Genomic DNA, 131,909 nt, shown 5'->3' with positions numbered 1-131,909 from the left:
CGCCACCACGTGCCATCAGCCCACGGGGGGCGGGGCCATGCCCATCACCGCCACCACGTGCCATCGGCCCACGGGGGGGCGGGGCCATGCCCATCACCGCCACCACGTGCCATCGGCCCACGGGGGGGCGGGGCCATGCCCATCACCGCCACCACGAGCCATCAGCCCACGGGGGGCGGGGCCATGCCCATCACCGCCACCACGTGCCATCAGCCCACGGGGGGGCGGGGCCATGCCCATCACCGCCACCACGTGCCATCAGCCCACGGGGGGGCGGGGCCATGCCCATCACCGCCACCACGTGCCATCAGCCCACGGGGGGGCGGGGCCATGCCCATCACCACCACCACGTGCCATCAGCCCACGGGGGGGCGGGGCCATGCCCATCACCACCACCACGTGCCATCAGCCCACGGGGGGGCGGGGCCATGCCCATCACCGCCACCACGTGCCATCAGCCCACGGGGGGGCGGGGCCATGCCCATCACCGCCACCACGTGCCATCAGCCCACGGGGGGCGGGGCCATGCCCATCACCGCCACCACGTGCCATCAGCCCACAGGGGGCGGGGCCATGCCCATCACCGCCACCACGTGCCATCAGCCCACGGGGGGGCGGGGCCATGCCCATCACCACCACCACGTGCAATCAGCCCACGGGGGGGCGGGGCCATGCCCATCACCGCCACCACGTGCAATCAGCCCACGGGGGGCCTGGCCATGCCCATCACCGCCACCACGTGCCATCAGCTCACAGTGGGCGGGGCCATGCCCATCACCGCCACCACGTGCCATCAGCCCACGGGGGGGCGGGGCCATGCCCATCACCACCACCACGTGCAATCAGCCCACGGGGGGCGGGGCCATGCCCATCACCACCACCACGTGCAATCAGCCCACGGGGGGGCGGGGCCATGCCCATCACCACCACCACGTGCCATCAGCCCACGGGGGGGCGGGGCCATGCCCATCACCGCCACCACGTGCCATCAGCCCACGGGGGGGCGGGGCCATGCCCATCACCGCCACCACGTGCCATCAGCCCACGGGGGGGCGGGGCCATGCCCATCACCGCCACCACGTGCCATCAGCCCACGGGGGGGCGGGGCCATGCCCATCACCGCCACCACGTGCCATCAGCCCACGGGGGGGCGGGGCCATGCCCATCACCACCACCACGTGCAATCAGCCCACGGGGGGGCGGGGCCATGCCCATCACCGCCACCACGTGCAATCAGCCCACGGGGGGCCTGGCCATGCCCATCACCGCCACCACGTGCCATCAGCTCACAGTGGGCGGGGCCATGCCCATCACCGCCACCACGTGCCATCAGCCCACGGGGGGGCGGGGCCATGCCCATCACCACCACCACGTGCAATCAGCCCACGGGGGGCGGGGCCATGCCCATCACCACCACCACGTGCAATCAGCCCACGGGGGGGCGGGGCCATGCCCATCACCACCACCACGTGCAATCAGCCCACGGGGGGGCGGGGCCATGCCCATCACCGCCACCACGTGCCATCAGCCCACGGGGGGGCGGGGCCATGCCCATCACCGCCACCACGTGCCATCAGCCCACGGGGGGGCGGGGCCATGCCCATCACCGCCACCACGTGCAATCAGCCCACGGGGGGCGGGGCCATGCCCATCACCGCCACCACGTGCCATCAGCCCACGGGGGGGCGGGGCCATGCCCATCACCGCCACCACGTGCCATCAGCCCACGGGGGGGCGGGGCCATGCCCATCACCACCACCACGTGCAATCAGCCCACGGGGGGCGGGGCCATGCCCATCACCGCCACCACGTGCCATCAGCCCACGGGGGGGCGGGGCCATGCCCATCACCGCCACCACGTGCCATCAGCCCACGGGGGGGCGGGGCCATGCCCATCACCACCACCACGTGCAATCAGCCCACGGGGGGGCGGGGCCATGCCCATCACCACCACCACGTGCAATCAGCCCACGGGGGGCCTGGCCATGCCCATCACTGCCACCACGTGCCATCAGCTCACAGTGGGCGGGGCCATGCCCATCACCGCCACCACGTGCCATCAGCCCACGGGGGGGCGGGACCATGCCCATCACCACCACCACGTGCAATCAGCCCACGGGGGGCGGGGCCATGCCCATCACCGCCACCACGTGCCATCAGCCCACAGGGGGTGGGGCCATGCCCATCACCGCCACCACGTGCCATCAGCCCACGGGGGGGCGGGGCCATGCCCATCACCACCACCACGTGCAATCAGCCCACGGGGGGCGGGGCCATGCCCATCACTGCCACCACGTGCCATCAGCTCACAGTGGGCGGGGCCATGCCCATCACCGCCACCACGTTCAATCAGTTCACGGGGTCCAGCCCATGCCCATTCTCATCACCACCACCACCACCACGTGCAATCAGCCCACAGGTCCGGCCCACAGCCGGCGGGGCCATGCCTAGCACCGCCCCCATGTGCAGCTTACCTGCTCAGAGGTGGTAGCCTGTGTCCCCGCTTCCTGGGACAGCCCCACAAGAGGGGGGATGGCAAATGGTTCTCCTTGTGTTCTCAGTAACAGGTGTCCGGGGTGGAGCTTTATAGACGGAGCTCCTGGGTGGAAATTCTTATTATCATCGTCACCAACTTCCGAACCCCTGTGCTGGTAATGAACCAGCTTTATTTTACAGAGCAATTGCCTGTGGGCTCTTCACAAAAATTCAGCTTAAGGAGGAAAATAATTTTGAAATCTTCCCACAACCCCTTGGTAATCATCCTTCTAGCAGCTCCCACATGGCCCCAGGCAAAGCTGCCGGTCACAAAGTCAGTAGCCCAGGGGGGTGGGGGGTGGGGTCTGTACCAGCTCTCTGGTCTGATTATTGATTATCGGATAATGTCGGCACCATAGTCACCCCACAAACCGGTGCCAAGGCAGCAAGCGCCGCAGGAAGGACACCCTGTCACTTGGGGACATGCAGCAGGTTGGGGCAAAGCCCACCCAAGGACCTAGTGCGCTCCAGGCTGGCGAGACGGCAGAGTATGTTCGTTTCTTCGGTAAGGATTATTTCCGTCCTAAAACCGCAAACCATGAGAGGTCTGCTTATTCTAACTTGACAAGTAACCATTTGAGGCTTCTAATTCACTCATACATTGTTATTGAGGAATTTGTGACCTGAGCCCTGCATTATAAATTTTTATCTCTATTTGCTATTTTATTGTTTTTCCCCCAAATAACATTATACGAATTTTACATTTTTTGATACAAAAGATACTCAGTGAACTTTGTTACATAGGCAGTCCCCAGATTGTGGACAAGATACAGTCCTGAAAACTCTTTAGGTCGGATCCGTATGTAACTCGGATCCCTGATGAACAGCACATATGAAATAATAATATTACATCTTGTAACAATATACACTGTAATAATAATACAGTGTAATACTGTGGTAGTAATAACAACATTGTGATAATAAGTTACAGAAATGATTATGCTCTTTTTTAATTCCTGGGATAAGAATGTTACACTTACTCTGATCTTCTAACCAAATCAGTAATAACCTTTCCATAACTGATCACTGTGCGCTCCTGGAGCGCCACCCTGCACGTGTCTGTCATCCTCACTCCGTCCTGTGTCACCGTCCTGCCAGTCCCACAGCTAAAGCTGACACCCCCCAGGACCATGCGTCTGATGCCCCCTGACTGTGGCTTCTGGCCTTTCCATGTCCATTTCCCCGTAGCCACCCCTCTTCATCGGGGGCTCATGGACACTCACTTTGGACATCTGGTCATAGGGAAATGCAGACTCGCAAAATTGGTTAGAAAGTTAAGACGAAGGTGACGCCGTGCTAGGCAACCATTGGGTGCTGGATACACGCCGCCCAGAGTGCCACCTGGGCTTGTTCATGTGTGCAGGAGAAACCGGTCCCCCAATTATTGATTTAATATCTAATTATAAGTCATCCTTATGGGGCGCTTTGGGAGCCCCCAGTCTAGGGGCCGCCTGTGATTATTCACAGGATTGTGGAAATAGCAGGGAGTGTGCCTTGCAGCTCGAGTCCTGGAGAAATCTAAATCCCCTCTCCTGGGATGTCGGGGGCCCTGCTGGGGCTGACAGTGGCGGGATACTGCACCCCTGGAGCTCTCTCAGGAGCCCCTTTGGCAGTGTGAACCCAGACACCCCTCTTGGCCTTCTCGGGGCTCACTGTAACTTAGCCTTGAGACTAACACCAGCAAGCAGACAGGACCTAAGAGGCACGCAGGTCACTGGATACGCCAGCCCCAGGATTGTTACAATTTTCTGAGCTTTCCAAGGAAGGAGACCGGGAGCCAACAACCTCCATCCGTCCTATTGGGACCAGGACCCCACCTTCCTAACACCAGCCACTCAGGTGGATAAAAATAATTGCACAGCTCATCATAAAGAGTTAATGTTATGTAAACAGTCCAGGATCCCCTGGTAAGCAAACAAGGGGGTTTTTATGAGCCAGCCATGGGTAAGAAACACCCAGATTTTCTGCCGCTGTGGCCTTTTCTTCATAGATACGTTACAATGCTGACAATCCCAATAAAAGTTATTCTTTTTTTTTTTTTGTAGAGACAGAGTTTCACTCTATCGCCCTCCGTAGAGTGCCATGACGTCACAGGACTCACAGCAACCTCCAGCTCTTGGGCTTCCGCAATTCTCGTGCCTCAGCCTCCCAAGCAGCTGGTACTACAGGTGCCCACCACACCGCCCAGCTAAAAGTTATTCTTGTTTCAGCCGTTCTCACCTTCTTAATGAACAAAGGGGTAGAAGAGAGGCACAGTGTAGTGCATGTAACTAGAACTTTGTTTCCCAGACAAGCACCAGTGGCTACAAATTAATAATTTTCCCAGGGAAGCTTTCAGAGCCAGTGGGGTGTTTGGCTTTCAAGCAACATTTCCTTCCTGCCAATAAATCATAAACCTTAATATTTATTAACTCGCCTCTCTGCATGGAAGGCCTCACTCCAGGTGCCTCCACTCTACAGTATTCTTACAGCTCTGATACAGACGCAGGCTGCCCGGCACTCAGGACACAGGTGCAGGCACGCTCGGCTCACCTGCCCCACTGCAGTAGTGGAGTTGTAAGCACTCACACTGCATGTACAGAGCTGCCCTTGAGCATCCCTTGTGTAGGTGTCAGTGAGGCAGGGTGAAAAGCTAAGGTGTATGTACATGCAAGTTATCAAACCCTAGAAATAATTCTTTTCTAAATGGGATAAACATAACCCTGAATTTGGGAGTGCCCAGCTATGGACTCAGTCCTCCGCCGCACTTTGAACCTCTGTGAAGTAGGGATGATCCCCTGTCTCTAAGCTTTTGGTGAAGGTTGGTCTAAGCTCTACCTGAGGGGCAGCCCAGGGGACTGTGAGTGCTGCCCCGTCCTAGGCAGGGGCCTCAGGTAATAACTAAAACGTTTCCTCCACTGCTTGTACACTTTCAAGTGATCTCAGCTGCAGTGTGAATGGACAGGTGTGTCTGAGACTCTGTGTGCCTGAGAGTGAGGCCTGAGGTCCAATATCCTGACAGCTTCTGGGATTCAGAAGAAATCCATGTTCTTGCCCCCTGTTTTGCACACAAGGCCTCACAAATACCACCCTGTGGTCATTCAAGGCTGCAAACTGTGTTCCCTGCGTGAGTGAACATTGGATGATGCTGCTGATAAATTGTTTTTCCTACCTCTCAAATATACAGTCTGTTATTAATAGAAGAATAGTTTGTAGCAGATGAGAGTCAATCCATGGGAGGAATAATAAAAGTTCAATTCACTCCAAATTATGTATTTTTAAAAAATCATGCTATAATTGCCATTTTTGGGTTTCCTTCTAATAATTGAAAATTGCTGGAAGTGGCCTTGAATATCCCAAAGAAAGCTGCTTTGATAAAAAGTTTCTGAGGCAGGTCAGTCTGACAGCTGCCCGCTGGTTTGAGTTTTCTTGCGTGAATTGGATTCGTGGTTTTATTTTCTGAGTCGTGCTTTTGCCCAAAGCCTGCAGCTTTGAAGGGCTCTGAGTTTACTCAGCGGTGGAGCCAGCATTGTCTGAGCCTGGTGTGTTCACGTTAACAGACATGCTTTGTTTTCAGGTTTGGCTGCCACTTTCAAGTAGAGCAGCCAGCTTCAGTCCATTTCAGGGACCGCTCCCCAGCCAGGCCTGCGCAGAATATCCTGTCTGCTTGGGCCCAACTCCTGAGAAATTCCTAAAACCATACCTGGGCAGGGCGGGGGAAGAGGCTGGCTGAGCAAAGGCAAAGATGAGGGCTGTGCCTTGTACTTTGATGCACCCCCTTCGCAAGTGGCTTAGAGGGGAGGTTCATGGGGGTGACAGCAGGGCCGTGGGGAAGCCACAGACACTGGCATTGCTCAATTTTACGTGCAGGCACCACCATCATGGCCATGAGCACACTCAAGTGGCCGCCAGCGCTTTCCGGGTCTCTGAGTGGTAATCAGGCCCCTTGGCAGAGCTTTGAGTTGCAAAGGGAGAAACAAATTTATGCCATGGGCAGCATCTTCACCCACTCCCAGGAGGTATGGGTACAAAGCCACAGATTCCCAGGGTCAAAACTGCAATCTTCAAGAATTAATGCTTTCTTCAAGATAAGAAAAATATCAGACAAATCTCTCTTAGACAGCCCAGAAAGTTGCAGGATCTATTAAGACCACCCCACCCACCTCTCTTCCCATGAGTATCTCCAAACCTGGAATTAACTAAGTCCTCACAATCTTTACAAAGCCAAGGAATGTCAGCCTTTGCCCAAAATTAAGCTCAGCAGAGACAGAACAATCATAATAAAGGGGCGGTTGGTATTTGCTGCAGGAGGACATGGAAAAGGTCTGGGTGAGGCCAGTGGGACGCCTCCCTCAGGGAGTTAGGGGGACCCTGATCCCCACTCTCAGCTGCTGGCTGTGGGAAACAAAGTAGTTAAACTTTCATCTTCAGCCTCAAAGTCTGAGCTGAGGGCTCAGATTCAAGGTTAAATATCTCCCCAAAACGTTCTTATTCACAGTAAAACCAGTATGGGGGGTGTGGGGGGATGGGCAGAGTATGGTATTTTGTGAACTCTTTGACAATTTTTATTCTTTTTCTTCTTCTTTTTTACATTTTTATTATTTTTTTATTAAGTCATATATACATAGGTCATGAATACATTTATGCCTTTGTGGGATTCAATGTGTTGATTATTTGTACAAATTGGAGTGCTTACATCATACTAATTAACATAGCTTTCACCTCATTTACTTAATCACAGTGTTAAGACATTTGTGTTCAATATTTGATAGATTTGACTTGTACCCTTGCAATATGCTCCATCGGTGTGGTCCCACCATCAACCCTCCCTCTGTCGAACCACCCCCTCCCCCCCCCACTTTCCCTCCTTCCTTCTGGGCTATAGTTGTGATTCATCTCTCATATGAAAGTGTGAGTGATTATAAATTGGTTTCATAGTAGTACTGAGTTCATTGGATATTTTTTTCCATTCCTGAGATGCTTTACTAAGAAGAATATTTTCCAGCTCCATTCATGTAAATATAAAAGAGGTAAAGTCTCCATCTTTTTTAATGCTGCATAGTATTCCATGGTATACATGTACCATAATTTATTAATCCATTCATGGGTCGATGGGCACTTGGGCTTCTTCTTAGACTTGACAATTATGAATTGAGCTGCAATGAAAAATCTGGTGCAAATATCTTTGTCGCCAAGTCATTTTTGGTCTTTTGGATATACACCTAGAAGAGGAATTGCAGGATCAAACGGCAGGTCTACATTTAAATCCCTGGGTGTTCTCCAAACTTCTTTCCAAAAGGAATGTACTAGTTTACATTCCCAACAGCAGTGCAGAAGTGTTCCCTTTTCTCCACATCCATGCCAACATCTGTGGTTTGGGGATTTTGTGATGTGGGCTACTATTACTGGAATTAGATGATATCTGAAAGTGGTTTCGGTTTGCATTTCTCTGATGATTAAAGATGATGAGCATTTTTTCATGTGTCTGTAGGCCATGCACCTGTCTTCTTCAGAGAAGCTTCTGTACATGTCCCTTTCCCACAATGAAATGGGATCACTTGTTCTTTTCTTATTAATAAATTTAAGTTCTCTATGGATTCTGGTTATTAGACCTTTGTTGGAAATATAACTTGCAAAAATCCTCTCCCATTCTGAGGGCTGTCTACTTGCTTTACTTACTGTGTTCTTGGCAGTACAGAAGATTTTTAGTTTGATCATATCCCAGTAATGTATTTTTGATGTTGCTTCAATTGCCCGGGGGGTGTCCTCCTCATAAAGTATTCTCCCAGGCCAATTTCTTCAAGTGTTTCCACTCCACTCTCTCCAAGAATTTTTATAAGTTCATGTCTTAAGTTTAAGTTCCTTAACCAGGGAGAGTCAATTTTTGTTAGAGGAGAAAGATGTGGGTCATGTTTCAGTCTTCTATAAATAGCCAGCCAATTCATCCAGCACCATTTGTTAAATAGGGAATCTTTTCCCCAATTTATATTTTTGATAGACTTATCAAAGATCAAATGATGATAAGTGTCTGGGTTCATCTCTTGGTTTTCAATTCTGTTTCATACATCTTCCTCTCTATTTTTGTGCCAGTACCATGCTGTTTTGATCACTATAGATTTATAGTATAGTCTGAAGTCTGATAGCGTGATAACTCCTGATTTTGTTTTTCTTTCTGAGTAATGTCATGGCTATTCAAGGTTTTTTCTGTTTCCATATAAAACAAATTACTAATTTTTCCAGATCTTTAAAGTATGACAGAGGTACTTTCATAGGGATTGCATTACATCTGTAGATTGCTTTGTGAAGTATAGACATTTGAACAATGTTGATTCTTCCCAGCCATGAGCATGGTAGATTTTTCTATTTGTTAACATCTTCAGCTATTTCTTTTTTCAGAGTTTCATAGTTCTCTTTACAGAGATCTTTCACATCCTCTGCTAGGTACACTCCCAGATATTTTATCTTCTTTGGCACTATTGTAAATGGAATAGAGTCCTTCATTGTTTTTTCACCCTAACTATCGTTGCTATATATAAAGGCTACAGATTTGTGAGTATTGATTTTGTATCCTGAAATGCTGCTATATTCCTTGATCACTTCTAGGAGTTTTGTAGTTGAGTCCCTGGGTTTTTCCATATATACAACCATATCATCTGCGATGAGTGAAAGTTTGATCTCCTCTGACCCTATTTGAATGCCCTTGATCACTTTTTCTTCCCTAATTGTGATGGCTAAGACTTCCATTTCAATGTTAAAAAGCAGTGGAGACAAGGAGAACCTTGCCTGGTTCCTGATCTGAATGGAAATGATTTCAATTTAACTCCATTCAATACAATATTGGCTGTGGGTTTGCTGTAGATGGACTCTATCAGTTTAAGAAATTTTCCTTCTATACCTATTTTCTTAAGCATTCTGATCAATAAATGATGCTAGATATTATAAAAAGCTTTTTCTGCATCAATTGAGAGAATCCTATGGTCTTTGTTTTTTAATTTGTTTATGTGATGTATTATATTTATAGATTTATGTATATTGAACCATCCTTGGGACCCTGGGATGAAACCTGCCTGGTTACAGTGTATAATTTGTTTGATGTGTTGCTGCATTCTGTTTGCTAGGATCTTATTGAATATTTTGCATCAATATTGATTAGAGATATTGGCCTATAATTTTCTTTTCTTTTTGGGTCTTTTCCTGGTTTGGGTATCAGGGTGACATTTGCTTCATAGAATGTGTTGGAGAGTATTCCTTCTTTTTCTGTTTTGGAAACAGTTAAACAGGTACTAAACAGGTACTAATTCCTCTTTAAAGGTTTGGTAGAATTCTGATATGAAGCCATCTGGTCCCAGGCTTTTCTTTTCAGGGAGATTTCGTGTAGTTGATGCTATTTCAGAACTTGATATTGGCCTGTTCAACATTTCCACTTCTTTCTGGCTAAGTCTAGGAAGGTGCCTCTTGAGAGGGCAATTTAAGCCATTCACATTAATTGAGAGTATTGATAAGCCTGGTAGTATTTTGGGTATTAAGTTTTTCGAATGTCAAGTGGACATTTTTAATGCTTCTGCCACTGTGGAAATTTGATCAAAAGTTTCTGAGTGGGTTTACTTTGGTGGTAGAGGATTATGCTGGTCATTATGAAGGATAGGTCTAAAAATACCCTGGAGAGCTAGTTTAGTTATGGCAAATTTCTGCAACATGTGAATGTCATTAAAGTATTTAATTTCTCCATCATAAATGAAACTCAGTTTCACTGGATACAGGATCCTGGGTTGAAAGTATTTTGTTTTAGAAGATTAAAGGTTGATGACCACCCTCTTCTAGCTTGCAAGTTTTCAGCAGAGAAATCCGTACTTATTCTAATATTCTTCCCCTTGTAGGTTATGGTTTTCTTACATCTGACTGCTTGGTGAATTTTCTCCTTCATATTGAACTTTGGCGAAGTTAATTATAATGTGTCTGGGAGATGATTTATTTGGGTTGAGTCATGCTGAGGTTCTGAAACTATCTGCTATCTGAATTTCAGATTCTTGTGCCATGTTTGGGAAGTTCTCCTCGATTACCTCTTGGAGTAGAGCATCTGGGCCTTTCAAAGCAACCTCATTGCCTTCAGAGATTCCTATAAGGCGAATATTAGTTTTCTTCGAATTATTCCAGAGCTCTCTGAATGATCCATTTTTGCTCTCCACATCTCTTCTCTTTGAGCATTTTGGAACATTCAAAAGCTTTGTCTTCAATGTCAGAGATCCTTTCTTCTGCCTGTTCCATTCTGTTACTGAGGGATTCTATTGTATTTTTCAGATCTTTGAGGGATGCAAGTTCTTGCCTCGATGTGTCAAAATCTTTGGTGATTTTGTCTTTGAATTCTTGAGACAAATTTTGAATTACTCCTTTAAATTTTAATTCCATCTTTACTTCCATTCTATTGATCTTATTTGCCATCCAAATTCTGAACTCGATTTCTGACATCTCAGCCATTTGTTTATGAATGGGATCATCTGGTGTGTCTGTTTTGTCATTTCTTGGGGGAGTTGATCTACTCTGATTATTCATGTTGCCAGAGATTTTCCGCTGATTCTGCCCCATTTTTCATCATTTGGCTAGATGGGCAGGTAAAGTGAAATTGTATTGGGAGCTCCTGTAGTTGTGGTTAACCAGCTCTTTGCCAAGGATCTAGGACTGGTGACTGCAGCTTTTTCCCCTAGAGCTTTGCTAAGGACCCATACAGTATTACAGTCTGAGGGTCTGGGGACCTACTTGGTGTGGTGAGGTTAGGTGGCTCTGTCTTGTATTCAGCTGGTCTTTTTCTGATCCTAGTGGATCAGTGACTCTGGGTTGAAATCTCAGCTGTGGAGAAATACAAGGAACTAAGACACTCTGCCCTCCCACCCACACACACACACACATACACACACAGGCAACTGGGAGAGGAAAACCAACCCTTCTTGTTTCCACACAACCAGGGCACCACCCAAGGGGGTCCTTGGTTGATTGGCCCAGGTTAGGAGTTCCAAACCAATTGACCCAGTCAGTACTAACTCTCAAGAGGGAGAGTTTGAAAGATCTCCAGCAACTAGATAGCAGAGGACTACTGGCTGCTCAAATGTGGCTCACTCCGGTTCTGTGTGGAGTCAGAAAGGCCCGCCCAGTAGCAGAGTTTGACCAAGGGCCTGGTGTCTCTTTCCTCACCTTGCACTTCTTTCATGCCCAGTCACTGGTAACCCCACAGGGCTGTGGGCCTGTTCCCTGCAATAAGCAGATGTGCCAGGGCTTTCCATCTGCCAGAGTCAAAGGAAAGTCAATGCTCCCTCGGCCCAGCCACCACCCTCTGCCACCCACCGGCTGGGGGAGGTGAGGCCTGCCTGCCTTGGGTACTCAATGGCAACTGGAGAGTGTTCCACCTGAGCTCAGTCTCAACCTGAGGATAACAAGCCAGCAAATGATTTTCTCCCTCAGCCACTGCGCCTTTGCCCCCGCTGCTCTGCAACACTGGTATCCATATAGAGTGAAGTCTGGCTTCCTCTGGCAGTCTGAGTTGGGGAAGTGTCTCTCAAAGATTAGACCTTGGCAGGATCACTCTACTGTTGCTGAATCTTCACAGGAGGTGTCCCTGAGCAGTTCCCAGGTGGCTCCCATGGCCAGGGAGGTGGCTGTAGTGGCTGCTCCAGGAGCACAGGGTTCATGGCTCCAGGAGCAGGGCAGGTTGTGTGGCATGCAGTTCTGGCAGGACAAGGTGCCAGTGGCTCTGGCAGGGTGGGGCTCACAGCTAGCACTCTGGTTGGGTGGGGACCAGGGTGTGCAGTTCTGGCAGGAAGGCTCTGGCTGTGCAAGGCATGGGGGCACTCAACTCTGAAAGGGTGGGGTGCAATGCGCTTGGTTCCAGCAGAGGGTAGGTGCATGGTTCGCAAGCCTCCTCCCGCAGCTGGTTTGCACTTTCACAGAGCCAAGGCCGACAGCCTCCCCCCTTTGTCTGCACTACTGCTGGGCTCACTGTAGCTTTTCTACCATGGCCCTTGCAGTATCAGGACCAGGCAATAAACCACAGACATTCTGGTCTCTGCAGGGTTTAGGCTTCTGGACTGTCGGGCAATGGGGGAAGGGTGGACCAGAAGTTCAAAATGGCAGGGAAAATGTTAGTTCAACTTTCATGCCTGGCAAGAGAGTGCCCAGGGTCACAGCAGGGTCTCTCTGGATAAGTAGTCCCCACTTCCAGGTCTCTCCTGTAGGGTGAGACAAGAGGTCCTCGGTTCACCGCTTGCCTGTAGAAAACCTACAGCAAACCAAAAAGAAAAAAAAAAAAAACCCTCTTGGGGGAGGGGGCGGATACTTCTCCTTTGGGATGAGTTTTGTCCCTGAAATTTGCTTTCTGGGAGTTGCAGCTTGCCCCCCAGAGGTGACATGCAGTCATCACTCTTCTCTGTCAGCTTGGCTCTGAGTCTTCAGCATTGTTGGGTACTTTCTGGTCATAATCCTTCCCTCTGGATTGGAGCTTCTGTCGAAAGCTGGCTCCAGTCGGCCATCTTGCCCCTCCTCAATTTTTATTCTTTTTCTTATCATCATTAGTCTTTGGTGTTTTGCATTTAGTTTCTAATGTGGATGGAGGGTGAGGCTACACAGAGGCGGAACAGATAGCCATTCCTGGGAGGATGTGTATGTAGACGGGCTGTGCTGCACACTCTCATGAGCCCATGTGCTGGATCCAGAATGAAGTATTTTTTTCCCTTAGCTCCTGACCTTTCTGAGACAAGTTTGCTCCTGTTTTCTTTCTTATTTTACATATTTGTTTCTTGTGAACTCAGCTTTCTTTGTGATTCTTCCTGTCCCTTTGATGTTTCCCATTTTCCCAGAATGGTGCTGCAAGCACCAAGGCCCCACTGGGGAAGGTGTTGGGCTCGGGCAGTGGGCTCAGGTGAGGGCTGTGGGCTCACGTGAAATACTGTGGGCTCAGGAAAGAGGCTGTGGCCCCAGGTGAGGACTGTGGGCTCAGGTGAGGGTCTGTGGCCTCAGGTGAGGAATGTGGGCTCAGGTGAGGGGCTGTGGCCTCAGGTAAGGAATGTGGGCTCAGGTGAGGACTGTGGACTCAGGTGAGGGGTTGTGGGCTCAGGTAAGGGCTGTGGCCTCGGGTGAGGGATTGTGGGCTCAGGTGAGGGGATATGGCCTCAGGTGAGGGCTATGGATAATTCATACCCTCAATAATCTCTAATAGAATCACAGTAACTCTTGGTTTATAGATATCAGATGAGGCTGATATAAAACCTCCTTAGACATTTCAGAAATACATAGCCACCCAAACGCATTGCATGTCCCCTCTGGGAACAAAGTTTGAGAGCAGGTTCTGCTCACTTGGGTGAACCATGATTTTGGCCTCAATCCAAATTGGACATGGAACAATTTCATCTTTTCAAGAAGCAAAGATGCCTATCAGTAGGGATTACTTCTAACTGTGAGTGGCAGAAAGCCCAAAGCACCAGCAACTTACATAAGATGGACATTTCTCTCTCACCCATGGAGGCTGGAGTCCTGCACCTGTGAATAGCAGCTCCGAGAGAGGCTGATGCCAGAACCCTCACACATGGCCCTGCCATTCTGTACATGCATCTGCTCACCATTCATCTAAAGCCATTTATTCAGCGAGCATCAGCTGAGTTACCAGCCTGTGCCACCCTCTCGGGAGCTGGGTCCATCTTTGTCATCTGATGGCCCACCCCTCCCTGACAGACACTCTGTGGATGTCATCAACAAACCAGCAGCAGCAGCATCCAGGCTCAGCAGCAGGAAAGGCTGAGAACTAAGCCAGCTAATGAGCAGGGGATCTGTCACAGGAGGAGGAAAGAGGATGGACTCAGGAAGAAAACCAGTAGTCACTGCTGTAGGTTTGGGATCTGGAATTTTTATTTTTTTGGTGCATTTGAGAGAGATAAAGCAGCAGATGTATTTTAGGGAAACATATGCATTCATTCATCTGTCCTACATCCATTTAGTGAGCAGCTACTGTGCTCTGTACTGGGGAACCCAGTGGGGAGTGAGACTCCTGCCTCACTGAGATAATAGCCTAGTTAGCAAGAAAAACATAAATAGAAAAACAGGTGAAAATTGATTATGTAGTAAGTCTTTGAAAGGAAATGACAGGAAACACAGAGACCCTTAGCACAAGGACCAAACCCAGACCAGACCTGGGTGCAAACAGGTGAAGCTTACGGCAGCCATGACTCAAGCTGGGGCCTGAAGTGTGCGTGAGACCTCACTGGAGGTGAGACATCCAGAACTGTCCTGACCATGTGGCGTCTGCTTCTTTCTCCATGATCTGTTTTTCTGACACAAAATCAGACTCCTGAGGTTGCCACTTACAGGAGAAAAAGGGCAACCTGAAACGTGAAGCATCAGTTTCCCTTGTGAAAGGTAAATCTGCTGGGATACCCCAGCCCTGTGATGAGTGGCGACTTCCATGTGACACCACCCTGGGAAGCCAAGAGCAAGTGTGCGGAGTACCTAAGGCCCCATGGCTGTTCTGCTCAGCTGCCCTCTGTGCTGTGCTGGCTTTAGACGTGGCCTTGACCTTTTCTCTCCTTGCCCCGCCTCCAAGATCTCTCCTTGGGGGGTGACTTCCTATTCTCTTCCTTTCCCTCTCCCTAGAGACAAGAGGATGAGTTCACTCTAGGTAAGACTCAGGGACTTGGGATTGAGAAAGCTCTTTTCTTTCTCTAACCAGTCTCTGAAGATCACTTACTCTGGATTCAAAATCATGTTGGGGGGGGGTGATGGTGGACATTTGGCATTGACTCTCCTAGCAACCTTGCTGAGACAATCCTAATCTCAGGACAATAGGTGTCTCTGGCTGAACTCCAAGGGAAGTTGCATATAAAGAAATGTGCAGAAAAGTAGGCATGCTTTAAAAGGCCAGCTTCACCAAGGGATGTCAGCAACACAGTGGAGGGAACAGTTTCTAGCTCCCATCCTGCCACAGAGACAGCAAAAAGTGAGCAGAACTTCTCAGACCCAACTTCGTTAGAATTCTGGAAACAAGTCAAACAACCAAGAAAATACTGAAGGAAAGGGCAACTTTAAAATGGCAGAGGAGGGTGGTGCCTGTGGCTCAAGGAGTAGAGTGCAGGTCCCATATGCCGGAGGTGGTGGGTTCAAACCCAGCCCTGGCCAAAAATCACAAAAAATAAATAAATAAAAATAAAACAAATAAAATAAAATGGCAGAGGAGTATCAATAAAGACATGGAAATTATGAAAAGGAGCCAAATAGAAATCCTGGAGCTGAAAAGTGCAAGAACTACAAAGAAAAAAATCACTAACGAGGATCAATAGCAGGTTTGGGCTGGCAGGGACAGACGTGGGGGACTTGCAGGTAGGAGCGCTGCACTCCCCCTGTTACACAGTATGACAAACACCACTGACCTTGATTATATGAGGAACTTAAATTGTCAAACACATGAACAGAGAGGAAGAGTTGGTCGTGAAAATGGGCAAATGTTGATCAAGGAACGCAAACTTTCAGTTACAGGATGAGTAAGTTCTGGAGACTTAATGTACAGTGTGGTGATGTTAACATGTTGTGTATTTGAAATCTCCCAAGAGAGTGGAACTCAAGTGCTCACACAGACTCAAGAAAGGTAACTGTGTGAGGTCATAGCTGAATCAACTTAATTGTGGAAATCCTTACACAATGTATGCATATATCAAAAAAAATCATGCTGTACCCCTTGATTATATTTGTATTTGTCAGTTATACCTCAGTAAAGTTGAAAAAAGATTCCAATGAAGAAATTACCCTGAGATAGAAGGAAAAAAGAATGAAAAGAAGTGAACCAAGCCCAAGACACCTGCAGGCTGCCATCAAGAAGACCAACATGGGGCGGTGCCTGTGGCTCAAAGGAGTAGGGCGCTGGCTCCATATGCTGGACATGGTGGGTTCAAACCCAGCCCCAGCCAAAAACTGAAGAGAAAAAAAAAAAAAAAGAAGAAGAAGACCAACATGTGTGCTGGGAGAGTCCCAAAGGGAGAAGAGAAGGAGAAAGGGTATAAAAGAATAGATGAAGAAATAATGGCCCCAAACTGCCCAAACTTGATGAAAGACATAAATTGACACATCCAAGAAGCTCGACAAACTCCACGTAGGGTAAACTCAGAGATCCACAGAGAGACACATTGTTTTCTAATGATGAATGATAGAAAGACAAGGAGAGGATCTTCAGTGCAGCAAGAGAGAAGAAATGTGTCAAATACGCGGGAATCACCAATTAGCAGCCAACTTCAGAAACCACAGAGGCCAGAAGGCAGTGAAATGTTTATAAAGTGCTGAAAGAAAAATATTCTGTCAACCAGCAATTCTATATCCAGCAGAAACTAATCTTTAAAAGTAAAGGAGGAATTAGAACATATCCAGGTAAACAAATTCTCCAGGAATTTGCTGCCAGTAGACATAGGCTGCTACAAATGCTAAACACTGAATTATTTCAGATTGAAGTGAAAAACATGTTAGAGAGTCACTCAAAGCTGTTTGGAGAAATGAACTCGGGTAAAGGTAAGTACACAAGTAAATGAAAAAGCCAGCCTCACAGCAGGTTTTGGTTTGTGCCTTCACTTGTTATATGCAACATTGTTTAATAAACATTCTTCACATTCTTCTCCTCTGTGGTGCCAAGCAGGTGCATGCTGAGCAGGTGCACATATGCCCCAGCATGGTGTTATGTTTACTGGCAGGCATTTCTCTGCAGATAGCGAGCTCCACTGCACTGGGGACTCCCTCAAAGAGCTTCATGGGGTTGTGTGATGGCTGCTGTCACGTGTCCAACTGGCCAAGCTATCATGCCTGGTTGTTTATCAAACACTAGTCTAGATATTGCTGTGAAGGCATATTTTTTAGATGTAAATAACATTTAGATCAGTCAACTTTGAGCAGAAGACCCTCCATCGTGTGATGGGCTTTATCCAATCCCTTGAGGGTCTCTAAAAGACTGAGGCTTCTCCGAAGGAAGTAATTCTGCCCCCGGGACTGCAGCAAGAAAGCCTGCCTGAGGCTCTGCCTTCACGCCTGCTGGTCCCTGTGGTCCTGCCAGCCAGTCCATAAATTAAACATGCTGATATACACACCCCATGTCATATTCATTTTTGTGTCTTTGGAGAACCCTGACTTGACACAGTCCTTATCTTTAACTGAAGTAGCTTTCAATTGTCTAAGCTTTTATTTAAAAACACAAGGTTTTGGAAGGTCAGAGTACATTCATTTAATGTGTTCAGTCCTTCGGTGTTGTTCTACCTGGCCAAGCCCTGGCACACACATGCCTGACTCTCAGTCAGTGTGAAGGAAGGGCATGGCTTTGAGTTGGAAGAGAAGTATAGTTAAGTAAGGAGCTGCCTCACTCATATCCCAGGCTCAGAGTTCAGAAAAAACATGGGACTATCAGAAGCAACTGCAGTGCCAAAAAAATTAAAAAATAAAAAATTGATGTTTTTTTAACCTAGCCCTCTTATCCTGAACTCTACAGATTTTCGAAACAAGTGATTAAAAATGTATCTAGTATCTCAGTGGACAAGATTGCAGCACAATTTTGAAAATAGGGACTGACTAGCAGAAAGAACCTTGGAAATTTCAATGGGCAATTTTTTCTGCAGAAAAAGTGAAATCAGAAATTAGAAGAGAAGCTGAGAGTTTATTGAGGAAGCTGCGGGGTTGCAGCGGGAGCTTGAGCAACATGGGTTTGAACCACATGGGGCCACTTACCTGTGGCAAATGCAAAGGGAAAACAAGAGCATCCACAGGACGTGATATCTGTAGGTCTGGAGGGCTGAGCTCCCCTGCACGTTGGCCCCACAGGGCAGACTTCAGGACAGACTGCACACAGGTTCCGTTACACACAGGGGCCCTGAACCAACCCCATATATCAAGTGTGCCACTTGTACAAGTGGTAGAAAAGTCCTGCACCAATGGGCTGACCGCAGGCGGCATCCACAGGGCTCCTGCTCACTCCCCGTCCTCACTGTGAGGCAGGCGTGCAGGCACCTGCTGCTACCAGAGTGGCACTGAGGCTGGCACCTGCTCGTTTTCATTTCATGCAGCCTGGCACACCAGTGCTCTCCCTTTAATACCCTACTGTTCAAACTCTGAAAAGAAAACACGTTACATAGTTCAGAGACAATGTACTGTACACATATTGGTGATGCTTTTAATCTGACCTTTGTCACTGGCACTGCAGACTTTGCCTTGCTCTTCATTAGTGGTGAAGGATTGATGTATATTTTCTACATAAGAAATGCCTGTGCTCTGGGCATCTGATGGATGGCAGGAGGGTGCTTGGACATGGCCAGCAGATCCTTGGAAAAGACCCGCCCTGCAGCCCAGCTGCCATGCCTGACATCAGGGCCGTTCTCTGACACCTGTCCGTGCCTGGCCATCTGCACAGCGGGGCTTCTCTCTGCCCAGCTGCATCTCCAGCTCTTCACTAGTCCCTTCTGCATTTGGTGAGTATGTCACGGCAACAGTTCAACTAAACCAGCAAATGAGGACAGAGGGTTTTCTGGGTGAGGGCTCTGGAATCTGTGTCCCTGATTCTGATGCTGCCCTCATGTTCACTCCCCCTGTGTCGTCCCCACCCCTGCCCACTCCCATGTCACCACCTCCTTATTCCTGAACCAGGGTGTGGGAAAAGCATGTTTCCCGTTTGACACCATCAAGGGGGAGGGTGGAGGCCACACACAGGCTGACACACGTCTGTCTTAACTGGGCTGAACAGGGGAGGTGTTGGAGGGGTTATCTGCTCACTATGACCACTGGGGCCAGCCCTTCACCCACTGGACAAGTAGCAGAAGTTATCTGCAGCCTGGGCATACTTCCCAGGCTCTCCAGGAGCTACCCAGGCCCCATGTGACCCCAGCAACCCCCAAGACCCCATAGTCCCCCCTCCACTGCAGGACCCCAGTAGGTGCAGGGCTGCCCCCACCTGCCTCTCCCCAGCCCTGCCCCTGCGTCCCCCCTCTTTGGGGCACAGACCTCCTCCTCCCTCAGCTGCTGTCTCTACTGCCCCCATGTTCCCTGGAGCCTGAAAGGCAGCTTCCTCATCCCTCTCTCTGCCAGCACCTTCCTGACACAGAACACTCAGCCTGTCTGTCAAGCCTGGCACGCTCAGGCACGCTTCCCGGTGCAGACGAGGAAGTCATTCTGGTGTCTTCCCTCCCTGAGGGTCCTGGGCTTGACATCACTTGCATTTACCTGTTTTGAGTATCAGGAGTTTGTTTGGTTTTTGAGCCCTCTGCTGCACATTCTTCTGTAACAACCTTTATCCCATCAAGGCTGCCACTCACTGGAAGGTCATGAGCAGAACACCCACACTGGAAAGTTCATCAGAGCCCTGGGAAGCATTAGCCCATCCCAGGAGTGGAGAAGGACCATCGGCCCATCCCAGGAGTAGAGAAAGGACCAGAGCAGATGACGTACAGGAGGAGTTGGACACCGCCTGCCCCTCTGTCTCAGGGCTCACTTTGCACATGGCTGGACATTGTCATGGTGACTCAGGGGCCTCAAAGGGACTTGCTCTAACTTACCTCCCCCATGTCAACATGGGACGCCTGGCTTCTTTACACAGAACAGTTTGATTTCAGTTAGAGATAAAACACAAGTGCCCCAGGGAGGCACAGCACTACATTTCCATCCACCTAACGTGCCTGTTTGTGCTGCACACCGGATGCAGGGTCTGGGTTGGTTCCAGGGAACACGTACCTGGCCATTGTGGAGAGTTCTGGAACAAGAGCAGAAAGACAGCAGCGCACAGCAATGAAGCAGGTGCTCTCAACAGACAGGCTGGGGTGGGCGCAGAAGGCAGAGGGCAGAGCGTAACCAGACACATGGCCCCCACCCAGCTACTGAGGAGCAGGGGCTGGGGGTTGCCTCCTGAAGTTTAGATTTTGGAAATCAGGAATCACAGGAGCAAACTTGAAAAGGTGTGAGCGGTGTGTGTGTTGTGCCGCCTGCCCAGATGTCATGGGGGTCAGTGAGTAGTGAGAGGTGGGGAGAGTGGGGCCCCAGGTGCAGTGGGTGGAGGATGTGGAGGACAGACGTCCCCACCCACGTCAGACACACTGGCTGACAACGGGGGTGTCAAGTCACTGTTGAGGTGAGTCTTCTCTGAGGCATCATTTCCAGGTGAGTTAACCCAGTGGAATAGATGTGTCTCAGAAAACTCAGCATTAAATTTGATGAAAGGAGTTTCCTTCCAAATCCCACGATTTGCCCCCAGTGCCCATAGTAAATGCAGCCCATAGGTGAGGACGTCTCCGACCTGGCCCAGGTCCCTGGTGAACTGGGGAGCCGTTTACAATCCCTATCTCCCTGAAATGCAGATTCTGTCCCAAAGATGTGGAGAGGCCACCAGGCAGCACTGATGGGCAAGTGACAAGGACAGGACAGGACAGGACATCCGAAAACAATTGAACACCTTCCTCGGCGCAGGGTTCATTCACTGTCGTGACAGAAACAGCCCCTGTAACTTTCCTCTGTTAATTTGAAAACTGAGGGAACTTTATCAGAATTTCAAGAGTATTTTCTGGCTTACTTTCCCCTGTTCTGTGTTGGGCAAATGAGAGGTGATTGAGTGAACTTATTTTATATTAAAGTCCCAGCTGAAATTTAAACATAAATACTTAAGAGTCAGGTTGCACATGGAGAAGGTGTAGTGTGTGAGCTGCTTCCACTTGGTCAAAAAGATAACATTGTAGATAAGAAGCCAAGGTAATAAAATTGGTAAACATTCTTAGCTTTGAAACAAAGAGATACAATTTCCTTTAAATGCCATTCACATATAGCCAGTGTTTCCAATGTAAGTGCAACTTTGTTATTAAGGTTCTAAAGCCAAATCAGCTTACTCACTTTATAAAACAGTATCATTTATATGATTCAGGCTTCAAATATGTAAATGGATCCACATTGGTAAGAATTCACTAAAATTTCCCATAAAACATTTCCACTCAGTGGTAGGCAGGTTATTGATATCAGGTCATTTTACCTGAATTCTGATTAAGTCAGTTTTGTTCATATCAACCACAAGACACAAGGTTTGCATTTATTCTAGCAAATACACTCATAGTTCAAAGACTATTTTGCTAGATTTGAGTCAAATTAACATGCCTATAAAACTGAATGTTTTTCCAGAGATGTAAAATAAGCTTGAGCTCCAGGATGAAGAGGACGGGTAAACCAAAAGAGATAAAATTGTATTTAACCCCTTTCTCTGCGGAGAGTCAATTACATAAACTTACTTATTTTCTCAATTATGCCATATTCTTAAAACCAACATAGGTTTGTGGGGAAAGATGACAGCAACCTGGAAATACTACGTTACTCATCCAGATGCTATTTGCAAAATATCCAGTTTCCGGAATCATTCTCTTCCTCAGCCACCACGTTGGAAGACACTGTCCCCAACTGACCTCTTGCCTTGGAACCTGTGCCAGCTTCTCAGTGGGGGGACGAGGATTCCGTTGTTAGTCCTCAGTGTGCAGACTGAGCCAGCTGCCACGTGAAAGGTCCCTGCCCCGCCGCCGCGCCCCCCTACCCCCCCCCCCGAGCTCCCTTCTCCACTGTCTGCCTCAGGTGTCAGCTGGCTTTGAAGCCTTTACAGGGAACTGGGGACTGGATTGGATCCTCGCCCAGAGCACTGTGCAGTTTCCCGCCTCTGTCTGTAGCCACAAGTCATGTTTTGTTATGGCCGGGGGCTCAGTATGGGAGAAACAGCTGGGAGAAACATTCCTATCAGCAGAGGTTTCTGCTGGAACTCAGCACCATGAAAAGAAGTTGTCAGCTTGCAACAACCTGATAAAGAACCTTCCAAAATGTGGGTTTCCAGAGACATAACAATGAATTTATATTTATTTCTGGTATTGAGCCCTGAGGAAAGCCATAGGAGTAACTGTGACCATGTCTGTGTTTGGGTCACAGTGATGGCCTTTGGCAGCATGCAGCTAGATGCCACCTGACAGTCACAATGACCGTGACCACGCCACAGCTCAGGAGACACAGCACTCAGGTGCCAGGCAGGCAGTGTCTTTCTGCTGCCTTCTCTAGCTGTACCTGTCACTGGTGTCTGGTCTAGCCTTCTCTGTCCCACCTTCCCTGAGAAACGTTTCAAAACCCAACCCAATAAATGAAGGTTGGAGGGGAGAGAAGACGTGTGAACCTGCTTCGCTGTGCTCTGAAGTCAGGCCGGCTGTGCGGATTCTGGAGTGAGAAGGGGTCTGAGCAGTGTGTGCAGGGCTAACTCTGTCCTGGGAAGGGAAGCAGCTCTCTCCAGCCATGTCGTGGCCAAGATTCTCTGTGTTTTTTCCCTGCAGGATTTCTGATTTCAAAGCAAAACCCTAATTTACCCATCTATAGGTTTATTAGAATACTAAGAATCTTCTCTTTTCATTCAATAAACGATAAATATCCAGATTTTCTGAAATCCAGGATGGCCTATTGGATTCCCAGGTAACTAAGTAATTGCAGTTTAAATGTGGATTCCCAAGAACATCAGACATTTCCTCTCTCAGTTGGACTAATGCCCAGGAAGGGCAGGAGCAGGCAGAGGAAAATAGAGAAGACCCCCCAATGCCATTCAGCAGGAGCTAACACAGCCGTCCCAGTGGCTAATTGAAAAACTGGCAACCCCCACTTCCAATCCCACAAACCAAGAATTGAAGAGAAGCACTTTAAGTTTAAAACTGTAGGAAGAGCTGCAGGCGCCCCACCCTGAGCAGGCTGCTCTGTAGGGTTAGAACAAACCCACTTACAGACCCCCTAGTCTGCAGTCCAGTCTGCTTCCCTTCAGGGGTCCCCAAGGGGCCTGTCATCATAATACTGAGGTGGTTTTTCACTGTTCGTACCTCACATCACTGGTGTAAAAGCAGCAGTGGGCAAAACTGCTGACTGCATAGCCCAAAGCAAGGTGGGACACCAGGCACTCGCGGGGCTGTGGTTTCTCACACCACCCACTTGCCAGAAAAATGAAAACAAGTTTCACTTAAGAATACCCAGAATTAAGCAGTGAAATTAATAATACCATTTTTTAATTTTGGGTTAATATGAGGGTATGTATGATCAGTTATATTATTTGTGTTTGTAAGGTAAAGTCCAGAGTTTGAGCTGCATTTGAGTCCTTCACCCAGGAAATCCTTCACCCGTCATGGTTCCCAGCAGGTGGGAACTTACCAAGCCCCCTCCTTCTTGAGTCTGAATGTGTTTTCTTCTCTCGTGGGCCTGTAGTTCGTCATGAGTACATGCGATTCTTGCTGTTTTATTCTTGAGAGACTTGACTTAGGAGAATGTTCTCCAAATCTATCCAGGTAAATATAAAAGATGCAAAGTCTCCGTCTTTTTTATGGCTGGATAGTGCACCTTGGTTCACACAGACCACAGTTTATTGATCCACGCGTGGGTTGACGGGCACTTGGTTCACACAGACCAAGTTTATTGATCCACCCAAAGGTCAAGGCCACCACAGGCTCCCCAGGCTTCTGTGTTTCGTCCTAGACATCCTAGACCAGGAGTTCTCAGCTCTGTCTGAAACATTAAGTCATTTTGGAAGCTTTTAAAGAAAACGCAGATGCCTAGACCTTCCTCCTCAAGTTCTTATTTAATTGGCCTGATTTGTGTCTCAGGCATTAGTATTTTTTAAGTCATCCTTGGTGATTTCGGTGCACAGCTGTTATCAGCGTCCCCGGAGGTAGGGGTGGGAGCAGTCTGAAAGTCAGAGCTTGGAGGGCCCAGGCCGGTCCCTGTGCAGCAGCCGCGGGCCCACTTGCTGTGCAGCCCTCACCTGCAAAGTGAATCCTCGTGGACAGCACACCTGAGTAGGGCATAGACCAGATGCCTCCTCTGCCCTAGGGAGGAGCAGGTGAGCCTCCAGGAGCCTAATTGAGGCCAGACCATGGTGCAGGATGAAGGAGGGCTCTGAGCCTGCTGCCCATTTTGGGTGGACTGCCCAGTGACAGGCCACTAGACCACAACGACAGGATTGTAACATCCACAGAGATGGCAGCTGGGAGGCTCACTGAGGTAGCTGCTCATCACTCCATTTCCCCATTTCCTGAGGACTGAAGGTAAGAGGACTCAGTGGCGTGGATGTAGCCAAGGCGGTGGCTGTTGGTGTCTCCTGGTCACCACCTGACAGTGCCTGACTCAGGCGGGAGCACAGTTCTGCCTCATGAACAGGTAATTCAATTCTCTTTACTCTCAAAGATTTCAAAGTGTGCAGCTCCTGAGGTTTAGCTTCTGTACATTCTAATTTTTCAATAGGTAAACTAATAAAACAACACAGAAATAAATGGAAAAGGACTGGACACGCAGCTGTTAGCCTTCCTATCCATGTCATTACAGAAGAGCTTGGAGACTAAGCTTCAGAAAGAGCTCTTTGAAATGAAATGTTTGCAATTACATGTGTCTTTTGGCAAAAACAAAGCAGGGAGATGTTGCTCAAGCTGAGATCCGAGAGAACACTGTGGGCTTGTTACTGGGGCTTTGGTGTTTTTAAATAAAGATGCCACCAACGCCTTCTGACATCAGAGTGTCTCATTAGGGAGGAAGTTGTTGGGAGGATGTCGCCCGGCTCCACTTTGCTCGACGTTGGGTATTTAGGGGCTCCCTGTGGCCTCTTGAGCACAAAGCACTGATTCTAGGCAACTGGATATCTGCCAGCAGTTAGTTCTCTAAAAATCAGTAAACGAAAAGGCAATCTCCCTATTGAAATATTTAACAGGAAACTTTGTGTCTTTGATAAGTAGAGTATAAAGAAGTTATTTTCTAATCAGTTTATTAAATGATGGTCATTTAGAAATCAAGTCAGACTTTTACCAAAGTTGGAATCAGACAGGCCTGGCTCACTGCAAAAGAACAGAGAAAGCCGGTGTCCTCCTCACTGCTGTGACTGTGAGCATGGGGTCGTCACTGCTGCCACACGCAGCTCACGTGCTGCGGCTGCTCGCCCCACCCTGGGTTCTAAGTGGTGTGTGGTGCCCGGGGCACAGCCGTGCTGAATGGGCCCACCCACAGGTAGGACCCTCCCCTGCAGTGCGTGCACCTGTTAGCTCCTGTTACCAGTTGTGTTGTCCAGTGAGGGAGCCACTAGCCGCTACATGTGGCTATTTAATTCAACTCTAAATTAGTAAAACTAAATAAAATGTAAAAGTCAGTTCCCAGTTCTCACTAGCTATATCTCTGCACTCGTCCATCCATAGAGGCTTTAGTACAGAACATGCTGGAGCACTAATTTCCCCACAGGAATCCCCACTGGGCAGCACCTCTGTGGTTACCCACACACATGGGTCTGGGGGGGGGGCGGTGAAAGTGATGGGAAATTTGGGTATTGACAGTCCACACCAGTGATTTTCAACTGGTGTGCTGTAAGAGGCTCTTAGGTATGCTCAAAAAAAATTTTTTTTCCTTTTTCTTTTTTTATTGTTGGGGATTCATTGAGGGTACAATAAGCCAGTTACACTGATTGCAATTGTTAGGTAAAGTCCCTCTTGCAATCATGTCTTGCCCCCATAAAGTGTGACACACACCAAGGCCCCACCCCCCTCCCTCCATCCCTCTTTCTGCTTCCCCCCCATAACCTTAATTGTCATTAATTGTCCTCATATCAAGATTGAGTACATAGGATTCATGCTTCTCCATTCTTGTGATGCTTTACTAAGAATAATGTCTTCCACGTCCATCCAGGTTAATACGAAGGATGTAAAGTCTCCATTTTTTTTAATGGCTGAATAGTATTCCATGGTATACATATACCACAGCTTGTTAATCCATTCCTGGGTTGGTGGGCATTTAGGCTGTTTCCACATTTTGGCGATTGTAAATTGAGCTGCAATAAACAGTCTAGTACAAGTGTCCTTATGATAAAAGGATTTTTTTCCTTCTGGGTAGATGCCCAGTAATGGGATTGCAGGATCGAATGGGAGGTCTAGCTTGAGTGCTTTGAGGTTTCTCCATACTTCCTTCCAGAAAGGTTGTACTAGTTTGCAGTCCCACCAGCAGTGTAAAAGTGTTCCCTTCTCTCCACATCCACGCCAGCATCTGCAGTTTTGAGATTTTGTGATGTGGGCCATTCTCACTGGGGTTAGATGATATCTCAGGGTTGTTTTGATTTGCATTTCTCTAATATATAGAGATGATGAACATTTTTTCATGTGTTTGTTAGCCATTCGTCTGTCATCTTTAGAGAAAGTTCTATTCATGTCTCTTGCTCATTGATATATGGGATTGTTGGCTTTTTTCCTGTGGATTGATTTGAGTTCTCTATAGATCCTAGTTATCAAGCTTTTGTCTGATTGAAAATATGCAAATATCCTTTCCCATTGTGTAGGATGTCTCTTCGCTTTGGTTATTGTCTCCTTAGCTGAACAGAAGCTTTTCAGTTTAATGAAGTCCCATTTGTTCATTTTTGTTGTTGTTGCAATTGCCATGGCAGTCTTCTTCATGAAGTCTTTCCCCAAGCCAATATCTTCCAGTGTTTTTCCTATGCTTTCTTGGAGGATTTTTATTGTTTCATGCCTTAAATTTAAGTCCTTTATCCATCTTGAATCAATTTTTGTGAGTGGGGAAAGGTGTGGGTCCAGTTTCAGTCTTTTACATGTAGACATCCAGTTCTCCCATCACCATTTATTGAATAGGGAGTCTTTCCCCCAAGGTAAGTTCTTGTTTGGTTTATTGAAGATTAGGTGGTTGTAAGATGTTAGTTTCATTTCTTGGTTTTCACTTCAATTCCAAGTGTCTATGTCTCTGTTTTTGTGCCAGTACCATGCTGTCTTGACCACTATGGCTTTGTAGTACAGACTTTAAAGATCATTAATTAAATCATTTTCAAAAGATATTCAAAGCACAGTAAGTATATTCTTTATTTTACTCTTTTTTTTTGATCAATATAATTTAAGTGCTTGCAGAAGTTTGACTATAGGTTCAAGTGTGCCGTGAGATAAAAAGGTTGAAAAACACTGGTCTACACACATGAAGGCAGAGGGCTGGACCAGCCAATCCTTTTGAAAGGTAAAACAGAATAATCAAACGTCACCTTCAGTCCACCAGCCACCCTCCCAGCAGTCACTCCGGCCAGTGTGGCCATTTTCCTCCTGCCTTTTCCTGTCCACACACTTTCTTTTTACACAAATGGGATCACACATGGATACACAAACAATATTGCCTTTTCAACTTCAAAATACTAGATGAGATTTTGAATTTAAGTCCAGCTCCAAGAATTATGACTTTGCTTCTAAAATTCAAGTGGGGCATGGCAAGAGGTGGGCGGTGTGTCCTGGGAGTGAATGTAAAATCCAGAGGCAGATGGCCGAGTTCAAATCCCTGCCCTGCTGTCCAGCAGCAGTGCCCATGTCCATGTCACTCTGTCCCTCCAAGTCTCAGGTGCCTCATTTATAAATGGCCATAGTAAAAACGTAGATGGTATAATGTAGCCAAAGTGTGTGGCATGCTGAAACTCAGCAGCTAACGTTGTTGGGCAAAGTTGAAAAGGAAAATGAGCGTCTTTGGTTTGGTGGGGAGGACATTGTTTCATGCATGTGGGAGGCTCCCAATCCCTCTTGCCAAACCATCCAGCTTTGAGGGACTTTGGCGGCTCCACTCCCTCGCTTTTCTCTTGGACATGCAGGGTGAACGCTGAGTTCCCAATTGAGTCAGCTGCTTACAGGACTTCATCTATTTAAGTCTATCAAATTATATGTCTGAGCCAAAGAAGAGGGTTGTGTGAACAATGACAACAGCAGTGCCATACTGGGCTGATGGGCAGAAATAAAAATGAATAAAGACAAACCAATTGGGTTTGTGACTAAGCAACACGTTAGTTCCTGCAAGCAGATGGTCAATAGCACGTCCTCAGCCCTGGTTCAGAGTGACTCTGGTGCTTCAGACACAGGGTGCACGTTGGCCAGACTTTTCACAACCTCCTTTGTTTAGCTTAACTTATCGGAAAAACCCTGCACCTGCCCTGGAGTTCTCCTCCCTCCCTCCCTTCCCAGTGCAGGGACCATATTTAACCCTTCCCTGGACATAATGCTGGGGTGGATGCAGCAATCCCAGCAGGACGCTGAGTGTGTCCCTGTGATGCAGCCTGCACTCTGCAGGGCCAGGCAAGAGTGTGGCTGCCAAATGCACGGTGTTTCCGTCCCCGCCTGCCCCTTCCTCGGCTGAACCCCACACCTGTGCGTCACCCACAGCCTCTCCTTCCTCTCCTCCAAATCCTGCACTTTCTCATTTTCCTACACTTTAAATGGTTTGCTAAGCCCAGGAACATCGGGGGAAGAAGAAAAAAAAAAGGATGTGAAGTAATTGTCCTGCAAGATCTAAATCCCTTCTTACCAAAGCAAGACGTCACTGGGCAGTTCCTGGTTCTCCTGACCTGGGTCAGAGTGGACTTGGTGGTCTGCAGCCTCCTCTCTGTGTGTGCACATAATGCCATGAACGTTCAATTTGGAAATAATGGGAAAGTGCATTTTTTAATTTGTGTCATATGTAAGGATTTGTAAGCTTTAGAATTTAGAATTCAAACTATGCATGAATAGGATGGAAAGAAATGCATTTTTTTTTTTTTTGCACAAAAAAAGGAAGAGGAGGAGGAGGGGAGGAGGGCTGCTCAGGGAAGGGCAGGCGTGTGGGTAAGAGCTTCAGAGCAGCATAATGTGTGATGCTCATGGTGTTTATTGTCCAGCCCACCTACAGGACAGATGCTGATGGCAGCTATAGCCCCAGGCCAGGGACTCTGTGACAGGGATGGCAGGCCTTGCACCCCTCCCCACAGGGAGTCCTGTTCCAGCATCTTCCACAGCAGAAGTGTAGCCTGGGCTGATGGTGAGATGGTATCGTGCTGGGTAGGGGTGTTAACACCACAGTTTTAAGTTGCTATAGTGACAACAAACATGTCTCTCATTTTTTTAAGGAGGGGCACAGAAAGATTTCTTTTTTGTGTGTGTGTGTGGTTTTTGGCCCAGGCTGGGTTTGAACCCACCACCTCCAGCATATGGGACTGGCACCCTATCCATTTGAGCCACAGGCACCGCCCAGATTTCTTATTTGAACGTTGTAAAGAGCAGGAATTCCTCAGTTATAACCTGCGTCCTCCGTAGGGTCACAGCAGTCACTGTGGTGCTCAGGAACTAATACAAAAAAATCTTTCTCACTTCTCTGGCAAACGTTGCACAAGTATTGAACTTCACTTTTACAACTGCACATCACTGGTAAGTGCTGAGTATCATATTAAGGGTTGATAAAATTGATTGAAAGAATAGTTTTATAAAATGAAATCTGTGTCTGTTTTTATTTTATGAAGTATGCAGGGAGTAAACCTATAAGCATCCTTCAAGTCACTCTCTAATCCCTTGTTACACCAAGTTCAAGCATGTATACACACTGACATGCGTGTACATGTACACCCATGCATGCCAACACACATGCACACAGACATGTACACACCAGCACATACTTACAAACATGTGCACATCAACACACACACGGACACAAGTGTAAATGCACCAACACACACAAGCATGTACACACCTACATGTACACACCTACATGCACACACATGCTCAGGTGCACACACCTGTCCCACCACTGGACAGTGAGGTTCGGAGGAACAGACCTCATAGGCATTTTCACACCACCTTATATATCAGCTCAAAACCCTAGAGCAGGCGTCCTCAAGCTTTTTAAACAGGAGGCCAATTCACTGTCCCTCAGACCATTGGAGGGCCGGACTATAGTTTAAAAAAAAAAAAAACTATGAACAAATTCCTATGCACACTGCACATATCTTTTGAAGTAAAAAACAAAACGGGAACAAATACAATTCACACCGCTTCACGTGGCCCACGGGCCGCAGTTTGAGGACACCTACCCTAGAGGCTGCTGCTACGAAATGGCGTTGCTTTCATTTGCTATGAGAGCTGCTTCTCCCACATACAAAGGCTTCCTCTGGTTGAATCATAACATTTGTTATTGAGCTCTGGCCACATTTGGCCACAATCTCCTCATCTTCTTTAAGTTATATTCCTGATGGAAATATTTGAAAAGATGAAGTCTGTGAAGATATGTTTTAGTAAGTCAACTGAAGGAGTTTGATGTGTTATTAAAGAACATAGTTCTGGAAACCCAATTTCAAAGACACCAATTGCTAAGACCCAAAGAGATGAGGCTACTGTGTCAGCCTTGAAGCTGCAGGGCCATTGTCGGTCAGGTCAAGATGAAAGGGAGCTTTGCAGAATTAGAACAACAGTATTTGCATTGTGTTGAGTGACCTGGGGGTCTGCTGGGTCACCGTGTACTTTTCACTTCAAATAAGTGGAATCAAACTGTGGTGGCACGAAGTGGGGAAAACCCCGTCGCTCTCCCCAGAGCTCTGGGAATTCCTGGGGGGAGGAAGCCGTGTTTGGCACAGTGACGGCTCGGTTTGATGGGCTGGCTCCTTGTGTGTTTGCCCTGTCATGGTCCACATCTCTGAGAGTGACCAAGCACACCACGTGGGTGCCCAGAGCTCTTGTGATTGGCCCTGCCAGTCAACCCTGCTGTTGGTGGCATGTTCCCAGCCTGGCCATCCAGAACACCCTGGGCCCCGGACAGAGGGATGGTCCAAGAGGGAGTTCACCTCTCAAGGGGCCCAACTTCTGAATTGATAACGACACTAGAATAAACAGACCCTCTCTACTTCTGAGATTATCAGCTGTGCACGTCACATCAGCCTGCAGCAGTGGGTGAGAGAGAGAAAGAGCCTTCCAGAAAGTGACCAATGCAAAGAAGAGCAGAGCTGGGGGACGAGGACCAGCGCACAGCCGAGCCAAGTGTCTCAAGTCAGCCCTCTTCTTAGAATTCTTTGTTCACAAGAGATAAATTAACTTTTTGCTTAAACTAGTAGGAACTGAGCTTCTGCCAGGTGTGCAGAGAGAGTTCTGGCCCTTTCCCTAATGTGATTCAGACATCCTTTGCAGGGTGTTGTTAAAGCCCAGTTTTTCTCAAGGCTTAAGGGCTCATCACATAGCATCAAAACAAAGAGATTAAATTTTACTATTAGGAAATTTCTTCTGCCAAGCCTTCCATCTATCTCACTCCTCCAACCGGCCTCTGCCCTTCTCCTTCCATCTCCTCCAGGTGGTCACATCACGGCCATTTGCATTTTCAGTGAGACTTTCTCTATAGCAGAGACTAAAAGCTATAAATGGCATTTCCCACAAGACTCTGCACCCAGGATTGCCAACAGTATTTAGGCCCTTTCCACCAGCTGCACCTGTGCCAGTTTGGCAAACAGGGAGAGGTGAGGCCACAACAAGGCAGGTCCCAGAAGCCCAGCTGTGGCTGCAGGAGGTCCCTGGGGCTGGGCAGGGGTGAGGAGCCCTTTCCTTGGTGTGGGCACCTGGGGCCATGTGATTCTGGAGTTGACAGCGGCACCACAGCCCCAGACCCACTGGGCTCCTGACAGGGGAGGAAACAGGAATGTCCAGGAGATAAGGCTCTGGGTGTGGCTTTGGGAACTTTTCCTGCGAGCTCATCCTAAATTCTCTTCTGCTCTTCCAATGCTCCAGGGAGCCACTGAGCACCCCTCCTGTCCCTGTCCACTCTGGTCCCAGCAGGAAGTGCCACGGCCTGCATGCCAGGTCCCTTCTCCCTTCCTCGGTATCCTCCCTCACCCTGCCCATCCTATTTCTGGCACCAGGTGACTTAGCGGTGTCCTCACACTCCTGCGCTCTCTGAAATCCACCCCTCCCAGCACTGAAACAGGCTGGGCAGGCTGGCTGACCATGACTCCTTGAGTTCTTGTCCCCCTCAGCTGGTGGTTCTGTCCTCCCACCTCAGACGTGGGCTTGAAAGACTTGGGGCAGAACCCCCCACTCTGCCCGGAGCTCTGACCACCCTAATCAACTGCAAGAGACGGCACTTGATGCAAAAACGCAAGAGGATTTTTATTCCTGCATGCTGGGGCTTGACCCACAACTCTTTTAGAAGCCGAGGAGTCAAGCCCTGCACAGCAGTTTTTACAAGCTTATAAAGGCAAAAACTACAAAGTAGGCGGGAATAGCAGACATAGCAGGGGCTCTAACCATAAAGTAGGGGGGGGAGTAGACATAGCAGGGGCTCTCCAGATAAGAAGAACTCTGGTTCATTATTCAACTGTCTTAAGACAAGACTAACAGTCAAATATTTGCTTAATAGTAAACATTTGCTGCAGCTCCTGGGGCTATCTCCTGGAACAGTTACAAAAGGTCGCATTCCTGTGGTAGGGAGTGAGAGGTGGTCACATTCTCATGGTAATATTTTCTTTCAGGCTGTCCCCTTCACTGTCCGCTGCTCTCTTTGCCCCTTCCCACCACCACTCACTAGCTCCTGCCCTTAGCCAAGCACTGCCTGGGCATCACTTTCCTTAACCTCAGTCCCAAAAGGCGGATGTTAGTTTGCAGTTTTACAACATCTGTTGAGGCTCAGACTGACGGCATCCACTCAGGGCCAGAGCTGCTCCACCCCACCCCAAGGCCCTGGCCGTCACCTCTGTGTGCCCTGCCCCTCTGTGCATCCTGCCCCTTTGCGCCTGGCCTCAGGAGCAGAGTCCTTCACCACGTGCTCAGATGGATGCATGTAGGAGGCTGAGCACTAGGCTTGTGGAAGTGGTCACCGGTTTGTGAGCGAGGGGCTGGGAGCAGGACAATCTCCCAGCTAGCATTGAGATGGTTTGCAGCCTGGAGACAAGCCTCAAGCAACTGCATGGTAAGAGATATGAGATAAGATCAGTGGCTTTTTAGCAAGCAGGTGTTGAAACTTGGACATTTGTGGAGTCCAGCCTGTGGGGAAAGAGCAGATAGTGATCATTAAGACCGCAGTCCCCACATCTGTTGTATTATGCTTCGATAAAAGGCCACGGCAGAGGTTACTGGGGCTTTTCCCTGCACCTAAGGTAAGCCCACCTCTTGCAGGCATGTACTTCTAATCCACATCCTGGCTGTTTTTACTCGCATGGTGACAGGGTACTACAGCAGCCCGGACAGATGCAGGTCTGGGAAGAAGCCACACCTGCGGGGAGAAGCCAGCCAAGTACAGAGTCTGGAAATGCCCCAGGAAGACAGTGGGGCCTGTGGGGCAGCAAAAACACAGCCACGGAGGACAGAGGGATCCAAGGAGGCTCCACTCGCTGACGGGCATGGAGAGGGCAGGGGCCGGCCCCAGCTGCAGGTGGCAGTTCTCAGACAGAAGCACCATCCATGAGTGAGCCTGGCACCAGATGGCCGTCCCGTCACAGACAGGAAGACCTGGCATCAGGCCCTCACTGGACAGTCAGTAACACCAGGGCTGGAGAATTTCAAAGAAAAATACGGACCTAGCTTCAGCTGGATGTGTTAGGTCACTAGCTTTTCAGTCGGGGTTTATTGACAGCACGCACACAACCTGTGAAGGGAGGTGGCTCAGGGCAGTAGAAAGCTATAACCCAGCTACAACTTAACAATAGGGGGAAGTGGGAAAGGGGGGGGTGGGTAGAGGGAGGGGAATCGGTGGGATCACACCTGTGGTGCATACCTGTGGGGTATTTGCGAAACTTGGTAGATGTAGAATGTAAAGGTTTTGGCACAGTAACTGAGATAACACCGGAAAGGCTATGTTAACCACTGTGATAAAAATGTGTCAAATGGTCTATGAAGCGAGTGTATGATGCCCCATGATCATATCAATGTATACAGTTATGATTTAATAAAAAAAAGCTATTTAACAAATGGAGCAGAATATGGTATCAACTTCATAAAAGGTGAAACATAAATCTTGTTATTTTCCAGAAGATTAAAAACTTATAGGAGTCTCATCAAGATAATAAACAAGAACAAGAAAAAGAGAGATGACAGTCAAAGCAAACAAAGCCTCAGTTATATAGGAGAAATAAGTATTATGTTTTTAGATAAATTCCACAGCATGATAATAATTGAGTACTGTACATTTAAATCACACTAAGAAAGTAAATTTCTCATGTTCTTATCACAAAAATGTCAACTATTTAAGGTGACAGATGTTAGTTAGCTTAGTTTAATCATCCTACATTGTTTTAAAAAATCATAACACCACTTTGTACTCCCCAAAAATATGCAACTACTCTGTTTGTGTGTGTCTGTATTTGTGTGATTTATACAATAAACTAAAAGCATTCTTGCCTAAAGAAAAAAAGAAAGTGGCAGAGAAGGGAACTCCCAGGGGTTGGTGGTGAGCAAGGGAAGTGCTGTGGGAGCCCTGGGAGCCCTGGTCACGCTCACAGCGGGCAGGCCCCAGGTGGGAGGCAGCCAGGCGCTGACAGACGGGCTGCTAGGCCCTGTCCACCCTTCTGGAAACTTGAGCCAGGGCCTGCCTGCTCCAACACTAGTGTGCTCACATACCCAGCAGGACTGCCCTGCCTCACGTCCATCCTCCTGTTGACTAGGGGAAGGGGCTCACACCACCCTCAGAAAGAAGAACCCACCAGAGACTCACGTGGACCCTCAACATGGGCTCAGGGCTCTTTGGATTTGGCTTTCCAGGGCCCAGAGTGTACAGCAAAGGGGCGTGGCCTCCAGGGCCCCAGGTAGGCCGGTCCCTGGGTGTCACAGACTGCATAGCTGTGGGGTGTGTGGCTGTCCAGATAGGCCAGGGCAGGGTCCTCTGGCCCTGGCCCCTGATGTTTGGATCCAAGGGCAGAACTGTGCCAGGAAAGTGTCCTCAGAAGCACCAGGAGGCTGTGGGGCTGAAAGAGACACCAGGTTACGTGCACAGAGCTGGGGGCTGTCTATGACAAACTCGGCCGGAATGTTAAACAGTGCACAGTGGATCTTGTTCTGACTACCTGGAATAGAAATTCTCCTATCTGGAAGGCCCTTGAAAACACAGTGTGTCCGATAATGAACACCTCACACTTCCTTTTCCTTGTCCTGACACAGTCATGCAAATGGAGTTTACGGGTCCTGCGTGTGCACAGCATGGCGGATGTGTGCGTGTGCATGGGTTTGTGTCCACACACCCCTGTCTCAGTGCTCCCCAGAAAATCTGGGAGTGCATTGTGATCACACACAATCAGGTCACACACAAAGAGGAATTCATAAAAAAGACTTCCAGGAGAAGAAAGTAGCTATGGGGGCTATTTGAAAACTCAATTAATGGAGAGGAGTTAATTGTAGCTCTAAGCAATGGTACAGCTTCCTTATGTATTTGGCATAGAAGTTGACATCAAATTTAATACATCATAAAAATGAGGGCTTTAAAAGCAAGTTGGCTAATGAATGTGGCCAACTCAAATGGTATTTAAGATTGGTCAGAGGAGGGAAACTTGGAATGCTCCGAGTTTATATAGTTATGTACAAAAGCAGCTGTGTTGCCCCTGATGCCTGGGTCTCTCTGAAAACCCCATACTCCAAGGAGCAGCCCTTTACACTCACTGGGAAACTGAGAAAGACCCCAACATCCTTCGAATCCTCTAGTCATCTGACATGATTGGGTGCAGAGACTGAGGAGAAGCGGAGGACTCAGCTGACTTCCGCAGGTCCCAGGGTGCCATGGTACCTGGTTTGCGGAGGGCCCATGGTGTACCCAGCTTCACTCCAGGCTCTCATGTCGCTTTGCAGATGACCAAGCCAGAGACCAGTGAGAGGATGCCCAGCGCAGGTGACCTTGGGAGCACAGTCAGCTCTCGGACCTCACCACGCTCCTGGCTCTGCAGCAAGACACCTGGTTCAAGAGTTCAGGTCCCTCCCCTCTGCTGGCCACTGTTAGAGGGCAGTGGGGATGGACAGAGCTGGCTGAAAAAGCGCTCAGGCCTCAGAAGCAGGTGGTGGGGGGAAGGGTGTGGGGCGGAGGGCCCACTCGGCAGGGGCAAGTGGGACCCCAGAAGCCCCAGCTGCTCATGATCCCGCCTTCCACAGGCTCCCCCCCCCCGCCCGCAAGGCTGACCAGGCAGGGAGACTCCAGGTCCCCAGCTTGTATTTTATAAAATTCCTAAAACCTACAGAGGATGGTTTAAGCAACTCTGACTTCACTGATTTTTTAAGCATTGTATCAGAAGACATTTTTGCCAAATGACTGTGCTAAAATTGCTTCCAGATAAGTTTTATTTCCTTCTCTAACTGCCCCTCATCCCTGGAGAAAGTGAATGTTTTTACTCAGTGTGAGGACGGGGTGTGTTAATGCAGCTCAAGGAGGAACCGGTTTGGGCTGGTTTAAGGCCACCTTGTTCTGGCCCTAAACAATGTGAGGAAGGCTGAAGTTGAGCTTGGTGTCTGAGCAATTCCTACCTATGCCGGAGACTCACAACCCTTGTACTTACCAGGCCTTTCCCAGGAATATGGCCTGCTGTCTCTCCTGTGGAGGACAAACTAAAAATCCCCAGCAATAGCGTCTTACACCCACACTGAGCTGGTCTGCAGACAGCACACTGAGTGCTCTGCTCTGCACCCACCGTGCCTGTGAAGGGAGCTGCTGGATCAGAGCAGGTGACTTTGGGTCTCTCACCCCATGCTTGGACAGCACCCAGAAACACAGCCGGAAACCCCACAGCTCCTACAGCAGCACCACACCACGGGGACTTCCAGACTCATTCTTTTCCTTTTTTTTTTTCCAAAGAAAAAAAGAAGAAGAAAGCTCTCTGTCCTTTTCCTTTTTCACTAACGACACGGTGGGCTTTCCACAGGTATCATTTATTCTGGGGTCTTAACATTAATAAAAGAATAAAGAAAAGCAGCTGCCAGACTCCATTTTCTCTCAAAAGAGCCATTTTTGCATAACTTTTGCATTGGGGATTAATTGGCAATGAAATTGTTGAAATTATTGATGGCATCAAAACCAAACTAAACTCACCCCAGAGCAGGTGCCATCCGCCAGCTCCCAGGTCATTGGACATCTGAGTTCTCTTTAGAATCATAGGAGCAAGGGGCATGTCCACTGGGCTTCCAGGACTCCCACAGTAGGGCAGGGCTTCCAAACTTCCCAAGCAGCGCTGAGTCTCCCATGTCAGAGGAGAAAGCACTGAGCGGCCCACCCTCAGGATAGCAGGGGATTCCAACCATCATTCACTGAAACAAACAAAAACGATAACAAAAAGCAAATGTGACGTCAAGAATACTCAGAAAGTAAATTTTCACTTCATCAGTTTCATATGTATCTGCAAATATTGAAGGAAAAGTGTTAACGTCTAAGTGAGACATCATTTATTTCCTCTGTGAGTCATGATGTGCTCTTGGGTCCCAGGACCCCCACAGTAACGGCGGCCGGGCACTGGGACTCAGGGCGAGGTGTACACCACACAGTGCTGCTCAGCTGGAGATGCAAAAATTTATCGTTAAAAGGGCCAAGAAAACTTCCAGAGCAATCTGGGCCCTGGGCAAGCCCTAAAGTCACTGCACTTGAGCCTTTAAGAGATACAGAAATGGATGCCCTGCTGCTATTTTTGATACCCGTAACCAGGGCTGCACCTAATTCTTACCCAATACAAACTCCATCTGATAGAGGTACAAATAAAAAGAAAAATCCATTTATTTAACAAACATTTGTGCACCAGGCATGTAACACAGAACACTCTGCAGTGTCAGGTACAGAGGGGCAACAAACGGAGCAGATAGAAGCTCTGTCCCCTCGGAACTTGCATTCTGGACGGGAAGAGGTAAGAGGCTGGTCAAAGTAGGTGTGTTACGGGGTGGGGGTCAAAGTAGGTGCATTACGGGGTGGGGGTCAAAGTAGGTGCATTACGGGGTGGGGGTCAAAGTAGGTGCGTTACTGGGTGGGGGTCAAAGTAGGTGCGTTACTGGGTGGGGGTCAAAGTAGGTGTGTTACTGGGTGGGGGTGGGAGAGGCACATGTGGAGGAGGAGAGGGGAGGGGAGGGGAGGTGCCCTGAGGCACGCGGACGGGCGGAAGGGAGGGGGGAAGTAGACAGAAGAACACACGGCAGGTGAAACCAACTGTGTAGTCCTTGAATGGTTCCCTAGAAGATTTAGGGACCTTAGTGACCATGTGACCAAGAATTTGTAAGGAAACATGGAAGGAAAGAAAGTTTGTTTCTCTAAAAAGCTAAGGCGAATATTTTGGAAAGACAGAAAATGTGTGTTTACAAAAACTGGTATTGACTTAGGAGTGCTGGGAAATCATAAAAATCCACAAGCACTCAGCAGCCGGATTGCCTCTGACACACACTGATGTCCTCAGGCTGCTTTGTAGAAAAGAGCTGGAAGTTTTCAGGGGGTCATTTTGGGCATGGTTTGTGGGAGAAGGAGGAGAAGCCCCAGGGAGCCCCACAGAGAGGCCTCAGGACCAAACGCCGCGGTCAGTGGTCACGTGAGTGTTTCCGGCTGCCACACGGGCACTCTTCTGCATTTAGCTTCTCTCAGCGATTTGCTGTTGGAGCCTCAGTTGACTGCACAAATCAGAGGGGAGGGCACCCAGGTGTCCCTGTCAGTGGCAGGACTAAGGTGAGTCTGCCTCGTGACAGACAGGCTGTGTGCTACAGGGGCAGCAGCTGGCCAGGGCCTGCCCCCAGCCAGGTATTACGGAAGCCTCTGGAGGAGAGGGAAACTGGCCTCAGGAGGGACCCTGAGTCACAGCAGCAGCACACACAGGCCCACAGACCACGGGAGAGGCTGCTCTTTGTGGAATGGGCCCTGGATCCAGTAGTGGGGGGTGGGAAGGCTGCTAGGGGACCCCACAAGTGTCGTATCAGCCAGAACTGAGCCTGCCTAGGCTTTGGACTTTCCTCTTGAAGTCTGGGGACATTGGTCAAGCCAGTGGAGTGTTCACTTCTGAGTGGTCAGCAGAGGGTCACCCTGTGTCTCCTTGGGTCATTTACTTGACACTTGTTGGTTTGAGGAAGTCCCCTGGGCACTGTGGAGCACAGTGCTCCCCTCTCATTGGGCTCCACGCTGCCTTCCCTGATGGCTCTTTTCTTTCAGTACATACAGGATCTGACAATTAAGTTGTGAACTCACCCTAGAAAAAGTGCTACCAACTTCATCATGCTACCTGCCCCTCCCAGCCCAGCAGTGGGTCCCAGTGGCAGGAGCAGGTTAGGTGTTCTGTGGCAGGGCGGGGGGGTGGTGTCCAGCTGAACCTGTGTTTGTAGGTTTTCAGTGCAGGTGGGAACTGGAGCCACAGCAGAGAGAAGGAGGTGAGGAGTCAGCTGCAGGGACAGAGACTGAGGAACTGAGAACACCTGTGTTTGCAGGACAGAGCGAGGAAGGACTCCCCACAGACAGAGGGGACATGGATCCTAGGAAGAGGGAATTCCAAAGACAATGGCCAGCAGGAACAAGTGCTGCAGAGATGCTGGGTAATGTCACAGTTAAGTGGCTGCAGAGACAGTGAAGCAGCAGCATCAGTGACCCAGCAAGAGCAGGTGCAGGGGGAGGTGGTGGGCAGGGCTGACGGACATGTGCCCTGGGAAGGGCCCCCAGTAGGGTTGCTGCCCAGAGATGCACACTTGAACCTGGCAGACTTAGACTAGACTGTGAGTGGCTCCCCTGCCCCTGGGCCACAGAGATGTGTCCGTGAAGAGACCTGCTCAGAAGAGAAGGTGAGAATGAGAAAAGTGAGGGGACCCAGGGCTGAGGGAGGAAATCTTCAGGAAACCAACTTATACGGGATGTGGTCATTTGTACTCGTATGAAGACAGCGTGGATGGCACTTCCAGAAAAGAGCTCCAGAACTGCTTTGAAGGGTGGAGTAAGTTCTGGGTCAATGCACAGCTTCCTGAGGGGAACACTGGGAAGGTGATTGTAGTGATATTCAGCCATTTCTTTCTAACTTTCCCCCAACATTTTTTACCTCCAGCTGGCTTTGAGAAGATATAGGCAACAAACAGCAAAATTAAAGTAGTTACAAACAAGCCACTGTGCCTGATTAGATCTCACGGCCTTTATTAAACCATGTATGCACACATGAGAATACGTGGATGCATGTGTGTGATATGTGCACACACGGGAGCATGTGCACACATGTATAAACACAATGTGTGTGTACATGGGAATATGCACGTGTGTATACACGGTGTGTGTGCACACACGGGAGCATGTGCACACATGTATAAACACAATGTGTGTGTACATGGGAATATGCACGTGTGTATACACCGTGTGTGTGCACACACGGGAGCATGTGCACACATGCCCGAATGTGATATGTGTGCACACACAGGAGCACATGCACACGTATGTAAAGATGTTGTGGACACATGCACCTATGTCACGCTTTTTCTCTCTTCTATAAATATATGTGCATGTGCACATGTGCAAAGACCCTTCAGAATACAAGCAGGACGTAGCTATTGGGTGTCCAGCTAAGCAGCCTTTTGACATCATTATCATATTTAGCAGGATGTTGGTTTTCTTGTTTCTATTTTCCTCAGAAAACACGAGAAGCATCACCCAGGCTGTACCCCTCCATATCCCTCAGCAAGAACAAAGCAGGTTATTAGGCACCGAACTCCAGCCCTCTGGTGGGGGCCACCATACACTCTGTGACCTGAGGACCAGGGGGCCCTGAGCAGGGATTGTCCTCCACTTCTTCGAATCTTCAGCCTCCCTGACCTCGGTGGATGGCCCCCTTTGTGGGAGACCCCCTTGCTGAGTAGCCAGGGTGTCCTCAGGCCGACACTATTTCCACAGACTACTTCAGGGATGGATGTGGGGACAAGATGAAACACACGGCGAGTGAGCAAGGTGGAGGGCACACGGACCTGTGAGAGGGGTCTGTAGCTACAGTGTGGGGACGGGACAGTGGGGGGCCATGGCACTCACTGCAGGAGCAGCAGCTGTGTGGTCAGCTGGGCTGCTGTGCTCCGGACACCAACAGACTTGTCTTCTCTACCCTCTTTCCTGGGTCACCCCCTTGGGATCAGGTGTTGACAGGTGCTGACGCAGACCAAGCGAGTTGTGACCTCACCTGAATGCTCCTCAGGCAGCTTTTTGGCTGCCAGGCCAGTAGGGTCAGTCACTCTGAGCAAGCTGGAGTCCCAGGGAGTTGTAACCCACAGGCCCCTCCTCCTCAGGCCCCTCCCTCTCAGACCCTTCCCCCTCAGACCCCTCCCCCTTGGGCCCCTCCCCCTTCAGGCCCCTCCCCTCAGGCCCCTCCCCCTCAGGCCCTTTCCCAGATTTGTCTCTTGTCTTAGTTGTGAAACCCTTTCATTCAAGTGGCTCACAGAAGAAAGGGCCCTACTTATGGGGTCCTGGGATGGAGGTTCCTTACAACACCCCTCCCAGAGGATCTCCGCCTTCGGCGTGTGGTGTGGACACATGGCTGCCGCATTCAAGAGTTCTCAGACAGGGAAGGCACGTCTGGGGTTGTGGAGGGGCCTGGGGCTGAGCTGGCGGCCACCCCTGTTCCTGTTGTGGGTCACCTGCCCCAATTCCCATGAAAGAGGACACTTCCTGCTGCGATTTTCTCTGCAGGGTTCACTGAGAGCACGTGCTGGGACAAGAGTGAGCCGGGAAAGCCGGCCCCCATCAGAGCACAGAGGGCTGCAGACTGTCCACAGTCAGGAGCGGTAGGTAAGAGTGGCCACAGTGACGCTGGAGAAAGGCGCAAAGTAACCCACTCCAACCCGAGAGCCAGGCTGACACAACACATCCTTTCATGATGACGAGCGTTCTTTGTCACACTATCTCCACCTGGGACCCTAGAGCAGCCTTTGATGCCGGTGCCCTTCCTGCCCAGCTAGTGGCATGTGATGGCCCATTTCTTTGTGTTGTATGCCTTTTGGAATTGCGAACATTTGAATCCAGAAGTGGGTAGGTAACAGCTGCTTTTATAAGAGTGGGATGTTCCCATGAACGGTGACTAGAGAGATCCATTTGAAATGAGAAGAATGAATGTCATTCTGTCTGGTTCCTAGAAACCCCATCTCTGTCTTGCTGTAAAGCCATGGAAACACAGCAAGATAAGGAAGCCCCAATCCCGCCGGGTCACACGGCTAGGGATAGCAGGTGGCGACCTGGAAAGCCGCGACTAAGTTTCCCCGAGAAACGCAGGGTGCGCCTCCGCAGACTAACACAGCTCACCAGCGCCCCGTGCTGTCTCACACTGCCTCATTTTCTTTAAAGCACTTTCAATTATGCCAATTATTTTGTTCATTGTTTTGTATGTTTGTTTACCCAGTGCCACAATGCAGGCACCTTTTTCACTCCTCGCCTGGAGCCAACCAAGCCTGGCAAGTCTGCGTTATATAAAAACACCTGCTAGGAAGAGAATGGCTCCCTCATGGTGGGAATTTCCTCCAACACAGCGGGTGGAATGTTATTTATTTCTGTTAAGTGGGATCTTTTAATAGGTCCAGAAACCACCACTTGGGTAAATTCACAGTGTTAGTTTCCACTTCACCCCAGGATCCTGGACCATGTTTGGATTTTCTGGTTGTTGATAGTGGCCACTTTTCTAAGCTGTTATTTTGACACAATTTGTCCAGTCACACAAGCCTAAGTGTCAGGAGGTCCATATTTATAAAGCTGGGCGTCTTCTTTTATCCATTGCTTAGAGGTTCTATGATGTCAAGATATGTTTATTCAACAATCCATCATGGTCTCTCTGTTGATTTTTTATGTTTCAAATTCAGCACAAAACATCTCCAGTTCCAGAACAATTCTACAAGAAAGTGGGATATCTGTGAAGCAGGCATGTGCACATACGAGACAGCACACCAAAGATACACACAGACACGTGCAGAGCACACACCTGCAGAGACACACACACCCAGTGTGCATGCACACATGTACCCACAGAACACACATGCACACATGTAGTGCACATGTACACACAGCGCACAGGGCACGCATCACACCCACATGTGCACACACAGACACACAGAGGAGACTGAAGCTCCTGTGGTGGGTGTCAAGCCCTGGGTGGGGCCTCCCACCTGCAGACGAGGCCAGAACATGTATAACTTGCACTTTGAGCATGGAGGGACGAGAATGAACTGCTGGCGGGAATCCAGGATTTCTGTATTTGAAGAACTCAAAGCTTGGCAGGGCTGTGGGTTCCTAGACAGGGCCACAGGCAGAGTACACAGGGAGCACATGGGCCTCTTGCCCAGCAGCCCTGAGACAGTTCCCCAGGTGGCTCATGAGATGCCTAACTGTCCCCTGCTGGACCTGGGCTGCATGTGCCGGCACACCTGAGGCCCATTCTGCAGACACATGCCCACGTGTGCACCCAACCTGCAGCTGAGGAAGCTGCCCGTCCACAGAGGTGACCAAGCAGGTGGGGACCCAGCACCCATCTCCATGTGCACGGTGAGAGAAAGCGTCTTCTGCTCCATGCGAGAGCAGGGCCACAGGAGGGGGCAGGCTCAGCTTTGCCTCATGTCTTCAACTGTGTCACCACCACCCTGTAAGGAAGGCGTTGCTGAAAGATTCCAATGAGAGAGACAGACACAGACAGAGAGAGTGAGGGAGACAGAGACACAGAGAGAGTGAGGGAGACAGAGACAGAGAGAGGGAGGGAGACAGAGACAGAGAGACAGAGAGAGTGAGGGAGACAGAGACAGAGAGACAGAGAGAGTGAGGGAGACAGAGGTAGAGAGACAGAGAGAGTGAGGGAGACAGAGACAGAGAGACAGAGAGACAGAGAGAGTGAGGGAGACAGAGACAGAGAGACAGAGAGAGTGAGGGAGACAGAGACAGAGAGACAGAGAGAGTGAGGGAGACAGAGACAGAGAGACAGAGAGAGGGAGGGAGACAGAGACAGAGAGACAGAGAGAGGGAGGGAGACAGAGACAGAGAGACAGAGAGAGTGAGGGAGACAGAGACAGAGAGACAGAGAGAGTGAGGGAGACAGAGACAGAGAGACAGAGAGAGGGAGGGAGACAGAGACAGAGAGACAGAGAGAGGGAGGGAGACAGAGACAGAGAGACAGAGAGAGTGAGGGAGACAGAGACAGAGAGACAGAGAGAGGGAGGGAGACAGAGACAGAGAGACAGAGAGAGGGAGGGAGACAGAGACAGAGAGACAGAGAGAGTGAGGGAGACAGAGACAGAGAGACAGAGAGAGGGAGGGAGACAGAGGTAGAGAGACAGAGAGAGTGAGGGAGACAGAGACAGAGAGACAGAGAGTGAGGGAGACAGAGACAGAGAGAGAGAGTGAGGGAGACAGAGACAGAGAGACAGAGAGAGTGAGGGAGACAGAGACAGAGAGACAGAGAGAGGGAGGGAGACAGAGACAGAGAGACAGAGAGAGTGAGGGAGACAGAGACAGAGAGACAGAGAGAGTGAGGGAGACAGAGACAGAGAGACAGAGAGAGTGAGGGAGACAGAGACAGAGAGACAGAGAGAGTGAGGGAGACAGAGACAGAGAGAGAGAGTGAGGGAGACAGAGACAGAGAGACAGAGAGAGGGAGGGAGACAGAGACAGAGAGACAGAGAGAGTGAGGGAGACAGAGACAGAGAGACAGAGAGAGGGAGGGAGACAGAGGTAGAGAGACAGAGAGAGTGAGGGAGACAGAGACAGAGAGACAGAGAGTGAGGGAGACAGAGACAGAGAGAGAGAGTGAGGGAGACAGAGACAGAGAGACAGAGAGAGGGAGGGAGACAGAGACACAGAGAGAGTGAGGGAGACAGAGATAGAGAGACAGAGAGAGTGAGGGAGACAGAGATAGAGAGACAGAGAGAGTGAGGGAGACAGAGACAGAGAGACAGAGAGAGGGAGGGACACAGAGACAGAGAGACAGAGAGAGGGAGGGAGACAGAGACACAGCCAAATTCCAAGTGTCCCTCCAGCCCTAAGTCTCTAAAACCCAGTCAGCTCTAAATTCTTAAACAGTGCTAGTTCAGGGTTACTATGTTTCTGACTACCAGCTCGACCAGGTGGTGGGAAGTTTCTGGCATTTACAGGGGAGCCAGGTTAGCTGCTGTTACGACGTCGCATGTGTGGGGTTGGCCTGGGGAGCAGACAACTTTCTTCCTAGTCTGGGAAGTTTTCCGGGGAAAAAAATCCTGTGCATATTGTTCTTTGTATTAGGGTACAATAGACATTTGAATACTTCTCTTAACCGCCTCAGACCTCGCATTGTAACTTTGTAAGCTGATCTCCTGGCCTCTCACTAGTTTTCATCCAGGAGGCTCTGAGGAAGTGCTGGCCCTCAGTTCTGCCGCTGAGTAAACACTCGAGCTATTGGATTGGCACCGGCAACCCCACCTGTCACAGCTGCCAGTGATCTCAAGCCCTCCAGGTCTTCAGGGCAGAATGAGCCGTTGACTGGAAATTGTCCATGATAACACACCTCACCTACATCAGAAAAACGCTCTGAAAAGCCAAACTCACAGGCGTAGATTACAGGAACTCAATGAGGCTGTTACCTGTCCTGTACTTTAAAGGAGGCTTGTGCCAGTGAATAAGATGGAGAATTTGGTCCTTTTGAAAATCAGGCTGAAGGATTTAAGTGAGTAAAGTGTATATTTAAAGTGGAGAATCTGTAATAACCCCTGGGGGGTTCCTGTCACATCACTGTGCTTTTATTTCCATGGACAGTTTAACATCTGCAACAGAACAAGAAACAGGGAAAACAGTCACGTGGATCCGGCCGTGACGCTCCCTAGTCTCTGGCCCCAGCCTCACCTAGTCTCTATGAAATAGGGTGATGGTGCCCACCTCACAGGAGAGGGCAGGTGCAGGGGCCCACCCAGGCTGGGGACCTAGAAGGTGCACCTCCTCGTTAAGGGCTCAGGAGATAGAAGCCGCGGCCACCGAGGGACCTGCATGCACCTGACCACCAGACGCCCTTCCTGGCCTTGTGGGGCCAGAGAGCTGCCAGTAATAAATTCCTGTGGGACCCAGAACCCTTCGAGGGTCTGACAAAAGCACCGGACTCTTTCCAGAACATGATGCTGACCATGACGATGACACACACAGAATTCTGCATTTAAAGTCCATGCCCCGCACCAAAACCACCCATGCAGGCCCTGTAGGGAATCCCTGAGCCCCACCTTGGAGAGTCCCAGGAAGGGTCCAGTGCTCGCATAGCTCACCCCTCTTACAGACGGGTCAGCAGGGCCTCAGTGTTGCCCAGGCTAGAGAAATATCAAAGGCAGAGCGGAGAAGAGGCTGGGAGTCCTGTGCTCTGTCTGCTAGCTCCGGAGGAGGAGGAAGCATCAGCTACGCAGGGAAGGAGCCTGCGTCTGGGAGGAGTCAGGTGTGGCGGTGCTGCTGTGAGCCACGGGTGCGTGTGAGCCACAGGCAGGTCACAGGTTTGTTCTGAGCTGGAGCTGCCCTCCGCAGGCGGTGGCTGCAGTACACAGAATCACTTACCAGTAATTCCTCACACAAGTCATTTATGTTGACAGCAAGTGACATCGAAGCCAAAGGGGAGATTCTGACTGGAGATTTGGGCCTGGACTTCAGGACTGACTCCCAGGGAGATCCCAAGGGCCTGTGGGAGCAGCTTAGCCAACCCAAGATCCAGTTGTGGAGGGAACCATTGTGGTTCACAGGCCACTGAGGCTCCACGCCAGGTGCCAGGTGCAAGGAGGGGCCCCTGCAGGGGCTCAGCAGCTCAGAGCAGGAAAGGGAAGAGGTTGTGCCCCCAGGGAACTGGCCTGGCAGCTTCCTGAAGCTCATGGCCCGCAGCAGGGAGAAAGGAAGGCTGTGGCAGAGGCAAGGGTGTCAGGAGGCTCCCCCAGAACTCAGGCCTGGTTCCGCTGCCTCCTGCATGATCATACCCAGCTGCTGTGGTCTGAACGTGCCCCTAGAAACTGGGACGTTGCCAGTGCGAGGGTGTTAGGAGGTGACTGGGCACGCGGACTCCTCTCTCCTAAGTGGGATCGAAGTGCTTAGAAAAAGGGCTTCACACACCACCCAGCAGACCTGCTCTCCTTACCCTGCATGGGAACCTGCAGGAAGGTGTCACCACTGCTGTGACTTGACCATCAACTTCCAGCCCGCAGGACCATGAGATGACATTATTAAAAGAGGAAACTTCGACCTTTTGGTCGAAGCCCCACACAGCGCCCTGAGAGCTCACCCCCGCCTGCCAGGACCCTTTACCTCTGATTCTAGTTCACAGAGAAAAACAGGACATCTGACCTGCCTCAGCTCCCTGCCATGTGCTGACCCAGGCTAGGACTGGACCAGCCTCAGGCCTGCACCTGGTCTCCTTCACATAAGGGTAACAGAAGCAAACTCACTGGCCAGCACCACGTATAGGTGCCACTTGTGGCTCTCGCCCCCACGCCCCCTCTCTCCTCCACCTGGACTCCTCTCCGGCTCTGGCTGCCTCTTCTACACCTGCTCCCCAGCAGCCCACGTGCTCCAGGACACCTTGGCCGGGTGGCCCCCACCCTCCCGGCATCCCTGGCCCTGTCTGTCCTCCATGATAACGTCCCTGCACTCCTGTTCCAGGACACCTTGGCCAGGTGGCCCCCACCCTCCTGGCATCCCTGGCCCTGTCTGTCCTCCATGATAACGTCCTGCAACCCACTTCCCATGGTCTCTTCCTGGCAATGCCTTTCAACCCCCAAATGCTGTCTCCAGCCCTTCCTTCCACACATCTGTCCTGTAACCAGCTGGCCTTGGGGTCTCTGGTTGTACCACAGGCACCGCAGACCCAGCATGTCCAAGGAGAAGTCCATCCACTCCGACCCTGGGGTGCCCTGGGCCTCATCTGGACTGCGGCTCCAGAGTCATCCTCTGTCCTTCCATGTCTGTGCCCCCAGGAGGATCACAGATCCCCCCATCCCTCCCCAGGACCTTCCTCCTCTCTCTGACCGTGGGATTTCCTCACTCGGACACTCGCAGGGCCTCTCCTCCAGGAGTGGAGTCCGTGCTCTCTGGAGGTGCGGGAGATGCTACACCCTCTACCCCACATTGGTGCTGGCTACTGGGGTCCTTCCTGCCCACCCTACCCAGGGTGCTCTTCCCTTGTTTACAAGTCAGCTTTTCCGTCAGGCACCAGGCTGCCATGAGTGGGTAAGTTTCCACCTGTTTACATTTTCCATGTGTTTTTTATTTAATAACATATTTCCCATGGCATGAATTTGAGATTTAAATATGTAATGTGTGCAACACATCTAACCTCTTAAATTACTGCCAAGCTCTGAAATAAATTCTGTCTAAACCCATGGCTACCGCAGCTGTCCTGGGTATCTCTTGTCTCCCTGGAACAAGAGACAGCTCAGGGACACGTGGACAATAGTTTTGGGATTTCTGCAAACGGAACAGGTAACACTCCCAGCCACGCTGTGCTGTGACGAGAGGCCCAATCCTCTTCCGGGCAGACGCCCTAAGTGCTAATCTGCTCTGGTGGCTTAGCTTGAGGAAGATGAGTTTGATCTTGTTAAGGGAATAAAACGGTGTTAGGTGTTGGTATTTTTCATGCTGCCTATAATTACAGACGTCTTGGGATAAGGCGGCACTCCCAGCTGGGGGGCCACATTTACAGGGGTAGGTGCTTAAACACAAATTGCTGCTATCTGAGCACAGCAGAGAAAGGCTCCTTAATGGGCCTGAGGGAGGGTACACCATCTCAGCCGCTGCCCTCGAGGGGCGGGGCCTGAGAAGGGGTCTCTGTGCTCTCAGCCCCTAACAAGCAAGTGCTGGGAACTTAAATGTACATTTACATGTTTTAAAGAGAGTCAGAAAATAAATTATCTAGCTGTCAGCTCCAGAATCTGCACAGACAGAACGGCTTCCTCCGGGCAGAGGGGTGGCCTTGTGCCCCCACCCCCCACCGGCTGTCAGCTGCATGGGAGGGTCAGTACGTGAACCCCACCTCAGCACTGAGCCCAGCTCAAATCCAAATTTAGACTGGGGGTGTGCAGGACATGGGGCTTGACTTCCAGGTGGAAAAGGGAAGTTAGCACATGTTCTCCTAACTACAGAGGACAGTCGGTGATGTGCATACTGGACAGTACAGATGGGGCCTGGGGGACTGTGGGGACAGCGGAACACTCTGGACACATCCACTGGCCATAAGCTCTTCACATCTGCAGATCACATGTGGACAGAGACGGCCTGGGGATGGGGATGTCCACGGCTCTTCCAGATGGGCCGTCTGGATCCAGAAGTCACTCCAGTTAAAGGAGGAAAGACATTCACCAGATAACCGTGTGACTCGAGCTTGTTCTTACACCGTCTCTCTTTCTCACACAGTCACAGAGCTGTTCGGTAGACTCCTAGATGTCAATTCATTTTTAGCTACGGATCAAAATCCGTAGGGGCAGATCAAAAGGCATTTATCAGAAAGGACCAACATCAGGAGCAAGACAAACCCAGGACAAATGGTCACAACGCTGACAGAGCCTGACCTGTGGGCATAGCTGTCTGTGACTCAACGGGACCAAATAAGCTTGAGAACATATTAGTCAAAGGGAAGAACATATTTCCCACAATTCCACTGGCATTAAATTTGCAGAGTGGGCAGAGAAGAGAAGCACGCCCTGGCTGCCCAGGACGGGGGGCAGAGCGTCACAGCTGGGGACATGGGTTTTCCAAAACACCTTTGAGTGGTGGTTGCACATCCCTGAATATACTAAAAAAACTACAGGATTGCATGCTATGTGGATGAGTTACATGGTATGTGAATTATGTCTCAATAAAGCTATTTTTTTCTTGTGTTGTTGCCCTCAGTAGAGTGCTGTAGTGTCACAGCTCACAGCAACCTCAAACCCTTGGGCTCAACCAATTCTCTTGCCTCAATCTCCCAAGTAGCTGGTACTACAGGCACCTGCCACAACACCCGACTGTTTGAGACAGGGTCTCACACTTGCTCGGGCTGGTCTTGAATCTGTGAGCTCAGGCTGTCCACCCGCCGAGGCCTCTCAGAGTGCTAGGATTACAGGCGTGAGCCATCATGCCCAGCCAATAAAGAAGCATATTATTCCCCAGCACCCACCTGGAACCACACTAAGCATTTGCTGGGAACACTCTGCAGGCCAGCTGTGCTTAGGGCCTGGCCACGGTGGTCCTCATGGCCATCCTGCAGACAATACTAACCCAATGTCCAGGTGAGAGGCCCACTGGAGAGGACGTTGCCCTGAGCCACAGAACCCAGGACTCTCTACTGGGACAGTCAATCTTGCCGCTGCCCCTCTCTGCCCAGCCTCCCTTCCCAGCACCGCTCCCTTCGAGCAGCAGGAGAAAACTTGGGAACTTTGGAAAGCTTTTTATGTAACACTTTTTCTGGTGATATCAGCCTGCCTAGTATTTAGCAAAATGGAAATTTCCTTGAAGCTCTTTGGAGATGTTTTCCAAATTTGGTCTGTTTTAATATGTGGGCCTTATTCTTCAGAAAATGTCAGCCTAGTTTAAAAGTAAAATGTAGCTGGAGAAAATTTTCTCTTGTTGATAAAAATAGTGGATGAGCATATGTGAGGTAGCTGCAGAAAGTGCTTTCAACCTCCATCAGCTGTTTCTGATGGGAGATGAGTTTACAGCTTGTTCTGTACCCCAGAGAAGGCAGACGTTCCTGCTTCCATCCAGGGTGGGCACCTGCCTATCCCAGGCCTCATCCTCACCCTGCTGACTCAGAGAAGCAGCAAGTGGCCATGGCAATGCCCAGTCAGACAGCATCCTCTCCCCATACTCACTCCCGGGGGCTCATCCAGAGCCATGGCTCCAAAAATCACAGCTTTAGCCGAGTCCCTCCTGCACTCAGCCCCTGCCTCTCTGATGTCCACTTGGAGGTCTAACAGGCGGAGGCTCTGACCTCCACCCTCACCCAGCCTTGGCCTCCCTCCAGGTACTTGGCTTCGCCCTCTGTCTTCAACCATGACTGGCTCCCAGGTACCTCTGCCCAACCCACCGGCAATCTGTGGTTCTGAGCCCTGGGCACACCCAGGGTCTCCGCTGGACACACCACATCCAGAAGGGACAGAGACAGGTGACCATCACCCCCCACATGCTCCTGGGAAGCCTGAGTGGGGGTGGGCAGCCCTCCCACAAGGATAGGAGGGACAGCCCCAGCTTGTCCAGTAGGACAGTGCTCTTAGAGGAAACCCAGACTCTCTCCTTCACAGGGAGAGGGGAGTGATGGGTTAAAAGTCCTGGGGTCAGTTTTGCTGACCCTCAGGAAACCTGGCTTAGATGTGTCCAGCAGGACACTTTGGAATGCAGGGTGCTTGTGAACTGTTGTTTCAGGTGAAACTCAGGGTTGCAGAGAAAACACCCTCCCTGGCCCCCTGCTAGGAAATCTTCCCTGGGAGACTCTAAGTATCCATCTCAGCTGTCTGGGGTCACTGGGAGTCCAAACTTCTCCCCATCGGGACACTCCCAGCCTCACCCTGTGGTCAGTTGTAAATAAGAAAAGAACGTTAGAACTTGGAAGCAGAAGAGCCCCTTACCACGCCTCTGCTAGGGGCCCATGGAGAGCCCAGGGAGGGCGACAGGTGCTGACTGGCCCAGCGCAGGCGGTGTGGGGACAGCCCTGCTAGGGACCCAGTGGCAGTCCCAGGGAGTCCCTTCTTACACCAGCCTTTAAGATTCCAGCGGAGGCCACATCCCACAGAGCACACCTCCATTGCCGTGGCCCCGGGGGGTCTGAACGCTCTGGCCTCTGAGTCTGGAGCTTTTTAGAACCTGGGCCTCTGGACAGGCCCTTTCTTAAAGCAGCAAGCATTTACCAGTGTTGGTGCCCGTTCCCACTCTCTCGCTTTCACTGCACCCTCACTGCCGGCTTGGTACTAACGGTATTACCACCTTACGTGGTTTATTCCCTATGATGTGTGTGTGTTAGCACTGGGGAGACCAGGAAATAAATAGAAAAGCCAGTTCTGATCAAGCGTTGAATCAAATTCCAAACACCCACGGCCTGAAGTAAGAGTGCGCTTCTGAGAGCAGCAGGGCCCTCCCCGCAGGGCAGAGCCACACCCAGGCACGAAGCCTCCAGGGGTCAGGACAGAAATATCCCCTTGGCCCATATAAGCCTCCTGAGACCCCAGTAAATACAGTCGCCCTCAGTATCCTCAGGGAATTGGCTCTAGGATCCCTGCGGACACCAAAATCCACAACACGCGAGTCCTCAACAGACATTGGCACAGGGTTCACACACACACCACTCACCCTCCTGTTCACGGAATGTCACTAGATCACTGACCACCCCTGACAGTGCCCACCACGATGTGAGCACGTGTAAACCACTGTCATGCTGTATTGTTTGCAGGATAACAACCTCCCCCGACCAAAGAAAGACCCCACATTTTCAGCACAGACACTTTTTTCCCCAGATATTTTCAATCTGGGCTTGGTTTAATCTGGGATATGGAGCACACACAGAGGGCTGCCTGCATTCACCTTCCAGCTACTCAGAAATAGACATTTTGTGTTGGAACTTTGCAAAAGACACTATATAAATCTGTCAGTTATAAACGACATCCTGAACTCAGACCCTGTTGGCCGCTGCGTGGCTCCAGGAGAGAGAGAAATAAAGAAGAGTCACCGCAGCACTTCCCTCCACACAGGGGCCGAGCAAGCTGCTGCTGTGGGCTGCCTGAGGCTGGAGGGCCAGCGGGATGCGCGGGGCAGCCCCTCCTGGAGGGAGCGTCCCAAGCCTTCTTAATTGTGGAGTTACTCCTTGGAAGGCCAATTGGCAGCACGGCCACAGTCGGTCTCGGTGAGAAGGTGTGGACACCAGTGGTCTACGTGGAGCCTCACTCTGGTTTGTGAGATAGCCTGGGATCCCTGACCCAATATGCTGTCTCTTCACAGAATTCACTGGAGAGGCTACTCACTTGCTCAAGCAAAGTTCTCACTATTTTAGAACTTTCAGAAAGGTTGCGAGAAAATAATCAAATTCTTCTTAAATGTCCCTGCCACATTCCCAACGACAGGGAGGCTCAAAGGGTGGATCACAGGGATGACACTGCGGGCGTCCTTTCTTGCCACGTGTGATTCTGCTGACCTCTGGGAACAGGCGGCTGCAGAGGGACGGGGATATGTGGAGATGGGGAGTGGGAGGGTGGGGGGGGCACAGAGGTGTGTTGTGGGAGGGATTCGGCGACAGGCTGTCAGGGGGGACACAGTGACCAAGTGTGTCCTCCTGCCCTGCCGCAGACCGACTGCTGAGCCATCGCTCTGCTGAGAAGGAGCAGTTCTTCTTAAATTGGGCCACTTCCTTCTTGTGGCTTGAAACTCAGCTGTGCCAACCCTTATCAGTAACTTTTTGAGAGAGGAAAGTAAACCTCTCAGGAAGAGTCGCCTTTGTCTAGTTCACTCCAGGGCATCCTTTGGGGTAACAAGGGCAAAAAACTGGAAGAGGAAGCAGATGGATTGGGAAGCGCTCCTGCTGTAGGGCCTGGGATGGCGAACTCTGGCCCCCACGGCTCCTGCCCCCAACTTGGAGGTGAGACCCCACAGGTTAAGTCCAGAGCTATGAAAGGGAGATGCCCTGGCTCCACCTCCCACACACCTGGGGTGGGTAGAGGGGCCACCGTGAGCACCTTCCGAGAACAGACAGAAAATGTGGGAGACACTTCATCACACCATCACATAGTTAGACAGTGTTGAGCTGAGCTCACACCACTTGTTCAGTTACCTAAAATACTCCTTAAGCTAGCCAAAGCAAGGAACATCCTGGGAACACGAATGTGGACACCGTGTGCCAGGACGAACGTAAGGCCATACCTCAGGAGTCCTCTGAACGAAGGGCGTGTCCTCCCGTTTCTCCTTCCACCAATGGCGTGGTGGCCGAGGCTCGCACACCCCACCCAGTAGCAGGAGAGGACTTGGAGAGTGCAGCCAAGCTGCTGACCCAGCTCGCCCTCCTCACAGGGGAGGCTCAAGGTGTTTACCACAAGACACTGTAGATAAAACATCCAACATGAAATGAAAGTGAAATAATACAGCTACGTGACCCTGGTGGCTTAGGAAATTAAAGTCTTTCCAAACACCCTCCAGTCCTCACGGGGACCCTGGGTCACCGCCTGTCATCCTCTGCAATTCACCCTCAGTCAAGTGCATTGTGTTGACAGGAGGCTTAAAGTGGAGAATGAGGGCCTTCACATTAACCCAAACCAGGGCGTGTGCCCGGGGTAGAAGCTTCATCAGTAGGTGAGGTGCGGGAGCCGTGCACAACTGAGGGAAGAGGAGGGTGATACGGCACAGTCACACGCCTCCCCCGAGTCTGAGAAGACAAGACCAGACCCGCAGAAGGTCAAACTTGTTACGTACCCAACAAATAAACACCTTAATAGCTATGGCAGCTGCCAAAACACTCAGTTTTTAATGTGACAAGTAAAATTTTTAGTACATGTCATTCTAAACCCTGGTGAGTCTGCCACATGAGCCAGCTGAACCAAGTCTCCCACAGATAACCAGTTCTCAGTGGGTCGTGCCAGGCCCTGTGCACACCCTGGAAACCAGACCTCGGGGAATGTTTGGGTTGCAAATTTCTCGCAGTTAACGTTGGAGCTGGGAGCACAAAGCTGAGGCTCACTGCCTGGCATGTGTCCCAGCTCTGCGGCGCCTGGGCCCTGGGACAGGCAGACTCTCTCTCTGGCCTCAGCGTCTCCTCCTGTCGGATGTGGATAACGGTGGTGCCACCAGGGGGTCATGGTGGGGGTGAGTTGATGCCTCCGAGGCCGGTGCTGCGTAGGGCTGCTATGGGGTTTACACCATTGCCGTTATCACCTTGCTGCAGCTTCTCCAAATGTGACCCGTTTCCCGTTACATTCGATCGGCAAAGGACATATGCAAGAAAAGTCATGCTGACTTGGCTGAACAGGTATAATTCAAATACTTTATTAAAGAAAAGCTAAATGCTTTATAAAAAATCAGTCCATTTTAATTTATCAAATGATTTTTACTTCAATTTTGATTAATCATTTTTCCCATGCATAAGATAAAGATTACTTTTGAAAGCAATCTTCACATATTTAGTTAGAAATCTAAATTTTATCAAATAATCCAGGAAGTCACTCCCAAAACAGTAAAATAAACTTCCAGAATGTGTCTTACCAGCCACACAGCTCTGAAGAAAGGACTCTTAAGTTAACCAATGACAGTAAGTGACCAATAATGGCACATAACTGAGTGGAAATGTGTGATTTGCTCCCCATTTCTGTGTAAAAAGGACAACAGGGGCTCTCCGAGTAAACAAGTCACCTTCTGTTCCCCAAAGTTACAATGGCAAGGGGTAAAAAGCCCAGAATCAAGGACCTTAGAGTAGCTGACCCCACCGCCACAGAGTTCTCCCCAGCCCGACACTGTCCCTTAGCACATTAGCCACCAAAGCCTTGGGGCGGGTCCCAGGCCACGGTGAGCAGCCCCTCAGCACTCTGTCCACTGCCGTCCAGATGTCCCCCTCAGGCCTCTCGGGTGCTTTTCACCCTCTTTCCTTAGTGGGAAGGACTGGCCCTGTCGTCTCAAAGCTTATGCCCATGTGTGTTGACGTTTCTGATTCTAAATGGAATTAACAAAACATTGGTAAATAACATACACAAGAAGCAGTGCAGGGTCTATAACACGTTCATCAACAAATCATTTCAAGTGGGGAGCTTGATCAAGCACCTTGTTACATTAAAGGTCAGTTGCTGTTTTCTTGACTGCAGCCCCTCCTGCCTCACTGTGAGACTGTGGCTGTGGCTTTGTGGCTGCTTCTCCCTGGGACACGTCAGTGCAGCCCTGACACACTGGCCTCCCTTGGGAAGCCCTGTCTGCCAGAGGACCAGCCCCAGACACAGAGAATGTACATTGCTGGACTCAGTGGCCTGGGCAGTTTTAAAAGCAATTTTAGGGTTCTGATTTTTTTTTTTTTTTTTTAAGAGACAGAGTGTCACTTTGTCACCCTCGGTAGAGTACCGTGGCATCACAGCTCACAGCAACCTCCAGCTCTTGGGCGTAGGCAATTCTCTTGCCTCAGCCTCCCGAATAGCTGGGACTACAGGCATCCGCCACAACACCCAGCTATTTTTTGTTGCAGTTTTGTTGGGGCCGGGTTCAAACCCGCCACCCTCGGTATATAGGGCGGGCGCCCTACTCACTGAGCCACAGGTGCCACCCAGAGTTCTGATGTTTTGACAATCAAAAAGCCCCTTTTCTGTAACTTAGCCTTCCCCACCGTGGCTGTTCAAGCTCTTCTGTCCTTCAACACCAGCAGCCTGAGGACCTGCTGCGGGCGGCAGGCTATAGACATCCAGATACAAGGCCTTGAGCCTGATCTGCTGACTGACTTCCTATCATGCTCTGAAAGGCTGCCTTCCGGGCTCACTCCCGGCTGCCCACCACCACCCGCCACCCCATTCAGCCTCCTTCACCCTGTCTTTTTCCCTTGCCTCTCAGCTCTTCTGGAAAATAAAGACTCAAAAGACAACCTTAAGAACAACCAGATGAGAACCTGAACTCAGAGTCTGGAAAAAAAGTCACAAAAACGTGCGACACATCCAAGCAGAAAAGAGTCACTATTCCTCTTTCTCTGGGTTAGAGACACGTACCTGAGCATGTTCTGGGACATATCACTCATTAGACCACACGGAGATGGGCACTGATCAATTTCTATAAACATGTCAACCTCACTCCTTTTGTGGCTGGAGCCAGGAGCAGGCAGCTCAGCGGCACCTGAGGGAGTAGCCCCCAGTGGCCCATGGCAGTCTGAGGGCACACGTCCTGCCCCCTGTCAACCTGGGCAGGCCCTACGCAGGAGCTGCGTCATGAAATACTCAGCCAGGCTGACTTGGGGAAAGGGTTTAAATCTTTTGTTTTTGAGTAATCAAGAGAGAAAAGAGGCTTGGTGTCTGTAGCTCAGTGGTTAGGGTGCCAGCCATGTACACCAGGGCTGGTGGGTTTGAACCTGGCCTGGGCCTACTAAACAAACAAGCAACAACAACAAAAATAGCCGGGCATTGTGGCAGGCACCTGTAGCTCCACCTACTCGGGAGGCTGAGGCAAGAGAATCACTTAAGCCCCAAGAGTTTGAGGTTGCTGTGAGCTGTGATGCCATGGCACTCTACTAAGGGTGATATAGTGAGACTCTGTCTCAACTAAAAAAAGAAAAAAAAAATAGTGTCCTCACTCAGCAGGGCCAGGGATGGTTATCTGGCATGTTCAGTACCAACTCACTTTCTTTTACTCTCATTTGAAGGGAGCTTTTAGGTACAGCAGTGTTTTTGAACCTTTTTTATCTTATAGCACACTTAACCTATAGTTAAATTTCCACTATAGGAAAGTTAGGAAATTTAAATTATGTTTATTTACAAAAGAGTAAAAAAGTAACATACTTACTGTGCTCTGAACTTCACTTGAAAATAATTTGATTAGTGATCTCTAAAATTTTTTGCAGCACACCTAAGATCCTCTTGCTGCACTACTAGTTGAAAACCACTGAAATAGAGCAATTAATGTTTTTCCCACAGTCTTTTCAAGGTTATGTGTCCATTGATGGGTGTAAGGTGTTAAAAACTTCTCTGATGGGTTAAAGTGCTCTGGAGATCCTAGCACAGATGACACGTTCACCTGGAAGGGCTGCTGCCTTTATTTCCTAAACCCCAACCCTCCCCAGGGCCCAGCCTCAGCGGGAGGCAGCTGGAGCTGGGGCTGAGAGGGACAAGGGTATGTGGGCCACAGGGGCTCTGGTCTTGGGACCAGAGTTCCCAGGTAAACAAAGAAGAAAACTCCTCATCCAGTTTAACATTAATGAAAATCAGAAGCAAAGTCTCCGAGCTTGGGAAGACCAGGTGCAGGACTCAAAGGGAACTGTGAACATATCCTGACCATAAAAATAGTGCATCATAATTATGTGAATAATTCATAAGCCCTTCGCTTTACCTGTCAATGTTCAAAATGGAAATGTGGTGCACAAAGCAGTCCAGATAGGGATGGAGACTCAAGCCTTTTTATTCTTAGAGTTGAGATGTGACTAGTAGTCAGCAGAGCCAAGACCAGGCTGGAAACGGTCCCCCGGCCCCACACCCCAGAGCAGGGCTGTCTGGGCTCCAACACTGGCTCTGGGTGTGTCTGCCACGGTGATGAGAGACAGGGTCAGAAAGCAGGGAAGATGGCGGCTGAGGCCTGGGGGAGCGCCGTCCATAGTCAGGTGACAGCAATGTTCCCCTCGGGCAAGATTAAATCCCCATGCTGTGTTCATTAACAAGCACTCCATACCTTTAACATTTTAATCTCTCAAAAGTCAGGGAATTTTATGATCAGTAGCCAGCAATTCACAGAGATGTGGACATCGCTAGACAGAAGCCCCAGCCCACAGGGGAGGGACCTCACAGGGGCCATCAGGGCACCATGGAGGGAGCCGCTCCCCAGACCAGCAGGGTCAGAGGCGGAGGAGGAACAGCTCAGGAACGGGGCTGACGCCTCTGGGATGACTCCGCTGCACCCAGGACATCCCGGGCAATGGGGTCTTGACTGCAGCTACTCCTGTCCCTCAGTATTCCAACCAACAAGCCCCGTAGGGTCCAGGTGAATGACAGTCCTGATAGTTGTCTGAAAACATTCAGCATACACCTGCCAAGATCAAAGAAATGCAACAGCTACACTTGCAAAACAGTTGTCGGCACAGAAGAAGACCCTGCAGCCAGGCCAGTGTGCACCAGCAGGGCCCGCAGGGACACGGGGCTGCACTGAGTGCAAACCGCCCTCGCCTGGGTGACTTGCCAGACTGTCCCTCTTTTAGCATCAAACTGAGGGGTTCCCAGGATATGGCTGTGGCCCAGGGAAACCTTCCACAGGTCTAACTTGTGGTTTCCTTTTGTCTATTCAGACGTGTGCCATATAACAACGTTTGTCTAAACTGGTCCAGAATTTATGCTCCTTTTGTGAGCATAATGTAAAGAATTTCTTTCTGAATGTATTTATCTTCATTCGTTCTTTATGAGGTTTTGTTTCTAGTCCTTATCTTAAACATTGCTATTGTTGTTAAATTTTAAGCCTTTTTAATTTTCTGAAGGCAAAAAGTGGAAACCTAATAAACACATGTATATGTAAAAATTAAAAAATATATATATTATACATATATATATCAAGAATTACTAAGTGACGAGAAAGATTGGACTCAGTCTAATTGGCACTGTCTTTGGTGATGAAATTGAAGTGGTGGTCTCGACTCCTTGCCAGCAGCTTGAGGTCACAGCAGTAGGTGGACACACTCCAAAGACCCCAAGGCGACTGGGGGCCTCACAGAGAAAAGATTCTTCCTTCGGGCCTTTCATGTTACATGGCTCCATCACGGCAGCACAGGAAAAATACCAAACACAGAAGCCAGGAAGAGGGGAAAAGGGACTCCAACGGAAGAAGGCCAAGGGCAAAGGTGCATATCCCCACAGCAAGGCCGTGGCTGCAGCCGTGGGAGGTGGGCGGCATCCACCTCCTCATTTTGCAGACAAGGAAATTGAGGCACCAGCACGGTCTTGGGTGCAAGTGAGACTGGCCTCCTAGGCAGGCTGTCTGGAGCCAACGCCCCAGGCCAGGACCCCACCTTGCCCCCACACCCAGAAGAAAACATTCTTCTCCAGCTGCCGGCTTCATCCTGGGTGACCCCTGAGCCCATCCCAGAAGGAGCCCTTCCCGCTGATGGAGTTTCCACACCAGCTCTGGCCGTACTCAGGCAACACAGCAGAAGAGGAAGGAAGACCCTCAGGCTACTCGCCTGCCGCGCACCTGGGGCTCTACCTGCTCCCCAGACTCTCAGGCACTGTGACTGCAAACAGCATCTCCTCCCTTCGGACACAGGCTGAGGCTCAGAGCTGAAATGGCCTGGCTGACGTGCAGGGCTGGACCTTAGACTCCAGTCCCCTGTCTCTGCAAAGCCCAGGACCTCTATATCAGCTGGGTGGTCCTCAGCCCCACCTTCGCTCCTAGGCGCAGGGCAGTGAGTAGAGAGATAACTGTGAGTATGTGTGTGCACACAGCATGCATATGGATTCACGTCACTGGTAATTTTTTCAATTATTGGTTATAAAGTTGAAACTTCTTTTGATGGAAATGTTTATAGTTGAAAGGCATTTTCATGGACTGAGACTCTGGCTTTTAAAATCAGCATTGCTCATAACAGGACCTGCACACAGGTCTGAGGCCCTGGTCACTGTCGCACATGGCCCTGGGTTGAGGGTGGACCTTCATGTCTACACAGAGGTCCAAGCAACCAGCCACATGGGGGACACATGAACATGCAGCCCAGTTCACAGGACTCAGTCTCCTCACTTCGTTTGTAAATGAAACACGTTCTGTGCCCACTTGCCTGCCACTAAGAGCTTCAGCAATCATGGGACAGGATCAGCTGCTTTTGTAGAAAACTGTTTGCTTAATCAAAAACAAACACAACCAGATTACTAAAGCACTTTGCATCTTGCTGGGCAGCAGAATCCATCTTGTCAATCAATGCCAAGTCGTTTTTTTCCAAAAAGCAAAAATATGAATTTCAAAAGAACTGGGATTTGGTTTCTCAGCTGCAGCCCCGAGACCAACCTCCCTGCCCCACCCTGCAGCCCTGACTTCAGCTGGGGAAGCGGGAAGCTTGTCTAGCCTGTCCCTGTGTGTCCCGGCGGCCAGCGGCTCAGCCCAGGCTCCGTGGGGCTGTGCTTGGCGACCCCGCCCCTTCCTGCTGCCAGCTGCCCTCTGAGTGGGGCCACTAAACCAGGTGCAGGTGCCCCACTTCCACTACAACAAGCTAGGGTCTGCATCTTTCTTTGTTTCTTACAGGAGAGATGAGGCCGGCCAGCCTGTAGAATGTTACAGGGATAAGTTTCACACAATTTGAAGTAAACTAAGGAAGCCTGGGTGAGGCCTGTTGCTTTAGGGATCCATCAAGGCACCCCAAGTTCTCCCGGGCTCCTGAGATGCTCAGTGGCCACAGACAGGCAGGCTCTGAAATGTGCCCTGTCGCCTGCCTTCAGAGCAACACCTTTGGGATCTTTCTACAATTTCACTCCATGTTGTGACGAGGCACACGCTGTGCAGCCTGCTGTTTGCCTCCCTTCTCCTTCTTGAGATGAGGACAGGGGCAGCACGGCTCCTGGGATGATACGTGGGCGATGGGCCAAGGAGGGGCAGCAGGTAGCCTGTGACCTCCGTCACTCTGCAGTGGGCTCCTGGGGGACAGGGGAAATGCCCATGGGCACCAAAAGCAGGGGAGAGGCCTGCGTGAGAAAGAGAGCAGGGGAGAGGCCTGCGTGAGAAAGAGAGCAGGGGAGAGGCCTGCGTGAGAAAGAGAGCAGGGGAGAGGCCTGCGTGAGAAAGCAGGAGGCATACCTCCTGATCGAACACATCCTTTGGGACAAAGAGCAGACGTCCAACAGACGGTTGTGAAACGTCCAATGCTGCCTGTGAAAATCCCTGGTGTTTAACAGGATGTTTTTAGAGCAGACAGTAACATAAAAATGTCTGTCTTTCTGCATCAGTGAGAGTAACTTTAAAGGCACCGGAGTTAAAGATGTTAAATCAAAAGGCTTGCAAGTGAAGGGCAATCGTTAGTCCTAGACGGGCTCTTCTCCACAAAGGGCGGACAGGCCAGGAGTTTCCTGTGAGGCCTGGCATGGGCACAGAGCTGGCACGAGAGAAGACGGCCCATTTTCTCCAAGTGCCAGGAAAATCTACCAAGTTTAACATAATGGCAAAGGTATATTTTCAGTTAGTGATTACCTTACTGTGCAGAATATTAGCCCCCGAACAAACCTGGCCATCTGTCAGTCTTCTAAACTTGTCGCCAGCCAGGCAAGGTCCCACCGTGAACGTCACCATGGGAGGCAGAGCGGAAGCAGGTCTCAGTGGCCACAGGGACACGTGGAATAGCGCTGCCCCTGCAGCACCTTCAGTGAGGCTCATTTGTCCATTTTCCCCTGAGAACTGCCATTTTTATAGCTGAAGAAAATGAGGCTTAACATGGTGATGACCTCATAGCATATTTGAAAGTAAAACTCAGGACCTCTAGCGAATGACCCTTCTCCTGAACTTGCCCCATTCAGACAGACTTCCCTGGTGCTGGTGCTGTAACAGGTGGTTGAATCTCTAATTCTTAAGGATTGGCCGTGCTGTGTTGAGATGCCCACAGGCTCTGCATGCACTTGGCCTAGAACATCTCTGCGGTAAACACATCAAACATCCGAGCTCCTGAGCACACACACAGCTGGCAGGTCACAATGTCGCTGCAGGCTGCCAGCCAATGTGACTGCAGTCCTCTTCCCCCAGGTCCCTGTCATGGCCCCCATGTGGTTTTTCCTCGGCCTACGATGTCCTTCTTCCTCCTCTGTCTCTAAGAAGCTTCCGTTTGTTGTTCCAGACCTGGTCCAGGTGCTGCCTCCTCTTCAGAGGGCTCCCTAGCCCGCCTTCTTCCCGTCCCGGCAGAATTTCAGTGTTTCCTCTCCAGTGTCCCCGACGGATTTCACTTGTCTGTCCCTTGCTGGCCCGTTTCCCTTCTCATGTTCATCCCTCTACATCTCCTCCCGAGTGGCCTGCCACCTCCTCAAGCCCTGGGCCCTACCATGAGCAATTCTGTAACTTGGGCACAAAATGCACCAGTTGGACTGAATACAAAAGGTGTTTAATGTGTGTTGGGCAGACTAAATTGCTCCCTGGAGTCTTGTCCCCCATTTTTGCCAATTTGTTTCTGTTTATGCAGCTGGGGGAGGTGGGGGGGGTCTTGATCTGTAGCATTTGCCAAGTTCCAGGGCAGAAATACACCTCCCACGCCCATTTTGGCTCCCCCAACACCAGCCCTGTAACTCATGATGTTTAGGACTCTGCTCTTGGCTGGTCACAGCCTGCTCCAGGGCACCTGCTCATGCTCTGTCCTGGGAAAGTGGTGCTCAAAAGACAGACCACGCCCACACTCACTGCTCTGCCTGCGGTCCCAGGATGGTTTCTGCAGGGAAGGAACCATGCGCGGTGTGCACAGTGCAGCTGCACGGAGCCCGGGGTGGCGAAGCCCGGGGTGGCAGAGCCCGGAGGACTCAGTCTAGGTCAAGTCCTTCCGCAGACCTGTCCCACCTCGTGTGTGTGCACGTGGCTGTTTTCACTAGCACAGTGTACTGTTTTCCTGTGAATTATAACTGAATTCTGGTGACATAAGTTGTTTTGCCATCATTTTTTTTTCTGCAAATGATGTTCAGCTTCAAAGAAAACAAAACGAGACCCTTTACCAGGGCGGACCATTAAGTTCAGGAACTCATCCTAGAAAAAGTGCAATATACCACATTGCTGAATATCACTACTGTCACTTTGGAAGTGCTCCCCTTGGGAAACTGTGCTCTGAAGCCAGAGCCTAGTCCACCCTTCAAAGCCATTTTAGAGCTCTTTTTCTGAAATAATCATCAGAGCTGTCATTGTATGAGGTCTGACAATTTAGTTCTCTAACTCATCCCTAGAAAAAGTGCTTTGGGGCAACTGGCACCTATTCCTCTGTGTGTAGTTTCTACATCCAGAGTGTGAGACGGTCTTTTCTCTGTGGAGGCCGGAAAGGGAATGAAAGAGCTCCAGGGAAACCCGCGAACCTTTCTGACACAGGAGGTTCCAGTGTCTACACTTTTCCTCCGGGCTGGAGAAGGGTGGCTCCGACAGTGAGGGCAGGCCCACAGCCTGCACCTGATCCGGATTCTGTAGGATTTACTTATTAGAGGGAGGGACACAGTGGAAGCCACGCACCAGATGGTGAGAACAAAAATGCCAATATCTGTGGCTTCCCCCAACTTCCCACAGAGGCAACACGTGTACAAGTCAATGCTCTCAGCCATGTCAGCAACCGCTTTAAAGAAGTGGGAAGAGTCCTGGAACCCACATGTCAAAATCCCCTGAACACCCAAATCCCTGGAACATCCAGATTCCCCAAGAGTTCCTGTTCCCTGGTCACTGTAGGCCCTTGTCACGTGGTCTGTCATTCTGCCCAGGGTGAGAGCTGCTCATACACTATAACTTCTCCATCCTGGGTGCTGTCTACATGCTCAGATTTTCTTAAGTGTATAACACCATTATTAGGAACATCATTCACAAGTATAAAATCCAGTTATATGCAGTTAAACTTAATGAGAAATAAGATGTTCCTTATAATCTCACTGGGATATTCTGGTCTCTTTCCCAGCACGGAAACCATGTGCCTAAGATGCCAAATTGTAGCCCTTGACATGTGGAACTGCTTTTGTGAAAAGTTGTGCCAAGGAGAAAAGAGACTTCATTTTGTATTAGAACAAAGGTCTCAAGAGAGACTCAACTCACCAACCTCTAATCCATTAGCAAGTTTGTGACTTTTTCTTTGTCAGTGGGTCTGTTTATAAAGATCATCACGTCTCAGGCAGAGGTGTCCAACCCTTTCTTTCCCACTGCACACTGGAAAAAGAAGAGTTGTCTTAGGACCTGGTACAGTGGCTCACACCTATAATCCCAGCATTCTGGGAGGCCAAGGCAGGCGGATTGCTTGAGCTCAAGAGTCCAAGACCAGCTGAGCAAGAGCAAGACCCCATCTCCACTAAAGATGGAAAAATTAGCTGGGTGTGGTGGCAGGTGCCTGTAGTCCCAGCTACTCAGGAGGCTGAGGCAGGAGGATCACTTGAGGCCAGGAGTTTGAGGTTGCTGTGAGCTGTGATAACAACATGGCTCTCTAGCCTAGGCAACAGAAGGAGACTATGTCTTAAATGAAAGGAGTTGCCTTGGGCCACATATTAAATACACAAACACTAATAAAAGCTGATGAGCAAAGCAAAAGGTCATGCCACCACAGACAAGCAAAACATTCCTCAAATAATCTGCATGTGACCTGCAGGCCAGAGGCTGGACACCCTTGGTTTAATCCTTTGTTTAAGGTACTGTTTTATGTACATACCAATGGTTCTGTAAAGGAGAATAAAAATATCAGGTCAGAGACAGGGCAGGACCCAGCATCCTTCCACCCATCCCCCTCTCCTCTTCAAACCTCCACCTCGCCTCACGTGCAATGCAGATTTCCTGAGTACTAATTAGTGCAGAATGAGACCGCGCCTCACTGCCCGCCCTCCCCTTAAACACTGAGTTCCCCAGTCCCTCATCACAGGTGCAGCTGCAACTTCGGCTGCACCAGCCTCCACTGACCGAGAGCTGTCGCCCGCTTAGGGTTGTCAGTGCCTTTGTGGTGTCATCATTCTTGGAGGAAAGTCCCACCTACGCGATATCCTGTCGCCTGACAGCGACAGCCTGGTCAGAGACCTGCGCCTGCCACAGCTGGGACACAGCGGAAACTCTGAACGACCCGCGGCCCCGGCGCCATCTGCAGGCCCAGGGCGCCACCTGCTGGACACACAGGCAAACAGGTTTGCGCGGACGGACAATGGCCTTTTGGGTTTTGTTTTGTTTTGTTTTGTTTTTTGTAGAGACAGAGTCTCACTTTATGGCCCTCGGTGGAGTGCCGTGGCCTCACACAGCTCACAGCAACCTCCAACTCCTGGGCTTAAGCGATTCTCCTGCCTCAGCCTCCCGAGTAGCTGGGACTACAGGCGCCCACCACAACGCCCGGCTATTTTTTTTGGTTGCAGTTCAGCCAGGGCCGGGTTTGAACCCGCCACCCTCGGTGTATGGAGCTGGCGCCTTACCGACTGAGCCACAGGCGCCGCCCCCTTTGGGGGGTTTTAAATTTGTTTTGTTTTGTTTTGCTTTGTTTTAATTTTTATTGTGGTCAGAACATGATGTGAACTCAATCTCCCTAGCACAATTTCAGGTGCACAGCAGGGCGGTGCTCACCGTGGGCGCAGCGGCTCACAGCAGGTGTCTAGATGTCACTCACCTTCCAGAACAGGGGTCCTCAAACTTTTTAAACAGGGGCCAGTTCACCGTCCCTCAGACTGTTGAAGGGCCAGACTATAGTTTAAAAAAAAAAAAAACTATGAACAAATTCCTATGCACATTGCACATATCTTATTTTGAAGTAAAAAAAAAAAACGGGAACAAATACAATATTTAAAATGAAGAACAAGTAAAGTTAAATCAACAAACTTACCAGTATTTCTTTCTTTTTTTTTTTTTATTGTTGGGGATTCATTGAGGGTACAATAAGCCAGGTTACACTGATTGCAATTGTTAGGTAAAGTCCCTCTTGCAATCATGTCTTGCCCCCATAAAGTGTGACACACACCAAGGCCCCCCCCCGTCCCTCTTTCTGCTTTTCCTCCCCCCCATAACCTTAATTGTCATTAATTGTCCTCATATCAAAATTGAGTACATCGGATTCATGCTTCTGCATTCTGGTGATGCTTTACTAAGAATAATGTCTTCCACGTCCATCCAGGTTAATACCAAGGATGTAAAGTCTCCATTTTTTTTAATGGCTGAATAGTATTCCATGGTGTACATATACCACAGCTTGTTAATCCATTCCTGGGTCAGTGGGCATTTAGGCTGTTTCCACATTTTGGAGATTGTAAATTGAGCTGCAATGTCCTTGTGATAAAAGGATTTTTTTTCCTTCTGGGTAGATGCCCAGTAATGGGATTGCAGGATCAAATGGGAGGTCTAGCTTGAGTGCTTTGAGGTTTCTCCATACTTCCTTCCAGAAAGGTTGTACTAGTTTGCAGTCCCACCAGCAGTGTAAGTGTTCCCTTCTCTCCACATCCACGCCAGCATCTGCAGTTTTGAGATTTTGTGATGTGGGCCATTCTCACTGGGGTTAGATGATATCTCAGGGTTGTTTTGATTTGCATTTCTCTAATATATAGAGATGATGAACAGTTTTTCATGTGTTTGTTAGCCATTCGTCTGTCGTCTTTAGAGAAAGTTCTATTCATGTCTCTTGCCCATTGATATATGGGATTGTTGGCTTTTTTCCTGTGGATTAATTTGAGTTCTCTATAGATCCTAGTTATCAAGCTTTTGTCTGATTGAAAATATGCAAATATCCTTTCCCATTGTGTAGGTTGTCTCTTCGCTTTGGTTATTGTCTCCTTAGCTGAACAGAAGCTTTTCAGTTTAATGAAGTCCCATTTGTTTATTTTTGTTGTTGTTGCAATTGCCATGGCAGTCTTCTTCACGAATTCTTTCCCCAGGCCAATATCTTCCAGTGTTTTTCCTATGCTTTCTTGGAGGATTTTTATTGTTTCATGCCTTAAATTTAAGTCCTTTATCCATCTTGAATCAATTTTTGTGAGTGGGGAAAGGTGTGGGTCCAGTTTCAGTCTTTTACATGTAGACATCCAGTTCTCCCAACACCATTTATTGAATAGGGAGTCTTTCCCCCAAGGTATGTTCTTGTTTGGTTTATCGAAGATTAGGTGGTTGTAAGATGTTAGTTTCATTTCTTGGTTTTCAATTCAATTCCAAGTGTCTATGTCTCTATTTTTGTGCCAGTACCATGCTGTCTTGACCACTATGGCTTTGTAGTACAGACTAAACTCTGGTATGCTGATGCCCCCAGCTTTATTTTAATTACTAAGAAGTGCCTTAGCTATACGGGGTTTTTTCCGGTTCCATACAAAACGCAGAATCATTTTTTCCAAATCTTGAAAGTACGATGTAGGTACTTTGATAGGAATGGCATTGAATAGGTAGATTGCTTTGGGAAGTATATACATTTTAACAATGTTGATTCTTCCCATCCATGAGCATGGTATGTTCTTCCATTTGTTAATATCTTCTGCTATTTCCTTTCTGAGGATTTCATAGTTTTCTTTATAGAGGTACTTTACCTCCTTCGTTAGGTATATTCCTAGGTATTTCATTTTCTTTGAAACTATGGTGAAGGGAGTTGTGTCCTTAATTAGTTTCTCATCTTGACTGTTATTGGTATATACAAAGGCTTCTGACTTGTGGACATTGATTTTATATCCTGAAACATTACTGTATTTTTTGATGACTTCTAGGAGTCTTGTGGTTGAGTCTTTGGGGTTCTCTAAGTATAAGATCATGTCGTCAGCAAAGAAGGAGAGTTTGACCTCTTCTGCTCCCATTAGGATTCCCTTTATTTCCTTGTCTTGCCTAATTGTATTGGCTAGAACTTCCAGCACTATGTTGAATAGTAAAGGTGACAGAGGACAACCTTGTCTGGTTCCAGTTCTAAGAGGAAAAGCTTTGAGTTTTACTCCATTCAGTAAAATATTGGCTGTGGGTTTGTCATAGATAGCTTCAATCAGTTTTAGAAATGTGCCACCTATGCCTATACTCTTCAGTGTTCTAATTAGAAAAGGGTGCTGGATTTTATCAAATTCTTTTTCTGCATCTATTGAGAGAATCATGTGATCTTTATTTTTGCCTCTATTAATATTGTGGATAACGTTTATGGACTTGCGTATGTTAAACCAGCCTTGCATCCCTGGGATGAAGCCTACTTGATCATGATGAATGACTTTTTTGATGATAAGCTGTAATCTATTGGCTAGGATTTTGTTGAGAATTTTTGTATCTCTATTCATGAGTGAGATTGGCCTTAAATTCTCCTTTTTGTTTGGGTCTTTTCCTGGTTTTGGTATCAGGTTGATGTTTGCTTCATAGAATGTGTTGGGGAAGATTCCTTCTTCCTCAATTTTTTGGAATAATTTCTGTAGTACAGGAATAAGCTCTTCCTTGAAGGTTTGATAGAATTCTGGAGTGAAGCCATCTGGACAAGGGCATTTTTTGGTTGGAAGATTTTTTATTGTTTCTTTGATCTCATTGCTTGAAATTGGTCTGTTCAGGAGCTCTATTTCTTCCTGGCTGAGTCTAGGGAGAGGGTGTGATTCCAAATATTTATCCATTTCCTTCACATTGTCAAATTTCTGGGCATAGAGTTTCTGGTAGTATTCAGAGATGATCTCTTGTATCTCTGTGGGATCAGTTGTTATTTCCCCTTTATCATTTCTGATTGAGGTTACTAGAGATTTTACTTTTCTATTCCTCATTAGTCTGGCCAATTGGTTTATCTATTTTATTTATTTTTTCAAAAAACCAACTTCTTATTTCATTAATTTTCTGAATGATTCTTTTGTTTTCAATTTCATTGATCTCTGATTTGATTTTGGATATTTCTTTTCTTCTACTGAGTTTAAGCTTAGATTGTTCTTCTTTTTCCAATTCCATAAGATCTCTTATGAGATTGTTGATGCGCTCTCTTTCTGTTTTTCGAATGTAGGCATCTAAAGCAATGAATTTTCCTCTCAAAACTGCTTTTGCAGTATCCCACAGGTTTTGGTAGCTTGTGTCTTCATTGTTGTTATGCTCAAGGAAGTTAATGATTTCCTGTTTTATTTCTTCCTGCACCCATCTGTTATTCAACAGAAGATTGTTTAATTTCCATGCCTTTGGGTGGGGTCAAGCATTTTTGTTAGAGTTGAGTTCCACCTTTAGTGCCTTATGGTCTGAGAAGATACAAGGTAAAATTTCAATTCTTTTGATTCTGTTGATATTTGTTTTGTGTCCCAGGATATGATCAATTTTGGAGAATGTTCCATGGGGTGATGAGAAGAATGTATATTCTTTATCTTTGGGGTGGAGTGTTCTATATGCGTCTATCAAGGACAGTTGTTCTAGGGTCTCATTTAAATCTCTTATATCTTTATTTAATTTCTGTTTAGAGAATCTGTCCAGCTCTGTAAGAGGAGTGTTAAAGTCCCCTGTTATGATGGTATTATCAGATATCATATTGCTCAGACTGAGTAAGGTCTGTTTCAAGAATCTGGGAGCATTTAAATTGGGTGCATAAATATTTAGAATTGAAATGTCTTCTCGTTGTATTTTTCCCTTGACCAATATAAAGTGACCATCTTTGTCTTTTTTGACTTTAGTTGCTTTAAATCCACATGTATCTGAAAATAAGATTGTAACTCCTCTTTTCTTCTGAATTCCATTTGCCTGAAAAATTGTCTTCCAACCCTTGACTCAGAGCTTTAATTTGTCTTTTGAAGCCAGGTGTGTTTCTTACAGACAGCAAATGGATGGCTTGTGTTTTTTAATCCAGTCAGCCAATCTATGTCTCCTCAGTGGGGAATTCAAGCCATTAACATTTATTGAGACAATTGATAAGTGTGGTAGTATTCTATTCGTCTTATTTGGTGAGAGTCCATTGCTTAGTTTTATCTTTTGCATCAGTGTGAGGTTAGGTTCTGTCCTTTAATTTCTGAGTTCTTACTTTGCTGCTGATCCATTGTGGTGGTCAGTGTGCAGAACAGGTTGAAGTATTTCCTGTAGAGCTGGTCTTGTTGTGGCGAATTTCCTCAATGTTTGTATATCCGTAAATGATTTGATTTCTCCATCAATTTTTAAGCTTAGCTTAGCAGGGTACAGAATTCTGGGCTGGAAATTGTTCTGTTTAAGTAGATTAAAGGTAGATGACCATTGTCTTCTTGCTTGGAAAGTTTCATTAGAGAAGTCTGAGGTCACGCTGATGGATTTGCCCCTGTAGGTCAACTGGCGCTTACTCCTGGCAGCTTGCAGAATCTTTTCTTTTGTCTTGACTTTGGACAGGTTCATCACAATGTGCCTTGGAGAAGCTTGGTTAGAGTTGAGGTGACCTGGGGTCCGATATCCCTCTGAAAGCAGTGTGTCAGACTCTTTGGTGATGTTTGGGAAATTTTCTTTTCTAATATTCTCTAGTATGGCTTCCATTCCTCTGGGGCATTCTTCTTCCCCTTCTAGAATTCCTATAACTCGTATGTTGGAACGCTTCATAAAGTCCCATAATTCTGACAGTGAACGTTCTGCTTTCTCTCTCTTCTTTTCTGCCTCTTTTACTATCTGAGTTATCTCAAGAACTTTGTCTTCTACCTCTGAAATTCTTTCTTCTGCATGGTCTAACCTGTTGCTGATACTTTCCATTGCATCTTTAAGTTCCCTAATTGACTGTTTCAGTTCCTTCAGCTCTGCTATATCCTTTTTTTATTCTTCATATCGTTCATCTCTTATTCGATTCTGTTTTTGGATTTCCTTTTGGTCATTTTCCACTTTATTAGCAGTTTCCTTCATTGTTTCCATCATTTCTTTCATTGTTTTCAACATGTGTATTCTAAATTCCCTTTCTGTCATTCCTAACATTTCTTTATTGGTGGAGTCATCTGCAGTAGCTACCTCATGGTCCCTTGGCGGGGTTGTTCTGGACTGGTTCTTCATGTTGCCCGGAGTTTTCTGCTGATTCTTCCTCATGAGTGATTTCTTTTATCTGTTTCCTTGCCCTAATTTTCCTTTCACTTCCTCTTGCTCTTTAAGTTCTCGTGCCTGTGGAAGTTGCGGGCGGGTTTAGACGGATTGAACAAACGTGACCACTTGCCGTTTTTCCACTGTTTCAGTCCTCCTCTTGGGGTCCAGAAGTCTCTTGCTCACTCCCTGTATCCTCACTGGAGTGATGATAGGCAGATCCCACCAGCCAGAGATGCCTGGAGTCCTATCTCCCCAGACTTATGGTGCCCAGATGCAAGGAAGCTGTTACTCAGCCGCCATCTTGCTCCACCTCCTCAACTTACCAGTACTTCAACGGGAACTGTGGGCCTGCTTTTGGCTAATGAGATGGTCAATGTCCGCTTCCATATCTGTCACTGCTAGTCGTAACAAATGATGCAAGTGTGCATCAGTTAGTCTAGATCTGGTTGGAGATTTCAGATGTTTCATTCTGGAAAAAGTCTGTTCACAGACATAGTGCTGCCAAAGATGGTTGCCATTTTGAGTGCATGGTTCCTGAGATTAGGGTACATCTCAGAGGGGAGAGATGCATAGAAATTAGGAAGGCTGCTTAACTTGAATGTGTCTTTCAGCAAAATTCTGCAGTTCAGCCAGTTCCATTTGGTAAATCGTATCCACATTTTCTTTTTTTTTTTTTTTTTTTTTTGTAGAGACAGAGTTTCATCTTACCGCCCTCGGTAGAGTGCTATGATGTCACATAGCTCACAGCAACCTCCAAGCTTTTGGGCTTATGCGATTCTCTTGCCTCAGCCTCCCGAGCAGCTGGGACTATAGGCGCCCACCACAACGCCCGGCTATTTTTTGGCTGCAGTTTGGCCGAGGCCCGGTTTGAACCGGCCACCCTCGGTATATGGGGCCAGCACCCTACTCGCTGAGCCACAGGCGCCACCCTAATTTATTTATTTTTTTATTTTTATTTTTTTCCGTATCCACATTTTCAATGTCAATAGAAAATGGGTTACGTATGGAGAAACCTCAAAGCACTCAACTTGACCTCCCATTTGATCCTGCAATCCCATTACTGGGCATCTACCCAGAAGGAAAAAAATCCTTTTATCATAAGGACACTTGTACTAGACTGTTTATTGCAGCTCAATTTACAATCGCCAAAATGTGGAAACAGCCTAAATGCCCACCGACCCAGGAATGGATTAACAAGCTGTGGTATATGTATACCATGGAATACTATTCAGCCATTAAAAAAAATGGAGACTTTACATCCTTCGTATTAACCTGGATGGACGTGGAAGACATTATTCTTAGTAAAGCATCACAAGAATGGAGAAGCATGAATCCTATGTACTCAATTTTGATATGAGGACAATTAATGACAATTATGGTTATGGGGGGGAAACAGAAAGAGGGAAGGAGGGACGTGGGTGGGGCCTTGGTGTGTGTCACACTTTATGGGGGCAAGACATGATTGCAAGAGGGACTTTACCTAACAATTGCAATCAGTATAACCTGGCTTATTGTACCCTCAATGAATCCCCAACAATAAAAAAAAAAAAAAAAAAAGAAAGAAAATGGGTTACGGAAAAGCTGTATGTCCTGTTCATGGAGATGAAGCTCTTTAAGTCTAAATTGGAACTCTTTTTGCAACTTTTCCAGAGAATCCACACATGTTTTGTTTGGGAATGCAACCAAAGGTTTTTCCGCTAACAGATTTTGAGTTGTGAGGAGACGGCAGAAATTTTCCTCCTTCACTTGTTTGATGAAGAGGCTAATTTTACTTCAAGTGCTTTCACATGTGATTGCATATCACAGATGAGCTTCCCCTTTCCTTGAGGTTGCACATTGAAACTGTTGAGTAGCTCTGTTACATCTGTCTGAAAGGCAATGTCATTTCCATTCTGCATCATTGAGCTCTGGTACTTCTTTGTTTTTTGAAAGCAGAAAAGCTATTATCTGTGGAAGTAAGTCATAGAAATGTTTCAAAACTCTCCCTCGACTCAGCCAATGGACTTCTGTGTGGTACAGAACATCTTCATAGGCAACATTTAGCTCAGACAGAAATTCCTGAAATTGTCTGTGGTTTAGTGTATTAGCTCTAATGAAGTTAAGACAAGATACCACAATTTTCATAACAGAGTCTCACTTCACTGATTTACTACACAGCGCTCGTTGGTGGATGAGGCAGTGTATGGCTGTTGGATGAGAATGGTTATGTTTGCCCATCTCTTGGTTAATGTGAGCAATTACTCCTTTCTCAGACCCCACGATGGTAGGAGCACCATCAGTTGTCACACTGGCTAGTTTTGCCCAGTCCAGCTCCAAACCATTCGCAGTTTGGCAAACCTTTTCATAGATATCCTGTCCTGTAGTTGTTCCTTTGATACTTTGCAGTGCAGCAAGCTTCTCTGTGACTTTGAAATAGTCATTCATCCCATGAATAAAAATTAGAAGTTGTGCAGAATCACGAACATCATTATTTTTGTCGAGTGCCAAGGAAAAATAGCAAAGTTTTTTTGCAGAGTTTTGCAAATGCTGATGCAAATTGTCTCCCCTTTCTTCAATCTTTCATGTAATTGTAGGTCCTGAAAGACTCACTGTACTAAATAAATTGGCCTTCTCTGGAAGCATCTCTTTGGCAACAGAAAGAAGGCATTCTTTAACAAATTCTCCCTCCACAAATGGTCTGCCAGTGCAGACTATTAGCTTGGCAACTTGAAAAATTAGCTGCTTCTGCTTCACAAAAGTATTTTGCTGAGTTGTCAATGTATTTTTCAGTTTTAATATTTTATCTTTTCTCACTTCTCCAACCAAACAATCATATTTATCTTTATGTTGAGTTTGATAGTGTCAACGCAAACTGTATTCTTTGAACACAGACACTATATTCTGGCATATCAAACACATAGCTCGTTCCTTGTACTGCATGAAAAAGTAATCATAAGTCCACTGTTTTTTGAATATTCTACACTCTGACTCAATTTTTCTCTTTCTTGATATCATTGTTTCCTAGGGATTCCAAATTGCTATTGGTAAAATACATACATACATATATATATATATATATATATATATATATATATATATAGTGCTCCAAAAACAATATACCAGCAATAACTTTGCCCACACAGAGACATGCAGACTGCACTGCCCATCAATGCAGTCTGATCAGTGTCCATCAAGGCAGTCTGATGAGTGCCCATCAATGCAGTCTGATCAGTGCCCATCAAGGCAGTCTGATCAGTGCCCATCAAGGCAGCCTTGCCAGTCCACATCATTTCAGCCTCGCCAGTGCCCATATGGTGGAACTCTGCTTTTCCCTCAGGCTCACACTGGTGCGGTGCGGGCACCGGCACAATTGCAGAGCTGGTTCCTCCACCACCTTTCCAGTTCACACTACCCTGTGCAAACTGCACTGCGATCTGTGAACTCACACAGGAATCTGATCTCATGGGTCTTCTTTCCCACTGCAGGAAAAAAGAAGGCACGTATGCCTTTTTTCTTCCTAATCTAATGCGAGTTCAGCCATACAAGCATATGGCTGAACTCGCACTGCTCAAAGATCGCAACAGTGTGAACCAGGGCTTACACAGCACACAACATACAATATCATACACAACTGAATATCAATCAGAATATAAATGCAGGGAAGTTGGAGAGTTCGACTCACATTCCACACATGCGCACTGCGGGCCAGGGAGGAGTTGGCTGCTAAGCAGGACAGGCATCAGTGGCAAAAACACCCAGTGGGCCGGATAAATGTCCTCGGTGGGCCGCATGTGGCCCGTGGTTTGAGGACCCCTGTTCCAGACCTTAGCTGACCCACCCGCAGGCCCCGGTGATCACAGTTTCCGGCTCTGTGTATTGAAGTGCGAGGGTGGATTCGTGTGTACTTGTCCTTTGGTGACTACTTTGCATTTCACTCAGCAGCACAGCCACAGGTCAGATGGCGCTCTGCATGTGTCTTTATCCTCCGCCAGCCCCACTCCAGTTGGTTCCACCTTTCGGCTTTTATGGATGAAGCTGTGATGTCCATGAGAATGCATATATCTTTTTGAGATCCTGATTTTAACTCTTTGGGGTAAGTGGGAACTGCATGCTGTTGATGGGAGTGTAAGACAGTGCAGCTTGTAAAAAGAAAATCAGAGTCTCCCCACAACACACACACACACACACACACACACACACACACACACACACACACTCCTTAGGCAAAAGAGAAGGGACTGATGGCAGCCCCTATGAGAACCCGCCCCACGGTGCCCCGTTGTGGAAATCTCTTGCTGATCTCTCATAAGCAAGGACATGCGAATTGTGCCTGTGCCCACCTAGCACTGAAGCCTGTTCAGTCCTCGCTGAATAGAACAGGAGACAGACAGCTCTTCCACCTGCCGGGGACACCTGTGTACCTGATGCTTCCTTCAGTCCCGGATTTTATGTAGAACATAGATTTCTTGGGCCTCATAAGAATGTAACCACTGCCTCATCAGCCCCTTCCTCCCCGCTGCTCTGCTGCATTTAAAACACTGCAGTATTGACTTCTCCTGTGTAAACAGCCACAGTTTGTCTGCATTTGCTGTTTTTCCTGGGGGCATCCTCAATACTGAGGCTTAATAAACCTCTATGGGTTACCTCAGGGGAGTGGGCCCTGTGGAGCCACCTGGCCCCTCTGCAGGAGCTGAGTAGGGGAGAAGCAGAGTGACAGGCAGGTGGTTCCCGTGGCAGCAGGCACACTGATGGGCCATGCCTTGAGGGGCCACTCTAACTGAGGAGGTCACTTTGCTCAACTGTGGGTAATGTAGCCCAAATACCACATACCTGGATCTCTGTGGTGGCTTCTGATGGTGGCAGGCGACATTCCCAGACTGAGGGGAGGTGAATTGGAATCAGAGGCCACTTTTGATATATGTTCCCATAAAACTGATGTGGGTGTGGGTGTGGTCTGTTCTAGCCCACTTGGCTTAAACAACAGAAATTCATTTCTAGTAATTCTGGAGGCTGGAAGCCCAAGATCAAGGCCCTGGCAGATGCAGTGTCTGGAGAGGGCTGCTTCCTGGACTTAGCTGGATTTTTGCTCTGTCTTCACATGGTGGACGCTTTGAGTGGCTCTCTGCGGTCCCTTTTAAGAGGACACTAACCCCACTCATGAGGCTCCTCCCTCATGAACCAATCACTTCCCAAAGGGCCCAGGATGGGGTGGACGGAGCCCTCATGGCTCACACTGTGACCAGGGCCCTAATGCCACCACCTCTGGGGCAAGGATTTCAACAGATGACCTTTAGGGGACCCAGGCATTCAGACCTAAGATAATACACAGTGCACTGCAGTTAAAGCTGACGCTACAGCAGTGATGATATTGAAACTAGAAAAAATACAGATAATGCAACGCCCATTTATTTTGCACTCTAGGAAAGGAGGATGTGTCTTCAGAACAGGTCTAAGAGGCCGGATGTCTGGAGGTGGTGTGGGCCCTCGAGGGTGCAGAGGCTCACCCTGCTGGCTCCTTTCATGTAGCTATTTCTCTCGGAGCTATTTTTCTCTTGGTTTCTGCGCCAGAGGAGGTAGGGTGTGGACAACTGGAATAATTAGATTGTCCTTCAGAAAAACGACTCAACTATGAATTGTGGAGAGAAGGAGAGGCCGGCAGCAGGTGCACCGAACGCCACCTGGAGAGAAGAGCAGCCCGCGGAGCATCTCGCTCTTCGTCAGCAGGGGGCGCGCGAGCGCTGGGCGCCGCTCTGGGCGTTTCCAAGTTCACAGTGGTTGTTTTGGGCTCAGGGCGCGCAGTTCAGCTGTTTGCAACTCAGTAGAGCACAGCTTTGCATTATAATCCCACAATTTCATAAAACGATGATTATGTGGGGGGAAATATACATTAGTAACACTAGATCAAAATGCACCTTACCTGTTAGTCTGTGCATTTTTAGTCAATTACTATCTGTATTTAATTGTCACTGTCAGACTCTCAAACTGTAGCCCTTTCAATTCATAGACCACCTTCCTCAACATTGCTGGCGAATCGCTGGCGAGACATTTTTGATACAGTTCCGACCTCGGAAGCCCCCTGCTCCTGTTGGCTGGTCCGCGGTGGCCAGTGTGGCCTGTGGGTGGGCTGGTGGGAAGGGGTCGGCCTCTCCCCTGCTCCAGGGGACCCTGCCTGGGGCTCGCCGCCCTCTGGGAGAGAACCCGCCCTCCCGTCCATGGGAAAACGGCCTGAACGCAACAGCAGCTGCCCCACAGCTAAGCCTGAAGGCCGGTCCCTTCGCGCCCTGATGACCGCGCAGGCGAGAGGTGGGACTTGGGTCATCCCTGCACCCTCAGCAGACCCTGGGCAGAGGGACTGCGAGGAAGTTCAGCCCCTCTCCACGCAGGAAAAGACGGATCCCGGGAACCTGGGCAGACGGCTGGGAAGCAGGGCAGGGCGGGGATGAACCAGTGCGCATGTGCACAGTCTGAATCTGCGCCTTCTCACCGGCCTCGAGTGATCTGCAGCACCCGCGCTCTGACTTGTGGACTCTGCCACCACTGCTCACAGCTGACCTGCTCCAAGTAGCTGACCTTTGGCATCTGACCCAGGAGATGATCAGGCTCCTTACCTCTCAGGTGTCATCAGACAGTACAGGTGTCCTCAATCTCCGTTTCTACAAATCACTTTCCGCCTGGGGACCAAAGCCTACCCAGCCTGGGCAACCATCACTGTGGTTTGGGTGGTGGTAGAAGGCAGGGGACTAGGCCACAGTGTCTATTCTATGAGGAAGAGCCCCCCAAGGGGGTGCTGAATTTGTCTGTTGATGTGGCCTGGAGCTCAGCCCAGTTCCCAGAAGGCAGAACCCCTGGCTGGGCTGACCTCAGCCACCTGTCCATGGGGCCTATGCAGGCCCTCGACGTTGTGACCTGTGTCTCCCTTCAGGATAAGGAAGAAGACCACCCTTCCTTCTTCCTGGGACTGACCCGTAAAGAAACTCACTTTGATCAGGTGATGGCCAGTCCCCTCTATGCTCCCCACAAGCACTATTCAGGGGCCCTGACCAACCCCTCCCATGTCCATTATCTGGCAGGAAGGGGACCACACTCCACCCCTGCACTGCGACTTCCCTAGCCACACCCTGGGTGATTGGCGATTCTGTGGGTGTCTGGTGGGTGGGCACACAAGCCCTGGAGAGCCTGGGCAGATGTAGTTTCATCCTCCTAGGCACTATATCCCCAGAAGGGCAGGTCCCTTCCAGCCCTCCTCGGGACATCAGGGCCTGCCCGTCCTCAGACCTGGCCTGGCGTGCAGGTGTCAGGCGCTTCGCAGCCGGCTGAGGGCCATGCTGTCCTTCTTGCTAGCCGGCTCTGGCTCCTGAGAGGGGGGCTGATCATGGGCTCTCTGCAGACTCTGCCCTTCTCCTGGCAGCCAGGAGCTGATTCCCTCAGCCATAGCACAGCCAAGCTGACGTCTGTGACATTTCTGACCAGTTGCTAACAGGACCTTTCACCTTGTGAAGTAGTGTCTTCTGTCGGGCTTGTCCAAGCAAAAAAGCTAGAGATTCAGGAGGGGTCTGGGCCCCTCCCACACCACACCTCACAACCTCAGTCCCCACCCCAGGCTCTCTGTGAGCCCCTCCCAGAAGAGGTAGGGTGCAGCTCTCTGTGGGGTGGGGACAAACCGATCCTCCTTGTGCCTGTCCCCAGCTCGCCCGGGACCCCTTCCAGTGTCGGGGAGAGGCAGAGGTGGTACTGTTGGTCAGGACAGCCTGTTCTCTCCTGGAAGAGGTGTGGCAGCTGGGCAAGGGTCGCATCCCTGCAGGCTGCTCCCAGACCACTCTCTGCAGTTCCTGTGCAATAATCCTGCCCAGAAGTGCTGGGCCCTTTGGACAGATGCCGCTCTTGAGGCTTGAGCCCAGCAGAGACCCCGTCTGCCGTCTGCTCACGCAGGTCACCACTGGAAACTCCCGCAAGCTGCCTCCCCACCTCCAGGCCACAGGGCCTCAGGGCCCCCACCCTGCTTACAGGAGGATGCCCCCATCCAGTGCTGCATAGCTGAGGGGCTGCAGCCCAGTTGCTTTGGCAGACAGAATGTCAAGGGGCTCCATGTCCCACCTGCCTCCTGCCTGGAGGGGAGTGCCCCAGAACAGGTGGGATGTGAGGGACAATGGGCTTTGGTACCATAGCTCCGCAAAGACAGTAAGGTATGTCTCAAGACATGTGATCCCTCTGGGGACCCCAGCACAGCCCCCAACACGTGCACCTGCTGGTGTCTGTACAGAGATGATCTGACTGGGCGTCCCTGAGAGCCTCATGCCCTGGCTGGGGCTGGTGCGGGTGGTACAGCCCTGTGTCCATGCCACTCTCACCTTTGCTGTGTGCTGTGTGGCCAGCACTACATTGACCACATGGCCTCACACTCTCAGGGGCAGAGGGCCGGGGCTCAAGCTGGGACTCGAGCTGGGGAAGGGCTTCTCTCTTCTGTGAGAGGGAAGGTGGAGTGTATGACCTGTTGTAAGGAGAAACCTGCTAGGTGCTCTGAATGTGAACCTAGACCAGCCCATGGGGATGACTGATAAGACCCTCAGGGGCATTGGGGACACTGAAGGCTTCATTCAGGGACAGCCACAAAGCCCTGGCACTGCTGTGGTTAGTGTGACATGGAAGGAAAGACCAGCCAGCAGGTCTGGGTGAGATTTGAGATTTGGGACCATGATGGAGAAGGGTGTTGGCGCTGGCTGGGCCAACCACCCGCTGTTCCAAAAGGCCTGTTCCTGCCAGCACAGTACGGGGTTCACCCCTAACCCAGGTCAGCAACTGTGCCGCAGACTGTCAGGGGAGGTGTGTGCCAGGTTGGCTATGCAGCTGGTGGGGTGACGTGCAGCCAAGCTGCACCAAGATCTGCATACACACACACCTGTACACACACGTGTATGCATACACACACGTGTACGCATGTACATATGCACACACGGACGTGTACACACATACACATGCACACGCATCGACATGCACACATGTACACATACACTCACTGTGCATATAAGCACACACAAGCACATGTACACATGCACACATATGCACACGCACTGCACATCCTAGCATCCCCAGCCAGTCACCTTGGCCACACACTGCAGACTGAGCCTTCCACACCCCCTGGGGTTGCAGAGGCTGGGCCAGCACACCCTAACATAAAGGAGACAGCACAAGGGCCCCATCAGTGCCAGGCCCTGTGTCCTGGCAGCTGTGAGGTGGCTGGGACCGCTGGCTGCCCCAGAAACCACTGGGGCCACATGGGTTCCTATTCCCGTTCTCCCTCTGGGCCTCGTGGACGGATGTGGAGAATTATACCAAGTTTTCCTTAACTACGGGGTTGTACCACTCTGAAGACACTGACCTCTGGTCTCTAGGGAAGGCAGAGGGGACAGGTATAGGCCAGCTTCCCACCCCCACTACTGCCCAAAGGGGACAACAGGGCCTGAAGGTAAAGATCACCCTCAGGGTCTCAGCCTGACCCCAGGGGGCCACACCTGTGTCCCACCACCCCTGGAGGGGAGAAGTGAAGTTGAAGCAGGAAGGCCAGCCTGGGAGAGGGGCCCTGCCAGGAGGGAGTGCTGAGCAGGACTGGTGGGAAGCCAGAAGCTCACTTTCCTCTGCAGAGATCAAGGCTGAGCAGAGGTCTTTTAAAGGAAACAGCTATTTTCCAGAACAGTGAACACTGTGGCAGGGACGCTGGTTCTGAGGCAGGGGCAGGGCTAGTCGGGACCTGTCAGTGGACAGATGACAGCGCCACAGCTGACCTGTGGACGAGGGCTCTGTGGTCAGGGAGTAGGTGATGTGAAGCTCTGGGTTGGGCAGGCACAAGACAGAGCCCCCAATACCTCCTCTGATAAAGCAGTGTGGCTGGGAAAGGGACCCTTCCCTCAAAGCCCCTCTGGATAGCTGGGAGTGCAGATGGCTCCAGAAAGCTCTGGGTGCCAACACCAGTAGTCACACCCTCACATCACCACAGTGACCGCTCCTGTGACCAGCAGGTGAGGGCCCCACTGGGGCATCTGGGCTTTTGAGGGTAGCCCGGAGAGCTCAGTGCAGGGCCCTGGGCTATGAGGCCACTCCTGGGGGGTCTCGCTGGGCCCTAGGACCTGTTTCTGAGGACCATCCTCCTGCTGTCAGGGCCTGGGGCTGTGGGGGGACATGGGAGATGGTGGGTCCCTCGTTTCCTCCTGCCTCTGAGCTGGGCCCCACGTCACAGCCTGGCCTTCCTCTTTGGTGAGATGGAGAATTCCAAGTGTCACAGTCCTGCTGTCTCCACAGGTCCCAGCTGAGTCTCAGAGGAGGAGCCGGGGTCCTGCTGGGAGGCCCCGGGCAACCAGTAGCCCGGGCTCTTGCATGCACATTGCTCCCAAGCCCCGCACCAGGGGCCCTCAGTGGCCCCAGGACTCTCTTTTACCAAACAGGGCAAACACAGTGAGCCCGGGGCCCATGGCATGTCAGCATGTCAGCTCATGTCTACCACCAAGAGGGCCGTGCGGACGTGCTGGGCACCGCTGCCCCTTCCATTCAGCGGCTGCTCCATTGGTCACACTCATCTCATTGTGAGAGGCTCCTTGGAGCTGGGGGTGCATTGGGACCCCTCCAAGGGGCGGTTGAGCTAAGTGGCACTTAGCTCAGGCCAGAGGGATGTGTGGGGTCCCAGTCATGTCATCACAGCTGTGGGAAAGCAGCAACTCCCTGCAGCCACCGACTCACCCTGTTTGGGGGCCACATCACAAGGCGGACACGTCCTCCCAGCCCCGAGCAAGTGGGGCCCTGGGAGGGACAGCAGGGTAGCAGGAAGGCTGGACGCTGAGGCAATGCCCTGGACCTCCCACCGGGCTGCACATGGGGGGCTTCCTGGTACCGCTGTCCCCAGGGTGGGGAAGGCCCCTCAAAGTGTCTGGTTGAGAAGACACAACAACCAGCCCTGCTGAGGACACCACACGGTGACGTGACAAACAGTGGCCCTCATGCAGGGGAGGCCACAGACTGCTCGGCAGTCATAGGACCAGCTGATAAAATGCAGCTGCTGAATTTGTGATGATCTGTGTTATTTGCTAGCTTTTTAAATGTGGTGATTTGACAGTTTTCAAAGTTCTTCGCAAGTATTTCTCTTTATACCTACTTTATATTTCTTCTTGGAAGAGGGTCCCCTATCGCCACATCATCAAGGTTCAGGCCTCAGAGCCAGGCCGAAGGGGATTCTGATCTGGGAGCTGCTGATCACAGAGAAGCCAATTCGGGGCAACAGGTCTCAGGCCGCAGAGCTGGGTGGCTCTTCCCGTTCCCCTACCCCATGGCCCCGGCTGCTGGCTGTGTGGGCTCTCAGCTGCCCTGTACCACTGTCCCCAGCCAGCGCAGTGCAAGGCAGACAGAGGTACAGGCCACATGGCAGGACTGGAAGTCACTGCCACCAAGTGCTGGGTCATCACCGTGTTCCTGGGCCCCAGGCCTTTGTCCTCCACTGAGCTTCCACAGTGTCAGGGCAGTGGCACGACGGCACTGGAGGAAGAGGAGGACACTGGTCCCAGAGCATCCAGTGGGGAGTGGGGCTGGGACGGGACGGCCCCTCAGAAACCTCAGGTCACTCTGTTCTCTGAGGAAAAGGGCTGCCCAGGAGGGGCTTCACAGCCTGCACTATCCGGGGAGGGCCCGAGGGCCTGTCCACGTGACAGCTGAGACCAGCGCCCACCAGGTCCCTCCGCCTCTCCTTGCCTGGCTTCTTGTGTGATGACCTATGCAGCACACCCTGATCTCTGAGAGTCCTGGCCGTCCCCTGTGCCCATCTTAGCTGCCACAAGCCACACGGCCACGTGGCCCATAAACAACCTTCACTCCACACAGTTCCAGAGATGGAGTCCAGGGTCAAGGTGCCGGCCCACCTGTCCCTGGGCAGGGCTGCTGTCCTGGCTGGCCAGTGGCACCTTTCAGCTACGTCCTCACATGGTAGAAGGGTGAGGAGCCCACGGGGGTCTCTTTTATAAAGTCACTAATGGGGTGAGGCCTGAGGGGGCACACACCCACAGCCACGGCTCACTGTAGACTCCACTGCTGCTGCACCCACGGCAGGCAGAGGCTGGGCCTTCTGCAGGGGCCTGCGCAGTCAGCGTCCTACTCCCATTGTAGGATGGCACCTGTGGGGTGGGCATCCCCTGAATGGTGCTGAATGAGGAAGGGAAGGTGAGTGGTGAGTGCCAGGGTGTGGCAGAGACCAATTGCCATCTGTGAGCACTTTCTCCCCACCCCGCTAGGCTCCAGCGGGGTCTTAGCTAGCCACAGGTCACCCCTGCCCACCGGCAGGGGCTGCCACCCCGGGTTTCTCACACACTGACCTCCCACTGACCTACCCTGAAGTTTTGGGAAGATGCAAAATGTCCACAAAGGAGGGACACGTCGGTCATTTGGCCCCCACGCTGAGTGGACAGCCAGCTGGCTTCCTGCTGTGACACCCCTGGGAGGCCAAGATTCGGTTTCCTCTTTCTCCACAAACGAAGTGTTTCTGCCACAGTAAAGCAAAGCCAGTGGCTGGACTGCAGGTCCCAAGCCAGGCCCTCAGCCACAACAATGTGCTGACAGCGTCCCACTTGCCCCGATAGCTGCTCCCCTCTCCTCTGTGCCCAGCTGTCCCCCCGCTGTGCCTCCCCCCTGCTGAGCCCTGCCCCATCCAGCTCAGACAGAGCCCCAGGTTCTGGTGACTGTCCTGAGGGCCGCACACACAGCTGGTCCCCCCTCGCCCAGGGTGCTGTTCTGTACTTTGGGGCAGCCTCTGTCCCCACAGTACCTGGCTCCCTCTGGAAGGACAGAGGCCTTGGACATGCTTGGGCCTCGCCAAGCCCCAACTGGGCCCTCCTAGGTGACAACAGAGTGTCCCTCATCCGTGGGTCTGAAACAATGGCATCTACCTGTGAGCTCAGTAGAGCACCCATAGGGCAGCCATTTGTCACCATCCTCATTGTCACCACACGCCCTCCAGGCCCTTGTGGTCACCATTTTCCAGAGAGGCTTCCCTTCCAGCCAGACGGGGCTCCTTGCTGGCTCCAGGCTGCAGCCCCTCCTAGTCCGGGCCTCCAGGGGTTTTCATGCCTCCCCTGGGCCTGGCTCCTCCAAGAGCCTTGATGTGCTTCTCAGTTGTCTTCTGAGTTTCTTCCCCAGTAGATGTCTGTGGAAGAGCTTTAGACCAGCAGCCTCTGCCATCGGTAGACGCGAACAGGCCGGGTCTCTGGTTCTGGTCTCACCAGCTGACCCTGTGCTGGCCTCTCCTCACAGCGCCCTGGATCTGGGTCACAGCTTGGGTCAGGAGGTCTGGAGAGGGTGTGCTCCACCCTGCCCCGAAACACAGACCCTCAAAGCTGCTATCTGTGCATGGGGTGCCTGGATCAGCACCCAAGACATCTGGTCACCATCAAATTTGGGGAAGACCAGGGTGGTCTCGGAGGTACGTCTCCGTGGGGCCTGGAACTACATTCTACAGTCAATTTTACAATAGATGTGGCCTGCAGCAGCCAAGGGCTGGAGGTTGCCTGCACCTACTCATTTGCTTTGCCAGGTCAGCAGGTAAACTGTCCTCTCAGCTTCAGTGTCCTGGTCCCTCGGATGAGTGTAGCACTAAACAGCCTGAAAGGCCCTGAGGAGACTAACAAGCTGGTGGACCCGCAGACACCCCAGCTAAGGGACTCATGGACAGACACAACTGAGCTCTGGTCCTGCCCACAGCTCCTTGTCCCCTTTCTGTGTGTACTTCCGGGGCCCCCTCCTCTCTCCTCTTCCCTCCACTTGCATCGGTGCCTCTGCGTTGGGCCACTGGAATCACCAGAGGCGCCAATCCTGGGGTGAATGCCTGGTGCACACGCACCCATGGGACAGGGTTGGTGGCAGCCAGGTTTACACTCCCAGACCTGCAAGCTCCGGGCATGGCTAATTGGATCAGGGGTGGATACCAGAACAACCTTCCTCCTAGGAAATGAGGAATGGAGGGGAGAGGTAGGCAAGAGCTGGGATGAAGGCTGACACTTGCAACCACCCACCACAGCAGAGCTTGGCTGCATCACAGGTGCCAAGAGGGGCCCCAGGGTCGGGCCAGGCCCTCCTGCTGTCCAAGCCCTTATGTCTTTCCAGAGAGACATCCTATTTCTGGATTCTCTTACCGGAGTAATGCCCCAGCCCTGGCAACTCAGGGGCTGGTGAGAGCCCAGCCTGTGTTCCCCAGGGGCAGACAGATGGCAGCTTTGCTGGGTCTTCCCCTAAGGTTCCTATGGTCTGTTGGTAGGGGTTGAGGGACGGGCGGCTGGCCCTCACTTGGCCGGCAAGGAAGCCAGGCTCTGGAGGCTGAGCAGGCATCTGGGACACAAAACTGGAGGTGGCAGAGATATCATGGGAACCCAGGTTTGTCTGATCCCAAAATGTGTGCTGGGAAATCCTGGGACCCCCACCAAGGATCAAATGAGATGACAGGTGTTGAGCCTGTGAATGGAGCCCATGGATTCATTCACCCTCCTGCCTGTGCAGACGGCCATGGCTCTCCCCACCTGGGGGCTGCGCGTGGCCACCCCTGAGGCGTCGGGCACCCCTGGGAGGAGGTCCTCTGAGAGGTCTGCTCTCCCACGGTCTTGCAGGAGTGCACTGGGGTCTCCTATCAGTGCTTATCACAGTTCTCTTGGAACGAACCAGGCCTATCGGGGCCAAGTGAAGCCTGTTTATTTCTAAGGGCACACACACTATACAGTAACAGGAAACACATTTTAAGGGTGGGATGCTCATTAGCACCGTTAGCCCAGGCTCACCTGCCCCACCCAGGGCTGGGCAGCTGCCTCCTGGTTTGGCCTCGCTCCACCTGCCGCGCTCGAGTCCCAAACCCCAGGCCCTGAAGCGTCTGCGCCACGTGCTTCTGGCTGGGGGAGATGCACAGAATCACCAGCAACTTTGCGTCACCTCCTTCGAAGACAAAGTAACAGCATCCAAGGTGACAGGAATTCCAGGAAGGATGGGGTCTGCACAGCTGGAAATGCTGCCGGCAGAGCAGCTACCCAGGCCCAGGGCAGACAGAGCCGTCTGGCACCATGGGAGCTTGGGGGGTCTGGCAGGTTCTGGACAGCAGACCAGGTACCCCAGCACTTCCAGACACAACCATGTTGTCCAGGGCTCAGGGGGCTGCCCCCGACCTTACCCCAGGGCCTGGGGCTGCTCCTCCCAGGGGAATTCTGCCTCCTCCTCTGTCCAGGAACCAACCAGCTCAGGGTTCAGCAGAACAGATGGAAACCCAGACAGGGAGAGAAAAGGACTCTGGAGATCAGGGGGAGGGAAGGATCAGAGCAAATCCTGGGAGGCAGGGGACAGCACTACGGGCAGGACCTCCATGGCCCAGTCAGAATAGGGGTGTGTCTCAGGGTCACGGTGGGCTCTGCCCCCACAAGTCTGCCTGTGCCCCTCATGGCGGCCAGCTCTCCATCCTACTCAGTCTGGGCTTCTGCTACCTGCACCCGAGACCCGGTGGCACCAGCAAGTCCACCCAGGCCACAAGGTCTCAGCCACTGTGTGGCAACCCTGGTGCCTGGCAGAATTAGATCTCCCACTGTGAGGAGGACCAACCAGCAACCATTCCTTAGCCACCCTCGGGCTGAAGGGAGACATGTGGGAAGCTGCTGCCCAGGGACTGGCCCAACTGCAAGGCCCCGCACACGCCAAACACTCCACACACACACCAGACACTCCACACACACAGCAGACACTCCACACACACACCAGACACACCAGACACCCAGACACTCCACACACACACCAGACACTCCACACACACACACCAGACACACCAGACACTCCACACACACACCAGACACTCCACACACACACACTAGACACTCCACACACACACCAGACACACCAGACACTCCACACACACACCAGACACACCAGACACTCCACACACACACCAGACACTCCACACACACACACTAGACACTCCACACACACACCAGACACACCAGACACTCCACACACACCAGACACCAGACACTCCACACACACACCAGACACACCCGACACTCCACACACACACCAGACACTCCACACACACAGCAGACACTCCACACACACACCAGACACACCAGACACCCAGACACTCCACACACACACCAGACACTCCACACACACACACTAGACACTCCACACACACACCAGACACACCAGACACTCCACACACACACCAGACACACCAGACACTCCACACACACACCAGACACTCCACACACACACACTAGACACTCCACACACACACCAGACACACCAGACACTCCACACACACACCAGACACACCAGACACTCCACACACACACCAGACACTCCACACACACACACTAGACACTCCACACACACACCAGACACACCAGACACTCCACACACACCAGACACCAGACACTCCACACACACACACTGGACACTCCACACACACACCAGACACACCAGACACTCCACACACACCAGACACCAGACACTCCACACACACACACTGGACACTCCACACACACACGAGACACACCAGACACTCCACACACACACCAGACACACCAGACACTCCACACACACACCAGACACACCAGATACTCCACACACACACACTGGACACTCCACACACACACCAGACACACCAGACACTCCACACACACCAGACACACCAGACACTCCACACACACACCAGACACACCAGACACTCCACACACACACCAGACACACCAGACACTCCACACACACACCAGACACACCAGACACTCCACACACACCAGACACCAGACACTCCACACACACACACTGGACACTCCACACACACACCAGACACACCAGACACTCCACACACACCAGACACCAGACACTCCACACACACACACTGGACACTCCACACACACACGAGACACACCAGACACTCCACACACACACCAGACACACCAGACACTCCACACACACACCAGACACACCAGATACTCCACACACACACACTGGACACTCCACACACACACCAGACACACCAGACACTCCACACACACCAGACACACCAGACACTCCACACACACACCAGACACACCAGACACTCCACACACACACCAGACACACCAGACACTCCACACACACACCAGACACACCAGACACTCCACACACACCAGACACCAGACACTCCACACACACACACTGGACACTCCACACACACACCAGACACACCAGACACTCCACACACACCAGACACCAGACACTCCACACACACACACTGGACACTCCACACACACACGAGACACACCAGACACTCCACACACACACCAGACACACCAGACACTCCACACACACACCAGACACACCAGATACTCCACACACACACACTGGACACTCCACACACACACCAGACACACCAGACACTCCACACACACCAGACACACCAGACACTCCACACACACACCAGACACACCAGACACTCCACACACACACCAGACACACCAGACACTCCACACACACCAGACACACCAGACACTCCACACACACACACTGGACACTCCACACACACACCAGACACACCAGACACTCCACACACACCAGACACTCCAGACACTCCACACACACACACTGGACACTCCACACACACACCAGACACACCAGACACTCCACACACACCAGACACTCCAGACACTCCACACACACACACTGGACACTCCACACACACACCAGACACACCAGACACTCCACACACATCAGACACTCCAGACATTCCACACACACACACACACCAGACACTCCAGACACATACCAGACACACCAGACACTCCACACACACCAGACACTCCACACACACCAGACACTCCAGACACTCCACACACACACACTAGACACTCCACACACACACCAGACACACGAGACACTCCACACACACCAGACACTCCAGACATTCCACACACACACACCCTATACACTCCACACACACACACACACCAGACACTCCACACACACACACACTAGACACTCCACACACATACCAGACACACCAGACACTCCACACACACCAGACACTCCACACACACACCAGACACTCCACACACACCAGACACTCCAGACACTCCACACACACACACTAGACACTCCACACACACACCAGACACACGAGACACTCCACACACACCAGACACTCCAGACATTCCACACACACACACCAGACACTCCACACACACACACCAGACACTCCACACACACACCAGACACACCAGACACTCCACACACACACACCAGACACTCCACACACACACCAGACACTCCACACACACACCAGACACACCAGACACTCCACACACACATACCAGACACACCAGACACTCCACACACACACCAGACACACCAGACACTCCACACACACACCAGACACTCCACACACACACCAGACACACCAGACACTCCACACACACACCAGACACTTCACACACACACCAGACACTCCACACACGCCAGACACACCAGACACTCCACACACACACCAGACACTCCACACACACACCAGACACTCCACACACGCCAGACACACCAGACACTCCACACACACACCAGACACTCCACACACACACCAGACACTCCACACACGCCAGACACACCAGACACTCCACACACGCCAGACACACCAGACACTCCACACACACACCAGACACTCCACACACACACCAGACACACCAGACACTCCACACACACACCAGACACTCCACACACACACCAGACACTCCACACACGCCAGACACTCCAGACACTCCACACACACACCAGACACTCCACACACATACCAGACACTCCAGACACTCCACACACACTCCACACACACCAGACACACCAGACACGCCAGCAATTGCTCTACAGTTACAAATACCAGCGCAAGACCTATAGCCAGGAGGGGACAGTCACAGGAACCCGACTGGGAACCTCCCCACAGGACAGGACTGCAGGGCAGGAGGTGGGGGTACATGAGCTTCCTCAGGTCAGGTGCTAGGGGAGGCCCGGTTACCTAGGGAGCCCCGCAGCAGGTGGGTGAGCTTGCTGTTCCGGTAGGGGACATGGCCACGGCGCTCCGACAAGGCCCCCAGGACATCTGCAAGGGCCGCGAGGCTGCGGTTTATCCAGGAGGTCTCCCTCAGGGCTGGCCCGGTCACCCCGGACATGCCTGGGAAAGGTGGACATGGTCACCATGGCGTCAAGCAGTGAGTCAGGAGGGCAGCTGGCTTCTCAGGAGGGCAATGTCAGGGAGGCCTTGGGCTAGGAGACCCCTCTTCTGGGGCGCCCTGCTCCCCTCCCACCCCAGAAGGAGGCTCCTGTTGGTGCTGAGGTCTCCCTGGTGGGGATGGCAGAGCCGCAGGGCATGGCTTCCAGATGGCTGTAGACGGCCCACCCACTAGGAGCCAGGGGACTTAAAGTGATCTTGCTGCACCCAGAGCTCCTGTGCAGGCCATTCTCCTCTAGTCCCTCCGCATCCCCTGTGACTGTCCCCTCTGCAGGTACCTGTACCCCCCAGAGCGTGCAGCCCACTCACCAGCACACTCGCTGCCGGCCAGGTCCACCAGCTGCAACTGGGTGCGCACTTGCTGCAGGCGTATTGCCGGGTCTGGGGCCCAAACTGGACCAGACCGGCTCCTCCTTCTGCCCATCACTGGCGGGGGTGGGGGACAGGCCGGGTCTCCAGGGGGTGGACTGAACTGCTGGTCTGCTGCAAGGCGACAATGGAAAAGAGGGACATGAAGCTCTGCTTAGCCCCACACCCCTGCCAGAAGCTTCCAGAACCTCACCCTCAGGTCCACACCTCTCAGTGAGGAGAAATCGGGCTTTGCTTTGCGCCTTATTCTTAAATACAGGCAATCCCAGAGTTACGGGGTTCTATGGGCTTGTTAAGTTGAACTTGCATGTAAGTCAGAGCAGGTACAGTCTCTTTGTAACAGCCTCTGTTCCTAAGTGCAAGTCATCCATCAGCCGGGTGTCTGTAACTCGGAGACTTGCTATAATATCCCAGGTTCCTAACGGCGAGTTGTATGTCAGCTGGATGTTTGTAACTCAGAGACTCCCTGTAACCACCTCAGACCCAGGCTCTTTGTCCCTGCAGCCTGACCTTAGCCCCTCAACCTGGGAGCTGCAGTGTGGCCCTGGCCTGAGCCCACAGGATGGCAGATTGTCCCAGCCCTGCTAAACCAAAGGCCAGGCACTGCCCTGCAGTCTGTGACACCAGGCAGCTGCGGCCCAGGGTCATTGTCCCAGACGGTCCAGGCCATTGCAAACATACGGTTTTTCTTACAGAACTGGAGTCACTTCACCAGCAGTGACTGATTTTTAACTGGGAGTCCGTTGCCAGCATCCTTCGTGACTATCATCCTGTGTAACTTTCTACATCATGTTTTATCAGCCGAGTGTGTCCCTCCCTCTCACCCACCTTCCTCGTCTCTTCCTGCGACCCCAGGGCCTCTGGGTTTGGAGCTCACGTCTCTAGAATGTGCAGCCGTTACTCACTCTCGGGCCCATGAGAGGCAGGTGCTGTCTGAGGACACTGATTTTTGATTTCTAAGTGGATTTTTCTGTTACTCTCAACTGACTGAGCCCAGATGGCAACTTACTGGTGCTGTCTGAGCAGTGGGCTGTGGTCACGGCCATGGTGATGATCAGGTGTGACCGGGACGAGTCCTTGTGCACCTGGGTAGGGTGCTGCGCCCTGAGCTGCAGGCCTCGGCGGACCAGCCTCAGGAGGTCCGTGGCACTGCTGGCGGCCCTGGCGGATGACGGCCAGCATTAGACACATCCAAGGGGACAGCTACCCTGTCTTCAAGGCCAAGTCCAACACTCCTGAACCAGCAGAGGCCTCGCACAAAAGCCACACTGCCAATTTTAAGGTGCACTGAAGCAAATTTTAGGCGTAACAAACCAAGCTTTCTGTTTTTTGAGGCTGAAAGACTAACTGTCTCACTCATGCCCAGGGTGACTTGCCCGTCTCAGAGCCGACTCAGAGGTGTTAACCTTCCCAGCATCACCCACACCGTCACCTATTACACCCTCATGGGCTCATGTCCTTAAAATATTTGCACGTGAAGTCATATTCACAAATAAAAGTTTAATCTGTTTCCCCATTTTAGTTGATGAGACGTGAGGGCTAATTCCCGCTGGGCAGTAATCACTCCCATCCCATCTTACTCACATCTCTATCACCCCCATGTAGCTACCACTGAGCAGAGGTCACTGTCACAGCAAAGTGAAAGGTGCATAGCACTTAGCACCATGGCTCGTCCCACCAGGCCCTCCTGCAGCACTGCAGCCCCCAGCCGGGGGGCCATGAGCTACTCACTCACAGGTCGGGGGTGTGGCCTCCTTCCTTCTGTCCTTGGCTGTCACTGCCTCACGCTTGACCCCAGACACCACTGCAGAACCGTCTTTGGCCAGAAGGTCAAAAATGTCATTATTATAAACTTCCACTATGGAGACCTCAACCTGTGGGCTTGTTGATGGATTTTCTGAAATAAGCCTGTAGGAAAACAGGTAAGAAAATAAACTATCAGAGAAACCTGAATGACCCTTTCAAATAAACCTAAAAGAATGACGTTTGAGGCCAGATACGGTGCTCACACCTGTGATTCCAGCACTTGGGGAGGCCGAGGCAGGTGCATCCCTTGAGCTCATGAGTTGGAGACTAACCTGAGCAAGAGAGAGACCCCTGTCTACTAAATATGGAAAAACTAGCTGGATGGGGTGGCATGTGCCTGTAGTCTTAGCTAATTGGAAGGCTGAGGCAGGAAGATTGCTTGAGCTCAGGAGTACAAGGTTGCTGTGAACTATGATGATGCCATGGCACTCTAGCCTGGGCAAAAGAGTGAGACTCTGTCTCAAAAACAAAAAAAAAATGATGTTCAATGTAAAGCCATCCAGCCCTAGAAAATACTCAGCAAAACCATTAAGATCCATCTTACTAATACTGAGACATTGTCTCAGGAACCAAGTTATTTTATGTGAGTTATATTTAAATCAACAACCTCAGCAATCGGCACCCTCAGGACTCCACATACACCAGGGAGGGCGTAGGATGGGCACACAGCCTCGACCCAGAAGGCACATGCCCCATTGTCACCAGCTAGAAGCCCAAGGCAGGCCATGAAGACACGGGGGCTTTCAGCACTTTTCAGAGATGGGGCTTGTATGTTAACACTTTTCCTGCTTCGGGGAAGATGGAGTCCAGAGTTCTTCACCCTAATTCCAAACAAGACCTTCCTGTGACCTCCGCAGAGTCCACTCAGACTCTTAAACAACTGTGTGTCTCATTTTCTTCATCTCTGAAAGTATGATGTGCTGACTGTGGAAACTTTAAAGACACTGCACTTAGAGAAAAAGAAGAAATGGCCGCAAACCCACAACAAGGAACAAGTGGCCGCAGACCCATGGTTCCCTCTCTTCCTGGCCCCCTGCTTTTCCCTTTGCAAAACTTTCCCCCAACCATGTCCCCAAGGAGCAAATGCAGCCTCTTTGTCTTTGGAGATTGTCCCTTCTTCTTTATTTTTTATTTCAGATCAATATAAGAGTACAGTTAGGTTACATTGTTTGCATTTGTTAGGCAGAGTCCACGTTGTAGTTGAGCCAGGAGGTGTGTCATGTACCCCTGCACGGTGTGCACAGATGGTGACACACCACCCTCCCGTCCCCTCCTTCCTCTTCCCACTTCCATGTAGTTGTGTTTTTCTTTCACGTGGGAGTGAAATTCCCATCTATTGGCTTCATGTTGTGTGCAGCGTATTGGATGCTTGCTTTTCCATTCTTGCGGCTCAATTCACAATTGCAAGGATGTGGAATCAACCCAAGTGCCCATCAGTGCAGGAACGGATGACAAACCGTGGTGTACATACACCACACGGCACTATTCAGCCATAGAAAGATGGAGGCTTTGCACCTCTTGAACTCATCTGGATCAATGTGGAGAACACCCCCTAGGAGGAGCCTAACACTTGCCCAGTAGGCTGATCTGACCTGGCCACTATCTTTCTTGGACTCGTGAGGATATTTGGAGAAGGTGCTGGAAGTCTAAGGCAGGGCCCTGTTTACCCTGGAGGAAAAGACCAGCAGGGTGGTTTTTGTCCAGCTCTAGAAGAGTTTTGCCAACAATGAAGAAGATAAAAAAGACTAAAGTGAATGAGGAGAGAGCCTTCTCACCCACATAGCACCCAGGAGTCAGTGTGAGAGGTTCCCACAGTGATTACTGAGTAGGTTCTAGAACAGTGCAGAAAATCAGCCTTCAGCTCAACCTGGGAGAGGCCAACCACCGAGCAGTGGAGTTGTACATGGGACACCAGCAGGCTGTGACCTGTGGACTCAGACCCCACCATGGGTGCCTCTGAGGGCACAAAGGGGGTGCTGACCCCAGAGGGCAGGCAGCAGGGGCAGCAGGGACCCCACCCTGAGCCTCCTGTGTCGCCTACCTGCACCTGCAGTGGCCTCCTCCACCGTCATTCCTGGTCAGCTTCCATCTGGGCTTCCTGAGTGCAGAGGTTTGGCACACGCATCCCTGTGTCCCCTGTGCCTATGACAGTGCCTGGCACATAGAGACTTCATACATTTCCGTTGACAAGGATGACAGTGGAAATAAACCTAGGACTTGGTGTCAGCAACCAGCTTTACAAGGAAGGGGAGAAGGTTGTAAAGCCAAAGAGCCCCAAGGGTGACCTCTCACTTTGTTTATAATGGCAGGAAAACACCTTCTATTGGTAACTTCAGTAGCCCAGGGGTGGCATTTTGGGGGGTAAAAGCTTTATGGAAACGATCTCTGAGACCAATTCCCGATGTTATCGTGGCTTTGTATTCTGGGCAGAGGGACAGTTTGCATTTTAAGTCCTGTACACCCAGACTCACCCATGGGCTGACTGGACACCTTCCTGTCCACATCTTGTCCATGTGTGACCACAGAGCAAAGGGATAGAAAGATTTCTGTCTTTGAACTATTATTCCCATCTCTATAAGTGACAAAGGTGGAGCTTCAGGAGGCTATGGCCTTGCCATGGCCACTTACTTGGGAGAAAAAATATTAGAATTCAGTCTGGAAGATTCCCATGCCCCGATCACTGCACTTGATAGAAAACATAGTTTGCTAAGTCACAGTTTTATGCCCCAAGACCTAACATGTTTTAAAAACCATTTTAGAGACAAGGTAATTCAAATGCCTGTGGGCAGTGTGATTTCACTCCCTGGTAAAGCTGATTATTCTGGAGAGTCCCTCAAATGAGTGCCCCCCTGACTCATCTCCATAGCATTTTCCGGCAGCTAACAGTTCTTCCTTGGGCCCCTCGAGCTGCTGTCCTGCGGCTAACCTCTGTCCATGAATCCCACGACCAGCCAGAAAGGCCACACACGATCAGTAAATGCCTGTGTTGAGTGGGACCCACACCACGCCTACAGATCCTACAGAGGCAGGACCCGGGTGCTGTGAAGTCACATATCCCCCATGATTGCAGCTTCCACGCTGCCTGGGGACCCACAGTCTCAGCGCTATCAGCATTTTTTGCAATGGACCCTTTGGATTTGGAGATTCAAGAATGAAATCCCAGACCATGTGACTGAGTGACAGGACACAGTTTATTTTGTTTATTTTACAAAGAAGGACACAGAGAGAAGGGCAACAATGCCTCCAGCAGTGGAGGGGAAATTCCCAAATGGGAAGACCCAAGGGGGTCTTTTGTCTGGGCTTTGTATACGGCGTGCAAGCGGGCAGATTTTAAGAGTAAAAATTACACTTGGTGAGGGGCTGACAGACAAAATCTTCTCATTAGTGTTGATTAGGGAATGAGTGTATTAGCTAACAAGTGAGTCTCACAGTTCCTGTCTCAGGCAAAGCAGCAGGTGTCCCATTTCAGGAGAGGCCGTCCAGATGAAATCTTGCTTGTGTTCAGAGAGTGGGGTTTGGAGGAAAAAAGTCTGTTTACCCAGGCCTAAAAAACTGGGGTCCCTGTCCAGCTCTGAATGTGGGAGCCTGCATCAACGGAGCAGAGGGAAGTTCAGAGACCCCTGGAAGGCTCCTCCATCTGTTCTCCTGCCCCAGTTCCTCAAACCCCTTGTTGCCCGAACTCTCTGCTTCTGAGCCTTAAAGTTTGCTGAGCAGGAAGAAAACTCACTGGTGGATTGCTGAAGATCTGTGTCGCCGTGCCGCTCTCCTCACCGCATGGCTGTTGTAATTGTCAGTGGATACCAAGTGACCCGCAAGGCAGGCCCTTCTCCAGTGCGGAGCACACGAGTGGACATGTGACTGGCTGAGCCAAGGAAGGACCATGCAACTGTCCCCCACAGCAGTGAGGACAGAGTGGAGCACCTGCCTTCCCCCGGGGTTCTCCCCCAGGGCTGCCTTTAGTAACACCCTCCTGTGGATGCCCCATCTTCCTGCTCCTCAGTGTCCTGACTGCTGGCCCCCAACTCCCAGCCACAGGAGCCATTTCTTGTTGCTGGGAAGGGTCCCTGAGGAGATGTTGAAAGTGCCCAGTCCTCACTCACCCTGCCAGGCTGAGCTCTCTCTGAGCACACAGGGGCCCCTGGGGCTTCACATTCTGGGACTTAAGGGAACCTCTGATGCAGCACAGTGGTCCAGGAACAGGGTCTCACTGCCTGACTCAGCAGCCCTGCGCTCTGTGTCCACAGAGGGCTGCATGGCAATCACAAGGGTCCCGTTCCACTCCTGGGCCCCTCTAGTTATGCTCTGGTGCCTCCTCGTCAACCCAAGGCCACATGCTGGGGTGCCCACAAGTCCCTGCAGCGCACCCAGGCTGGGTGCCTCCCAGGAAATGGTGGGTACGTGCTAGAGAAAATGGGAGGTTTGTGCCCACTTTTGTCCAAAAATAGTAGAAGTAAATTGACGTATACTTCTGTTCCTATGCACAAATAGTTAATGAATATTGGTTTGAAGAGACACTAAGATATTAAGCTGTTGTGGAAACTCTTGCCTCCTGGTCTGCCCCTGGTTTTGAGACATAAAAGGCTACACAGGATGGGCAAGGGGGGATTTGGTCTCAGCAGCCGGGCACATGGAGGTCCACTGGAACCATGTCAGTCACTGCTGGAGGTGGCCCTGCTCACAGAGCTGCGTGTGAGGGAGCTGCAGGTCACAGCAGGGCAAGAACATGCCAGGGTGACAGTCCTGCTGGGTGACCACGCGGAGGATGGGGTGCCAGGATCAGGCCAAGGACAGAGATACCGAGGCCCCTACAGCTGTGCAGACAGCTCTTTGCTCTTTTTCTGTAGGACTAATTGTGCTGGTAAAATCAGGAGCCTGACAGTGGGGCTCTTTGGGGGATGTATCCATGGTTGGGAGACTCTTGCATGGAACATATTTGCTGCCCCTCCTGGGAGGAGAAGCAGATGTGACCCCTCTCCAGGGGCCAGGGACTGACAACAGGAGTTGTCCATCCTTTCTGCTCTGGAGCCAAGAACCTCCATCCTCACCCCAGTGGGAACCTCTGACCCAGCCCTCATTTGGGAAATTCTGTCTTAACAATAGCGTGTAAGCATACACTTGCTATAAAAATGTGTAGCGTTTGAGGCAATGACCTGGTAAGCATCTGAGCACTGGGTGGTGCTGAGCACACCGGCTAAAGTGACCGGGTTTCCTCTCCCACAAGAATCCACCACGCAGACCCCCACCTCTCTTTGCTCACGGCCGTCAGCCTCCAGAAGTACCTGAAGAGCTCCTCCACAGCTCTGGGGACGATGCCCAGGTCACTCTGGGACTCCTCGCCTCTGGAATGGGGCCCCAGCATGGTGTAGCTCTTCCCGCTCCCTGTCTGTCCATGGGCCATGATGCAGACATTGTACCTGCGGGCAGAGCAGATTCAGCAGCACACAGATCAGCATCCCAGGGAGAGTTTTTACTTGTATGAAAATTTCAATAGATTTCATTTTGGAATCACCTGTTACTCCACTCCTCACAAATTAGGCTTTCCGTTAACCACAAACATTTTTTTGTAATCCGTCTCTGTTGCTGTTTTCTTGCACAATATCAGATTACATTTTATTCACACAAATGCACAGCGTGTATCTCATTGAGCCCTATTTCTGTTCAGCATCATGACAATGCGGCTCTGCTCATCCCCTTTGCCAGCTCTCAGTTCACTCGGAGAAGCTGACCCTAGGAAGTGCCCCTTGACTTCCCACAGCTTCACCTTGACCTTCAGTGACTGTTAGAGCTGCCCAGGGCAAGTCCATCTTCACACCCTGGCTCACTGCATCTAATGTGGTAGAATAGATGACAGGCAAGTTTGCGTCTTTCCTTCTGATGTTCTAGAAGGATTTCCCCCATTACATATGTGATTGATGACCAGCCTTGTTCACTCTGACATTGAAGACGATGGCACATGCATTTATACTGTGTCATTCCAGGGGTGCCCGGCTTTCTGGTTAGCGGTCAGTGAGTGTGGGAGTCAACTGTGACAGGCCGCACCTGCTGCCTCTCCGGCCTCTGACTGTATCTGGGTTCAGAGAAGCTAAGAAGCATCAACAGATCCCTACACTTTCTTCCAGATGTGTTACTCAGCCTGAAACATCAATGGGCAGAAGATCCATGTAAGAGAATATTTAAAATAAGTTATATTCTCAGCCATAAAATTTAAGGATTTGTTTGTGTTTGTTTTTGTTTTTTGTTGTTGTTGTTGTTGTTGTTTGGCCATAAGCATGCAGGTCAACCTGGCCAAATGCCAACAGCAGGGTGTCCACATCCTGACCACCCATTAGAATCAGCTGGAGAGATTAAATGAGATCCACATACTTCTCAGAAATTCTGATTTAATTGATCAAGCTGACTCAGATTTATCAGTTTAACCTGGTGTAGGCACCGCATCAAGTCAAACACTGTTGTTCTGCAAAGGTGAGTTTGAGAAAGTGATGTGACTGCCAGGCATCTAAGTCACACCCAGGGCAGCCACACAAAGACGTCAGTGCCCAGGGGGCCTCCAACTCCAAGGCCGACTGTCAAGTTCCATCAAGAAGGCCTGAGAACCACGTGCTTGGACAGCACAGATCAGGGCTTGGGCAGCATCCTGTGTGTCTTCCTTCTAGAATTAAAACATTTCAAGGGGTTCACACCAAGAGGCCACTGAGTCCCCGACATGTGACACCCCGAGTCCCTCAAGTGCATGTCTGTGTGTGGGAACGTCTTTGGCTGCAGCAGATAAATGACCCTCAAAGGTTCATCACCACTCAGGAACATGGGTGGACGGGTCCTGCCAAGGAAGGTCACTGAGGACCTGAACTAAGGCATCTGTTTCACATCACCCTGCAAAGGCAACTCTGGCAAAGATCATTTTAACCACGATGTCTTTTTTATTTCTGGAATCTGCTTACTTAAAAGAGGCCTACTAAAAAAAGAGACTCCTCTCTCATTTTCAGTTAACTTTTTCAGATAGATATAAAATCCTCAAACTTCTGGAGGAGTTGAGGAAGACACCACATGTAACTGGAGGTCTGGCTTCTGGTCAGAGCAGGCGGGCTCCTGCTCCGGCCTTGCTCCTGGGATCACACGCCTGTCAGGCACGGGCCCCCCTCGGCCCCAACCAACAATGCTGTGGTGACCGTTTCCTCTTTGCTGAGGTTGGCCGTGCTGGGCAAACAGTCCCTCAGGAAGCTGGATGCAAGTGTCACCACAAAACTGCGATTCTTTAAAATGGCCTGAAGTAGAAAGTTGTGGCTACAGCGTCTTAATTAAGGGTACAAACCGAGGTTGGTTTATTGCTAAAGAAATGCTCTTTGTTCCTCAAAATGACCCACTGCCTGCGAAATCAGCAGTCATGTTATCCAAGCACAGAAGGCTGATTCCCAAAGGGAAAAGCCCCTTACTCTGATGTTAAAATTCTTAACAGGCTTTTTAAAAATTCTGCAATGCTAAAGTATCCCAGAGACAGGAAAGACAGCCGCTCTCCCAGAAGGTAATGAGAATACAATTTGGGACCCATGGTGCCCATCCCCGTTCAGCATCTGCTTTTCAAATCACATTTATTCCTTTCTCAACAGACAGAAATACTCCATTAGCAGAAACCAAACACACTCTGGGTTATGGGTTGACTAGCTCAGACTCTAATGTTACGTTCTTATTATTCTGCTCCACAAGTGAAATTTACTTATCCTTAAATGTAACTATCATAATTGGACTTAAAAATATTTTAACTCACCCATCTAAGAGAGATGTGAGTAGGGGGCACACGTCTCCAAACACCACTCTCTGAGACTCTGCTGGACCATACACCCTGAGAGATAAGGTGAAAAGCGTTAATACAAACAGACAAGAACCAGGCTAGTGCCCAAAGGCAGGTACATCACACAGAACCCCCCAGGGCCTTCAAGAATGGTCAGAAAAAGATTAACTCGTGTCACTTTCCAAGCTAACAAACTTTAAGGATGAGTGAAGATACTGTTCCCTCTGTTGTTAATTACAAAAAAAAAAAATGAAACAGGCCAAAACCAAGTTACAAATGCTTGAGAGAAGGAAGAAATGGAGGGAAGGATAAATAAACTTAGGCATAAACTTACTAGGAAAGGTCCACGTTCTTCCCGAGGAAAGCCACAGCACTTCTGAAGGACTCAGACTGGGACTGGACAAACGGAAAGGCCCAGCGTGCTCTTGGAGAAGACTCAACTCCATGCAGACACCTGTCTGTCCAAAGCCAATTTGCAAACCTACCTCTACCCCCCCCAAAACACCATATATGCCATCGGGTTTTCCTAGATTTACACAATTTCATTATTTGGCAAATAAATTACAAACTTTACTGGCAAAATGAAAGAGCAAGAATAGAAAAGAAACCCCTGGGAAAAGTGACTGGGACGGGGCTATCTCAGACGGGGGGTGCATGGCCCCTGGGTCTTGCCAAATGAATACGTAAAAAGACCAAAGAGGGGAGATTCCAGAAACAGATATAACTGCACGTGGGAATGGGCTGCGTGGTAAAGAGCATCTCAGATTGTTGGGGAAAGATGTATTCTAAAAAGTGGTGAATGGATAGGTATGTGGAAAAAGATAAAATTGGACCCACTCTTTATTAAATATATGCGGATACATTCCAAATGGACCAGAGTTTAAAGCAGATGCTTCAAGAGCACGTGGGTACCTTCTTTATATAATCTGTCAGCCTTTGTCACTATGATTATGTAAAAAAAAAAAAAAAATACCTTCTGCATGGCTAGGAGGCATCAGAAGCAAATAAAAAACACAACTGAAGAAACCAGTCACAACTTAAATCACAAACAAAATGTTGATATCCCTGGTGTATCAAGTGCTTCTAAAAATGGAGAAGAGGCCAATATTGCTACCGAAAAATCACTAGAGATGTAAAGAGTGCCCAGGAAAAGAGACACGTGGTGACTCTTAGCCAAACGAGCAGATGCCAACTTCACTCAGAAGAGAAACTGCGCACCTCCCACCAGCAGATGGGCAGCAGCCCGCAGGTCTGAGCCGTGCTCTCCGGCCAAGCTGGGGACTGGGCTGGACCACGCCCCAAACCAGGAAGACAGGCAGTCCCCAGGTTCTCACAGGGAAGCAATCCATCGAGCTCCCCCAGCTGGAGTGTCCTTTCTCCCTTTCTACCTGGCTAACTCCTGGCTAATGGAGCTGCCCAGACCCAGGCCAAGGCCAGCCCCTCCCTCCCAGCCGCTGCTGCTTCAGGGCTGGAGTCTCTGCCTGCTCCTGGTCATTGGTGGTAGAAAAAGGTGTTATTCTTACCTACGTCCCTCATATCTAACATGGTGTTCTACACGTAAGAGGTACTCAGAAAATGCTTGAACTAAAATTACTAAATACAGAAATTCAATACAAAGACGTCAGCAGAAAAAACACAGCTTCAAGGCATGTATGAAGGAACACGGCCCAGAGTCCCTCCGCCTTCTGCTACACGAAATATTCTCAGAACAACAGCAATTATTCCTCCTTTTTTCACTGCATTTTGGATCAATGGCATTCATTTTAGTTTTTTTTAATGATATTTTAATTCACTTTGGGGATAACAACCTTCTTCTGACCTGAGCCCATTAACATTTTTTCTGAATAGTAAGAATTGTACTTTTCCACCTCATACAAATTTATTTTTAGAAATAATTAACTGTTAAAAGTGATAAAATTTTTCCCATAACTGAAATAAAATATTTTGACATTTGTTAGTGCCATAAAAAAGCTGTTATAAAAACCAACAATGTTCTGATTTCATAAGAACCATATACTGTTTATAAAAAGGAGATGATCTTGAATGCAAAAACAGTATTACCCAAGAGTAAATTCTTATAGAGTTTTAAATTTAAAATATTTTTTCTTACCTAGAAAAATAGCAAACTACACAAATTCCTCCAGGGATTCATTCAGCTGAAACACCACTATCTCCACCTGCCCTCAGTCCCTGGCTGTCGACACCCGCCTGCCCCAAGACCGTGCCCTGGTCTGCCCTCCCAGGTCATCTAAGCAGCAGCCTAGTGGAACAAGCCCCAGACCTTATTCCAAGGTCACCGCTCTCTAACAAAGTCACTTAATGTGGCTGAGCTGCAGCCTTCACTTGCAGCCTCTATGTGTATTCCATAAGAGCAAGTGACATACTTTGCTTCCAAGTACTTGGTAAAATCTCAACTCTGCACCAGTGTGAGTCTGTGACTAAACCCACCTCGCTTACGCCCGAGCGACCCCCTGCCTCTCTTGCCCATGTGAATGTCCATGAATGCCTCTCATGTCACTGGGTAGTGTCACCGGCATATGGCCACACACTCCAGGGGACATGCTCCGCTCTGTGGCTACCAGCCCCAGCTGTCCCTGAGAAGCGTGGGGTAAAGGTCACATTTCAAACTTCGCTCTCCCTAGCCCAGTCCTCTTTTCTTTCCTTGCAGCTCTGTGCTGAGTCCAGAAGGTGCTGAGCAAATCCTTGGACACCTGACCCAAAGGGAGCATGTGCTCAGAGTAGCCAGCTCATGTCTTTGGGGGCCACCAGCTTTCCCTCCCCAGCTCCATTTCTCACTCCCACGTCATGCCTTGGATGTGCAACATCAGGGTCAAGGCGCCAGGTCGAGGTTGGAGGTGGGCCAGGGAGGAAGTCAGTGGCTTTCACAGTGACGTCTGAGCCACGCACCCCGAGCCGAGACGTACATGTGTATCCTCATGTCTTGGAACTTGAGGTAAGACGCTGTCTCCAGCCCTGCAGGCTCACGTTCTAGCTGGGGACACAACAGCGGAAGCGGCTATTGTGATGTAAGGTGCCAAACACCATTACAAGATGTGACAAGGTCAGGGAGCAGGGTAACCGTGAGAATGTCATCACAGGTTCCTGACAGTCACCTCCAGGCCCTCGCCAGGGTGACTCCCCTTGTCCCAGGTGCCTCAGTCCTTCTGTCAGAGGATTCCCTTCCTCATCCCCAGATCCAGAGTCCAGGCTACCCCCCACCCGACCCCATCATCTCCAGAGGTCCCTCCCTAATTAATTCTGTCTCATTCCTTTATTCTGGGCCAGTTATGTCACCTGTTCTGATTGCTTCACCTTATTCAGCAAATGTTGATTTTACTTATAATCATAACAATCTCCCCAAAGCTCCCTGTCCTTTGCCCTGTGAAGGCCGAGCTTCCTCCTCACCTGCCCAGCACCAGACAGCCTCGTAGCACATTAAAAGAGACATAGCTGAGTTATCAAGAGAGAAACCAAAACCAACAATGGAAGAAGTGTCAAAGTAAGAAAGGATTTCTAAAAAAAACTCTGAGCCCCAACGAAGCAAAGTTGCACAGGTGTTTGCACAAATGGCTACGGAGCCGAGCAGCGGGGCCAAGACTCCAATTCTCACAGGCTTCTTCCTTTCAGTATTGATGAGAAGGATCATTTCCCTCTGTCCAGTTCTCAGGGCACAGATGTGAGCAAAGCTTTGCAAGTGCGGCCTGGCTTGGCTCTCATGGACCAGGTGAAGCATCCTGCCTCCTTACACGCCTAACTCTGATAAGGATTTTTCTGTCTTTTTTTTTTTTTTAGGATTTTTCTGTTTTCATGGTGAAATTTCAAAAAATAATTATTTTAGGGGAAAAATTATCCAACAAGTTATTTGGTTTTAGAAATACAAGATAAGGGGCGGAGCCTGTGGCTCAAGGAGAAGGGCGCCGGTCCCATATGCCGGAGGTGGTGGGTTCAAACCCAGCCCCGGCCAAAAAAAAAAAAAAAAAAAAAATACAAGATAAAAAAGATGTTATTCAGAAAATAGATAATAAAATTGCATGAGTTGGTACAGGTCACGACACTGTCACAGTCCTTGGCTAACACATTCTCCACATCCTGGGAGGTGGTGGGAGAAGAGAATGTGACTCCCCTCCACTCTCCTGTCTGCTGACCTTGCAGGACAGAAAGGAAGGACACCCCTAGTGGGAGAACTGCAGAGTGGGAAAGGCTGACACACAGACACACAGCGGGCGCCACTCTTGGCCGGAGCAACAGGACGCACAAGGTCGGGTCTTCCCACTCTCAGACACGGAGACCTGGCCAGGACTGACGGTGCTGCCTAAGCCAGGCACTTGGAGATGGGGGGGTGGGGGGTGGGGGAGCCCCCAGCAGGGTGGTTTTCTGTGTCCTGCACATTCTAGATCGGGGGAATGTCTTCCATGAAAAATCAAAACCCCAAACCTGTGTGACATGTGAATAAAGGATAGCACCCACTGGGTCAAGAAATTTCAAACTGGAAAAGTTACTAAAGATTGGTTCTGAACTTGTGAAACCCCCAGGATCTAGCCCCCAGGGACACATCCACAACCAAGTGAGGACAGCTCTCCCACACAAAAAATATTCCTCAGCTAGCCGGGCGTTGTGGCGGGCGCCCGTAGTCTCAGCTACTCAGGAGGCTGAGGCAAGAGAATCACTTAAGCCCAGGAGTTGGAGGTTGCTGTGAGCTGTGTGAGGCCACGGCACTCTACCGAGGGCCATAAAGTGAGACTCTGTCTCTACAAAAAATATATATATATATATTCCTCAGCAAAGATAAACTTGCAATAAAAAAGGATAAAACACACAAAAAAATGAATCACCCCGAGACATAGCCACAAAGAACATTAACAGTGACTGGAGATAAATACAAAAGAGGAAACACAAAACGTAATGAAAATGTTAAGACTGTTTTAAAAATAACAATACCCGAAAATGAGGCAAATAATTTCCAAATATGAAAAATGGATGGTTAAACAGAAGTTTTCCCAATGATGAAAAAAGAGTAAGTGAAAAGCGATTTTAAGCAAATTACCAGGAATGCTGCCCAGAGCTAAAGGAGGCAGGTGTTACCAAGGGAAGGTGGGACCAGAGACGCAGAAGGGCCCTCCGCCCCGGCCCTCCCGCTTCCCTTGTCCCACAGCCACGTCCACGCGTGTCATAAGCCTCACAATACATTGTTAATTTTCTTGAATCAGTCGAGTAGCTTTGGAAGAGTCCTTTTTAAGTGAAAGAAACAGTTTTTCCACGTCTCCGCATGAGCTCCAGGGTGTGCACCATATTTTACATCCCTGCAGCGCACTCTGGCTGTTGATTCACTCAGATTTTATATGTCTGAACAGGTCTTTATTTCGTCTTTATCTTTAAAAGACATTTTCACCAGCACAGAATTCCAGGTAGTTTTCCCTTTGGTGCTGTAAAGACGCCACTCCCGTCTCCTGCCGTGACCCCCCTCGAGAAGCCCCATCTGCGTCACCATCTCTGTGTCCCACAAGGTCTTACCACCCTGTCTGCTCCACCTCTGTTCAGGCAATTTGATTACACGCACTTGGGTGTCGGCTTAAACCCACCCTGCCCTCAATGTCTCTTGTGCCTAGGATTCCTTGAGCTTCTTGGATCTGTGGGTTTACGTTTTTATCAAATTCAGAAAATGTTTGGACATTATTTCTTCAAATACTTTCTCAGCCCTTCACCTCTGGGGACACCAATTACGCATGTATCAGGCTTCTCGAAACTGTCCCCCAGCTCCCAGATGCTCTGCTCACTTTCCTGTTCACGGTGCTAACTCGGACGTAACATCCACCACTTTAACCGATGTTAGTGGCATCTCGGACACTCGCCCTGGGCGACGGTCACCACCTCCGTCCCCAGAGCTCACTCCGTTTGGCCGTCTACTCTCCCCTGTGTGCTCACTTTAGCTGGTTCCTCACTCTCTCTGCAGGCCCCAGTCTGCTCTGCCTCCCAGACCGCGTCGTCTTCATCTCCTGTACGGTATTTTTTCATCTCTGGAAGTTTTATTTAAATATTTTCTTCTAATTTTCATGTCTCTCCTCCATATGTTTACATTCTCCTCTGTTCCTTTGAATGAACAGATCCATGGTAACAGCCGCTTCAATCTTCTTTCCTAATCCTGTCACCTGTATCGTGTGTGGCTCTCTTCCTGTCCACGGAGTTTTCTCATCATGAGTCACATTTTCCCACCTCCTTGAATAATGTCTAGTCATTTTGACGACAGACGTTGCTTGTTATTTCATACTGGGTGAGCTATGTCTTTGTATCCCTGTAGTTTTTGTGAACCTTGCGGAGGGATGCAGACTGAAGACAACTTCATCCTTTTGAAGCTTGTGTTTAAGTTCTGGTGGGCAGCACCAGCATCCTTTAGTCCACAGCTGAACTCTTCTGACTTCCAAGGTAAGACCCCACCATGCACTCCCCCCAGTGCCTCACGTATTACACAGTATTGGCACCTTGGTGTGAACACCAGTGTGGGCCATGTAGGCCTGGGGATGTTGACACCTGCTCCTTTCTGGCGTTTCTTTCCCTGGCCATCTCCTTCTTCTGACTCCTGTGCTGGTCAGTGGCCAGCTGAAGACTCAAGGGCAAACCTCTGCATGTGCCCTGCTGTGGCCCATCCAGCTGGGAAGTCTGCTGCCAGGGAACAGGAGGAGTCCTGCGCCACTACGTCTAGGGAGCCAGCTCCCCTGCACCAGCCCAGCCTCTGGTAGTGAAGGAAAGGGTAGCAGGGATTTCCAAAGCCCATTTCCATTTCTCCTAAGGTCCTGGGACTCTCCCACCCACACTGGGAAGATGCCATGACCAGCACTGAAGGAGGTCACTGACAATGCCATGAGTAATTGCTGTCGTAACAAAGTCAATAACAAAGTCGGGTCCCATCTGGATCGCCACTTGTCGGGACCCGGGACTGGCCAGCAATCCAGCCCAGCTTGGCTATTTTCCAGATGCGGACTGCTGTGCTACCTTGCTTGGGAACAATTACCCTTAGGTGCCTGAGGGCTATTCACTTTAGCAGAAGGGAGAGACAGAGAAACAATCTTCCAGGGAGAGAAAACAGTCTTAGTAAGAGAATGAATCTTAGCAGTCTTGGCAGAGAGACACCGTGCAGGCGTTCTGCGGGCAGAAGCAAAGAGTCAGAGTGAGCAAGTCCATGAAAGAAGGAGTGTAGGCTCCCGACTGTCTTCTTGGCCGGGTTTGAACCCCCCACCTCCGGCATATGGGGCCAGCGCTCTATTCCTTGAGCCACAGGCACTGCCCTCTCCCGCAGCTTCTTGTCGGGACACAATCTCGGGGCACTGCAGGTGTAGAGACTGCCAACCACTGATGCTCTCGTCTCGCGAGCTCTCATGTTGGGAGAGCCAAAACTCTTCCTCATGCCCTTATCACCAAGGTGTTACATTACCGAGATGTTACCAGCGTTTCTTACGATTACACAGCGTTCCCAGCTTAGCTCTTACTGCCCCTCGCAATGAACTATATGGTCTGCTACAACTAACAAACTCAAGATGTAAAAATGTTAATTTAACTGAAAGATTAACATATGGATTAAAGACGTTCCTCGACTTATAATAGACTTGTATCCTGATAAACCCATCATACATTTAAAATGTTATAAATCGAAGATGCATTAAACATGGCTGACCTACTAGACATCCCAGCTTAGACTTAACCAGCTTAAGAGGCTCAGAACACACATGTTAGCCTGCAGGTGGGCAAAATCGCCTAACCCCAAACCCATTTTATAATAAAGTGCTGAATATCTTGAGTCATTTGCTGAATACTGTGCAGACTGAACACCAGACTGGCCATGCGGGTGTCATGAAACAACACTGTCTACTCAGCACAGACATTTCTTGCCATTGTAAAGGCCAAAAGTCCAGAACCCAACCACCATGATCAAGGACACCTGTACTTAGGATCACAATTAATCTAAATGATAGGATAAGCTGCATGTTTTCTTATCAAAACCCAACACAAAATCAAGACTTTTGATGTGCTTTTAAAGTCTGCTTCACAGGTCATTCTGAAAAGCACTCACCTGTCAAAGTTATACGTCTTATTAATGGGAGGGTGGCCAGGACGATCACATTTCACCAGGACTGTTTCCTAGCAGAATAGAATAAAAAAACGAAAATGGTAAGACTTTGTAGGGCTACATCTGTTACATACTGAGCAGAGCTGGGCCCAATCCACCTGACCTGTCTCCCAGAATGGCTCTAGGGAATGTGGCCCCACACTCAATACGCTGGTTACGTGCTGGGCAGAGCTGTGTCACTGAGACAGAGACCAGACGGCCACCAGGTCTATTTTTAGTAATTGGTCCTTTAGAGAAAAGTCTGCTGACCTCAAGATAGAGAAGAAAATCACAGCTATTGGGAAACACTGAGCTGACCTCAGTCTGCCGCAGACCGAGGTTTCACCAGCCACAGCTGTGGACTCAGAGCCCTCGATATTCCAAACGAGGGGTAAGAAAGACTTTCTGAAGGAACTACATCACAATAATTTAATTTAACATTTGCTTTTAAAACGCATCAACTTTCAATCTTGTTGGCCTTTATACTTCAATTGTATCCCATGAAAGAGAAGCAAAAGCCGTCTCAGCAGAGAATGTGCCATTAGCTCAGTTTCACCTGAGCAAAGTGAAAAACAAACCTGGATTTATTCCAGCCCTAAAACAAAACGTGTATTCATGACGTGATGATGCAAAAAGTAAAAACAAAACCAGAAACTAACCAGCAATTCAATGGCAAGTAATCTGTATAAATACCAGTTGACTGGGTGAGAGGTCCACATGAGCGTGTGTGCACAAGTGCACACGTATCTGCAATAACACACACGTATCAAAGAAGGGCCCTGTTTGGAGTTTAAACCCACGAGCCGTGGGACTCAGCAGCTACTGGCTCAGAGGGGTGGGGCTGTCTGCCTCCCAAGGCTGGTGCTGGAGCTCAGCGTCGCTGCATCTGGACACAGACGGGATCCCCAAGGCCGAATTCACTGTCTCCATAATTAAAGGTGAAATGTGATAGACATCACGGACATGCATTTGAGCAAGTCGTGAAAACATCATCGCCTATTAGTTCCAGCAGCACACATTCAGCTGTGGACAGAGCTTTGGCTGTACCTACACGTCCCTTTGGACTGGTCTCTCCTCTACCCAGTCTGACACACAGAGCCCAGCCCTCCTCTAACTGGCCTTTGTCTCCATCATCATCACAGAAACTTCCTAAAATGCAGATTAAATCTAAAGGAGACAGGCGAAGTCACTGAAGCCAAAGGAAGAAGTTCTAGAAGGAGGGAGCAGGGCCTCTTGTCATGTCTACCGAGAGGTCAGTACGTCCTTACTTCCATTCCCAACTGCATTTGGTGGCCCACAGGGGCCGGCTACTTGAGAAAAATGTTGGGCTCAGCAGGGGGAGTGGCCCTGCCCACGGTGGCTGTGGAAGGCTCTACCACATCACACAGCCACAGCTGCACAATGCTTATTTGATTAATGTCCGAAGATGAGCGTGCACCACGTATTAACACAAACTTCGAGGAAGACCTTATTTCTCCTCTGAGTATTTATTGTGTACTTGCTGAGAGTCAGAAGCCGTTTGGGGCAGAGCATTGTCCTGCATAGTGATGTTAGATCCCCTGTAATACAAGCTCGTAAGGTCTTCACATCCCAAACTTGGAGCTCAGGTGCCAGCGAGGCCCAGCTCACAGCCCTTGCTATGACAACAGACTTCAGGGTCCTGGCTCCTCAACCTGCATCTCGGTGCCAGCTGCAGCCTCCACCCTTCATACCATGTTCATTTGCTCTTAGGCCAAACCGTGGGCAGGGACCTGGTTGGGCACATGTCCCTGCTGCCTCTGAGTTCTCGGCTTCAACTGTAAAGACACAGATGAAAACGCTGAGTCTGCAAGTCTGCCCTGAAAGCCCAAGGGACACCATATAAGGAACACAAAAAGCCATAAAAACAAGCCTGAGTCCACAAGAGCCCCGTGGCTATTTAGAATTTTATTCCACAACATAATCACTCAATTGCAAACATCTGAAATGGTTCCACAAGCAAAGTTTAATTTTACCAAACCCAGCTTAAATGCTCTTTCCTGCCTGTCCAAAACCCCTAATTCACAATGATAAATATTCCATATTCTCAAAAAGATTCATTTCCCTGAGCTTTTTAAACAATTCAACAGCATCCTTCCTTTCGAGATGGCAACTGCCCACCGGGCCTCAGGGGTCGCCGTGTCCAGATACCCAGGACTTGCCAGCCAAGCAGACCCCACAGCACCCGCCCCGCCTGCGGGATCGTGAGGCTGAGGTGGAGCCGTCTGGCGAGGGCTGAGCTCGGAGTCAAGGACCAGTGAAAGTCATTCTCCTCACTGTCAGCAGCTCACCGTCTACCTTCTTCCTTGCATCCAGTTTCCTAGGATAGCTTTCAAAGCATTTAGGCCATAATATTCCTTGTAGCCAAATTTTAGAGCTAGAAATAAATTTTAGTCCAGCTCCCACATTTCACAGAAAGAAACTTGAGTCCAAGGGCAGATGTATGAGCCACATTCAGAGTAGAGGCTGCCGATCCTTAATGAAGTAAAAGCCCTACATATTTTCTTAACTTTTATTTTTGGGACTTCCAGCATGTACAGAAAGGAAGAAGTGATGTAGTGAATCCTCAGGTGTTATCACCCTGCACCAAAGGTTTTAATATTTGCCAATCTGGACACATTCTTGCACCATCCATCTCCCTTTCCTTGGCATAGTTTAGAGTCAAAACCAGACAATGTATCATTTTACCTGTAACTACTTCAGTATACGTCTTTAACTGATAAGGACATTTTTAAAAACATAATCACTGGGTGGAGCCTGTGGCTCAGTGAGTAGGGCGCCAGCCCCATATGCCGAGGGTGGCGGGTTCAAGCCCAGCCCCGGCCAAACTACAACAAAAAATAGCCGGGCGTTGTGGTGGGCGCCTGTAGTCCCAGCTGCTCGGGAGGCTGAGGCAAGAGAATCGCGTAAGCCCAAGAGTTAGAGGTTGCTGTGAGCCGTGTGACGCCACGGCACTCTATCCGAGAGCGGTACAGTGAGACTCTGTCTCTACAAAAAAAAAAAAAACATAATCACTGTGCTATTAATCATTGAGAATCACCTTGTAAAATTAATGTCACCTGAACGGTAGCAGAATATAGCATTCTTTATGACTCTGGCAGAGGAATTTTTTTTTTTTTTTTTGAGATAGATCTCACTCTGTCACCTGGGCTGGAGTACAGAGGTTGTTCACAGGTGGGACCAAGCGGCAAGGGGTTTCAAGGAGAAACAATACCTCGTCTGCCTCAAGTTTAGAATTGCAAAGGTCTTATTTAACGTCCTTGATTTTATATCAGCATTTCTTTTTTTAACGTTGTAAATTTTAGAACTCAGAGTTGCACTGACTGCTCTTTGCAGCTGGAAGATGGTGAGGGTGAACTGACTTCCTCACACGAACCTATGAACTACAGCTGGTTTCACGTGAGGAAAGCACATGGAATGTTTTATTAATTTCATGTTCCCAAAGAAACCAAGAAACAAAACCAACTCTTGTTAAGTCTAAAATAAAGAAATTACTCTCAGTGGTGGGAATCTCTAGGGACACGTGAGCGCTCCCTGGAAAGTTTGTCTTTAGGAGAGAATTAGGGACAGTTTGTCAGGAAACTCTACTCACATCATCCACTGCCCAGGCCGCTTCTCTGGAGACGGTGCTGAGGGAATAAAACAACATTTCAAATATACATCACAATGAAATTGCTCTTCATATTCCCTGCAACCAAACACTAACCCACTCTGGCTCTGTCTCTGCCATCCCTCCCTTCTTATCCCTTGGTTCTTCCCACTGTTACTCAGTTTCCCTGAGCCTTTGCAGGTCTCCAGCTGCCGTTCCCCTGTAGAAACCCCCTTCTTGTGCCGTGCATTTATCCCACTATCCTTTTCAAAAAATCCATCCACCATCCCTCCCTGGCCTTACCCTTTTTATATTACTCTTTTTCCTTATTTTCATCCCCACCTGCCCTCTTTTATTTCTCTCTTGAGATTTTTTTCTCTAATGCCACTGTTCTTTATTTCACATTTTCATGCTGTCAGATGCGAATTGGAACCACCTATGTTTCAACGAGCTACATGTGAGTATCTCCTAAGCCTGGCTGAGGACGGTGCCGACACGGTCTGTGCCTGCAGGAACTTAAGCATGTGTGAGCTATTATGAACGCAGAAAACATGGGCATGTTTCAAAACAAAAAGTAAATGAGTATAAACAACACAAGAATAGAAACCAAAGTGTGTGAGTAGAATCTGAACCTCCTGGAGCCCCCCCGGTGATGTCCTGTGTCCCTGAGCTGCCTAGCATGGCACCCGTGTCAGTGCACCTGAGAAGCCTGGCCCCTGACCTACTTACTCTGCATTCGTTTAAATGGATTTGCCTCTGTGACAGCTGGCTGGTTTGTCTGGTGGTGCAGAAGCAGATTGATAATGAGACCAAAGTAGTCTCCAAAACCATTTAAAAAGTGAGTTCAGAAGGCTAATCACATTTTAGGACTTCCAACTACAGGGTGAGTCCCCAACCCAAAAATCCAAACTCCGTCCCACACAATGATTGTTGGAAAGTCTTGCATTTCCGATTTTGAATTAGGGTGTTGAACCAGTGTGTCTGTAATCTGAAGTCTGAGATATTCCTGGTCTAAAACATTTCGAATGACGGACACTCAACTAGTCCCATCAACAGTGTTCCCCCATTCAGGACTGAACAAGGCCCCATTTTCCAGACCTAACCAAACAGATTTTTTCTCTCCAGACTGCCTCTCCCAATACATGAGAAAAGCATGTTTTCCAGGATTTCAGGCACGCTGGGCTGCTTCTGACGTGCGCCCTTGCCCGATAACCCTCATTCAGTCACTAACCAACACGGAAGTCAGTCAAGTCCTGGCCAAGTATAATTCCCCAAACCGGGTAAAGCTCCCAGAGGAAAGACTCAGGACCTTCCACTTGGGGCTCTCCTGCCCTCTCTGTTCTTTTCTATCTAAAAAATCTTATCATTGATCTCTGTGGTCTGTGGGCTCATTCTTCAAATCTTGGAAACCAAGGACCTACTGCAGAAGAAATTCTGGTAACACTGTGTCACACTGCTGTCCTCAATACACCCTGTTGTCAGCCCTTTCACACAAGACAAGTGGGACCAGCTGAGAACATACCCTGAGTCCTAGCATTACTAAGATCAATGCGTTACAACTTCGAAAAGAAAAAATTTCAATTGCTGTAAAAAAAATACAAATTGTTTGCTCCATACTCTAGGACTGACCAAGGGGCCCTTGAAGAAGAGTTGGGCTTGGGCAGGACATGGGGGGCTCAGGACAGGAATGCAGCCTAGGCAGAGCTGCCAGGACACAGTGGGTGCCTGGTGCCAGCGCAGTGGGCAGTTCGGCCATCCAGAGGGAAGCACAGGAAGCCCCAGTCAGCACCGCCCACATAGACGAGAGGCTGAGGACTTACGGTGGATGTGGCAGGTGGGGCACAGGGTTCCCTTGGGGGTTGTGTCACAGGGAGAGAAGTATGCATTATGGTTTTCAAGTAAACACGAGAGTAAAGGAACTTCAGATTGTTTTTCCTTTTCCATTAGCGCCAAGACTTCCTCTAAGTCAGAAAAACCGGTTGAGCCTACTCTAGTTGCCTCCCTGCATTTCCCAGGGATCTGGGGGAAAATAAGGGAGGTGTCCCCTTCCGATGGAGTCACACCAAGGGAGAGGGTCAGAGAGAGATCACTTCTGTCAGGGTGGACACACGGGGCAAATTTCAGAGGCACAGACCAGTCCAGGATGCACTTCCTTAAATCACACACATCCATAGACACACAGACACACACACAGAGACACGCACGTGAGTCCACAAACACACAGCATGCATAAATGTGCACACACATGCATGCACGCAGACCCATGCACACACAGCATGCATACATATCTGCACACAGCACGCCATGCACACATGCACAAACGCATGCACACAGACACACGCACACACACAGCCTGCATACATATACACACACACAGCACACATGCATGAAGACACATGCACACACAGCCTGCATACATACACACACAGCACACATACACACATGCACACACACATGCATGCAGACACATGCACACACAGAGCACACATATACACATGCACACACACATGCATGCAGACACACACACACACAGCATCCATACATATACACAGAGCACACATACACACATGCACACACACGCACACATGCAGACACATGGACACACCAGCCTGCATACATATACACACACAGCACACATACACACATGCATGCAGACACATGCACACACAGAGCACACATATACACATGCACACACACACATGCATGCGGACATACGCACACATGCAGACACACGCACACACACAGCCTGCATACATATACACACACAGCACACATACACACATGCACACACACACATGCATGCAGACACATGCACACACAGAGCACACATATACACATGCACACACACATGCATGCAGACACACGCACACATGCAGACACATGCACACACACAGCCTGCATACATATACACACACAGCACACATGCACACACACACATGCATGCAGACACACGCACACACATAGCCTGCTACATATACACACACAGCACACATACACACATGCACACACACGCATGCATGCAGACACATGCACACACAGCATCCATACATATACACAGAGCATACATACACACATGCACACACACGCACACATGCAGACACATGCACACACAGCATCCATACATATACACACGCAGCACACATACACACATGCACACACACACACATGCATGCAGACACATGCACACACAGCCTGCATACATATACACACACAGCACACATACACACATGCACACACACATGCATGAAGACACATGCACACACAGCATCCATACATATACACACAGAGCACACATACACACATGCACACACGAGTACAAAAGCAAATCACCTCGCCTGGGAAACCTGATGATCAGAGTCATCGTCCAAAGGCAGCAGAGGACGGATCCGACAGTGCACTTGTAGGCTCCCTCTCAGCTCCTATGACGAAGAGGTTCCAGCTGTCAGCCCCAAGACTGAGCAGCTCAACCATTCCCACATCCTGAGCAGCCCTTTCCCCAACACGCAGTCCTGAGGTTACAACACACGTCTGGACTTTTGAAAACTCCCTGCAGAGTATGGAGCAGTCTCATTTTAAGTGTTTTTGATTCCTACTTAAATTTGTTCACTTGGCAAATGATTATCACCTGGTAACAAGTATGAAGAAAAATACCTTTCCGTGGTATCCTGGGCTAAGTCAGTGCCTCTGCTCATTAACTTTACCATTACTCATTAACATTGTGTGTAACATGTCACTGTGCACTGTCCAGATCCACTCTTCCTGGGTAGCAGAGCAGAAACTTCTAGACCCAACATTTAAACCACTTCATCACACATGATAAACACAGTGTTTGGCCATGTGACGATGGTCACACTCCTCCCGGGCTGCACTAAGATACCTCTGAGGATGAGGCATTTACTATTTCCTGGGTGAGCTTTGACTCAAACTACAAAATGCTTTCTGGGGCTGCACTGGCAAATTTCCCTCATTGGCCGTTTTATAAATCCGGAGCCACACTGAGAAACCTGTTCCCCTCCACGGGAGACTTAGAACCTCGGGCTCGGCCACAGCGGCCCCCAGACTCCACCTCACTGCTCACAGCCGGGCTCAGTGCTTCCTGAGGAAGCTTAGGTCAGGTGGGCCGTCTTCATGCCCCTTTTGTGGTGCCCAGAGTTGCAGCCCGTATCCCTGTGGGGACAGCACAGAGCAGTGACACGAGCTGCTCCTTGTCCACCCATTGGCCTGGCTGGGCTGAACAACTGAAAGTACAAGGTATCAGAACCAGGCGCTTTGTGCCCAGGGGCTCCGGACCAGCCCTAAAGGAGCCACACTCCTCCAGCCCCTCAGACGACTGAGACACACTCAGGAAAGCACTAGAAACATTAGCATGTACACAATTCTGTCAAGCTCCTAAAAAACAGCAGGCCAGAATCTGGAGTCCTGCTGGGAAAGGCTTGGCCCTGAGGAGGGAAGCCAGAAGAAAGTCTTTAAGTGAACCTCATAAATGCATCAATGTACAAAGTTATGATTTAATAAAAAAATTTTAAAAAACGTCTTTAAGGTGGGGAGAAGGGGAAGGCCCGGGAGGGGATGATGTCCAGGAGAGCGACGGCTCAACGCACCTGCAGGAAGGGTGGTTATCACTCCCTCTGCACCTGGCATCAACACAGAGGCACAGAAACCGGGGACTGGGCCCCAAGATGGAGCCTGTAGCAACCACGGCAGGATAGCAAGAGGTTCCACTAGTGATGACAGTGACAATGACACGTCAGTCCCCAGGGCACTAGCTATCCTTCAGGGCTGGTCTTGGCTCAGCAGGGGACGCCGTGAGGGCTCTGTCTTCCCGCGCCCTATGCCCTCCTATCAGCACCTTTATCCCCACTTTGGGCTCAGCCTATCTCTAGCCTGTGGGAATGTTTGGGGATACTGCACCATCCAGTATTTGTGCTACGCGTCCCTTCCAATTTGTGTCTCCCTCAAACACAGAAAACATGCCTTCCATGTCTCCAGTCTGGTCCCTGGAACTAAGGCCCCAGGAGGCCTGGGACAGAGCCCTGCTATTCTCACCAGGGCTGGTGCCCAGAGCACTGAACTGCTGACCGCCACCTCCATAAACCAGCAGGTGGTTCTCGGGGGACAGCTGGCAGACGGCTCTCGTTTTGATATTTTGTCCATAAATACTTCACGTCACACTTTTCCAGATGCCTGGCTGGGGAACAGGCGCTCTGGGTCTGTCACATTTCCCTGAGGATAATTCTGTTCCTGTAAACTCTGGCTGGTCCCAGGTGAGGACCATTCTTTCCCCAGAAGTGCTCAGAAACTGCCAATAGTTTAAAGTCTTGTCCTAACTTACGGCGTATTAAGTGTATTCCACTAGCTGTGCCAGGCAGATCCTTCTGCCCTGGAAGCCAAGTACCTTGTGCCGACTGCCTCGCAGCACAGACACTGACACAGCAACTCCGTCTGCCTGTCCCCACGAGCCACACCCTGCAGCCCGGTCCTCTGGTTTAGGGGACCCAACATAGCCTAGAGCCCTCTGACTCTCCTGCCATCCACCATCCACGTGGGATTCTCATCCGCCTTAGGAAGGCTCACATTGCCCCTTTTGAGACCCAAGATGAGAAAGGCAACAGCTTGCTGAGCTGTGACGCACCTGGACCCTCACTGATGTGTTCCTTGGACGTCATAGCTATAGGCAGACAAGTGCCTGGTACACAGTAAGCACTCACTAAACGTTCTCGGGTCAGAGTTTGGGACACTACATAAGCAGAGGTGCTTAGAATCGGATTGTTCTCAGGTGTGCCTAACAGCCAGGGACTTCTCAGCAAGTGAGGGACTGCTCAGGACACAGTCTCCTTGGGCACTGTGAATGGAATCAGGCCCAAATCTACCACCCAGCCAAATTGCCCAGATGCAGGGTTTCCTGGAGGGAACTGCCAGCTGCAGCACCTCGTGCTGTGAATGGAAACATGAGTCTCAACTCAGTTTCACAGGCCCCTCCGTCTCCTGCCTTTTAGAAAATGAGATGTTCTGGCAGCTCCTCAACAGAGGAAAGGCCAACCCAGCCCTCCGCACTCTGTGGGCCTCTGTGTCTCTGCACATCTCCACACCCCATCCTCAATGCCCCTCTTTCCTGTGTCTCAGCAAGACCTGGACCTGCCGTGGGTCTCTGAGGCCCTGTTCTGGTCTCCAAGGCCCCAGTTTGGTCTCCGAGGCCCCTGTGTGATCTCGAGGCCCTGGTATAATCTCCGAGGCCCCAGTCTAGTCTCCAAGGCCCTGGTCTGGTCTCTGAGGACCCACTCTGTTCTCCGAGGACCTGGTATAATCTCGGAGGCCGCCGTCTGGTCTCTGAGGTCTTACTCTGACCAGGTCCCATCTATCACAGCCCCCAGCACCTCTCCATCATGGCCTCTGCATGGAGCCCAAGCAGCCTGGAAAGCCAGATCAAGTTGTGCTTCCCCCACACACTGCTGCCCCTTAATACTGGGGGCAGGGGACACTGGAACCCAGCTCCCACATTCCCACTCTTGGCACTCTGGCCACCTCCCCAGTGGCCCCCAGTGCATTTCTGTATTTGCTGTGGAGTTTCTGGTAGGTCCCCTCAATGTCCCTATTAGTCCTTCTGACCCACACTGACACCCGGTGCTCACTTCACTGTCCCCCGTCAGTCCTCCTGACCCCCCACACCCAGTGCTCACCACCAGACTGCTGTGCAGGAGTCTCCTTCACTGTCCCCCATCAGTCCTCCCACCACCCCCATACCCGGAGCTCACCTCCAGACTGCTGTGCAGGAGTCTCCTTCACTGTCCCCCATCAGTCCTCCTGACCCCCCACACCCGGCGCTCACCACCAGACTGCTGTGCAAGAGTCTCCTTCACTGTCCCCCGTCAGTCCTCCCGACCCCCCACACCTGGCGCTCACCTCCAGACTGCTGTGCAGGAGCCTCCTCCACTGTCCCGGGTCAGTCCTTCCACCACCCCCACACCCGGTGCTCACCTCCAGACTGCTGTTTAAGAGTCTCCTTCACTGTCCCCCGTCAGTCCTCCCGACTCCCCCATACCCGGCACTCACCACCAGACTGCTGTGCAGGAACCTCCTCCGCTGCTTCTCCTCTTGATAGCGTGCTTGTACTTCCTGCAAGGTCTGCTCAAGGTGGGCTGCCTTTGACTGGCATGCTGAAAAGGTCAATTTTACCCAGAGGTACAATGACATCTTACAGGGGCACAGACCCAGGTAATCCAACTATTTTCTCTCAGCATAGAAGACTAAAAAGACTGAAGTCAGTGAAGATGGCTATGGGCTGTGTGAGCCGTGTGCTGGGCGCGGGGGACATTGTCCCCTCGGGAGCCCGTAGGGGAGGCCTGGCTGGACACCACCAGAGCCTGGCAGTGGACATTGTTCAGGGGTTTGCACAGCACTTAGGAGGGCTGCTGCAGAGGTACCTGGAGGCTCTCACAGAGCTGGACAAGGGAGGAGAAGCTGCCATCTGAGCCCAAGTTCTGGCAATTGATTCTGGGCCCCCACTTCTGAATTGTTCGACTAGGAAGGCAGCATCTTGCCAGGATGTGATGCTGAAGGGAGGCTGGACACCAAGAGCACAGGGTCTGCGTGTGGGTCCAGCCAAGCCTGGACACCTGGGTTCCCAACTGCGCCCTGCTGTGAGGCTGATGAAGCCAGGCCCCTCACAGTGTCCCGGGGAGACCCATCCAGCTGTAGGACTGATGGCCATGCTGGGCCCACTCAAGCCTCTCACAGACCAACACCACGTGCCACTTAGCAGTATGATGCAAGCTGGCCCAGCCCAGGGATTTCTAGCCCAGCCCCAAGGATTACCAGGAGGTGAGGCCACCTTAGCACAGACGCAGCTTTCATAAAGCATAAAACTCAGCTTGTCCTTACAAGAATAACTTAGTTCTCTTAATGAAAGAAATGCCTAAAAACACCTGGACTGAATACAGGTGTGAGCAAATGGAAGGATCCCCCAGACTCTGAGGGTGGTCTCTGCATGAAGACCCTCCTGGTCAGGTGGCTCTCTGACCCTGCCTGGCCTGGCCACCCCCCTCCCAGCCTGCTCCTGCTCCCTTCTCGCCAGAGCTGCCAGGACAAGCTGCCTGAGCGTCCCAGACTCATCTGTGACGAGAGCTGGACCACAGGGGAGAAGCCGCCCCCGGGAGGCCCTGAACACCACGTCTACCACAAACAAGCAGAGGAAGCCTGCCCCTTCCTGGCAGACCCCCAGATAGGTGTGCAGCACTGTCACCTGTGTCCATGTGGCCACCGGGCAGCGGCCCCATCTCCCTTGAGTTCTTTATCACACACCTCACTTCTCACGGCTTAGAAATGCTGTTTTTCACAAAATAATGTTATTGTGCCTTTTCCCAGAGCACATGACTAATTAGACCCACATGCACCCGCCTGTCACACCCACAAACAAGGCGGGTATATCCCTGAGACCCTTCAGGGAAATAACAGCGTGTGCTAAAGACACCAAATGAGACTCTGGGTCATGTAAGTCATTTAAAATATATTATTGGCTGCCTACTAGAAAAACAGTGGAAGTTTAAACACTTCCATGCCCCTCTTTGGAATAGCAGCACAATGGCCGATTTGCTCCATTGCTGCCTTCAGAATCTGCTCTGTGTGGACACAGAACAGCAGAGGAAGGGTAAGAGACAGATGGTGCATGTAGGTGTACACGGTCCTTTGGGTGAGGAGTTTAAAACTACAGCACTGTTAAATGAAGTTTAGTCCAAAGCTGCCTCCTTACGTGTCTTAACTTTGGACTGAACTGCAACCCACTAGAACTGTAACCTGTGACCTCCTCTTGTGCCAATCACAAGTTTGGGCCACTCGCAGGTGGCCAACTGTTCCACGTGTGTTCCAACAAGGCGAGGCTGAGCTGTGCCCGGGGCTCTTTCTGTGTCTCACATCTGTTTTCTGTCTCCTTCCTTTCTCTGTGCACAAATCCTCTCCTGCCACACAGTGGAGTCACTCTGAGCCAACCTGTTTTGGGTCCTGCCCAGTTCTCAAACCATTCTTTGCTTACTTACACACAGTTAAATTAGTCTGAAGTTTTTCTTATAACAGAACCAAAGGAACATCGTACACAAATTTCAAGTTCAACAGTGTAAGAGAATAAACCCATTATAACTCAAGAGGAGTCATGCCAGCATGGTATTCATGACAGGAGAAAGCACTGAATCCATGAGAAAACTTCGATGTGTGTTGTAGGAAAATCTCACATAGAAAGCTCAAGGGCGCAGGTACCAGACCAGCAGAGACATGTGTCAGGAAAGTGCCCTTTGGGTAGCCAGGAGAGAGAGAAGCTCCTTAGCAGGTGGGCTGCGGGGGCGTGGGGGAGGACAGCCCAACCCCTGGGAGACCGTAGGTGCCTGGTAAGTGTCACCGGGTTACATGGCACACATCCTCACCCCTCCAATCAGGCGTCAGCTAAAACTAAAAAGAAATGAAGACAAATTCTGGGCAGCCATTTGTCTTAAAAGTATGGACGTTTTTCATACATGTTCACGTCCGGGGCCCCTTACCCTGCAGAGCCTCGGTGTCCCGGTGTGCTCTCTGAACCGCAGCCCTTATCTCAGAAAGGCAGGCCTGATATTCGTCCTGGTAAGTTCTTAAAAGCACCAGAGAAGAAGACCGGAACTCCTGTAGATCCTGTTTAAGTTTCTATAAAATAAGAAAGTGCACAAGTAATACAGTTCATTACAGTTCACCAGCCAAGGGACGGTGATCACTTTAAGGGACTGGACCACTGTACAGACTCACATGTGGTGCATGTCTGGTCTACGAAAACTGGGCAACTTAAGGAGGAGGTTGATGCAGGGAGATGTTCAACTCTGGAGGTTCTACTGTATATTGTTAATTATTATAGTATAATTACATAATTATTCAGTATACTATGTATAAGTTTCCATAAAACAATGACATAGCCACACAATTAACATAACCATGCACTAGTTTATTATTAACTGAATCTATTTAAAGCGTAAGTCCCTTGTCATAGATTCGTGTCACTATCATCTGTGGATGTGGGCATGGCTACACACACCAGGCCCACTCCCAGAAATTCTGACTCAATAGATTTGGGATTTATACTTTAAAAAGCAGCAAATGTGAATTCATATACTTTATATAATACAGGGAGTTCCTGAGTTGTATGAGTTACATATGACTCACACTAATGAATGGAGGCTACTACAGGTAATAGGTGAATGTACCTGTTCCAACTTAGGTACAAATTCAACTTAAGAACAAACCTACAGAACCTACCTCGTTCATAACCCAGCACTACCTGTATCTTCAGAGTGTTTGAGAAATGGAAAATCTGGCCTGGTGCGGTGGCTCAAGGCTATAAACCCAACACTCTGTGAGGTCCAGGTGGGAGGATCACTTGAGCTCAGGAGTTTGAGACCAGCCTGAGCAAGAATGAGACCCTGTCCCTACTAAAAATAGGAAAACTAGCCAGGTGTTGTGGTAGGTGCCTGTAGTCCCAGCCACTTGGGAGGCTGAGGCAAGAGGATCACTTGAGCCCCAGAGTTTGAGGTTGCTGTGAGCTGTGATGACACCACAGCACTCTACCTGGGGTGACAGAGCAAGAACTTATCTCAAAAAAAAAAAAAGAAAGAAAGAAAGAAAAGAAACTCAAGTATTTCACCAATTTCCCCAGGAAGCGTGGTGGGACAGTGTCAGACGCAGGACATTTTTCTGTCCCAGTTGTTTACTTCCTGGCAAAGTTGGCAAAGCCTCTTGGTGTCCTCATCAGCCCTGGTTAAATGGGGCCAGTGCCCTGACCTGCTGTCCAGACCCACCTTCTGGAGGGTCAGTTACAGGGAGCACTCATGGGCCAGTGGACAGCACTTACCAAGTGCACCCAATGAAAGTCCAGGTAGGACAGATAGGGCAGCTCTGACAGCTTGGGAGACAAGCCCCTGACACCTCTCCTGCCCTGTGCTCTTTACTTCTTGAGATTATTTCAGGGATTTTCAGTATGAGGATGTGGCAGCCTCCCCACAGGATAAAAGAACAGATGTACTATTAACATTTAATATCAAACACTCCGAAGTCACAAGGCGTAACTGACCTGAAGTGGATATTCTTTCTTTAATCTTTATCTAAAAAATGGAGAAATGGAAATGTGTTTGGGAAACAGACACATATGTCCATGTGTTTGGGAAACATTGTAATAAAATATCAAACCCAAATTGAATTAAAGTATTTTTATTGCATGGAATACAATAGATGCATTCAAAGATGGATTAACTGTACTCAGCTGAAAGAGAATAAAAAAACAATTCTCCATAAATTCATTCTAAATGCCCAAAAGCAGTTAAGGGAGGAAAAAAAAATCTCTAAATTTGTCTAACAATGAGTGTGACTGATCCTGTTTACAGATGGTATTTTTATTGTATTGTTGTAATAATGATTTTTTCTTCCTTTTTTTTTTTAACCTTTGTCACATTGTTTATAACAAAAGGAAAAACAAAATGGCCTTAATCAAAGTTATAAAAATATCCTACCACAACTTTACCTTGGAGAATTTCCAAATATGCCATGTGGAATAACAACTGTTCTGACATGTAAACTCCTAACAGCAGTTTAGAAAGAGCTGCTCACATCTGATGACATGTTTTGCTAGATCTATTTAACCTGGCAAGTATAACCTGGTTTCCTACCATTTAACACTAAAATTGAAATGAGAACCTTGAACTGTAAAATTAAACTACTACCATAGCTATCTGAGACAATTCAGCTCATAGTCAAATGTAATTTTCTTTCCAATGTTTGCTCAGAACCCAATTGCATGAGCATTTCTGAGGTTTAGTCTTTTATTTAATAAGTATTAGAAAGCAGAACTCCTGAGTGAATACTATGTGCAAGTGATCATGAAGACAGTAAGGATTTCATCAACTCGGGATAACCTCCTAACATGTGAGGAGCTTTGCTTCTTCAAAGTTCATTCCAGAAATTGGATCTATTTTGACATAATTTACAGTTTCACCAGAAAAAAGTCACTGTGAGTTTTAGAGCCCAAACATTCAAGGGCCTGGCTCCCCCTGAGACACTCACCTGGGTCCCCTGGCAGAGCTGGCGTAGGGCTGAGCGCAAGGCCTCCCTGCCACCTGCTCCCATCTTCTCTTGACATTGCTGTATGGATAGGAATAAAAGGTAATTTCAGGTCTTAAAACTTTGAAAGTGCAGCTGTGTATTTTTGCTGAGGAGAGAATAATTACTGATGGTCACAGTGCACCAACAGCTTAAGAGGACCCTGCCCAATGGCTGAAGCCTGAGCTACGACAGGGACAGTCTCTAGCAGCCCAGGTGTTAGAGAGCCACTGACCAGGCCCAGGGTTCAGAGTCACTGACCAGACCCAGGGTTCAGAGTCACTGACCATTCCCAGAGTCCAGAGTCACTGACCAGGCCCAGGAGTCTAAGACAGCGCCCGTGAGAGCAGAAAGCAAACATGAAGCAAAGATGCCACTGTGTGGGGCCAAGGGCGACCAGCTCATCTGTCAGATGAGGACCCTGCCCTGCTGCACAGCCAAGAAGCCAGAGGACAGCACTGTGCAGCCCCATGGATCTCCGCACAGCCCCGTGGGGGCCGGAGAGTCAGTGCGCAGCCCCGCGGGGCCCCATTGTCACTGTGGGTCACAGTGTCACTGTGCATACCGGTGGGGCCCCAGAATCTCTGTGTGGCCCTGTGGGTCCCCACCATCACTGTGAGGCCTGGTGAGGCCCCAGTGTCACACAAGTGAGTGCAGTGTAGTCTGCCTCCCTGCAGCCTGGCCCACGGGCTGTGTGTTCCAGGATTATCTGCTTACAAGGACCAGAAAACACCATCAGGGCCAAATTCCACAGTTGTTTGGACACTCTTTGCCTAAAGATCTCAAATATTTAAAAAAAAAAAAAAAATCTTTCTCAAATCTCATCTAAATGACACTTGGAAAAATCGTTGGTAGCCGCCGCACTGTCAGAGCTTCATACATGTCACCCACCCCTTATCTCTGCTTTGATTTTGCAGTGTGGGTCACCAAACCCAAACATGAAGGCTGGAGAGTTACGACTCTGCAGCCTCCTTTGCACCTGACCTCTGGCTGTAGCACAAGGGCAAAGGAGGCAGATGCCCAACAGAACCGCCCTGTGTGCGCCTGTGAAGCTGGCCATGGACAGCTCCGGCCCAGGGTGAGGGAGGAGGGTGGAGGGTGGGGGAGGGGGGAAGGCCCTGGGAGGTGTTATGCCGTGGCCTCGCTGTGTGGTCTCAGCAACTGGGCTGTCCAGACTGGTGCTAGAGGTTCCCTCCTCCATGTCAGGGCCAACTTCTGGGGTTCTGGGGTGTGACTTTGGCCGTGCAGTGACAATGCCTCAGTTCCCTGTGACCTTGTCAATGTCCTAATGATACCATGAAATGCCATCAGGCTGTTAGGCTGGATGGCGTCACACTTTCTATCTGCGCTTGTTACTACAGAATGGCACACTCCTAGAGAACTCTCAGGCTTTGAGTCTCAGCCCCACAACTTCTTGTCATTGGGACTTTAGGAAGGGTCTTTAGCCTCTCTGGGCCTCAGTTTTGTCACATGTAAATCTTGATCCTCAGTACCTAGAAAGGACACAATGAGTCATATGGACACAAGTGCCTTGAAACTCCAGGAAATGATGCGCTTGAAAGTGGACACATAATTGATCACTATTCCCTTCATTTAAGAAGTATAAATATTCTGGGCGGCGCCTGTGGCTCAAGGAGTAGGGCGCCGGTCCCATATGCTGGAGGTGGCGGGTTCAAACTTGTCCCTGGCCAAAAAAAAAAAAAAAGAAGTATAAATATTCTTTAATTTGCATGTAAGTTGCATATAGTGCAACTAATTTATTCCTTCAGCGAAACTTGACAAGGCTACTGCAAAATAGTCAAGAAGAGTCTGAAGCCTTCCTGGACCTCATTCTCTCATATTCCATGGAGCATTCTCAGGGGGCAATAATTTACAGATGAGGAATCCAAAAGAGTTATTCCATGGTCATGCACCAATTTCCTTTGCCACTGCAGCAAATTATCCCAAATTGGAGGATTTAGAAACAACAGAATTTCATTCTTTCACAATGTGGAGGGAGGGGTCCTCCCTCCTGGGAGGGCCAGGCTCCTTCTGAAGGCTCCACGGCAGGACCCCTCCCGCCACCTCCAGCTTCTGCCCACTGCTGACGTTCCTGGCTGGCGGCTGTGCTGACTGGTCCTCGAGCCCAGCACCGGAGATCTCGGTCTCTGCATCGCCATCTCCTCTGTGAACGTAGAATTTCCCTCCACATTTCGTCCCTGTTATGGTGGTGTTATGAGGTGGGGCCTTTGAGGAATAGATGTGTGCCTCACAAAAGGGCCACAGGAGCCATCTCATGGCCTCCAGGGTCTCGGTTGTTCCTCCAGTTGACAACGTCTGGATGGTGTCACTGTTAATGGGGAGGGGCCTCGCCAGACCCTGACCCTGTTGCACCTTGGCCTTGGACTTCCAGTCTCCAGAACTGTGAGCAATAAGCTTCCATTCTTTACCAGTCGCTCAGTCTCAGGTATTTTGTTATAGCATCACAAATGGACCCCAGCACTTGGCACAGCTATAAATCTACTAAACACTGAACTGTACACTGAGAATGGGTAAATTTATGGTGTATAAACTACACCTCAATAAAATAAAGCTTTTTTTTTAAAGCACAATAATGTATTTATTACTCCTCAACTTATTATCCATTAAATGCTTGTGAGCACGAGAGAAAGAAATAGGAATCTAAACTCAACCTATTTTAGCATAAGAAGATACTTTACAGATCAACAGAAGAGTTCTCAGCACCCCATTAGAAGGAAAAAGAAAAGGTCCAACAGAGTCACTCTCATTTCTACAAGAGCTCAAAATCAGCTTCAGCACAGTTATTGCATGGGGCATAACGCAAATAGAATCTGCAAGGCAGCTAACACACATTACCTTTGCTAATTTTAGGTGAAGAACAGCATTTTCCACCTCCAATTCAGCTATCCTTTCTTCTCTGACCTATAACCAGGAACCAAAAAAGGAAAATTATCACCACAGCACTCACTGGGTTGGACTGAAATCATGGGAACTCTATTCATCAGTCATTTCCATGCTCAGAACAGGGAAAGCACAAGAAGAAAAGTGCAAGCCTTGGTCGAAAACTGCCATCTGGTGCCGTCTGGTGCTGCCGCCTGGCCCGTCTCAGCAGCAGACCATATGTATGACAGGTCCTGCAAGGCTACACCACCACATTTCCCTGTGGCTTTTCTATGTGATGGCATAGGAGACGATGTCTGCACCACACAGGACAGGAAGACGGACCAACTGTGACCAACTGTGATGGGCCCCAACTCTGACAGCCTTGTTTCCCTCCCACCACCCATGCTCAGACGAAGACTCCCCACTCCACCACGAGTGGCCCCGCAGCAGTAGCACCTGAGGGCTTGACGGACACATAGAACCTCAGACATTCCCAGCCTCCTGTTCAAAAAGGGCTTAGAGAGGCTCGCTGGGACGGGATTGGGGGTGGGGGCACAGCAGTCGAGCAGCCAGGAAACTGGACAAAGAAAAGCCTGTGCAGAAGCCCTGAGTTGGGGCTGAGCTTAGCAAGTCCAGGAGCAAAAAGGACATCCGTGAGGCTGAGGTCCAGGATGCCAGGGTGTGGCAAGGGGTGTTTGTAAGCCAGGAAAGAGTGTGTGCTTGACTCTGCATCTACAGGGGGACACTGGAGGGTTCTAAGCAGAGGAGTTAAATGTTAACTATTTACAGTAAATGCTGAGAGAGCTGGCACCTGAAGAAAGGCAGCCACCAGGTTCAGGTGCAGCCCCTTCTGCCAGGGATTCAGTCCATCTGCTGGGGATTTGGTTCCTCCTGCTAGGTATACAGTCCCCCTGCTGGGGAATTCGGTCCCTCTACTGGGTATACCGACCCTCTGCTGGGGATTTGGTCCCTCCTGTTGGATATACAGTCCCTCTTCTGGGGATTCAGTCCTTGTCCTGTGAATTCAGTCCCTCTTTCTGAGGATTCAGTCCCTTTGCTGGGGATTCAGTCCCTCCTACTGGGAATACAGTCCCTTCTGCTGGGGATTCAGTCCCTCTTGCTGGGTATACAATCCCTCTGCTGGGGATACAGTTCCTCCTGCTGGGGATTCAGTCCTTCCTGAGGATTCAGTCCCTCTGCTGGGGATACAGTTCCTCCTGCTGGGGATTCAGTCCCTCCTGAGGATTTAGTCCCTCCTGAGGATTTAGTCTCTCTGCTGGGGATTCAGTTCTTGTCCTGGGAATTCAGTCCCTCTTTCCAACGATTCAGTCCTTCTGCTGGGGATGCAGTCCATCTGCTGGGAATTTGGTCCCTCCTGCTAGGTATACAGCCCCTGGTCCCTCCTGTTGGGTATACAGTCCCTCTGCTGGGGATACAGTTCCTCCTGCTGGGGATTCAGTCCCTCCTGAGGATTTAGTTCCTCTGCTGGGGATTCAGTTCTTGTTCTGGGAATTCAGTCCCTCTTTCCAAAGATTCAGTCCCTCCTGAGGATACAGTCCCTCTGCTGGGGATTCAGTCCATCTGCTGGGAATTCGGTCCCTCCTACTAGGTATACAGCCCCTGGTCCCTCCTGTTGGGTATACATCCCTCTTCTGGGGATTCAGTCCCTGTCCTGCGAATTCAGTCCCTCTTTCCGAGGATTTGGTCACTCCTGAGGATTCAGTCCCTCTGCTGGGGATTCAGTCCCTCCTACTGGGAATACAGTCCCTTCTGCTGGGGATTCAGTCCCTCTTGCTGGGTATACAGTCCCTCTGCTGGGGATTCAGTCCCTCCTTCTGAGGATTCAGTTCCTCCTTCTGGGGATTCAGTCCCTCCTTCTGGGGATTCAGTCCCTCCTTCTGAGGATTCAGTTCCTCCTTCTGGGGATTCAGTCTCTCTCCTGAGGATTTATTCCCTCTTCTGGAGATTCAGTCCTTTCTACTAGGGATTCAGTCCCTCCTGCTGGGGAATCAGTCCCTCCTTCTGAGGATTCAGTCCCTTCTGCTGGGAATTCAGTCCTTCATTCTGGGGATTCAGTCCCTCCTGCTGGGGATTCAGTCCGTCCTGATGGGGATTCAGTCTCTCCTGCTGGGGATTTAGTCCCTCCATCATAGGTAGGTCCAGAAGCCTAGATGGGAGTGGGTGATCAGTATGGGTCTCTGCCCAATGCGGGCTAGGATACCTTTACACATTAGTGACCCTCACAGGCACCCCAAGTCTCCTTGTCCTCTTCCCGGACTCACCTGGCCTTGTCTCTGCAGCTGCTTGGCCCGTTGCTCCCAGAAGCCGCCCCACCGACTGCCCCCTGCCGGCATTGCCCTAGCTCCAGCACTGCTTCCCGCCCTCAGATCGTGCCCCCTCCCCCACAGCACCAGCGGTCGGACGTGGGGGAGGGAGCACAGGAAGAGGGGGCGCGAGAGCGCAGCAGGGTGAGAGCGGCTAAAGTCGAGGGTGGTTAAGGCAGGTCCTAGTGACTCCCTCTGGCGCCGCAGTAGGCAGGGCTCCCGTGATGGGGCGGGGGTCGGGGTGAGGGTGGCAGGAAGTCCTGTGCCTGGCGGGAGGACACCAACCGGCAGCGGAACAGAGCGGCCTGGTGCGGGGCGCAGACCTGCCCGTGCCTTTGCCAAGAATCAGCTCTAGTCCTACAACTCTCCCAAGTGACACTGTTCACGCCCCACCTCCACCTCAGGTCCCCAGGACTGAGGCCACCCAGAGGAGGTGCAGGCCCCTGCCGGCACTATGGCGGCAGCTCCGGGGAATGAACCTGCAGCCCAGGACAGGCGCAGGCGCAGAGGAAGGGCCCGTCCTGCACCTGAGCAGAAGTTACAGGAGGGAGACGGGGATGAGGGCCGTAAATAAGCGACATCCTCCTCTTCTAGCGTCCTCCTCTCGGACTAGGTCCGTCAGCGGAGCATGTCGAGTGGATCTTTTTACAGCAGCAGCTCACTGCCTCACAGAGGTTTGGTATCAGCACGTCTCCTGCGTTAGAGGCCGGGACACCCCGTCTCCAGCTCCAGGGTCGGCGGGGCCCTTGAGGACCACCCTTAGCCTGTCAGGTGAGCATATAGGATGGGCACCCTCGAGATAGATACCCACCCAGGTGTCCTCCTCCTGAAAGTGCCCCCAGGGGACCTCCTGGGTGGGTCTTAGTGTCTACAAGCTGGAAGCCCAGTGTGGGGGCCGGGACAAATGGACAGGTGGAAACAGAAGGAAAGGGACACATGAGAGAGAGAAGAAACTGCACCAGTGCCACCCCCATGCTGTGTGAGGGGCTATCCACATCAAGACCACAAAACACACCAGTGTGGCCCCGTCCACAGTGCGGAATAATGTGACAGCTGGAGATGGGGAAAGAGAAAAATCCGTACAACAGAGGGCCTGGCTGGAGGCTCCATGAAGAGATGGGCATAATGTGAATTGACACCTCCCCCCACCCCCAAATTGCTTTTTCCTTTGGCTAGAAGGACTGGGGTGGGAGAAGAGCAGGAGACTTAGTTTATAAGCCCTTGCCACCACTGATGTTTTAAAACCACATGCATCCATTTCCTAGATGAAAACACATAAAACGTGAGCACACAGTTGCCATTTGGAATATGATAAACATTTTTGCAAAATGTAAAAGCAAACCTCGTTTTTCTAGAGAATCAAAAATTGATGACCAGGAAGATTAGAAATAAAATATGACCTATTATGAGTATGCATCTCTTCAAGTTTACAACGGACCAGAATTGGGTTTTTCAAACTGACGTCTAAGCACCCTTGAGGACCAGCTTGCCATCTACTACAATTCCTAAAGCAGAGCAAGTGAACTGGCTCTCACTTTCTCACTCAGCACACGCTGCCTGCTTAGCCAGGGCTTCAAAGATGGCCCAGATGGGCAGCCAGCTCCGGCACGCTGAGTTTGCAAAGCACGCTAACAGGGACTGCACAGACAGTGGGCTGCACCCAGGCCAGAGCAGCTGGATTGCCCTTCTGTGCATGGTCACCACAACCTCCCTTCTGCTGTCACCTCCTCTTGAAGACATGTCACAGACTTCCCGGACAGTGGGCATCACCCCACCCACCTTGCGGCCAATGGACTGTTCACCATTGTGGTCACCCCGTGGCCTGCTTCCCTGGCCCACACACAGGGCCCACTCCCCGATACTCCCATCTCACTCCTGTCCACAGCACCCTGTCGGGTGTAGCAGGCTCCTCTGCCTCATGCAGGGTTCACGCTCTTCTTCAAACTCTGGTGCCAGCAGTACCAAGTACAGGCTTCACCAAGTCAAAGGCTGTTGGCTGTCACCTGAAGACATTTTAGCATAATTTCTCCTTATTCATTCGTTATTCTCTGGTACCCACAGTGACAGAAGGCACCCTAGCAGCCCCACACGGATATCGGCAGCAAGGACAAGAGCCCAGGCTGGGACTGCGGCTCACCTCGTCTTCACTTGGGTTGTAGCCGCAAAATATTTGTTACAGATCAGCCAACAATAGACCAGTGAGTGTTAACTGGACTTCCTGGACTCAATTTCCCCATTTGTGCAAAGGGAACACTGCTTGCCTAAGGTGATGCCAAAGAATT

The 131,909-nt window shown here is 50.1% G+C and overlaps 1 protein-coding gene across 1 annotated transcript; it reads right to left on the bottom strand.

Annotated features, from left to right (window-relative positions):
* Positions 1–86,165: 86,165 nt before the first annotated feature.
* On the bottom strand, positions 86,166–129,657 carry KIF25 (kinesin family member 25). The gene is made up of 15 exons (XM_053592865.1): positions 129,586–129,657; positions 127,277–127,342; positions 124,385–124,462; positions 121,846–121,984; positions 119,372–119,475; positions 115,652–115,740; positions 112,325–112,361; positions 108,679–108,746; positions 100,593–100,667; positions 98,110–98,244; positions 92,756–92,932; positions 92,034–92,185; positions 90,965–91,135; positions 90,443–90,598; positions 86,166–86,358 (listed from the first exon to the last, which is right to left on the bottom strand). Exons 1-15 carry the CDS (start codon positions 129,655–129,657, stop codon positions 86,204–86,206), a joined length of 1,674 nt encoding a protein of 557 aa, XP_053448840.1. The 3' UTR covers positions 86,166–86,203.
* Between the last annotated feature and the right edge of the window lie 2,252 nt (positions 129,658–131,909).

The sequence above is a fragment of the Nycticebus coucang genome, chromosome 5, assembly GCF_027406575.1.
Source record: "Nycticebus coucang isolate mNycCou1 chromosome 5, mNycCou1.pri, whole genome shotgun sequence".
Lineage (NCBI taxonomy): Eukaryota > Metazoa > Chordata > Mammalia > Primates > Lorisidae > Nycticebus > Nycticebus coucang.
This window is presented reverse-complemented; position numbering and strand designations above follow the sequence as displayed.

Bases quoted from the DNA above. Each gene is read 5' to 3' on its own strand.
- KIF25 (XM_053592865.1), bottom strand. From the start codon at position 129,657: ATGCCGGCAGGGGGCAGTCGGTGGGGCGGCTTCTGGGAGCAACGGGCC. The intron at 112,362-115,651 runs GTGATTTGCTTT...TTATTCCCTCAG, and splicing joins CATCAGGTTTCCCAGGCGAG to CACCGTCTCCAGAGAAGCGG. The intron at 100,668-108,678 runs GTGAGTGCTTTT...CTTATCTCTCAG, and splicing joins AAGACGTATAACTTTGACAG to GGTGTATGGTCCAGCAGAGT.